The sequence below is a fragment of the Lethenteron reissneri genome, chromosome 44 (genome assembly GCF_015708825.2).
Source record: "Lethenteron reissneri isolate LAM-NWPU_2019-01 chromosome 44, ASM1570882v1, whole genome shotgun sequence".
In the NCBI taxonomy this organism is placed as follows: domain Eukaryota; kingdom Metazoa; phylum Chordata; class Hyperoartia; order Petromyzontiformes; family Petromyzontidae; genus Lethenteron; species Lethenteron reissneri.
The window spans coordinates 6,493,990-6,638,168 of NC_083822.1; the positions used below are offsets into that span (position 1 = coordinate 6,493,990).

Sequence of the window (144,179 nt, forward strand, 5' to 3'; positions counted from 1 at the left end):
TAATCCATAAATCACCTGTAATGTTAATATATGCACGTGATGCTAACGTAACAGCATTATCAATGAGAGGTGAAAACCCGGTATTCACACCTGAAAAGACGGATATTTGCCATCACACATGAAACAACACTTTATCACACTTTATGCTGCTAGTATTCTAGGACTTTCATTAAGGTACACAATCATTCATGAAAGCACATACATGTGCTACGAAGAAGGGCAATTGGCTTTAATTATGAACTCTTTAAATGTGTTGTAAAGTAGGGCATTTGCCCAAAATGTTTCCTGGTATATTTGTTTTATTTTAAAGCCAAAGCGTTCTTAATGGATGCGAGTTCTGTAGAATACAGAACGCTAATGTGCACATTTCGCACCCAAGAAAATGTCCAGGGGCATTGGTCTTGTGTGAACCTTGCAGGTGAGCTCTCCATTGTGGTTTTGGGTTGTACACCATCTTGTTTGGCATGATGTCCGACGTTTCGTGCCACACGCTGGGAGCGTCCTCAGGAACTGAATTCGTGTGGGCTGTTACCTCTTCTCATAGTCCACCCTTCAGCACAGTGTGGACTCACTGCACCTGGCACACAATGCTCCATGCTGAGGGACGCAGCGTTTCTTCTCTGTTGCAACATGACATCAAGACAACAACTGTGAGTCAAATGCCAGCACACACACAAGCTTGCCTTTGTGCCAAAAAAAACTTACGTTTGGATATCTGATGTTGCAAGAATTGTTCCGCTGTGACTAGGATTGCCACGAGATATCGGTACTCCGACATATTGTACGATTGTAAGCTTCAAGATAATTCTATTGGCCGATTTGCTAAATATTGTTATATCTTGGTTACTCTCGATTACTCTTCTACACAGTCCCAGGACTGGTTTGGACGTCACTTGCCACTGATGTCAGCCGTGACTAGGACCGTGTTCACAGAGGCACCCTGCCACCACTGTACCCCCATGTCCATGATAGCTCGGATTAAAGTGATGGAATATCTGATAACATAAAATCATAGCTGTCAATCCATACAGTTTATCCGTATTCTTGTACAGGGAAATTGAGTTGTCAGGTCGAGACGGTGTACAGCCGTTTCAATACGGACATATTTTTGTTTTTTCATAATCACCGTTTTTGGGTTTAGATCGCGTTATTTATAAATGTGTTGTAACCCTCCATTTGTTTGTGTTTCTCCCTTGTGATGGGACTTTGTAGGTTGAACACTGAGATGTATAAGGGGCACGGGTCGACCAATACGTTCTGAATTGGTCTGTAACAAGATAGGCACTGATAAGGAGTTGACAGATATGTAAAATGTCTTGTTAAAAAGTTACAGCAACCACATTTCAGCAGTGTATTCATGCATTTACCTTCTCGAGTTGTAAATCCACTGATGGATTTCCCACCTCAACTTGTTTTACCTTACCAGAGAACACGCACACACAAAGCTTTAGACGGACTCCTCAAACATTTTCGGTCAGCGATTGAGGATATCGATGATAATTATGACAACGATTATAATGATGCACTCAGTTGTTAAATGGAATTGTTATTGGGCCATTAAAAATAAAAAGTTAATTACCTCATTATGTCAGATAAAAATAACAACCTGATGCTGAAAATTCTAGACATACCTATAGAAGCCTCTTTGTCAAACCACTGCTGTATGAGTCCCCCCCCTCCCCGCGATGACCATACTTCACCAGCGCACATTGCTGAACATAGAATGTAGGACAACAATAGTTTTTTTTATGCAGGGCGCTGTGCTGCCCGCAATGCCTATTACACACGTGACCTGTGAGCATTTGGTGATGCCCGACCCATCCCAGCAATCTCCGGGCCCATTCCCAAACTCATCTTCCGAGAGGAGGCGAATTTCCGCTGATTTGACCATAAACCCACCGCTAAGAGTGCCCAATTCCACGCGCACGTTTGACCAAAACACCGCTTCGCCCGTTGTGTGTCCCTGTGACAAAGAGAATAACCCACACACAAAAAGGCGGTTGCCTGGAAATGCCAGAGATGGTGTTACCGGACAAGGGGTCGACAAAACTCGATGGTTCGCATTGACGACGCATGACGCCTCCAATGTGGAGAGAGCCACAGGGTGCGGCTCAGACAGGTTCGGTTGCATTTCTCAAAGCACCTCTTTCGTGAGTGAGGTGCACATCAACGTGGCTTATTACTTACACCTGCCACGCGGGTTTTAACCCCCAGCACGCTGTTGCGGCTCCAAATAACGACTGCTTTGTCGTTGGCATGGGAGTAAAATAACGATATTCTTAGGTTTTTTCGGTAAAGTCACGTAGGTAAAAAATTAAAATTAATAAAAGTAAAATAAAGTAAAAATAAAAATCACGACGTTTCGGAGGCGGAAGCTTGTGTTGCCTCCGAAACGTCGTGATTTTTATTTTTTATTTTATTTTACTTTTATTAATTAAAATTTTTAACCTACGTGACTTTACCGGAAAAAAACCCAAGAATATGAATCCTTGCAGTCACGAAAGCTTCAAATCTAAAATAACGATGTCAAATCCCTTGTTCTACTGTGCTCTCTATGCTCTCTTGTCGATGCTTCCCACCTTCATCGACACACACACTGAGAAGCTTGTTGAAGAATGGTCAAATAGGCTGTGTAGGCTTTCGCGGTTTGGTTCTTTCGATCTCCGAAATGTGTTTGGGTTATCTGACGTTTTGCTCTCGAGTTTGATCCCTCCTTTGTCAGCTGCTCCATCATGAGTCTTGACCACCAGCCATGATCCATTCCAGTGGCGTGTAATACCCAAGCACACTTGCTTTTCGACGCAGCCAACCTTTACGATTTTGCGTTTCTTTTTTGTGGCCGATAAAAGAACACGTTTATAGCCAGCATGTAATTACCATTACGCGCTGTGACAAATTGAGCAGAAACGTGGACGTTGACCAAAGGAAATGGAACGCTTGAAAGGCAGTGGCGACGAGGGAAGACGACTTTTGGCGAAGGATAAAAGGGCTTGTACTTGCTAGTTGCTCGCCACGTGGCCTGACGGTACGTATGGGATGCCAGAGTACGAGGAGAAAACCCACTCGGCAAGCAGCGATGACATTCCAATCCTTTGCCGACAGGTCAGGCACTCACCAGGCTACTCCTGGCTCGCTCGCCTTGACGTGACGTTGCCATTGCTGCCATACAAATGGAGGCGAAGCAAAGCTCTTTGCGGTGCTCCCCTGAGTGACATGCACCACCACGCCCTCATAGCCCTGGAGGTTTAGAGTTTCACGAGTGATCATTCCGGGATGATTCACCAAGCCGGTTTTCCACAGTGCTGAACTTCAAATGTGACCCACCACGCCCCAGACATATCCCTTCTAGGACCGCCTGTGCGTGTGCACGCGAAGTCCCTTTTCTCAATCTGCTGGTGGACGAGGGCCTCCCCTGAGATGCGTGGGCCGTGGCGGTTATTTGATAATACTTCACCACGCCAGACAGTTCGGCTTCGTGGAGGCGGGGAGCGTTTCACGTTGAAATCTTTTTGCAATGTTCTCCACCCCCGCAGCTGCCTATGACAACCCGGCCATGCACGGCGGTCGTCCCGTCTAAGCGCTATCCAGAGTCGTGCCTGCTTCGCTTCCGAGTTTTGGCGACATTTCTCGATTTGGTTATTCGCTGCATCGTACCCACCCCCCCTCCCACCTTCCCTTCGTTGGGGATTGGGGTCTCCATGTAAATATTTCTTGAGAATATGAGCACTGGTTGCTGCCTACGAATTTCACTCAACTTGTTGTTAAAATGGTTATGCCGGGCTGAGAGTTGTGCAAGGCTGAATTCTTGTTTTATCTGAGAGTCACATGCGCCAATTTGAACGCTGTCGTGAGCAACATTTCTCCGCGATATTGTTTCTGACCTGCGCCTCGCGTGGTACATCTGAGGCCGCCAGCCTACAATGTCTTAAACTCGCTGCTTTAAAGAAAAGAAAATTGCCACGCTCCTCTGTGCCCCTTGCGAACTAAGCTCACACCACACCACGTCATCACACTGAATAATGTGGGAAAACAGGAATGGAGAAGCTGTTGCTCCCCCACACACCTAACCGGGTAGCCTAAGAAGCATACCCCTCGAAAACTGTAGAAAAACTAAATAAAATCACAAAGCTTTCCAAATTCAAAGGCACAGCTGACATTTACGGCCCTTTGTCAATCCATTGCTGAATGAAGGACCCCTCCCCACGTCATGTCAGTCACAGGAGTAATTTGAGTATATTCAGCCGCGCTGGTCAACTCGAGTTTTGAGTTGGCGAAGGGGGTCGGTGGCCAGGACAAGGTTCAGACTTCACCCACATCTGGCGGTCACCACGGCTGGGAATCGAACTCGGCTTGCTAAGTCCGTGGCACGGTGTGCGAACCACTGCCGTGTTTGTCGGTTTGGAGGAACGGCTGTTATATTAAAGGTGCGCAAAGAGGGCACTTTACCAGTGATGATGAGCCTAAAGGAGGGCGAAACTGCTCCCCAGAGTTTGTGTGTTCAATCAAAGGTTGGTTAGCAGAAGTCTGAAATAACTGCGGCCTGGCGATTGAGTCATTGCGATTGTGTCCATTTACATTGTTGGATGGACAGAGGCAAGAGGGGATTTTATAAACTTACACCTTTGTTTCAAATGCCATTCATAGATACCACACCACTAAAATAATATGGCTTTTATTATAGAAAATGCAACATATTTTCTAAAGGCTGTACGCGTCACCCACCGATCTCGATGTACGCATTCAATCTTTTGACACTCCTGTGACACACTTTGTGAAACGCAGCTGTTTGAGCTGGACAAAGTGTTTAGAAAGAAGTCAGAGGTTAGTCGACATCATTGGAGTTTCTATAAATGGATCACCCTGTACTTTATTTTGCTGCCGGAGGGCAAGCAACGTATAAGTATATATATTACGAGTGCTTAATATGTTGCACATTGGAAATATAACAAATACGTATAAAAATGCGCAAACATTCCTTCACGCATTTTGAGCCCCAGCTGATTAAAATGTGCGGAATGTGCATTCCGACAAAACCAGAGGTCTTGAGCCTTTTAGGAGCATACGGAAGGGAACTTGAATCCATCGTGTTCATTTTCGGAATAATTAGGCAGGTAAGAATCATTGCAAAAGAAATATTCATTATTATGTTCATAATTAATCTTCTTCCGTGGGGCACTTCCTTGATGTGGCAAAGAAGCATGTGAGCATTTACACCTCAGTGGCTGTACTGGGTAGGAGAACTGGTGCCAGTCAGGTACTAGTCATCGAGAGGAGGATCAACATAGATATATCGGCGACCGATATATCTAAGCCACGGCTCCCATTCCCCACCAGCCTTGTGTCCGCAAAGCCTGCGGTGTCGGCTGAGTCGGTGAAGGAGCTGGGAGGTTATATAAACGTACTGGGCCTATATAGGGCCCTTACTTTTATTTGTTTAACGGCTTTTTAATTGGTTTACGTTTCATTCATAGCAGACAGCAGAAGGATCAATGCCTAAAATGCCACATGATACCCATTTATGTTTCCGTCTAAAAGCAGTATAGTGGATGAATGTAAACAATGCCATTTTGTTGTTGTGTTGTGCACCACTGCCAATACAGTATCACTGTTTTTATTTTTTATTTCACGAATAAATTGTGTGTGGCGTGTGTTTCGAAATAAGCGTGCATGCGGCCGCGTGGAGGGTTGCGCAAACCATGGGATAGGTGAAGCCTTGTGACGTGGTACCATTCGTACTCTGGGTTGACTCAATTATTTGGGTATCACGTCCTCACTTTTGGAAAATGTCAATCTTAAATGTTGCATTGAAAATAGCAGACAGCTACTTCTGGGTGTACTAATGTGTTACACAACACATTAAGTACGTTTGAAATAAATGCCATGTTCTTTTCAACATTTACGGAAATAGTTCTGGGAGTTTTATAACTTTTTAATTAATACGTAGAGAGGCTGTGTCCATTGTGTGTGTGTGGGTAGTCAAAACACAAACCTTGTTAAATATTGCAGCAATAAAGATAGTAATGATGAAAGGCACAGCTAAGAACCTATCTTTTATAGGTTGTTTGACCATACTTCACCAGTATGGGTTGGTGAGAAGCGACCACCCACGACAGGCTGAGATATCACTGGCCGCTGATGGGTTCAGATAGCACTGGCCATGAATCGATCTCTGGTCTCCAGATTCAGAGTGCAGTGCGTGACCCACTGCACCGCTACTGTCGTGATGGTGTTTAAACGCTGTCTGTGGTCGCGCACCGATGATGACTGTAGGCGGTATGATAAGGGTAGCGCCACAGTTATTATGGAATGCACACAATACTCGATGGACACAGATAATTTTGTCAATCCACTTCTGTGAAAGGGTCTCCCCATGCCGTGCGGGTATTGGGCGGTTGTTTGACTAAACTTCACCATGCTGGTGGCCAGTACAGGTTGGTGAAAGTGGAGAACAATCTAGATTTGAAGTTTTCGTGACTGCAGGCATCCATACTCTTTAGTTCTTTCGGTAAAGTCACGTAGGTATGAAATACAAAGTGGAGAACATCGAAGCGTAATATAACATTGGATTTGCGTTGCGATTCACAAACGGAGCGCAGGCCTGTGGCTTCCTACGACAACGTGGTTGTCACGCTAATCCAAGTACTGTCTACAAATAATAATTTGGGTAATTGTGGAGAATATAACGAACAAGATGGATATGCAGATAACATGTCGCCTTCGTGAGAGGTTTTTGTGGGTTAGATCGCGTAAATATAAATGTGTCGTTAAACCAGGAGAGAAAACCCACAAAATCTACATGGGTTTACTCTCCACAACATTTACATGGGCTTACTCTCCAACACACCGGTGTGCTGAATTAGTAACGAATTTACATGCTTTGTTATTGTGAGAAGCTTAACAAATTGGCTGTGTCGGGTGGTGGCGGGTTTAATGACACATTTATATTTACGCAATCGAATCCTGAAGAAACCTCTCTTATAGATAATTTGGTCGCGAAAGCCTTTGTGTTAAAATGTCTCCTTCGAATATCTGCCTCCCCATTAAATGTACATATATATACAGAAAAGTATTTCTTACATTACTCATTGGCCCGCGGCTTTCTGAAAGTGCATAATTTTTGCAGCACTTAACCAGGGCTATCCATGCAAACTTTGGACCGGTTTTGACATACAGCGTCTCAGCGTCATGTTTCCTAGAATTTACATCGGTGCACTGCCAGACGTTATAGGCAAATACCACACCTTTAAGATATGGGTTTAATCAAATTTAGCGACGAGAGGGGGGGGGGGGGGTGAGAAATTTAACGTCACATCAAAATGCGCAACTTTAAATACCTATAGACAACACGTTCTATTTAATTAAATAGACTTTGTAATACATGTATTCTCCTACAACATCAGTGCAGCGCCAGATTAAATACGCACTACAATGACAATAGTTAAAAGTGATTTTGAAGCATGTTTTTGGGGGGGGGAGGCAGAGCTTTGTGACGCCATATTTGCGGGGTGGGGGTCTGACGTGGGGGGGGGGGTCAAAAATCGTCCAAAATCACGTGACGTCATTTATGGACGGCCTCTAAGTCCAACAGAAACGTGCCATTAAGTCCGATACAATCTACCTTTGCTTCAACCCAAAACATGTACGATCATAGCTGTCTTTAGATTAAAATAATAAATCCGTGTAAGATCTTACCCTCCAGCGATGTGCATGCAGTATGCAAATCTATTGCCACCCTGATTAATGTGAGAAGGTTTTTTAACGTTTTGGATGAAACTTGTTTTTCCTGTCCACGAGCCTTGCCTAAACACTTGTTCAAACGGGGCTCCTCCCCCGTGCTTGACGACCTCATCACCCACCCACCTGTATTTGTACCTTCAAGATCACCCATCGTCTCATTCAACGCCTGAACATACACGCCAAAGGTGTTGAATTTCTCGGATCGCGCATTTCCAGACCTTCAACTCTTGCTCGGCGACAGGTAAGAATTAAATTTGTGTTGTGCCCCTTTGCGAGAGATTGTATGTTGTTTGTATCTTGCTTTGGTGGGGTTCGTATAGCGTTTCGGTGCGGAGTGGTGGCACGGCAGTCAGCGCGTGGTGCTCTGTGAGCCCGGTACCCACCCACGGCTCACATCAGTGGCGAGTGATGTCAAGAACCAGGGCTGTTTCTGGCCCCCCCCCCCAACTCCACCAAGCCGTACTAAGAAAAGCGTTTTGAAGCATGGTAACAAAAAACCCCTTTCATCCAGCAGTTGATGGAAAAGAGCCGTACAATATTATTGTATTATTATTCTTAATGTACTAAGTAGCGTAACAGGGATTTCCTTGAACACGTCAAATTCGAAATGCAACATTTTAGTTCATCAGCCGATGAGACCTTTTGGAACCAGCGTTTTCTGCCAGACGTGATGGGTTCAAGCACTATCTAGGGTAAAGCTTCGCTTCTGAGATATGAAGAGATCCGGGCACATTAAGTGTGATTTAGTTATATGCATATATCTGTATGCGTTTCACTGGATCCAACATAAACCTATCCTTAAGTCAGATACAACGTACCCTTCAATAAAAAAACGTGTACGATCATAGCTGTATTGAAATTAAAATAAGAAATCAATGTAAGATCTAAATAATGTCTTACCCTCCAGCGATGTACATGCAGTGCAACAATCCAGCGTCATCCAGATTCATATCTGAAGGGTTTGAACGTTTTGGATCCGACTTGTTTTTTCTTGTGCACGAGCTGTGACTAAACACTTATTCAGACGCTTCTGACTTGAAGCACCGCTGAACAGGAGAGAGACGTGGTCAAAGTGGCTGTGATGTAGCGGTGAGCGAACTGCCCTGTATTGAGCCTGGCGAGCTGAGTTCGATTCCCAGCCACGGCTAACACCAGCCATGAGATATATCCTCTGATTGGGACGGTTGGCTACGTACGGTGCGAAAGAAGTTCAACACACAGACATATCGATATTTGAGCCGGTCCTGGGTCACACTTCTACTTCAACAACCCGCGCTAACCAGTGCGGTGAAGCACGGTCGAACTTTCTTCATCACAGCAGGGTCCTAAAGTAATATTGCCCAACTAGCGCGCGAGGTTTTTAACGGTCGTGAACGAAACACACGCGAGTCAAAACCAGTGCAAGTGTAAGATGAGAACATAATAGTCTCTATTTCTGTCTAACAAAGGCAAAGACGCCCCCATATTGTCGTAACAGGCTGTTGAGGGAAGGGAAGTGCTGTTAGCGGGCGCCTTTGAAGGCCCGAAACTGCACACGAGGGGGTGGATGGCTGGCACAACGCCCGGCCGCCTTTTTCTCCCGAGTGGTGATGATTACACATCGTAACAGGTACTTATTTGAGGCTGAGTCGAACTAGAGGAGGCACAGAGCCGACTCAGATAATCGTCACTGGTGATAGCCGAGAGCGGGAATCGAACTTGGGTGACAGGGTTCGCAGCGCAGTGCGCTAACCGCTGCACCACCACTCCCCGCTTCAGGCTCACGGTCACATATACAAGCGCAAATCGAAGCTTTGGTGATGTATTTGCTATAGCCTTGTTCACACGTGTCGATTCCAGCAAATGATCTTGCTATTTAAAATTCAAGCACGTAGAGATTGTTTATGAACATGTGTGTTCATGTATTACGCTTGTTAACTCAGGAAAACCTTACGGAGTCTCTTGACTAATTTTTTGCAGGGTCCCGCCACGTTTTTTTACAGTCGGAACAATGATTACCGTGTCGATTTCAACTCGAATAATTTTTCAGGTGATATTTGTCAAATGTGGCCAGATTTTGATCGTGCCACTGGCACGCAATGGCTAACTCTCGCGAACGACATCACTGGATCTTTAACTGCCACCCTGAAGCAGATGGCACGTTGTATTGCTTTTACGATTATTCCACCTGCAGTATGGTCGAAGGTAAACCCCATGACCGACACAGTCTCAGGGAAGTCTTTCGTTCAGCAGTGGATTGACAAAATTGTCTCTCTACAGGTACAAATGGTAGATCATCGTTCGGTTGCCCATTGAATTTCACTCGTGAACATTTTAGTGCACATGTTGTTATAATGGCCCAATAAAAAAAAAATCCATTCGACAAATTAGAGGTGACTTGGTGTGTCACAATCACCATCGTCATGATCATCAGCACTTCCCGAAAGTTACTTTACGATGTTCCTGTAACGCGTCGTGCGAGTAGCTGTCCAATGACAAACGGTCGAGGAGGTACAGCCCTGGTTGAGAAACTCAACGAATCGTTGTGCGCGAGCAGTTCGTGTGGACCTATTTGCGTCTTAACGGCGGCACAGCAGTTGATGTGCCCAGAGCCACACCCTGCATCCTTTGTCCCCACAGCACAAACGAAAGAAGCACTACCGCATTTGAGGCTAAGTCGACCCATGAGAGTTGTCGTCCGTCATGATTGTCCCACCGTAATTCCCGGCCATGGATAACGTCAGTGGGGAGTTTTTTCTTTTAATCCAGCCGAACCTGTACTGCCATGTTCCTTCCCCCCCCCCCTTCACCAACCTGCATTGACCAGCGTGGTGAAGTATGGTCAGACAACCGACATGACCGACGTACCGTGGGGGGAGGGGAGGGGCTTCGTCCAGCAGTGGATTGACTTTGGGTTGTCAATTTGAGTTGTAATAATCAGAACGAATAGAACCCAAGTTGTAGCTGGGCTCAGGAAATCTGGGCTCAGGAAATCTGGGCTTTCCAAAGCACTGCGCCACTTTTGCAAAGGGGACGTTGGAACTAACTCGAGAATGAAACACATACTTGGTGCTGCTGCTGCGTCCGCAGTGATGCACAAGCACAATTGACGAATACAACTCAACACATTTGCCAATAACACTGTTGCCTTAACAGTAAACATATATAACATATATATGGCAACATTTCGGACGAATGGGGCTTTCTTCATGGGCCATTTTCCGAAACATATCCTATTTTTTTTTTCTTTTTGAGGCCAAGGTGGTATATAGACCGATGTATTGAGTCGTTTTCCTCATCGATAGTGGAGTGAATTGTGTGTGATCACATTGAACTCACACCTTTGCACGCACCTGTAGCGTGACCTCTTTCAGAATACAGCAGGGTGGGGCACACTACACGGTTAACATAAAGGCAGGGGAGTTGTCAACGTTTGTGCCTTTTGTGACATCTACCCCAGGGTTTAGCCCCTGTGAATGTGAGAAAAAGCTGCTGTCACCGTGTGAGTGAACAATCATTATTACTTTGTTAACTGTTGTGAAAAGCGGGGGGGTGGGGGGGGCTGAGCCTTCAATAGGAGCGCTGTGGTAGAATCAAAGTGGACTGCGAAGGAATCCCCGATCTTGCTGATATTAGCCAATCAAATGAAGGGGACGTGTCGCATCATTACTGGATCCATGGATTGATTGGTAATGAATCGACGCGGCGATTAACTCGTAAATTACGATTAACAGCGTCGCAGTGGCGAGATGTTATCTACCTCGCGTGGTATGCAGGAAGTCGTAGGTTCGATCCCGAACCCTGATCCCTGTATATTTGAAAATCACATGCTCTCCTCTCCCCGTGGCCGCGTGGATTTTTCTCCAGGTCCTCCGGTTTTCCCCTCCACGTTTAGGAAAATGCATTTCGAGCAATTTGGTTGCTATCAATTTTCACACGATACGCCGCTCCCTTGAGCTATCATTTGTGGTCAGGTCGCTTTTGAAAAAGCTGTAGAGCTCAGTGGGCCTCAACTGATAAAATAAAAAGTTTAGTTTTAGTTTAGGAGGGTGGAAGGGGCGGTGTTCAGCACCCCTCCAGCCCCCCCCCCCTTCACCCCCCCCCCACCAATACAACTCGACGAAGATAATGGGAAAATGAAGTGAAGAAGTGAATACGGAGTGGTGGGAACTAAATCATACACAGGGTGATGCCAAAAAACAAAAGGTGAAGCCCTGCTATGTCTCGCTCGCATCACTGCTGGCGGAAAGGCCTCCGCTAAAGGGAGCTCTAGAGAACCTTCCCCCCCCCCCCCTTACACGTGGCTGTTTGGCCTACTCATCCATGTTGTCTTGCCGTCTTGGAAGAGATCAACCATATTGAATTCAAACCAACCCGTGCATGCAGTGCCAGGTTATCCTAGTAGCAAAAGTAGCATGTGTTATGGGCCCCGCACTTTCAAGGGCCCCGCGCTAAATGCTTTCAAGCTATCAATTCCAGTTCAGTGATTCTGCACTTTCTCTATTACTATAGTACTATACCGCCTTCAACTTTTATGAACGACTGGGTGTTTTAGGTTAGCGATTTGTCGTATTATCTGGCTGTATAGCAAATGAAAGAAATACAGTTACTTTACTATGCAAGTTAAAATGTATGTGTTTTAATATTTACGTGTTTTTATTTTATTTAGGGCCCCTTTATAACATATGCTAGAGTCCCCGTACAATCTTCATCCGGCACTGCGTGCATGGGGTTAAATAAAGAAACCCTGCAATGAATAGCTGATGGTGTGAAGTCCAAATTTGTATCAATGTCTAAATCGTCGCCGATTATAAACATTTCTGGCCGTTTTAAGCCAGTGTTATAAACGAATGTGGTGAGTTTTTGAATAGCTGATGGTGTGAACTCTTCTTCTATTGCATAGGAAACCCGTGCAGCTGTAGCGATGGGTGGAACCTGTCGAGTGGCGCTGCTGACGGCGCTGGGATTTGCTCTGGCAATCATTCAAGGTGGGTGAAGTCACCTCGCAAGCCTGTCAACCGTCACTGACGTTTTGCCTTTGGCTCCAATGAAGCCCCGACAGCATCACGGGCCTAAGGCAATCGCACTGGCTGCTTAAAGACGTTTATAATATCCTCGTTGTTGATACCTCGGGACATAGCAATATGGTTGTTGTCTTCTTTGAAAAGCACCGTATTTAAAATCGGTGGTTGGTGGCACAAATACTCGTGTGCTCAAACTGACATGGCTTCTGAGATCTGGCGTTGAGCCATTGGTGCTCATCTCCTGTTTACAGCCCCCAAACCAGTAGTGGGAATTCCACAGTTCTTTGGCCGGGGCAGGGGGGGGGGTGGTCTGTACAGACAACTACTGTTGACTTGTCCACAAAATGGTACTTAATTTATCGACCCCGGATAGATGCTGGGCTGGCAGAGTAACCCCACCACCAACCAATATTTGAACTCGCAACCTTCCACTCGCTCTATCTACCACCCAGCCACTGAGCTGCATCGAGGGTCATGTGGTTCTACAACGCACGTGTGTTTGAAGCCATGAAGTGTCACAAGTCGTCCTCGTTAGACCTGAAAGATTGAAGTCAATAAGTGGATTAAAGGAGCATAGTTTTTCATTAGAGTTTAAAAAAACAACTTCCTTAATTTCTTCAAGGGGTGAGACCCCAGATGCTAGTAACCCAAGCATGGCTTTTTGTCTGTCGTCAGAATGAGGTAAAGATAAAGGTACAAAGCTGAAACTGCAATGCTCACACCATTGCTGGCATAAGAGCTCTAAAAAGCCCCTCTGGTGGGAGCTTTGGCCTACTCTTCCATTCTGGCTAGATGCCAATGGACTAACAGCGGTGTCCCCTTTCATCCTCCTGGGCGGACAGAGGCGGAGGGGAGTTTCAGAATCCTGTGCCATTGTTTCAGCTGCCACTCCGGGATATCGAGTCGAACTGGCGACCTCAATTCCAGCGTTCTAACCACACCACCACTGTGACAGCATCTTCAGAATACGTCACCACAAACACCCTTGGCTGCTCCAGATGATGAAGTAAAACATTAACCTTTTTTTTTCTTTGCATTTGTAGGTTCACATCATGTGGCTGGTCAGGTAAATATTTGCTTTATTTTATGCATGGTTCAAATTCATGGACACTCGCATTTTTACAATTCATGTTTTTATTTAAAAACCATTGGCAAAAAATGACTGGCATGCCAAAGACAATCTAATCAATAATCTTTAAAATAGTTTGAATTCGGTACCTGTTTCTGGAATGTCCAGGCTGTCCAAACACACATCACGCTTTATTCATAGATTTAGGCATCGGTTTTCACTGCGCGGTTGAAAAGTATGTTTCTTGTACACTTACGTTTTTTTTTACTGAAGGGCTTTAGCGATCTTTGACATCGCGCAGCCGAAGCAGTCGAAACTATCGCAGGCGACATGCCAGTCATCTGCGTCTTTCAAATGTCGTTAGGAAAAAGCAGCAGCACTACAATTGCATTGCTAATGTTGAGAAAATAAGAATATCCTTTCTGGCAAATAAGAATAGGTTTCGTCTATGTTCAAACACCAAATATATACCCATTGCAAGGCATCAAGTCCGCATGAACCACACACACTTGTCGCAAAACATACAAAAGAACATGCTCTGATAACATATGCATTGTATTTGAAACTGATTAGCTTACACCAGATACAGCATTTGTCATGGCATTGTCTCACCAGTGTTAGACCGGAGAACGCCTAAAAGCGAACAGTGCAAAGTCAATGCAAGTAGCAGTGATTTTCTCACCATTATGATACTGCCAAAAATGCCCAATATATATTGTTAACGTGAGCCATTCTACGGCATCCGGGGTAGTGGCTGAGTTGAATCGACTTGCTCAGCCAGCACAACGCTTGTTGTCTTCTTGGTTCTTTCGGTAAAGTCATGTAGAAGGGAACTAATAAAATAATAAAAATAAAACATAATAAAATCATTCTCAAGACGTTTCGGCCACAACGCAGGCAGCCGTCCTCAGGTGAAGAACAGGTCTGTCGGAAATACAGCATCTGAACGAGTCATTCAGACGCGTTTTATTTTTATTATTTTATTATTTCCCTTCTACGTAACTTTACCGAAAGAACCAAGAAGATGAATCCCTGCAGTCACGAAGGCTTTAAATCGAAACGCTTGTTGTGTTGGGCAGTCATCGTGATCTACGCCTCATGGTTTGCACCTCACCACCGGTGATCACTGGGGAGTCTCGAATCGACATGCAGGCGGTCACACGGCGGCGTAGAGGAACGAGGCTCGTGCGGTCGTCACCGCTGTTAAGATTAAGTGCGTGGTGCTGTACCTGCATGTACGTGGGAGTGGTAGTGTAGCGGTCAGCACGCTGCACTACGAACCCTGTGGCACAAGTTCGATTCCCGCTTACGGCCAATACCAGTGACGATTATTTTAACCGGTCCTGGGCCTCCCCTAGGTCGACTATTGTCTAGAAATAGTACCTGGTGCGATGTGTAAACATCGCCAATAGGGAGACAAAGGCGGCTGGGCATGGTTGCTGGCCACCCACCCCCTCGGGTGTCGTTCTGGCCTTCATAGGTGCTCACTAAGAGGACTTTTCCTAACAGTTTGAAAAGACGATATGGGGGCGTTTTCTCTTTTTGTACTTGCGTGTGATTTTATCACCCTAACTCAAGCTCTGTTCTTGTTTTTTGTTATTGATGATACAATGTTTAAAGGACACCCTGGGGTATTTTTTAAGCACGTAACTATTTGCTGATGAACTTGATAACATTTCACAAATGTGCGTACTTACGCCCACGGTATTTGCATTGCACGGTGTTCGCGTGACGGTTTTTCAAAGATTTGGCAAATTGTATTCAAAGATTTACATTAACACCGAGATAGAACAGCGCACACGACAAAAAATGCAATAACAAAAAACATCACCTTTGCCGAGCACATTCAAAGCAGTCGGTAACAAACATCACCATTATAGCTGCAATAGATACGAGTTTAACGCGTTTTATTAACGTGGAAAAGTATTTTTTCAATAAGATCTTGGGAATATTAGATGATGGGAGGGAATTGGTTCTTTCGGTTAAGTCACGTAGGTAAAAAAATACAAATAAAAAATACAAATAAAAGATAAAAAAATTAATACATTTAAATCACGACGTTTCGGGCGCAACACAAGCGTACGTCACATCAGGTGAATGGAAGAGTGAGATAACCCGCATTGTACGCATGTCGGACTTTCTCACCGCACGTTGCCAGTTGCACTAATCTGAGGTGCGGGCGGAGGAGAATAAACTTAAACGCAAAACAAAAAGCACGTTTCACAGAAATGGTGCCTTGCTCCAGTGTGGTGGTTGAACGCGGTGTGGGGGTCAGACGAGAGAGTCGATGGCCATCGGACTGAGTCCGCGTGGGCGGTGGAGTCCACGAGGATGGAGAGTATTCTTAGTTTTTTTCGGTAAAGTCACGTAGGTAAAAAATTAAAATTAATAAAAGTAAAATAAAAATACTTTTTTTTATTTTAATTTTTTTTACCTACGTGACTTTATCGAAAAGTCACGTAGGTAAAAAATTAAAATTTATAAAAGTAAAATAAAAAGACTTTTATTAATTTTAATTTTTTTTTACCTATGTGACTTTACTGAAAAAACCCAAGAATACGAATCCTTGCAGTCACGAAAGCTTCAAATCTAGAATTAAGAGGATGGAGAGGTTGGCCACGTGGTCATGCTGCTGGTCGTGGTCACAGCGATCGAAGCGTGGATATGAATTGATGATTGAATCGGTTGCGCCAGTCCTGACGTTTTGTTTCATTTGTGATGGGACGGATTGTTGTGAAAAAAGTGTGACTTTTGAATGTTTCTTTTACATTGTTGTTATTATTGACATCTAATTTTGTGTTGTCTTTGTTCGTATTGCAGAGTTCGGAAGGTATGTGATTTGTTTTTTTTATGTGATAAAACGCAGTCCACACAAATCGATATGCATGTCCTAAACACGTTTAAACGAAATGGCTAGTCTTTTGGGTCAGCATCTGGACATTTTAAATCTCAGCCAATCTCTATCGACACATCTCTCGGTGCTGTTCTTTGTTTCTCTGCGGTAACCTCTTCTTCCATTGACCAATTATTTGTACTCCACTCATATTTGCCTACTAATCTCTCATGTTGGGCCAACAACGTTGATCCAACAACGTTGATCCAATGGCTTCAATCACATGCTAATGTTTGCCCAACTTTACATGTTGACTGGGAAGGCTGGTTCTGGCCTCCCTAGTCGTTGCGTAATCCTCCTGCGTGGGATGTCGTGATTGTGCCGTTCAGCCCCCCCCCCCCTCCAATGGGCGTTCCGCTTGTGCCACCTCTTGTTTGGCACGATGTCGATGTGTTTTTTTATTTGTTACACGGATTATCCCGTTCAGCCAGTTTCCCCGGCTATTTGACACGGGAGATCTGCGTTGCGAGTCACAAATAAGATTATAATGCGAGCAAGAGGCGACATGAAGTTAGGTGCACGTACGCTCTATAGTTTAGTCTATCAGTGACACATGTGCGATGTTCTCCTCCACAAGCTGGGAGCTTGATTCACATAGTCAAGTTCAACAACAACAACAAAAATCTCCCAGAACGTGGAGCGAAACTGATTTAATCGCAGGCACTGAGAGCCTCTGATGTTGGCTGGCCAATGCTGTTGAAGTTTCTTTGTCGTGGTGTTTTTAGTTTTGTTGCGTTCAAACATTTTGAAAATTTTAAGTCACCCTACAAAGTGTCCTTCATGTGATGTGTTGTCCATCATAGAGTGTTTTGGGTTCAATAGCGTAAATATAAATGCGTTGTTAACCTGCCACCACCCTACACAGCCATTTAGTAAGGTTTGTCACGTGAACAAAACATGCCAATTTGTTACAAGTTCAGCACTAACCGCTTGTGTGTTGGAAAATAAACCCACGACATTTACAATTCGAGTACGACGTTTCGCCAGTAATTACAACGAGCATCATCAGGCCACAGCCTGTGTCGGGTGGTGGCGGGTTTAACGACACATTGATATATTCACGCAATCTAACCCAAAGACCTCTATTATGGATGAAAATTGCTCGCGAAAGCCCATTGCGTGTTAAAGTGACGTGTTAAAGTGACGTGTTAAAGTGACGTGTTAAAGTGACGTGTTAAAGTGACGCGTTAAAGTGACGCGTTAAAGTGACGCGTTAAAGTGACGCGTTAAAGTGACGCGTTAAAGTGACGCGTTAAAGTGACGCGTTAAAGTGACGCGTTAAAGTGACGCGTTAAAGTGACGCGTTAAAGTGACGCGTTAAAGTGACGCGTTAAAGTGACGCGTTAAAGTGACGCGTTAAAGTGACGCGTTAAAGTGACGCGTTAAAGTGACGCGTTAAAGTGACGCGTTAAAGTGACGCGTTAAAGTGACGCGTTAAAGTGACGCGTTAAAGTGACGTGTTAAAGTGACGTGTCAAAGTGACGCGTTGCCTTTGCCTTTTCCTATTCTCTCAAACAGTTGTCAACTGTACAGGCAGAAATGTGTAAGTGTTTTTTTTTACCATTCAAGACATGCATGAACACACTTTTTTTTGTTATATTTACAAATACGACGTGCTAATTGCGATGCCGATGCCAGCGACCGTAATCGGTTTCAATGTTAACATTTGTTGTTGTCGCCGTGTGTGTCTATATGTGTTTATAAAGGACTGTGCTGGGCAATGCGTTGTTGGGCGTAAATATCACCGCCGCACAGCTGGAAAATTTCACAGCAGAAGAGTTCGCCTGCTTGAACGTAAGTCCCAGGTGTTGTATTCGGAGAAGGTGAAAGGTGCAGCCACCGTAGTTGCTTATACTCGGCGGCCCCTGCTGGCAGAAGGGCCTCCATGAGAGGGAGCTCGAGAGAAGCCCCTCTTAATAAGAGGGCTTTAGGCCTACTCTTCCACGATGGCCAGACGCCTCGTGAGAGGCTGGGAATAAACTGCACCTTACCCTACCTAACCCCCACCACACGCGAACTGTCAATCGACTAGGCTGCGGTGTATACATTTATACTGCTGCGTGTACACAATTTAATGGTATTTTACTTGTACGTCCATCTACGATGTATGCAAACAAAAACTTAATATTGTTTTTAAACTCCAATTGCAGTGGTGTACAAAACACACGCAAAGCAATGCCATCACATTCTTCAATAGCATTGCCCTAAAGAAGAACATTATAACATTTTAAAAAATTGTGTCATTGTCCTTGATATGATTTTCACTTTCGAGAGAAGAGTTATTGATGAAAATAAGTTTTCGTTATTCGTAACGAATCGTGCTAATTGCACACACAGCATGTGGTCACGTAATCCCCGTGGCCTGCATGGCATGGGGAATCCCTCTTCCAGAAGTGGATTGACAGAAGGGCTGTACTTTAACAGTTCTACATCACATTGTTACCCAATATATAACCCACAATCCACCAAGATGCCACAGGTATTTAATATGTATATTCCAGCCTTGCATCTGTATTCATTTTGCATTATCTGGTAGATCGCAGTTACTGAACACTTTCAAAGTGGCCCTTCTCAGTTTGTCATCCAAATGTTAACCAATTTCATAGCGGAACAAAAACAAATGAGTGCTCACTTACACACGTGCCCTCCCAAGCAGAGGTCGCAAACGGGTTTTGATTCCTTACCCGTACCCGTACCCGGCCGCACCAGGGTCGCAAACGGGTACCCGTACCCGTATCCGGCCGTATCCGTACCCTACCCGTACCCAGCCGGGTACGGGTAGGGTACGGATATCGGGTAACTGATTGCAAAACTCTGGGATGAAGCCATGTTGCAAGCGCGGGTGGGTTGATTCTAGGAACTTGAATTGTGAGAAGAGACAAGACGTTGGGAAATGAGTGACAAACAGTTACTCACCAGTGACTCATGGCCTACCTGTACCCGTACCTGGCCGCACCAGGAACTTGAATTGTGAGAAGAGACAAGACGTTGGGAAATGAGTGACAAACAGTAACTCACCAGTGACTCATTGCCTACCCGTACCCGTACCTGGCCGCACCAGGGTCGCAAACGGGTACCCGGCCGGGTACGGGTAGCCGGGTATCGGGTAGGGTACGGGTATCGGGTACCCGGTTGCGACCTCTGCTCACAAGACATAAAATCTGGCTCGGGGCCAAGCAGGGCCAAGAGGCGGGACTAATTATGCAGTCAATGCGTGTGACTTCAGTACAGTGTGAGGTCACGGCGTTATCTCCACTCGTCTCGACTTGTCTATTGCCTGTGACACTCGTGTCTAGGAGCGGCTACTGCAGTGGAAAATAATACAACCTGCTCGGCTGGCCTGGTATGGCTTGGCAGGGTTCGGTTTTGGGTTTGGGCGGGGGGGTAAAGAGATGTTTGACCGCACGTCGGTTGTGTTTGGTGTGCAGGATTCTACACTGTCACTTATCCCGGCCGACCAGCTCGCTCAGCTCTACATGTCAAAGTTTCTAAACAGCGCTATTGTCAGTCGATCGGTGACGATCAACTTGAAGAACCTCACCGTGCTGGGCAACGTTCTGGATGGAATCAACATGGTGTGTGGCCTCCACTCTGCACCCCAATCTAAACATGTCCCTCTGCTTGATGTGCATACACTGTTAGTTCGCTTGCTCGGTCCCATATCTGCGTCCGCCTGGTGGAAAATGTTTCATCCATGATGGTGTCTACCTCTCCTCTCGCATCACACTCTACTCCATTCCACACACTCCCCTAACGCTCCACTCGCATTTCACTCTACTCCCCTGCATGCAATATCCTACACTTCCCCTCTCATCTCACTCCACTCCCCTTCACACACTCTCCTGCCTCTCCCTCTCATCTCAACCTTAAACGGGTGGGAAAGTACTGCACCCTACGATCACGTGGACCAGAGATCACTGAAGGCGTACAAGAGTTAGGTCTGTGTTGTCCACTTTTGTGGGACATTCTCTAACGGGCAGTGTCTGCCTGTCTCTGTGAGGAATCTGAATGCATATTTTTATCTCATGACATGATACCGAGCGGGCAATTGAGATTACATTGTGAGAAAATTCAGATGTAAAAATGTAAATACTTCTGTAGGAAATGGATATTCCACTGTGAATGCATTTTTTTTTTGAAAATTAATATCTGTATGTGTGTATGGGTTTTGAGGAGTGAGAATCAGCGATGCAGCGATCCAGACAATACCACCTGTTAATGTGCTCTGCCGGTCCGAATAAGTGCTTGCTATACAGCGCTTGCCTTTGTATTTGTGCATATGTGTGCATGTGCATGCATATGCATGTGGGGAGTGGTAGTATCGTGGTTGGTGCACTACGCTCTGAACCTGACATCTTGAGTTCAATGCCCCACCACAGCTAACATCTACGCTTGTCCTGGTCCTCCCTGAGTTGTCTCAGCCCTAAACGAGTACCTGGTGCGGTGCGCAACCATCAGCAACGCAACCCACTCGTACGCTGTACTGGCCTTCGTATACATTGCTCGCTAACAGCACTTGCCCCAACAGCCTGTGTAGGTTACACGGGGGATCTTTGTCCGGTGTGTATGCGTGTGTTTGCGCACAGACGATTTCAGCTGACGTGAGGACGGCCATGATGACCAGCATCTGGGACACCCTGAAGCCGTCTCTTGCGACTTTGTCGGATGCCGAGGGAACACAGTGGTTTCAAACGCGACTCGTCCTTTTTCTCCCGTCCATCACCGCGGTGGAGATAGCAGACATCCCCATCAACGTGTCCTGCGTCAATTTCGTCACAATGTGCGTGCTCACAAATAACCCCCACGTCCGTTAACGGCAACATCCTCGGTGTGTTGCGCAACCAGATTCACAGCAACGTGCCCATCGTTACTGGCACGCGGCACGTGTCGCTCAATGTCGTTTAGAGGCAAGGAAAGAGTGGAGAAAAATAGCATTCGTGACATTTAGTTGTCAATACAATGCTGGATGAAGACTTATTCGCGCTGTGTCAGCCATGGGGTTGTTTAGTGATCAGAACAGATTGGTGATGTGTGTGTGGGGGGGGGGTTGCCCGGCAATGGATAAGATATCACTGGCCACTGATGTTAGCCATGACCGAGAGCATTGAACTCGGGTTACCAAGTTCATAGTGTGGTACGCAAACCAGTGTGCCACAGCCACCCCACCCCTTACCAAACTCTCCCCCTCCCCCCCACAAGGCATGAACGTTATCATTAAAATCAGATCGACGCGATGAAAATATTGGATCCGGAGAATCTTGGGTTGGATACTTTTGGAATGGGATTTGGATCACGGTCAGCTTGTGGTGATGGGCTACCACTAAACCCAATCCGTGCACCCATAAGCATTACATTAATGCTACTTTAATATCTGCTAGAATTGTCTACAATTAATGCTGTAAATTTGCTCGGTCGCTGCATCGTGCGATTTCAGATACGCTTCTGTGGCCGTCTGGAACACTCTTCCTTCCGATATGAGGAAGCCACTGGAGCTATGCACTTTTAAATCTAGATTGAAAACGAATTTCTTTAGGACAAACGTGTTGTCATCAGACGAAGAATACATTCAGATCTCTCACAGTTGCAACGCAACCTTTCATGTTGCAGAACGACCCACGGAAGCACTTATCACGGAGCTATCTCTGAAATCCCTTCAAATGACCTCTAGTTCACACAGTAGAGGGGACCATTTCCCACCTGCTCTGCCAATGATAATGATATTCAAACGACCGTCAAGCTGATACTTATTTCTCACGAACTGGAATTAGACAACATTCGTTCAGAAACAAATATATTGATATCAGTTTTTTTTTGTACAGTGACTGGGCCGAGACCTTAATCTCATTGCACTTGATAATCCAGTTTAATTACCAGGATATCAGCGATGTCGACTAAATCCTATCACATCTGAGTTACGTGGTCACCTCGTGAAAATGAACTTCGTTTCATATTGACTATATTTTTTTCAAAAAGTGGAATATTTTTGTCAAAACACATAAACACAGTGTAAACGTATGCAATAAAGTATCGGTGTATCGTTGTTCTTGTTGCACAGGTCGCAAAGCCTGAGTGGAGTTGATCTCTTACATTAAAATATAAGAGATCAATTTAAATGTCAATTACATTTCGCTCATTTCCATCTCTGTAACGTCTACATAAATACACAACGTAACATTTTCTTTCATATTTGATTCAATTACTTGACTATTTTATAATAAAATATTCTTGCTTGTTCTTGTTGTACAGCTCACAGAGTCTGAGTGGTAAAGATATCCAACTTGCTGCACTGAATAAAATCAACAATTTCCTTGTCGCAGGTGGGTCAATTGCTTAATTTACATCTTTTAAAAATGAGCTGAAACATCCACGACTTTTTGTACTGCATTTTCATGCAATGACAATACTGAACCTGATGCCATCTTGTCAATTCCCACAGATGTGACAATGATGAACAAGAACTGCACACAGAACATCAACAGCTCCACGCTGCTCAACACCTATTATGGAAAATTCAGTGCCCTTGCCAATTATTCTGACTTTGAAGTTTTCCCAGCTTTTAAAGGCGTAAGTAATGTCACACACCACATGTGTAAACTGTCCACGTTTTCAAACAAAACCGATTTCATTCAATGTTAGCGTTAAGGAAAGGAACTATTTGCATTATGGTTTTTGACTTTGGAAATGTGATGCGTTACATTTTTCAAACGCAGATATTTTGTGTACATCGTGATAACTATCAAAATAGGAAAATACCTGCAGACTTGTAACAAAGAAAAATAACATAATGCAAAGGTGTTTTCGTGAACACCTCTGGTCTAGACAAGGCTGAGAGCATTTAACATCAAAACTAGTCATCACATAATTTGCAATCGAGGTGGATACACCTTTACACGTTTTTTTTTGTTAATTGATCACAAGTTAATCACCCCGTATGGAATGAACCCTCCTCCAATGCAACCGTCTCAATCCTGGGATTTGATGAATTTCCATCATTTTGGGAACAGTTACAATTCTTTAATACTCTTTGGTTCTTTCGGTAAAGTACGTACGTATAAACTAAAATAAATCACGACGCAACACAATCGTCGGTCATCAGTTGTTGTGCCCGAAACGTCGTGATTTATTTTATTTTATACCTACGTGATTTTACCGAAAGAACCAAAGAATATGGATTCCTGCAGTCACAAAAGCTTCAAATAAATTCTTTAATACTTTTTTTCTCGTGGCATTTTGCTCCGTTAAAACTCGTAAAGTGTGAATTCTTGGACGTGTGACTTAAGCACGTAGTGCGAGTGTGCAACTGATCTCCTTACGGTTTCTCCCGATGGCTCTAGGCTGAAGTCCTGAACCTTCTTTCCCCTGTACAACTGGCGGACTACGCTGCCAAGCCCAACGTGCAGAATAACTCTACCCTGCTGTTAGAGATCTTCCCCAACATCAACAGCATCGACAACATGGCAACATTCGTGGATCGCTTTAACGTTGTGGTAAGTCTGTCAGGACGCGCGTTAGAATTATAGTGTGGTACTGTAGAAGCTGGACACACTGGCTGGTAATTTATTCGCTCATCTTGTAGTCTTGTGATGGATTTCTCCTGTATATTAGGCCGAAGCATTTCATGTCATCATCAGACTCGCCACTGATGAGCAAAATAACTCCCACATTGTTTTTCATTTCTGCTTTTCCACAGTTGTACCTTTGCAGTAGTGGCCTCCGAACTTTTTATAAGGCAGCGATGATGAGGAATGTGACGAGTTGTTTTTACGTGAATTCAAGTGAGGCGTTGATCTTGTCATCCACAGGCAAACAAGGCGTTTGATGCCTCTGCCCAGGCCGGGGTGATGGCCGGCGTGTGGACAAAGCTGGGGCCTTCGCTGGCCGCTATGCCTGACGCAGATGTGTCCACGTGGTTCAATCAGAGGCTGTCCCCTCTCATCCTGCCGGGCATCACCGCTGGCATGGTGGGCAACATTTCCACGGGACTCAACTGCACTGCGTTTGCAAGCATGTGAGTGTCCTATGCGCTATGCAGTCACTTGTGTGGCAAGGTGGCATATTCATGGATCATTGTGTTTGCTCTGTGATGTGAATTTGGGTCGGACCGCATGTTGTTTGGAATGATGTCGGATGTTTCAACACCACGTGCTGGCTCCTCTTTCAGGAACTTCATGGAACATCTCATATTGTCTTTAAAAAAATTATCGCAGTAATTAAAAGATCCTTCATAGCAGATTGAGGGTGGTATTCCAAGATGTTAGGCAGTTCTAATGTCTCACGCGTTTTCATGTAATACTCTCTACATTTTGCATAACTTGAATATATTTTGTGTCAGTGTGCACATTCGCTGTGAAACTGTATTATAGCGTGAATTAATGCATCAGTACTCTATGAAACTGCATTCACAGAACAAAGTGGCATCTGTACCATAACATCGTGCCCATTAAACAGAGCCTAACAGCTTATTGGGCACTTCATGCTGAAATAAATAAAATACATTTTGATTTCTTACCTAAAAAGAACATACAGTAGGTCATTGTATTTCCATTAAAATATAAGAGATCAATTTAAATGTAGATTACATTTCGCTCATTTCCATCTCTGTAACGTCTACATGAATACACAACGTAACATTTTCTTTAATATTTGATTCAATTACTTGACTGTTTTATGATAAAATTTTCTTGCTTGTTCTTGTTGCACAGCTCACAGAGTCTGAGTGGAGTTTATGGAAATCTCAGTGACGATATCAAACTTGCAGCACTGAATAAAATCAACAATTTCCTTGTGGCAGGTGGGTCAAATGCTTAATTTACATATTTTTAAAATAAGCTGATACATCCATGACTATTACACATTTTCTTTTAACTCTGTCTGTTGTTGTTGTTGTTGTATCCTCAAAGCTTGTAACTCAATTTTAACCCACTACCCAATGTGATATCGACTGAAAACTTGGTATATTTATGTCACACTGATGACAATACTATATTCTATCAAAAAAATATACAACTTTTAAACATTATATTTCATGTTATGTTTCGGCTTCGGTCTAATTGTTCACGGGTCAACTGACGTTGGTTGTAATTGCCCACGGTCCCTTACGTTATGGCAAGATTCGGGGCCACTTCCTGGAGTCGTGGCGTTCTGCCATTACTAGTACGTTACAATGATAATTAGTTTTTTACCCTTCTATCTGGCAACAAAACTGACACCTTTTTACAAGAGTCATGTTTGCATAGACCACAATACCTGCAGTCATAATGCAAACAAAAAACACAACTCTGATAATGTGCACTGTCCTTGAAGTTGATTGGTCCACACCCGAGACAGCTTTCCTTAGAGCCTAGTCTCACATGGGTTGGACCAGATGACGCCAAAAGGCGCATCTGGTGACACCAAATGCGCCTTTTGGCGTCATCTGGTCCAACCCATGTGAGACTATGCTCTAAGGAAAGCTGTCTCGGGTGTGGACCAATCAACTTCAAGGACAGTGCACATTATCAGAGTTGTGTTTTTTGTTTGCATTATGACTGCAGGTATTGCGGTCTATGCAAACATGACTCCTTGTAAAAAGGTGTCAGTTTTGTTGCCAGATAGAAGGGTAAAAACAAATTATCATATTTTTACTGGCAAATGAGGTTCCAATAGTACGGTACATTTCATGAAAGCGTGTTTTTTAAAAATATTACTTATTTATACCTCATTTCCATTAAATTACAACAATGAACCCGAGCCATCTTGTCAATTCCCACAGATGTGACAATGATGAACAAGAGCTGCACACAGAACATCAACAGCTCCACGCTGCTCAACACCTATTTTGGAAGATTCAGTGCCCTTGCCAATTATTCTGACTTTGAAGTTTCCCCATCTTTTAAAGGCGTAAGTAATGTCACACACCACATGCGTAAACTGTCCACGTGTTCAAACAAAACCGATTTCATTTAATGTTAGCGTTAAGGAGAGGAACTATGTGTATGATGGTTTTTGACTTTGGGAATGTGATGCGTTACACTTTTCAAACGCAGATTTTTTGTGTACATCGTGATAACAACTATCAAAATAGGAAAATACCTGCAGACTTGTAACAAAGAAAAATAACATAATGCAAAGGTGTTCTCACAAACACCTCTATTTTTAGTTGGTGGTCTAGACAAGGCTGAGAGCATTTTACATTAAAACTGGTGATCACATGATTTGTACTCGAGGTGGATACACCTTTACACGTTATTTTTGATTGTTAATTGATAGCAAGTTAATCACTCCGTATGTATGGAATGATCCCTCCTCCACCAAAACCTCCTCAATTCTGGGATTTGATTAAATTTCATCATTTTGGGAACAAGATACAATTCTTTAATACATTTTTTCTCGTGGCATTTCGCTCAGTCAGTCATTTGGATTGTTTTAATTTAAAGTCGAATTTTTTTCAATTGTTTCATTTCCATAAAATCAACATCGGTGTATACATTTCATACAATTGTTGAAACTCGTAAAGTGTGAATTCTTGGACGTGTGACTTAAGCACGTAGTGCGATTGTGCAACTGATTTCATGACGGTTTCTCCCGATGGCTCTAGGCTGAAGTCCTGAACCTTCTATCGCTTGTACAACTGGCGGACTACGCTGCCAAGCCCAACGTGCAGAACAACGCTACCCTGCTGTCAGCGATCTTCCCCAACATCAACGGCATCAACAACATGGCAACATTCGTGGATCGCTTTAACGTTGTGGTAAGTGCGTCGGGACGCGCGTTAGAGCTATAGTGTGGTGCTGTAGAAGCTGGACACACTGGCATTGTTGACCAGAGGTCACCAGTTTGACCCCCTGTTGAAACAAAATTAAAGGTGGTAATTTATTCGCTTATCTTGTAGTCCTTTGATGGATTTCTTCCGTATATTAAGCTGAAGCATTTCATGTCATCGTCATAGACCCCCCACTGATGAGAAAAATTACTCCCAGATTATTTTTTATTTCTGCTTTTCCACAGTTGTACCTGTCCAGTAGTGACCTCCGAACTCTTTATAAGGCAGCGATGATGAGGAATATGACGAGTTGTTCTTACGTGAATTCAAGCGAGGCGTTGATCTTGTCATCCACAGGCAAACAAGTCGTTTGATGCCTCTGCCCGGGCCGTGGTGATGGACAGCGTGTGGACAAAGCTGGGGCCTTCGCTGGCCGCTATGCCTGACGCGGATGTGTCCACGTGGTTCAATCAAAGGCTGTCCCCTCTCATCCTGCCGGGCATCACCGCTGGCATGGTGGGCAACATTTCCACGGGACTCAACTGCACTGCGTTTGCAAGCATGTGAGTGTCCTATGCGCTATGCAGTCACTTGTGTGGCAAGGTGGCATATTCATGGATCATTGTGTTAGCTCTCTGATGTGAATCTGCGTTGGACTGCATGTTGTTTGCAATGATGTCCGACGTTTCAATACCACGTGCTGGCAGCTTCTTCAGGAACTGAATGGAGCATCTCATATTTTCTTAAAAATTATCACAGTAATGAATTTATTATTATTATTGACAGACCAAGGATGATGTTCCAAGATGGTAGTGAGTGTCAATGGCTTGCATTTTTTCATATAATGTTCTCTGCATTTTGCATAACTTTAAAATAATTTGTATCAATGTGCAAATGTTCTGTGAAACGGTATTATTGCATATATTAATGCATCAGTACTCTCTGAAAGAGCATTCGCAGTACAAGGTAGCATCTGTACCATCACAGGGTGCCCATTAAACAGAGTCTAACAGCTTATTGGGCATTTTTTGCTGAAATAAATAAATGCATCTTGATTGCTCACCAAAAAAGAACATACAGTACGTTTTCATATTGCCATTAAAATATAAGAAATCGATATAAATGTAGATTACATTTCGCTCATCTCCATCTGTGTCACACTTTTACATAAATATACGACGTAAAATGTTGTTTAAATTGCCTGTGTTTTATAATCTCAAACAAAATATTCTTGCTTGTTGTTCTTGTTGTACAGCTCGCAGAGTCTGAGTGGAGTTTATGGAACTCTCAGTGAAGATATCCAACTTGCAGAACTGAATAAAATAAAAAATTTCCTTGGCGCAGGTGGGTCAAATGCTTAATTTACATCTTTAAAAAATGAGCTGAAACATCTAATGACTATTTATACCTCATTTTCATGAAATTATAGCAATGAACCCGATGCCATCTTGTCAATTCCCACAGATGTGACAATGATGAATAAGAACTGCACACAGAACATCAACAGCTCCACGCTGCTCAACACCTATTTTGGAAAATTCAGTGCCCTTGCCAATTATTCTGACTTTGAAGTTTTCCCAGCTTTTAAAGGCGTAAGTAATGTCACACACCACATGTGTAAACTGTCCACGTGTTCAAACAAAACCGATTTCATTCAATGTTAGTGTGAAGGAAAGGAACTATTTGCATGATGGTTTTTGACATTGGGAATATGATGCATTTAATTTTTCAAATACAGCCCTTTCTCTACATCGTGATAACAACTATCAAAATAGGAAAATACCTGCAGACTGGTAACAGAGAAAACACATCATGCAAAGGTGTTCTCACAAACACCTCTATTTTTAGTTGGTGGTCTAGACAAGGCTGAGAGCATTTTACATCAAAACTGGTGATCACATGATTTGCACTCGAGGTGTATACACCTTTAAACGTTATTTTTTTTTTGTTAATTGATCGCAAATGAATCACTCCGTGTGGAATGAACCCTCCCCCGCTGCAACCTCCTCAATTCTGGGATTTGATCAATTTTCATCATTTTGGGAACAAATTACAATTCTTTAATAATGTTTTTGTTTTTTCAGGGAATTTTGCTCCGTCAGTCATTTGGATTGTTTTAATCTAAAGTTGAATTTTCCTCAAGTGCTTCATTTGCATAAAAGCAACATTGCCGCATACATTTCATACAATTGTTGAAACTCGTCACGTGTGAATTCTTGGACGTGTTACTTAAGCACGTCGTGCGAGTGTGCAACTGATCTCCTTACGGTTTCTCCCGATGGCTCTAGGCTGAAGTCCTGAACCTTCTTTCCCCTGCACAACTGGCGGACTACGCTGCCAAGCCCAACGTGCAGAATAACGCTACCCTGCTGTCAGAGATCTTCCCCAACATCAACAGCATCAACAACATGGCAACATTCGTGGATCGCTTTAACGTTGTGGTAAGTGCGTCGGGACGCGCGTTAGAATTATAGTGTGGTACTGTTGGACACACTGGCATTGTTGGCCAGAGGCCACCAGTTTGACCCCTTGTGAAAACTAAATTAAAGGTTGGTAATTTATTAGCTTATCTTGTAGTCCTGTGATGGATTTCTCCTGTTTATTAGGCCGAAGCATTTCATGTCATCGTCAAAGACTCCCCTACTGATGAGCAAAATGACTCACAGATTTTTTTTCATTTCTGCTTTTCCACAGCTGTACCTATCCAGTAGTGGCCTCCGAGATCTTTATAAGGCAGCGGTGATGAGGAATGTGACGAGTTGTTCTTACGTGAATTCAAGCGAGGCGTTGTTCTTGTCATCCACAGGCAAACAAGTCGTTTGATGCCCCTGCCCGGGCCGCGGTGATGGCCGGCGTGTGGACAAAGCTGGGGCCTTCGCTGGCCGCTATTCCTGACGCAGATGTGTCCACGTGGTTCAATCAAAGGCTGCCCCCTCTCCTCCTGCCGAGCATTACTGCTGAGATGGTGGCCAATATTACTACGGGACTCAACTGCACTGCGTTTGCAAGCATGTGAGCGTCATATACGTTACGCAGTCACTTGTGTGGCAAGGTGGCATATTCGTGGATCATTGTGTTAGCTCACGATGTGAATTTGGGTTGGACCGCATGTTGTTTGGAATGATGTCCGATGTTTCAACACCACGTGCTGGCTGCTTTTTCAGGAACTTCATGGAACATCTCATATTGTCTTAAAAAAAGTTATCGCAGTAATTAAAAAATCCTTCATAACAGATTGAGTGTGGTATTCTAAGATATTAGGCAGTTCTAATGTCTCACACGTTTTCATGTAATGCTCTCTACATTTTGCATAACTTGAATATATTTTGTGTCAGTGTGCACATTCGCTGTGAAACTGTATTATAGCGTAAATTAATGCATCAGTACTATATGAAACAGCATTCACAGAACAAAGTGGCATCTGTACCATCACATGGTGCCCATTAAACAGAGCCTAACAGCTTATTGGGCACTTCCTGCTGAGATAAATAAAATAAATTTTGATTTCTTACCTATGAAGAACATACAGTACGTCATTGTATTTTCATTAAAATACAAGAAATCAATATAAATGTAGATTACATTTCGCTCATCTCCAACTCTGTAACGTCTACATGAATACACAACGTAACATTTTCTTTCATATTTAATTCTAATTACTTGACTATTTTATGATAAAATATTCTTGCTTGTTCTTGTTGCACAGCTCACAGAGTCTGAGTGGAGTTTATGGAACTATCAAAAAAGATATCCAACTTGCAGCACTGAATAAAATCAACAATTTCCTTGTCGCAGGTGGGTCAAATGCTTAATTTATATCTTTTTTAAAATAAGCTGATACATCCATGACTATTACACATTTTCTTTTAACTCTGTCTGTTGTTGTTGTTGTATCCTCAAAGCTTGTAACTCAATTTTAACCCACTACCCAATGCGGTATCGACTGCAAACTTGGTATACTTATGTCATACTGATGACAATACTATATTCTATCAAAAAATAGATATTTTGCAAACATAATTTTTCATGTTATGTTTCGGCTTCGGTCTAATTGTCCACGCTCAACTGACGTTGGCTGTAATTGTCCACGGCCCCTTACGTTATGGCCAGCTTCGGGGCCACTTCCTGGAGTCGTGGAGTTCTGCCATTACTAGTACGGTACATTTCATGAAAGCGTTTTTTTTAATATTACTTATTTATACCTCATTTCTATGAAATTACAACAATGAACCTATAGCCATCTTGTAAATTCCCACAGATGTGACAACGATGAACAAGAACTGCACACAGAACATCAACAGCTCCACGCTGCTCAACACCTATTTTGGAAGATTCAGTGCCCTTGCCAATTATTCTGACTTTGAAGTTTCCCCAGCTTTTAAAGGCGTAAGTAACGTCACACACCACATGCGTAAACTGTCCACGTGTTCAAACAAAACCGATTTCATTCAATGTTAGCGTTAAGGAAATGAACTATTTGCATTATGGTTTTTGGGAATGTGATGCGTTCAATTTTTCAAATGCAGATCTTTTGTGTACATCGTGATAACAAATATAAAAATAGGAAAATACCTGCAGACTGGTCACAAAGAAAAATACATCATGCAAATGTGTTCTCACAAACACCTCTATTTTTAGTTGGTGGTCTAGACAAGGCTGAGAGTATTTTACATTAAAACTAGTGATCACATGAATTTGTACTCGAGGTGTATACACCTTTACACGTTATTTTTTTTGTTAATTGATCGCAAATTAATCACTCCGCATGGAATTATCCCTCCTCCCCCGCAACCTCCTCAATTCTAGCCTTTGATTAATTTTCATCATTTTGGGAACAATTATTTAAGAATTTTTTTGTTTTCTCCTGGCATTTCGCTCCGTCAGTCATTTGGATTGTTTTAATTTAAAGTCTAGTTTTCCTAAATTGCTTCATTTGCATAAAAGCAACATTGGCGCATACATTCCATACAATTGGTGAAAATCGTCAAGTGTAAATTCTTGGATGTGTGACGTAAGCACGTAGTGCGAGTGTGCAACTGATCTCATGACGGTTTCTCCCGATGGCTCTAGGCTGAAGTCCTGAACCTTCTTTCCCCTGTACAACTGGCGGACTACGCTGCCAAGCCCAACGTGCAAAATAACTCTATCCTGCTGTCAGCGATCTTCCCCAACATCAACGGCACCGACAACATGGCAACATTCGTGGATCGCTTTAACGTTGTGGTAAGTGCGTCGGGACGCGCGTTAGAACTATAGTGTGGTGCTGTTGAAGCTGGACACACTGGCATTGTTGACCAGAGATCACCAGTTTGACCCCCTCTTGAAACACATTTAATCCATTGGTTATTCAATAGCTTACCTTGATTAAATATGAATCAAAATTATAGTCCTCCGATTGATTTATCCTGTACATTAGGCTGAAGCATTTCATGTCCTCGTCATTGAATCCCCACTGATGTGCAAAATGACTCCTGGATTGTCTTCCTTTCCTGCCTTTCCATAGTTGTTCCCAGGGGCGGTTTCTTCATTAGGGCGATTGGGCGACGCACCACCAATGTCATTCAACCACAGTCACGCTAGCCGTCACTGCCAGCCTCTGGATATAGTCCAATCAGCGTCATGCTACGTTCTGTGGAGTACCGCCTCTTTTGGGGCGATTTCACTCCGGCTGAGAATCGCCCCGAGTGGCCCCATAGACTTACATTCAAAGATGTTTTTTTTCGAACGGGGGCGCTCCAATGCATTCTCTATGGCTTCCGGGAGGGCTCGCCCTAACGTGCTTACGTCATCATACGTGCTAACGTCATCATACGTAAGCACGTTTCATCCAACAATATAATTTATCGCTACCTAGTGGAATCTTTAATAAAATAAACTTGAGTGGTTTGTTTTAATAGTGAGTATATAAACAAACAAGATGTATTGTAAGAATCACTTTATTTTTCATTAATATTAAAGAAGTGAAGTTGCCTTTACATGCTTAAGCTGTTAATTTATTCATTGCATGGTTGGACCTTATCCTTATCAATCATCCAGACATTTGCCCCCCCTGAGAGATTTTGCAGGAGCCGCCACTGGTTGTTCCTGTCCTGGAGTGGCCTCCAAACTCATTATAAGGCAGCAAGAATGAGGAATGTGGAGAGTCGTTTTTTTGTGAATCAAGCGAGGCGTTTTTCTTGTCATCCACAGGCAAACAAGTCGTTTGATGCCCCTGCCCGGGCCGTGGTGATGACCGGCGTGTGGACACAGCTGGGGCCTTCGCTGGCCGCTATGCCTGACGCAGATGTGTCTACGTGGTTCAATCAGAGGCTGTCCCCTCTCATCCTGCCGGGCATCACTCCTGCGATTTTGGCCACCTTTCCCACGCAATTCAACTGCACCGTGTTCTCGAGCATGTGAGCTTCCAACGAGTTAGAGTGACTTCTCTTCCTAGTCCTGTGCACCGGTTCACAAATACAAGCAGCGGTATACTCGTGGACTATTGGTTTGAATTAATTTGGAGTAGATTAAAATTACACAAAACTTGAAAAGTTATTTTTAATGACCATGTTAGACGAGGATTTTATTACCAGATGTTATGCCAAGATTTAGCTTTCACCACAAGGTGATTTGCATGCTATTAATGTGCTGATGCCCCCGTGCTGTTGTGGTTAGCACCCTGGACTTGAATTCCAGAGTTCGCAGGTTCGATTTCCTGCCACGGCAGTTGAAATAATGGTGCAAGTTTCTTAAATCCGTCTTCCTACATTCACCCAACACAGCGATCGGTAAACCACAGTTAGCCAATCGGCAGGTTGTATTAGGTGCGGTGATGTAAAGTGTGTGTACTCCCAGGTGTTCCAAGACATCTTGCCAGCATCGAAGAGTAGGCCAAATACTTGCAATAGGGGTCTGAGCAAGCAACTTTAGGGCTGCATGAAATGTAACAAAAAATGTAACTGTTCATTTCCTCCTTTTTACTCGGTCGCACATCTGCTGTGAAAGTACTGTATATTGTAATATATTAATGCATCAGTACTTTTAGTAAATATAAGTGTGTATCAATGCATCAGTACTCTTGATCAGCATAAAATATTGGGGGGTGTGGTATTGGTGCAGCGGTTAGCACACTACTGTAGACATCCGACGAACGGCATTAAATTTCCCGCAAACTTAAAACATTTGTGTCTAATAACCTTCGTGATTGACACTGCTTGGGAAGGCCTTCATACAGCCGTAGATTGTATATTATATAACAATGATATAATATTGTTAATAATAATGCTGTGGCCGAAAGTGAATTAAAAACTGTTCATAATGTTTTGATTTAAAGCTTTCGTGACTGCAGGGATTCATGTTCTTGATTCCTTCGGTAAAGTCACGTAGAAGGGAAACAATAAAATAACAAAAATATAAAACAATAAAATTCTCACGACGTTTCGACTGATGATTGCTTGTGTTGCAGTCGAAACGTCGTGAGAATTTTATTGTTTTATATTTTTGTTATTTTATTTTTTCCCTTCTACGTGACTTTACCGAAAGAACCAAGAATATGTTCCTAATTTGTTGTGTGATACACTCTTGCGAGAGACTGTCCATTTAAGCAACGCATCTGTGTGTGTGTTCTCTTTTCCGAATCAGTGTTGGAAGTCTGGATGGTGTCTCGATCTCCAACGAGTCAAAGGTCTCAACGTACAAATGGATAATCAAATATTTGTCATCGAATGGTAAATCCTCAGCGCAAAGACATTAATTCCACTTACACCACCGGGAAGCGAGCAGTGTGTGTGTCAGCGAAATCTCCGAGAATTTTAGAATATAAACCACCTGGCCCTGTTGGGCAGGTGTTATTGATCATGCCGGGAGGCTGACGAGCAGCCAAACCATGTTTACGAAGCAAACATGTTTGAGCGTCTCACAGAGTTTTCTATTTTTGTTATTTACTCACAATATATATGGAACATGTGGGTTTGAATTTAATTGTACATTTAATAACCGATGGTTGTCCGTAACATATACCTTGTAGGTAAAGGGTTAAATTTAGAGTTAAAGCTTTCGTGACTGCAGGGATTCATATTCTTGGTTCTTTCGGTAAAGTCATGTAGAAGGGAAATAATAAAATAATATTTTTCTTTATTTTTTATTGTTTTATATATATCTTTTTTTATTGTTTCATATTTTTATTATTATTTTATTATTTCTCTTCTACGTGACTTTACTGAAAGAACCAAGATAATGGGTTACTTTGACCCCTGCTGCCATTAGAGAGGGCTCTATTCCACCTATAACTGCCTGCCTTTCTTCATAAAATAAATGTCCACTGCTTCTGTACAGCATCTTGAGATGACATCGCATTTGGACGGTATATAAATGCACATTGCAATGTCTTCTGGATGTGCTTGTATTTGATACACTTTAAAACTTTTATTATTAATTTCTATTATCACTGTTATTGTGTACCTAATGGTTTTTGCAGGCTCCAGCCCCAGGTGTTTCACCCCTGGGAACACGAACACCCAGTGGCTGGATTCCTCCCTGCGTGGCTTCAAGAGCAACCTCATTCTGCCCGACTTACTGTCCATCCTGAACAACAACGCAAGCATCGTGCGTAAAAATTCCTACCGTTTGGCATGAGCATTGCAATTCATGCGCAATCAACTCGCAATCCATGTGAAATCCCTGCACAATCCATGCCCAATTCATGCAGAGTCCCATGCATAATGCCAGTGCAATTTTACGTGTGATTCATATGCAATCCATGCACAATCCACGTGCAATTCATGTGCAATTCCTGCACAATCCATGCAATCAATGCACAATTAATTCGCCATTCGTTGATTATGTTGCTAGGGGAGGTGCGATTTGAAATCACATTTATTAAGATTGGTACATTGCCATAGACGTGAGTGCACTCGCACACAAGTAAACATGCTGCATACATGCACCCAAACACGTACATGGTGATTAATACTCTGATGCATTTCCTGTTAGTACCGAATGTTGTTTGGGCGTGTTTTGTGACGCTTCACCTCCACGTACTGGAGTTTTTTCGAGAACTGCATGAATTCAGCTTTGCTCCCAGCACCGGTCAGTGCTTGGATGGCGTTAGCAAGCACAATTTAACCCCTACTCGTAAAAGGCAAGTCTCCTCTTTCAAGGGCAATGAAAACGCACCGGGGAGAGCTACACGCGGCACAACAGCGGAAACTCTACCGTGCAGTAAATGATGATCATTTTGCTTTGCTCCGCATCTCAGGTACCTGCCAATGAGCTGCTTGCGCTGCTCAACGTGACGACGTTTTCCAACTACTCGGGCGCGATGACGCAGCTGTTTGACAACTACTCTCCAATCGACGTGCTGCTCGAGGCTTACAACAAAAACTTCTCGACCGTGAGTGGGAGCTCACGATGGCCACTTTCTGACAGAGGACAGGCTCACGGATGGAACGGAAAATGAACCAGAATGCACCCCGATCACACGCTATTATCTCGGAAGATTAACCGGGGTTGCCTTGGAAATGAATACCACAAGTTGGAAAACTTTAATATAACCCATTGGGACAAAGTAAATTTTGTTAAGGCGACTCAGGTCAATGATTGACTAGAATTTCTGAAAAGAAATGCAATTTTTTGCGAATAATGTTCAATCATTGACCTGTGCTGCATCAACCAATGATGATGTTCAAAATATCACAGCAGTGTTGATAGCATATATAATAAAATGCTGACATCGAATGCTCATCAAATTCTTCCAGTCTTAAATAAAGATTCTGAAAATGATGACCTTTAAAATACACTGAAATTGGTAACGACTTGGGCACAGAGGTCACTCAGCAGTGGTGAGGGATGGGGGGGGGATGGCAATGCACAAAAAAGAGCCCCTTAACCAGACCTCTTTTCTTTTTGTCGCTAATCGATAATTAGGTCCCAACATAGCATTCTGCCCTGGGCCTCCAGGAACCTCTGGGCTGTTCCGCTTGCAGAGGCTTTCATGCAGCAGTGGATTGATCATGGCCGATGATGATAATAACCATGTTGCACATGCTCGGCCTGTCCTCCTCGTGGTTGTCAACAGTCGTACAATTCACTCGACGGCGCGGTGAAGAGCGCGGTGGTGACCTCGGCGTTCGGCAGGTTTGGGAAAGAGCTCAAAAGCAGCCCCAACGATGTGACGTCCACAAAGTGGTTCTCGACGTACATGCCCATGTTCCTGCCGGATGTGAACAAAGGCGCGCTGGATTTGGTCTCCCTAAGCGACTGCAAAATCTACGCCTCTGCGTGAGTGGATTTGCACCAGGGGCACAGAGGCACAGTGGAAAGTTTGGGGTGTCCTACGCGCGAACGGTTTCCGTTGTCTTCTTGGTTCTTTCGGTAAAGTCACGTAGAATGAAATAATAAAATAAAAACATAATAAAATAAGTCTCACGACGTTTCGGCCACAATGCAAGCAGCCGTCCTCAGGTGAAGAACAAGTCTGTCAAGAAGAAGACTGAATTGCGACTCTGTCTCCTTGACAGACATGTTCTTCACCTGAGGACGGTTGCTTGCGTTGTGGCCGAAACGTCGTGAGAATTATTATGTTTTCTTTTTATTATTTTATTATTTCCATTCTACGTGACTTTACCGAATGAACCAAGAAGATGAATCCCTGCAGTCACGAAAGCTTTAAATCGAAATTTAAGGTTTCCGTTGTGTTGCAGTATTTGGTTATGTAATAGATGCCCAGTCTGTGATGCATCCCATGCTAATCCTAAGAAGATTATAAGAGAGTGAATGAGGTTGCTGTAGCTAACCATTTTCTATGAGATTTAATGAGGTCATTTTAGCTAACGGATCTCTATGAGAGTGAATGAGGTCGCTTTAGTTCACAGATCTCCTATGAGAGTGAATGGAGGTCGCTTTAGTTCACAGATCTCCTATGAGAGTGAATGGAGGTCACTTTAGCTCACAAATCTCTACGCAGTGGGGGCGTATTACCAAATTACCCAGAATTCACGTGACCTCATAAGTGTGACTTCCACAGTGTGCATGAAACAGATGTAGTAGGCTTTGTAGGCAGGAGAGTGCAGTGTAGCAAAATTTATTTCCGTTCTGTACACTTCCTCCACCTTCACCAAGCCGCACTGACCAGCATAGTGAAGTATGGTTAAACACCGCCCATGGTCAACAAAGGCATGGGGAGCCCCTCATCCAGCAGTGGATTGACAAAATATATGGACAATGTAATGACAGTGAGAGGCTGGAGGGTGTTTGTTTTATATATTTCACTGTTGCGTTTTGGATATTGTTGCACCCATCCCAATTAATTATTAAATAATGTGCAATGTTGCTTTCTCATCAATTGTCTGGCAGATTTGCACCGATGACGCAATGCTCCCATGTGTTTTTTTGCCTTTCAGTGTGGATCCATTTAAAAACATCTACACCAAATTGACGGCTGACAATAGGATAGCTGTGCATGATTGGCTGGTTGCCAATCTCAACCGTACGAGCGGTGAGTGAGATTTCTCAGTCTTCATCGTGTCAATTAGATTGTGTTACAAATGTGTAATAAAGGACTCGACCACTGTGTCTGTCTTCGTTGTCCTTTATTCGGGTTCTTTACACTTGCCCCACACGGCTCTCTCTCCGAGACTCCCCCGCTTGGCAGCCCGATGCTGCCGTCGCTCCCGTAGCCTCTCACTCCACTCCGATGCAGCTCCGCTGCTGATCTCCTCGTGCAGGCCTCTGGCTGCCCTCACTGCAGCCTCAACCGGCTCCCCGTTCCTCCGTGCTCGGTCACCGCTGGCCGACGGTGCCGAGACTTATCCTGGGTGTGTGGCGATCTCGCCACCCTCCAACCTCCGCCCTGCGTGGCCTCACTCTATATTTCTCTCCAACAACTCCTCCTGCTCTTCCGGTTTCTCCACCTTAAGACTTGATCCCTCTCTCCCACGTGACCTAACTCCTCCCCCCGTGACGTCACATCCGCGAGGCCGTTTACGCCCGCATTACAAATGCATGAAAAACACATGACGACAAAACACATGCTTTTTTGAAAGCCATTTATAAATCCACGAATGCATAAAGGCTTCTTCATGCCACGTTTGAGGATGTTAAGATGTATTTTCCTCCAAAGACGAAGTACTGTTGTCAATGCCAATGATGATGTTGCTTCAATTAATCCTTTTTTCTCTCTCAACTTTGTCGAATAGCATCCAGACCGCCGTGCTACGTGGAAAAGAAGAGCTATCTCACGGACAACTTGCAGCAGTACTTCCTGTTGACGAACAAAGCTGAGCTGGAGATGCTGGTCACCAATAATAGTCAGGTAACGCTCTGTCCAATGAACACGACATCCAGCAGGCGAACGTCTGCGTGTTTTATAATGTAGCGCAGGAGGCGACATTAATGCGAACGGAGTGACAAAAGCACACGTGGGGCTTAAAGGTAAAGTAGGTCTCATCGTGATATGTTTCCTTCTGAAACGATTTCATCAATGCATCTGCCAGAGGTCGCAAACGGGTTTTGATTTCTTACCCGTACCCGTACCCGGCCGCACCAGGGTCGCAAATGAGTACCCGTACCCAGCTGGGTACGGGTACTCGTTCCCTACCCGTACCCGTACCCTACCCGAAATGAGTGACAAACGGTTACTCACCAGTGACTCACGGCCTACCCGTACCCGTACTCGGCCACACCAGGGTCGCAAACGGGTACCCGTACCCGGCCGGGTACGGGTAGCCGGGTATCGGGTATCGGGTAGGGTATGGGTATCGGGTACCCGGTTGCGACCTCTGGCATCTGCTGAGAAACGTAAAACGGTGAAGGTGCAACCCTGGATTTGTTTGCTCACGCCACTGCGAGCAGGAGGGGTTCTCGTGGAGGGAGCTCCAGAGAGCTGCACTCTGCGGTGCTGTGGTCTGCACTGTCGGCTTAGTTATCCCGGGAGTATCCACACTTTCTGTTTACGCCATCTCAACCCCCCCCCCCCCCAAACCCCTCCCCATTAATTCCGGATAATATTGGTCGCAAAAGCCTACGTGTTTGAAACTCTTAGGGTTTTTTCGGTAAAGTCAAGTAGGTAAAAAATGAAATTAAAAGTTAATAAAAGTAATAATGGAAATAATGATTTATTATAATATTTTATTTCCATTATTACTTTTATTAACTTTTAATTACATTTTTTTACCTACGTGACTTTACCGAAAAAACCTAAGAGTATGAATCCTTGCAGTCACGAAAGCTTCAAATCTAGAATTACGTGTTTGAAACCAACACTTTACTCTTCCATTACTTGACTGTTATTCACCCATTTTTGCTGCTGGGTGGACAGAGGCTGGGGGGGGGGGGGGTTGGTTTAATAGACTTGCACCACTGTCTTGATTAGCGTGCCAGGAGAATCAACTGGCGATGTCTGCATTGCAACTCCAGGGTGCTACCCATTACTCCACGGGAGCATATTCCCCCTTATTGTCTTGTTACGTGAATCTGAAATGGTACAAAGGTTATTTGACCAAAAAAATGCATCATGTGTTTGCTTTTCAAGTGGTGCATACATTTAGTAGGACTTTCAGATATGCTCGGCAGGTCATGCACTAACAAAGACACACCTATAAGGCAACAAAGAACATGCCTGTCGACTGAGTATAAAGATGCTTCTTGCAGTAAAAAAGGTTACTGAGCGTGGTAAAATTAGAAACACGGTGTTGCCAGACATTTGCAGTGACGTACAAATATTATTTGCGAGCAGTTTCAAAGCTGTAGTCATCGTGTCGCCGTGGGTTGTATGCTCCCCCCACCCTTCCAATACATACTTGAAAATGGAAACGTAACTCGTTCCATCTGAGAATAGGTTTTCCCCTTTTTCTGGCAATTAAACAGGTGTTAAGATGTTAAAACACCAAACTCAAACCTTTTACAAGGAATCATGTCTGCATTAACCACAATACTTGTGGTCAGAATGCAAACAAAAAACATACTAAATTTCGATTTAAAGCTTTCGTGACTGCAGGGATTCATCTTCTTGGTTCTTTCGGTAAAGTCACATAGAATGGAAATAATAAAATAAAATAAAAAAAAACATAGTAAAATAAAAATTATTACTTTATTATTTCCATTCTACGTGACTTTACCGAAAGAACCAAGAAGAGAAAAAACATACCCTGATAATATGATGCATTGTCTTTGAAACTGATTGGTCCACACCAGAGACAGCTTTCTTTTGAGCCTCGTCTCAAAACGGTATTACACCAGAGGACGCCAAAAGGCGTACAGTACAAAGACATTGCACTCTCAGAGTAACACCTGTTTTGTTGCCAGAAAAAAAAGGGAAAACCTATTCTCGTTCAATATGTTTGTCTGTCGATAGTGGAAGGTCACGATAATGCTTCTTAAGATGATCCAGTGTAGATGAAACTTAAGTAAAGCATTGTTTTGCTATGACAGACTTTACCACAGATCGGCCAAATTGATCAAAGGGTCGTTATTGTCGATTGCATTGTTGTTTTTTTGTATTTAACACATTACAGAATCCATGCACATTCCTGATTGTCTTCCTTGTTTCTGTGCAGCTAGTGGAGTTCTTAATCCATCAGAGCACCCTGGACCAACTCGCAAATGCAAACAACCTGACCACTGACATGAACAATTACCTGGTGCAGCAAATGCATGCGGGAAAGATAAATTTGACGAGGTGAGTTTTATCTATAAGCCATGCTACCCTCATGTCTTCCTGTGATCAAGTCAACCTGAATATAATACATCTCCCCCAGGTCTCAGTAGCTAAGCAGATTGGTGCTTGGTTAGCACTTGGATAGTAGACTGCTGGGACTAGTGTGTGTAGCAGGTCAATCCTACAAGCTTTTTCAGAAACTGTTGGCAGGACAGCATTGCATTCTTGAATTAACCTATATGCTGCTTTCCAGTTTCATCCCCTGATATGTGTCGGGTTTCTCCAACTACTCTGATTTCCTCTCGAATGCAAAACACACTCATTTATGGAATTGGACAAATATCCCAATGCAGGAACCTCCTGTGACCTCAGTCTTAAGACTCAGTGGAGTTCTCCTGCAATTAAATACAATCCATTAACATGTAAAGGTTGACCACAGCCCAATGCCTTTGAAGCAAACGTATCAAAATTGTGACCCTGAATTGTGACTATTCATGAAATTGCAGTGTGGAGGGGAAGGGGGGGGGGTTAAAGCGGAATAAAAATAATGCGTATGTATGGATTCTGTAACGATTACAACATGTGCTTGTCCCCCGGAATTATTTATTTACCAATAAAAACGCAACCTCCTGAGCCGAACGGGAGGAGTTCACACGGCTCGTGATGCACGGCCGTCATGAGCGGAAATAATAATCGATGTAGCGCTGTTTTCTTTTTTATCTCCATGTCTTTGGCAAAACCCTCGGAAAAATGAATCCAGTTTTCTGTAGAATGAGTTCCTAGCAGCAACACAACATTATCCTCGTGCTCAAGTCATATTGCATCGTATCTATGAGAGTAATTACCGTCACCTGCCCCCCAGCCCCCCTGTCCCACTACAAACAGACAGACAGAGCTAAAGCACAAATGCTTTCAACCTTAGATGAAAAGCGTAAAAAAGTATTGATATTTGAGACAAATCACGAACCTGAATCCTAGGAAAACATCAACTTGCCGTCGGGTTGAGTTAATGCAATCCTAGCTAACAGCACTTTCTTGCCAGCTGTCACTACTAACGTGGGATGTTTGTGTGCTCGTGTGCGTTGCCAGTGTGCCGAATCCGCTTCTGTGCTTGTACGTGATAGCATACAGCTCTGAACTCACCGCGAACAATTTAAATGTGTTGCTGGCAAATCTCACGACATGCGAAGCATCCTTGACAAACCCCAAGGATAAGGACAAGGTAAAACACATCTGTCGCATACTCACTCTATGGTTCTTTCGGTATAGTCACGTACGTATGAAAATAAAATAATATATCACGACGTTTCGATCGCAACACAAGCGGTCGTCCTCAAGCGGAAAAAATAATCCAGCAATGGAACTGCTGAACCAGGAAGAACACAGTGGGGGGAGAGCAGTTACAGCAAGAGGTTATATATGTTGGCGGAGGGCATATTACACAGCACTAACATTTTGGGAAAATGTTACAAACCCACAAATAAGTCTAAAAATATATAATTCCCGGAGGTGGCCATGAGGCTCAGAGGTCAGAGCACTCCGGCTGGCATTGCTGACATCGTGGAGTGCAAATCCAGGATCTTGGTAGTCGTGATAAACCGGTGTGCTCACGTGTCGTGAGTGGATGGTCTCAGCCGGTCACTATTCACTCTTTTTTCCCTATTTTTCTACGCATAATTTGGCTAAATTCCAGTTCTCATAATCGATCGCCAGTCTTAGTGGCATGTGATGGACATTACTCTCGCATGCAAAGAGGGTGAGCGTGTGTTGATCCCTTGACTGTGTGAACCAGAGGTCAGTTGAAGGGATCTCAGGGGTAGCTCTGTGACATCTGCTTTCTTGAGGCATTCTCGAACACAAAGGGATGCATTTCATAATGTAGGATACATTCATGATTTCATGAAGTTACATTTTTTTCATATATTTCTTTTTTGTTTTCCAAAAACCAAAACGTCACTCCCCGGGTCATGTCCTGTCTGTGTCTCCCTGGCTGCCGTGCGCGCGTGTGCAGCTGAACGCGATAATTTTGAGCCAATTAACGAACTACACGCCGGAGGTGATTAAGAGCCTGGGGAGCGCCGTCGTTGCAGTTCCGTTCTCCGACATCGACAAAAAATTCACATCCGAATTGGTCCTGAACACTTTGCCGCAACTCGGACGTCAGTCGGGCTGGAGTCTGGGACAGACACGCCAACTCCTAAAGAAGCTGGGCGACCAATATCCAGTGAGTACTCAAAAGGGATTAGACCAAAGCTTTTACACCGACGGCATGTCAATACGCATCCTTTTGTGAACCAGGAGATAAAACAATGCATTGCTACAATGAGAGACATAAAGGGGAACACGTGGATGAAACAACATACAGAGGTTAATGGCATGTATGTATGTTGAACTTCTTTCGCACTGAGCTTTCAAACTAAATTTAAAAGTGCATAGCTCCAGTGGCTTACTAATATTGGAAGGAAGAGCGTTCCAGACGGCTGCAGAAGCACGTTTGAAAGCATCTTTGTTTGCTGATTATCCAAAAAGCCGCTACGAGGATGACCAGAGTTCGTGTGATGGTTTATGTTCCTTGACGAAATCAGCAAGGCATTGTGGTTAATTTGTGTGTAATGAGTGCAACCTTATCATCCAACTTGTTAAGGAAAATCATTGGGTTTGGGTAGGGCATGTCATGGCTGGAAGGAGGGCTGCCTCGATGGTCAAGAATTATAGCGGAGTGGCAAACGAGGAATGGAACACACCCGTAAGGACATCCACCGAGGAGATGGAGTGATGAACTCGGTTCGTGTGCTGGATGAATTGTTCCATCGCAAGATCATGAGGGGTGGTGGTGGCTTGTGGGGGGGCTTTATCGAGAAGTGGAGTCAATCAAGCGATAATGTAGTGGTTAGCACGCTGCACTAAGAACCCAGCTATCCAAGTCCATTTCCTGCTCACGGCCAACCCCAGTGATGATTATCTGAACCGGTCATTGGCCTCGCCTAGATTGATTCCACCTTAAATGAGTATCTGGTGCGGTGTGTAAAAACATCGGCACTAGGTAAATAAACGCCGCTGTATGTGGTGTTGACCACCGACGCTCTCGTGTGCTGTGCCGGCCTTCGTAGGTGCTCACGAACAGCACTTCCCCCAAAAGTCAGTTCAAGACTACACGATGGGATATTTGTCTTTGTGTGTGCATCCACACATTTGGGGAGTAGTGGTGAAAGGGTGAATGCCCTACACTACAAAACAAGGAACCTGAATTGAATTCTCCGCCACAGCTACCATCCGTAACCAGAGATATCAATTCTAGACCTGTCCCTAGTTCGATTCAACCTTGAAAGCAACGCTTAGTGCTGTGTTTAACTTGCGGCACTGGGTAAACAAAGGGAGCTGGGCATAGCGGTGGTCGCGCCACAAGCCTTTCGTGTGCTGTGCTGGCCTTGTTAGCCTCTTGGTGGCAGCACTCGCCCCAGCACTTTCTGTCGTGCATATGGTGAGGCGCCTTTACCTTTGTGTCCGTGTGTCCCGTGCAGGTGAACAGCTCCAAAAGCTTGGAAGACCTGGGGACCCTGGTGTCTGGAGTTTCCAGCGACACCTTCATAAAAATGAACGGTGACCAGCTGAAAGACTACATGATCAATTCCAACATGAGTGTCAACATCCAGACCTTGCCACCCGGCATTCAGTCGGTCATTGTCAACAAGGTCAGTGCGGCAAATCTCACCCGCGGTTTCACCACCACCACCACCACACAACAAAAACAGGTCCTGAACAAACCTAATAAGAATAGGTTTTGCCTATGTTCAAACACCAAATATATACCTTTTGCAAGGCATCAAGTCTGCATAATGAACACATACTTGTGGCAAAGCATGCACACAAGCATGGTCAGATAATGTACGCATTGTCTTTGAAACGGATTGGCCTACACCAGAGACGGCCTTCTTCATGGCCTTGTCTCACCATGTAGACCAGACAACCCTAAAAGGCAAACAGTACAAAGACAACGCAAGTATTAGAGCATTTATAGCACGGATAGGGCCAGTATCAAAAATAAGAATGGGTTTTTCCCTTTTCTGGAAACAAAACAGGCATTAACATGTCACATACATACCTGAGCAAACTGTGACAGCACAGGGTTAAATATCACGAACAGAAAATACCGTGAACAGCAACAACTGTTCGATAGTGCTAAGGGTGAGATTGCGGGTTTAAGCAAAATCACACCGCACCTCGAAATGGAATGCACACAGTCTTGCTTTGGGCTGACACCTCAAGAGAGTCAAACTTATTTTAAACAGCAGTAGCGCAATCGTATTCCAGTTTTCTCCCTTGTTCGTAGTCATCGGTGGAGTGTAGCCATCATTGCCTCCTGCTACCTCGTTCCTTGGGGGCTTTGTGTCCTCAATCAATCACTGTGTTTCACACGTGTCTTTCCTTTGTAACAAAAGCTCGTGATGGATGACTATAACACAATTAGCATGCGTCTATCATAAATTAATAACGGATGCAGTTTTATTGGGGTTAATGTTATAAGACAATGAAACGTATTCACTTATTAATTCAGATATTTAACCTGTAAGAATCACCTCGGGATGGAACGTTTCGTTTGGGAGGTTGTCCATGCAGGGCGTCCAGCGCCACGTGTGCAAAAAAAACCACGTGTACACGGACATTTTGAAATCTACAACGTGTTGAGTCGACGTTTGTACAATGTCGGATACAATTACAATCGGGAGCAGAGAAACAAGACCACCAAGGCCCCCGCACATGAGCATCACAGCGCAGTCACACACGTGAATACGTGGTGCAACACCGCCGGCTCGTACAGACATTGTTCTTCAGCTGAAACAGTCGCACATGCATGTGCAAGTGTGCTTTTATGAAAGGTTTAATCGGTTGAGACTGGCGGCACTTGTTTTATTTTTGGTTGTTGTTGCAGTTGCTTGGTGAGAACAAAATTTCCATCGTGGACTGTATCAATCAACTGCCTCCGTCTACTGTGACACAAATTCCACCCGAACGTCTGAGGTCTTTGGGCGGTAATAATATCTTCTCAAATGGACAGTGGACTGATGGCCAGGTGAGATGAATCGCACACAACCTGCAATGCAACCTTCACCTTACCACTTCAGCAATTGGGCCCGTGCAAGTGTCCCCCTGGATCAAATTGGCTCTTGATTCCACTCACGTTTATCAGCAGCTCTTAGCCAGTGGTGGAAATTACACATTTCCGTGGTGAGAGTGAGTGTATTAGCATAAAAAACCCACTGCGAACTCCTCGCAAAAGGTGGTACATATTGCATTGACCTCAGAGGGATCTGAAATTTTCCCGAGGACAAATGCACCCAGAATGCACCTGATTTCATTGTATTCCAAAAGCTAGGCAGGGTTAAGCGTGGTTCTGAACTAGCATGGGAGAATGTCGGATAATATCCGGTGGCATAGGGTATGGTAGTGCAGCAGTAGATGCTTTCATCTATCTGTGCAAAGATTTTAATAGTATCTCGTCATCTGGGTATTCTCTGGTACTCCTTTCACAAGTTGAAAGTCACATAACAGCAGTGAATGAACTCTCTGCAAAGTAACATTTAAACATTGATTTAAATAATATGGACACGTGCACAAATATCATATTTGTTTGTTTCGTTTTTCTCTTTCAGGCTGTGATTTTGTTGGACGAATTGAAAAAGTATAATGACATTGGATCTATCATTACGTAAGTGCGTTTGTCCCATGTCTGTTGATGTCACATGGGCTTAATTGGGCAGATCCAGCAAATATTTAGTCCATCATCATCAATGGCCATGGCAAATCCACTCCAGGATGAAGGAGCTCCCTAAGCCACTGCCAATCACTCACGGTCCTTTGACGGAACAATTTTTGCTCAGAGCATCGCCAATTAGACGAACTTACATTACAATGCTGTTGTACAAAGAGGAAGTAGTGGCCAAGGTGGGGGGAGAACTGCACTGTGAGCCTGGCGACGCGAGTTTGATTTGAATGCCCATCCAATGCCCATCCAATGCCCATCCAATGCCCATCCAATGCCCATCCAATGCCCATCCAATGCCCATCCAATGCCCATCCAATGCCCACCCCCTTCGGCAAATCTGCACTAACCAATAGGGGGAAGTATGGTCATACAAGCCCCATGATTGACATGGCATGAGGAGTTATTTATCCAGCAGTGGATTCACAAATGGTTGATATTATGATAACGATATATATACATTTTTAATGTGATTTCCCCTGCCCACCAACCCCCTCTGTCGTGAAGAAAGAGACTTTGCCCAATATCACCCATATCAGTGGCGAATATCTCATTGAACTCCCCCACACCTTTCCCCGCTCCTCTCAGCCTTAATTGAGTACCAGGTGCCGTATGTGCACATCCGCAATAGGGAGATGAAGACGGCCGGGCATGGTGCCGGCCACACCACCCCCTCGTACGCTGCACCATTGGCACTCGCTAACGGCACTTGCCCCGTACAGAGTTACGGTCATTTGCGTCTGTTAAATATTGTGCGCGTTACAGATTGCATCATCGTTAATCTTAGTATTATGAGCCGTTTGCCCATCCAAGGACGGGTGTATTGCATGAAATCTGAAACTTGCAAGCGAAACGCAGACCGCGACGTGATATTCATTGCATCCATTCGTGTGCATTTTGTAAGGGCGCGGTGACACAGACTTATTTCATTTGAAGGTTATAATCCCTTGTTCATAATGATGTCCTGTTTACTTTGATGTCTCAATAGCGTTACGGAGATCGCGTGACGTGGGGGTTCTGCCTTTGTAGTGAGGGTTGTGAGTTGATGCTGAGGAGGGGGGAGAAGGCACCTCGGCCCCCCCCCCATGTGGAGTGACGTCAGCCGCTAATTATTACTAATGGAGCGGGGGGTGTCCATTTGGAGGACGTAACCTATTCATGATTATTAAAAAGGGGGGCTGGTCGACGTGGAGTGACGTCACGAGCATTGCACACACATTCTTGGCTCATTATAGTAGGTAATAATAATGGGGGGGGGGGGTGTCCATTTGCAGGACGTCACCTGTTCATGAATATTAATAAGGGGGGCTGGACGTCATGAGCGTTAAGGACATACATTCCTGGGTGATTATAGTAGGTATTGTCGTTAAAGAGCCTGTGTGTAGGCCATGCAGCAGATGTTTGTGTTTGGTCATTATTGTGGTTTGTCATTGTGGTTTGCCATAATTGTGGTGTTACGCCATGTTGTTTTGATCTGACAGGGGAGCACCCAACCTGTTGCCAGGGTTTTCGTGTGGACAACTTAATGCATCTGATGACGTGAAGAACTTCCTGAAAACAGTTACCACCGTCAAAGGCCAACTGACCGCATCCCAGGTGTTTATGATAATTCATGAGAAAAACACATAGGCACAGTCACCGACCTCCATCTCACGTGGACCTCGTCTGTAATTATGATCGAATAATGTCGCAGCCATTCCGATCACGCTGGCGGAGAAGCATCAGGGAAACGTGGACGTTGCCTGCTGTAGGATTAGAGATCATGTTGACAGAATAATGACTTCTGTACTCTTAGGTTTTTTTCGGTAAAGTCACATAGGTAAAAAATTAAATTAAAATTAATAGAAGTAATAATATTATTAAAATTAAAATTAATAGAACCGGAGTACGAGTCCTACAGAAGTAATAATATTATTAAAATTAATAGAAGTAATAATATTATTAAAATTAAAATTAATAGAACCGGAGTACGAGTCCTACAGAAGTAATAATATTATTAAAATTAATAGAAGTAATAATATTATTAAAATTGAAATTAATAGAAGTAATAATATTATTACTTCTATTAATTTTAATTTTATTTTTTACCTGCGTGAATTTACCGAAAAAACCCTAAGAGTATGAATCCTTGCAGTCACGAAAGCTTCAAATCTAGAATTAATGACTTCTATGACGTATTGTGGCTCATCGGTAGAATTGCCACCTCCCTGAGGCATAATAAAACTAGCACATATCATGGGAAGAAGCAGAAAAATGTTTCACAATATCGGAAGAGGGGAGAACTACAGTTGTGTTGTCTTGAGTCGCGGATTATCACTGCTTGTCTGATAAAAAAAAAATTGAACTTTTAATGTCCTGGGAAGATTGACAGATTTCCTAGTGCATGTGGTAACCCTACATATTTTTTATTTAATAAGCAATAAATGTCAACAGCGGCGAGGAGATTCGAGTCGTCGTGTGGAATTTCCCTGCAACGTTACAATCGATTCAAGTAGGCACTGAACCGATCTAAAGAGAGTGGAATGACCGTTTGAACTTGGACCGTGCACCGCACAGTAATCTCTGTCACTCACAGAGAGAGCGATTCGGAGGCACGAGGAGCCACAGCCAAGTGGGAAGGCAGTCAGCCGGTGAACCGGCGCCAACAATTGTCCAATCTCTGCCATCCTCTCTTTATATTCAGCTGCTTTCTGCCTCCTAAAGTACAGATATGGAGTAGGCAGCTAAATATACTGTTTCAATACAATGCTGTCCTCTGAGTCTCTGGTGATCAGGCTGTGATGCACTGGGCTACGTTGAATTGGGCTTTGATGTGTCACCTCAAATGCCTTGCCTGATAAACCTTTTTTTATTCTTGCAGGAGAGTTGCTTGGCCGAAAGACTGGCATCTACTGCGGATGAATCTGTACCTTCGACTGTCCTCATGTTGCTGCCGTAAGTGAGGGAGGTTTAACATCTTTTGTAATAATAATGATGATTGGGAATCTATAATACACACCATTTCCGTTCACTTTCAGAGAGAGCAAGAGAGTGATTCAGAGATGTGGGAAACCACATACAAGTGGGAAGGCAGCCATAACCAATGCAAACAATTGTCCAAGCTCTGTGATTCTATGTTGGGGTTTTGGGCAACTCTCATGTTTAGAAATGTAGGAGGAAACTGGATCACATTGAAAAAACCCCTGCATCTGACGGGATAGGTAACACTCCACCCCCGTACAGATGGAGATTAACCCACTTGCTGTACTGCCATCATACCCTGGTTGTAAGCCAGGAAACGGTGACCTCGACGCCCACGAGTAGGGAGGGAGTTTCACGAGTTTGTGTGCGATCCACCCACCCTCGCCCCTAAAGTGCTGGGTTACATACGTGCTAAGACACCACCAGTACCCATAATAGGATGATACATTTATGGATTGTTTGGAGTCTGAGTCCGTGATTTGCATCCAAACATGAGCGTTATTAACAGAGAGACGTGTGATGATCCCTTGCTTTTACAGAGCGTCGCATCAGGACTTTGGTATGAATTGCGAAAAGATGTTCAGAAAAATGGGCAAGGGAAACATCAACAAGTTGCCCATGGACAAGACCAGGAGCAATCTTCTGATCAAAGCCCTGTCGTGCCCGGTGGGTGGCCGCGTGGCGGGGGGGAAGGGCGCGTCGCGTTGTGGTGCTCGGCGAGTAAAAGGCCAAGGCGCAGAAAACGTGCCGCCCGTTTTAGGCCTAATGGGGAAACAGAACATTTTAATGTCTCGAGCGTAAAGGCGGAGAGTGGAAGTTTGCAGACAGATGGTCCCCCGTTTCTCCGGACCTTACCATAAGGTGTGTGTGTGGTGGGGTCAGGGGGGAGGAGACGAGTGCTTGGGGTTATTACTTCTCCCCCTTTTAGGGGATACACGGGAGTTGGTCACTGCCCCGCGGGACATTTTCTGATAATAAGTTCATTGCGGTGTTCGCGAGCAGGCTCCCCCCCCCACCCCCGCCTTTGTCCCTCCTTCCCTTGGTTTCCCCCCCCCCCCCCCCACGTGTGCGGGGCAGTGAGCCCAGATTATCTCCCATCTCTGGACCCAGGAGTGCTGAGTTGGGTCTTTAGTCCACGGAGTTTATGTACCCAGCAGGTCCTCCCCCCCTTCGTTGCAGTTTATCCCTGCTACCGGCTCTAGTTCTGTGGCAAACAAAACAATAAAGAAAGTTGCAACCATGCAAGTGCTTGCTCACACTACAGCTGGCGGAATGTCAACTCCTCCATGCTAGCCATACCGTCTTGGGGGAGCTGGGAGTCCCCACACTATACCACCCCCCCCCCCCCCCCCATCATATGCCACCGATTGTGCCATATTCAATTATAGTGCTGGATAGGCAGGGGCTGTAGGGGGCGGTTCAAGAGACTTGCATCATTACGTCAACTGCCGCGACCGCACACCAAAGCAAACGAGGGAACGCACGCGCAGCTGCAGTGACGGTCGGAGGAGAGGTGCGCTGTGCCCAGGTGGACACACGGCCGAACGATCATGCCCCGACTAACGCTGCGCACTCGTCAACAGGAAGCTGCCATTGTGTAATGGTTTAATACACGGTCACGTTTTGGCTTAGAGTGCGCAGTGGTGGAAATGGGCCGGAATGCCGTGACAGGAGTAGAAATTGGAAGCCGACTGCATTCCAGAAGGAATCAAGGATTCATCTTTATTGATGTTTTCATTTGAGTCACCGATGGGACCCCTAAAGTAACGGAGACCCACAGACACTCACTGAGGGGGTGGGTGGCACAGGCACACAAGAGGGTGGGTGACCAGCATCACGCCCGGCCCCCTTTGTGTCCCAAGTGATGAATTTACACACGGCACCAGGTAATCATTTGAAGCTGTGTCGACCTAGGGGAGGCCCAGGACCGGGTCAGACACTCCTCACTGGTGTTTGCCATGAGCGGGAATCAAACTAGGGTCGCTAGGTTCCCCTGACTGGTCTTACACGGACACAAACGTAAGTCGCTAACAACAGGGACAGTAAGATCCGACTGCACGGTTCATGGCCTGTCGATTTCCATAACGAACACGAGGCCCAGGACCGATTCAAATAATCGTCACTGATGTTGGGTGCGCTAAAACCGCTCCCCACTCGTGGACTTGCGCACACACACCCACTTTTGATCATCATCATTGGTAAGTACAGTATTTAGTCAGTAATTATACTCTATTTATTGTCTAGGAATTATTTTTGTTAATGTGATTTTACCGCGTTTATTTCAATGATGTATTTTGAGGTTATTTGGCGCACAGTACAGTGCTTATTTAAATGATGACGTGTCTTTTTGGTTGCCATGTACCTCACCCCATTATTTAGGCAAGGCTTAAGTATTTAATGTTTTGGCTTTTGCGGTACTTTCCAAGAGCGTAACCCCGACGATTTTCCAGGACCTCCTGTGTATGTCATTGTGGTTTTTCAAAGCTCATCCTCTGCCATGCTGTCGCCTTCACAGAATATTGCAGAGGGGAATCTGACTGCAGATTCAATCGCTGTCCTCGGGAATCTGTCATGCACGCTGAGCGCCAACCAGATCAAGAACGCTGACAAGAGCATCCTGATGCATCTCAGTCAGTGCAGGGTCTACACAGATGCTCAAGCCAACAGCATCCAGGAAAAGCTCATCGTATTTTATAAGTGTGTACAGCGATCTACCCACACATCCACCCATCTCCCTATCTACTCGCTCATCTACCATCGATATATATCTATCCATTTATCTGTCTGTCCACCGATCTATCTATCAATATATCCACCCACCCACCTATCTATCTATCTACGCACCTCACTACACATCCATTCATCCATCCATCCACCCACCCACCTACTGTATATATACACTCATCCATTAATTCACCCATCCATTTGCATGTGTGTGTATATATACCAAACCATGCATTCATCCCCATACATCATTCAACCCATCCATCAATCCATCCATCCAATGATTCATTCATCCATCCACCCATCTATATACCCCACCATCTACTCCTTCATCCATCTATCCAACCATTCATCCATTAACCAACCCTCCTACCAATACAATTTAACCCACCGGTTAACAAAAAATGTTGAAATTGAGGTGAGTGAGAGAATGATGAAGTGCTTTCAGAACATTGAATTCAATAACGAAAAGCAACGTACCAATCTGCCTCAGGAAGGACGTTTTCAATCAGTGCGTATTTCCAAACATGACATTTGACAAATACAAAGGAAATGGAGCATGGGACAAAAACTACAAATCACTCAGCCGTAGAATAGATCAGGGCAAAATATTAAAATCTGCACATTAAGCATTTCAAGTGCGTTTTGTCTGTCTCCCTTGCAGGGATTCTTCCACGTGGACATCTCAGAATCTCCTAGAAATGGGCGACATGGTCACCACCCTCAGCACCACCACGCTCTATGCCATCAATGAAGTAAATGTCATCTACAACCACACCACTTCCCGGCGCATTTGTTGTTTGGCACCATGTCCGACATTTCTCTCCACCCTTGCTGGGAGCTTCTTCAGGAAGCTGAACAAAAAAAACGCGGCACAACCCGGAAATTCATCGGAGACCTATAGAGCACAACCACACAAAAAAACAACGCCGAGGCATCTATGATCACACGTGTGCCATATTTGCCGGGCAGGTGGGTTAGATTTGAACCCCAGGAGTCTGTCGCTTGCCTGTTGAATCTTCTTGCTGGCTGCGGGCTTCGCTCTGCCCTCAGTTCTGCATTCACCATGGCACCGAACGGGCAATCGACACACAGCAGCCACGATCCCCGTAACTTTGTACTCTGCCGAAGTTTACCCGGTTCTATTTCAGGAGCTCCGAAAATAAAAATGGTGAAAAAAATGTACCACTCTGGAGCAACTATTCACTTGCTTCAACAGATTATGGGTCATAAAGATACACGTGTTTAATTTACAGGCCGGATGGAAATTATCTTGATGTAATCGAGAAATGAGAGGTTCATTTAGTATTGTGGAGAAATGGCTCCGGGAGCTAGGAGGGTGTAAAGGAGGATACAAAGTGAAAGGCCTTGCCGCCATTGACAAACATGAACGTGTGATCGAATTTTCACATCCTCATGGCAGTGTGTTGGGGGGGGAGGGGTGGGGGGCTGTATTGACGTGACGATTCATTCAATATAACGGGTTCCATGGCTCACGAAATACTGACTTGTGCATCACCGTTGAATCATGTACGGTGCCATGAAACGGTGATGACTTCCGTCGGTGAGCTGTTGACCACAACTGCCTCCCCATTCCCCCCCCCCCCCCCCACTTCGACTTCTCGCGCAGTCCCAGCTGGCGCCTCTCAAGGATTACGTGACTGCCCTGTCACAGGTCACGTACACGGGTCCTGCTCGACTTAATTTCTCTCCCAACGTGACGTTGATCAACCTCAGATTGGCAGCGTTGATCAACGGCGGCGGCGGCGGCGGAGCACGGAGGAAGCGCGCCGCCACCGACAGTAAGTCGCCCCACCTCGTGTCGCGTCACACCGGCCGCCCGCTTGCACCGACGATCTCTCGCTGCCGAACGGAAAGGTCATCCCGTGTGGGTGGGTGGGGTTGGGACCTTCCGACTTTGGGCGGGTCATCTCACTTTGGACTTGGACGAATCATTTTGATGGGAATGTTTTGGGTTGCGTTAACAAAATGAACAAATCTCGTGAAATATGTCAATCGCAAATCCCAGGTGTCCTGGGACACCTTTAATGAAGGTGTCAAGTTTGGTGGGGGGCACTACCCCCCCAACCCCCACAAACTCTGCCCATGCCCAGCTGTGTAGTGACAAACAGGTTGTTTCTGTATGCAATGAAAATACAAAGACATAGCAAAAGGGGTAATGGCACATGTACAGACAATTTTAAAATCTACAGCATGTAAAGCACGGTGTACGTGTACGCGATGGCAAACACATGTATCCATTTGTACAGTTCATCTCGTGTGTGTGCGTCCTTCCACGTGGATGACTCGGCTTTACAGTATGGACATTATACAACCTTGCGCAGCTTTCCTAACAACAACACACCTCACATTCTACCTGTGTAGCATGCCCAGGTGGTAACCTCACACGACTCAGCATCGTCGATCAGAAACAATTGCTGGCTCTGATGACGGCGGCCAATCTGGATGCCTGCCTGCCACTCGACGTGTTCAGTCAGAGCATCGAGGATCTGGGAAAGGTCAAGTTCTTTCCCGATCAGCTGACTGTCTTGAAGGCAAAGCTCAAGTTGGTAAGAGTTTTGGCCTTCGTTAATGTCATGGTACACAGTGTGGTTATACGAATATATACACAATAGTATATACACAAATAATGAAGGTTATATCAATAATAGGGTTTTCCCCTTTTTTCCGGCAACAAAACTGAAACCTTTTAACAAGGATTCACGTCTGCATTAACCACAATACTTGCAGTCAAAATGCAAACAAAAAACACACTATGATAATATATGCATTGTCCTTGAAACTCATTGGTCCACACCAAGGGACGGCTTTCTTTTGAGCCTCGACCCAATTGGTGCTCGACCAGAGAACGCCAATAGGCGTACAGCTCAAAGACAATGCTGCACTATCAAAGTAATGAGGGCTCGGGGTGAGCATCTACATCATTAGACCTCCTTTGCCAAGTACCAACATATTATAATAGGGTTTTTCCCCTTTTTTCTGGCAACAAAAAAAGGGGAAAAACCCTATTATTATATTTTTGTACAGGCAAAGGAGGTCAAATGATAATAAACGGTTTTTTTGGGTTAGATCGTGTAAGTATAAATGCGTCGAAACTCTCCACCACCCGACACGGCCAATCAACAAGGGATTTGTCATGTAAACAAAACGCCAAATATGTTACTACTTCAGCCCACCGGCGTGTTGAAGAGTGAATCCACAACGTTTACAATCTGAGTACGACATCCCGCTGGTAATTACATCCAGCATCATCGGGCGATTTGCCAGAATAGACAAATCCCTTACTGATTGGCCGTGTCGGGTGGTGGAGGGTTTCGACACATTTATTCTTACGCGATCTAACCCAAAAACCTTTATTACGAATAATATTGGTCGCGAAAGCCTCCCGTGTTAAACTGAGTATATATATATACACAACAGCATACATCCTTGAAGATATCACGTTTTTTTGCTATGTCTAGATCATCCCGAACTATTCAAACAGCCCTCGTTGATTGAACGTCTCCGTTTCTCTGTTGCCAGGTGTTACCGTCGCCAGTTCCCCAGGACGTGCTATTAATTTTGGGCACCTTGGCCCAGGCGTACACTCCTGAAGAACTCAAGCAGCTCAACCTCTCCAGCATCGACACCGTTGCAAAGCTGGCCCAGACGCCAGGATGGAGCCCGGACCAGGTACAGCGACCACAGTGCTGCTGGTGACAGTGTCGGCGCTGCTGCTGCTGCTGCCCCTGCTATTGCTTGCTGCCGCTAGTGCTGCCCCTGCTGCTGCTGCTGCTGCCCCTGCTATTGCTTGCTGCCGCTAGTGCTGCCGCTGCTATTGCTTGCTGCCGCTAGTGCTGCCCCTGCTGCTGCTGCTGCCCCTGCTATTGCTTGCTGCCGCTAGTGCTGCCCCTGCTGCTGCCCCTGCTATTGCTTGCTGCCGCTAGTGCTGCCCCTGCTACTGCTGCTGCTGCCCCTGCTATTGCTTGCTGCCGCTAGTGCTGCCCCTGCTGCTGCTGCCCCTGCTATTGCTTGCTGTCGCTAGTGCTGCCCCTGTTGCTGCTGCTGCTGCCCCTGCTATTGCTTGCTGCCGCTAGTGCTGCCCCTGCTGCTGCCCCTGCTATTGCTTGCTGCTGCTAGTGCTGCCCCTGCCGCTGCTGCTGCTGCCCCTGCTATTGCTTGCTGCTGCTAGTGCTGCCCCTGCTGCTGCTGCTGCCCCTGCTATTGCTTGCTGCCGCTAGTGCTGCCCCTGCTGCTGCCCCTGCTATCGCTTGCTGCCGCTAGTGCTGCCCCTGCTGCTGCTGCCCCTGCTATTGCTTGCTGCCGCTAGTGCTGCCCCTGCCGCTGCTGCTGCTGCCCCTGCTATTGCTTGCTGCCGCTTGTGCTGCCCCTGCTGCTGCTGCCGCCCCTCCTGCTGCTGTTGCTGTCGCTGCGGCTCCTGGCACTGCTACTTCTGCATGAAGTTAAAGCGTAATTATACAGGTTTTTTGAGAGTTGACGTCAATGTAGAGCTGGGTAAAAAAAAAAAACCCGTTTCATCTTCCGTTATCTTTATTGTCTTTTGTTGAAAATCGTAACGGCGTCCTGACTTACGTTTTGCAGATCAAGGCTGTGGCAGCGAAATACGAAACCGTGAAATCTGTGCCCCAACTCACGTCTTCTGACCTCAAGTCCCTGGGAGTGTTTGTGTCCGGGCTCTCAGATGTGGGGCAGATTAACAACGATGCATACAAGTAAGATACCAGCCATGCTGTGCAAGCCAGCAGTAATAAAAAAAATATATAGATATAATTTCAACAACGTAGGCGTAGGAATACAGAATTCTAGATTTGAAGCTTTCGTGACTGCAAGGATTCATACTCTTAGTTCTTTCGGTAAAGTCACGTAGGTAAAAAATGAAATTAAAATTAATAATAATATTTTATTTTATGTTGTTTTATTTTTTATTAATTTTTCATTTTTTACCTACGTGACTTTACCGAAAGAACTAAGAGTAGGAATACAGAACCATGACACACGAGGGATCGACACGACCTTTACAAGCGGCTCTTGAGGAGGAACCTCGTTGCGTTTCGAACCCTGCGACTGCCCCTGGTTAAGACTGCGAGCAGGTTGGTGAAGGTGATGAAGCAATCACCTTCACTGCCCTGCTTCCGTTCCTCAATGTAAAACAACCAACCATCCCTTCTCCCCAGCCCGTCCTACTGCTACTGCCTGTCCCAGCCACCTGGCTATGACCAGTTCTACTCCCACTCCTATCACTTACCCCTACCCCTCGTCAACTACTTCCACCTGTCCTCATGTCACCATACCTACACCGCCACTTTTAATGACCCCCACATGAAATAAGAATGATAACTATCGCTCAGAGTTCACGTTTGTAACTGTCTGCATATACAAATACATACACATATGCACATGATTTCATTTGAAGACGAAGATCCCCCGTGTAGCCTGCACAAGCTGTTGGCTAAAGTGCTGTTCACAAGCATCCATGAAGGTCGATACAGAACAGGAGGTGGGCGGGGGGGGGGGGGTTTGGCCAACACCACGTCCGGCCGCCTTTGTCTCCCCAGTGGTGATGTTTACACACCGCACCAGGTACTCGTTTCAGGCTGCTGAGTCGACTTAGAGGAGGCCCATCACCAGTTCAAATAATCTTCACTGGTGTTGGCCGTGAGCGGGAATCGAACTCTGGTCGCCGGGTTCGTAGTGCAGAGTGCTAACCGCTACACTACCGCTCCCCGTACACACACACATTCACACATCCTTAACACTATGCTTTATATATATACACATAACGACACAGCAAATCCAAACGGTCAATTAAACTATTTTCTCGAGGTATACCGTGCCTGATGAGAAGCCGAGATCCATTTGTAGTATTTATTTTCTGTGCGTGTAACACAGGGAAGCGGCAGAGTCCATCGGAAACGTGGCGGCATACAGTCCAGACCAGCTCACAAAGCTCTGGATAAAAGCGAATTCATCTTTTAGTGGATTTTCAAACGGTGCCATCACACAGATCGGATCTGTTGTCGGTAAGTTATGGGGACATTACGGGCAGCACAAACTTGATCAACGTCACTGATTCCAGTTTAATGTGAACGTGTCGAGCTTGTAAACCCGTAGACTGCCGTATTATTATTATTTCTAGAAAACTTTGATATCGCGAATGGCACTTTATAATTGTGTTATGTACACCGTGGTGATTGTTGTTTATCGAGTTGTCATGTCGGTGTGCGATTGTTCAAATGTTTATATGGAGCTTTTGGGGTTTGGGTTAGGGGTGGACATATTTAGTCCGTCACAGGCAGAGGATACGAGAGAGATATTCATATTCTTAGGTTTTTTTGGTAAAGTCACGTAGGTAAACATTTTTTAATTAAAATTAATAAAAGTAAAATAAAAATAAAATAAAAATCACGACGTTTCGGAGGCAACACAAGATTCCGTCTTCACATACTAGTATATAATCAAGGACTGTTTTCTTGAAATTTCTCTTACTTGATACAGCAATCATGCTGTGACGGTTCCACCTAAAGACGGAAGCTTGTGTTGCCTCCGAAACGTCGTGATTTTTTTTTTATTTTTATTTACTTTTATTAATTTAAAAAAATTTACGTACGTGACTTTACCGAAAAAACCCAAGAAAATTAATCCTTGCAGTCACTAAAGCTTCAAATCTAGAAAGATAAGAGAGAGATTTTGAGCCAAGGGACTTTGATGTCTGGGGGACGGGAGTTCTAGACAAAGGGGACAGCAGAGGAGAAAAAGCGACCACCAAATGAGTGAGGATTGACGAAGGGGGTTTGGAAGAAGGCCTTGGTTGCTGGAGTGTGGAGGGTGTCAAATGAGAGTAGAGCCAGATGAGAGGTAGGCAAGCACGTGGAGTGGAGCGGAGTGAAATGAGATGGCTGAGAGGTCGACAGGAGTGATCTAACCCAAAAAAAACCCTCTTATGGATGATATTGGTCGCGAAAGCCCACGTGTTAAACTGACAGGAGTGAGTTTTGTGGATGCTCTTGAAGATGGTGAGCGTGATGTTGAATTGACAGGTGATTGGATTGGAAGCCAGTGAAGGGCACGGCGTATAGGGGGATGGGATGTCTCAGTTGCTAGTTTGGGTCAGCAATCTGGCAGTAGAATTTTGGATCATCTGAGATGTCGGCAACGAGTTCTATTGGGAGGCCATAGCGTAGAGACATGCAGTGGACGACTCGTTGTGAGGATGGCATGGTTGAGGGTCTTGGTGGCAGTTCTGGTAAGGAAGTGGCAAAACATGTCAACCTAACGCTGGTTTTGTCGGAAATTGTTCTCACATTTTACAGCTGGAGCCTCAGCCGCTGAAATTAATAATTTGGGTGCATCACAGATTGGTGAGATTAAGCCTTTGGCAATTCCTCTCATCCCCCTGAACGTGTTCAAGGTGAGTCCATTTCTCACACATTCTTTCGTGCTGGCAAGGCGGTGAGTGAATATAAGTGCTCACCGCTGACTTGACTTGCCAATGCCTAATAGTGCGATGATCACATTAATAATGTTTGCGTTTCACGTGTTTTTTTTATTGTCGCATTTCGTGCGGATATTCTACAAACAGCCCATGATTCCCCTAACTTGATTGCATGATGAACGTTGTTAGGTCAATCACTTAGCCAATACATTTTACGGAAAAATGTTAGTGTATTCAATATGGACGTGTAAACAGTATTCATGCTGATTTAAAGGTTTCGTGACTGCAGGGATTCATATTCTTGGTTCTTTCGGTAAAGTCACAAGAATATAGTATTCATGCTGCTGCAGTGTAATGGTTAGCAACACTGGACTTGCAATCCAGAGATTGCTGGTTCGATTCCATCTCCAATTAATCCAATGGGGAAGTTTCTCCAATTATTCGACCTCTGTCCACCCAGCTACACCACAGTTAGTCGATCGACAGGTCGTGTGTGGTGGAGTAAAATGTGGGCACGCCGAACCTCTTCCAAGCAGGGGTGGTTTCTTCATTAGGGCGATTGGGCGACGCACCACCAATCTCAGCCGTTACTTTGCCTCTGGATATAGTCCAATCAGCGTCATGTCACGTTCTGTGGAGTACCGCCTCTTTTTGGGCGATTTCACTCTGGCTGAGAATCGCCCCGAGTGTTCCCATAGACTTACATTCAAAGAAATTTTTTTTCGAACGGCGGGCGCTGCAATGCATTCTCTATGGCTTCCGGGAGGGCTCGCACTAACGTGCTTACGTCATCATACGTAAGCACGTTTCAGTCAACAATATTATTTGTCACTACCTAGTGGAATCTTTAATAAAAGAAACTGAGTGGATTGTAATAATAATGAGTATAGAAACAAACAATATGTATTGTAAGAGTCACTTTATTTTTCATTAATATTAAAGAAGTGAAGTTCCCTTTACATGCTTAAGCTGTTAATATATCCATTGCATGGGTGGACCTTATCCTTATCAATCATCCAGACATTTGCCCCTCCTGAGAGATTTTGCAGGAGCCGCCACTGCTTCCAAGACTGAAGCATTGCATTTCGATATATTTGCGTGGTTTTGTGGGCGAGTCGGACAAAATACCCTCCAGAGATTCTCCAGAACTACCTTTAGTCAATTGCCTTCCGTCTTCAGTAGCTTGACCAATTAATCGCAAGGCTGCACATTAAACTTGTATCTATAAGTGGATCACCCTGTATATTGTATTTGCATATATATAATATTGTATCCTCTCTCTCTCTCTCCCTCACATCTCTCCTGCGACGACTCAGGGTTTGAATGCGAATACGGTGACTTCTCTTTCACGAGATTCCGCATTGAGCATAAGCAACAGTCAGTACAACCAGCTCCCCATCGCTGCACAGAGCGCTCTCGCGCAGAGGCTCGCATCCTTTGTCGCATACACGGCGCCAAACCTACCTGGGCCTGGGTACGTGGAGGCACCTTCCCCCCCAGCAGGTGAGAAACCTTCAAGGTGTAGTCCAACAAAAGTAAACTTGGCTCTTCGTGGGCACATGATGGTTCACCACTGCTCCGCTCACCTCTGAGATTTGGAAAAATCGTAAAGATTTCGGGCTAACAATTCAAGAATTGTATTTTTGTTTGTGTGCTTATGTGTAAGACTGTTCCGCAAAATATGCAAACTGTTAGTTCAAAGTTGCCCCTACACTGTTGTACATTTCAGTGGAATTCTGAATGTAACGATCTCGGTAGTCTGAGCAAATTTGGATTCTTCATGGGATAATCCAGTGTATTTTTTTCCGTCGCGTACACAAAACAGAGTGCATCACCACCATCCGTAATGATGCCGTGTGTTTGGAGGGTGAAGGCTGGCCGGGTGGCGGTGCAGTGGTAATGCTCATTCCTCCGGGACGCCTTTTCTGTGTGGAGTTACTATGTTTGCCGCCCTTCTGCATGGTTTTCTCCGAGTTCTCCCGGTTCCCTCCCACAGCAAAACAAATATATGTAACTTGTTTTGGCCTAACATCCCGATGTTGAAACATTACTAGCGGATAACTCAATTGGGATTGCGCCAGTGACGATTATCTGAAACAGTACTGGGCCTCCCCCTAGGTCGACTCCGCCTCAAATGAGTACCTGGTGCAGTGTGTAAACATCACCACGAGGGAGACAAAGGTGGCCGGCCATGTTGCTGGCCACCAAACCCTCCTTGTGTGTCTTGCCGGCCTTATTAGGTGCTCGCCAACAGCACTTGCCCCAACAGGCTGTTAAGACTATACGGGGGATCTTTGTCTTTTTCTTTGCTGCCGTGTGCAGGTGGAGCCCAGGGTTTGTCTGCGACTGTGCTGACGATGGTGGCTGTGCTGCTGTTGCCGTCCCTCGGTCTGCTGTTGGCTTAAAGAACCTCGCCAGTGAACGTGCAACGTCGGCCCAACGTTGGCTCGTGGTTGGAACCTTGGGTCCAACGTTGGGCCAACCGTGGGTTATTGTTGGCCCAATAGTTCCACTTTTACTGGGTCACTATTCCGTGACCCTCCCCCCCCCCCCCCATGCACACCAACCCCAATATTTTTCGATTTAAAGCTTTCGTGACTGCAGGGATTCATCTTCTTGGTTCTTTTGGTAAAGTCACGTAGAAGGGAAATAATAAAATAATAAAAAACATAATACAATAATTTTATTATGCTTTTTATTTTATTACATTTTATTATGTTATTTTATTATGTTTTATTATTATTATTTTATTATTTCCCTTCTACGTGACTTTACCAAAATAACCAAGAAGATGAACCCCAATATTATCAAAGCACCAAAACCCTCAGGAATATCCATCCATGTTTTTGTTGTTTTTACTCTGTGCTTGTTTCTGTTGTGATACACATACCCATGAGTACGTATGAGCCAGTGCATGGCCTAAACAACCGCAATCTATATTGCATCCCACTGTATCGCATTAATACGTGCACCTTGTATAAAAACTCTCCTTGCACTGCGGTGGGGGATCATAGCTCACGAATAGTGAAAGGGCAATGAAGTGTGCCGGGAAGTGTTTCCACAGAGGTAAATTAAGTAATTTCTACTTCATGGGTTGTTCACGGTTGTGCTGCTCCACAGCTCACCAACGTGTTTCCGGGTTGCACCGCGCGCCTTGTTCGACGCGATGTACCGACGTTTCGCTCTCAAAGCACAACAGATTTGATTTGTGCACAACCCCGAAAACGCACGGAAGAGCTCGAATGTTGCGCGCATCGCCTCGCGTGTGACATCGAGGCGAACGGCGGCAGTTCAACAGGCCTGCAGGTGTGCACCCTCGATGTGGAAGCCAGGCCAGAGTCTGCCTTCAATAAAACAAATTCTCAACAAACAAAGCAAAGAAACTCGGTGCCCGAGACCAATAATCAGGTGGACATTTAATTTTGCTTGGAGAGATGTACTTCCTGTCCGGTCATTATTTGTGCTTCTAGAGTGCAACCTGCATACATAAGCGCCCTAATGGTTATAAAATAGTAATAATGGAAATATTCATCTTCAAAATATGAAATCATAGCTGATTTAAAAAAACAACAAGATTGTTGTATTTTGGGGAACTCATGCAATTTATAAAATGTAAATATAGGTATGGTACATATTTTTTTTCGTAATTTTAAACTGTTATGACATTAAGTTCACGTGTTTGCAAATAATGAATTATCACTAATCGCTATTACACCTAAATTTTGTATTTTGATGTGAACTTAAGTGTGTGTGATCATGTAAACACACGTGTGTGTCAGTGTGCATCTGCCCGTCATCTCGGGCAGTTAACTCATAACACCTGAGTCTATCCCGTAACCTCCTGCTGAGTAGTGAGCCTTAGACACTTCACGTAGCCACAAAGTGCACCGAGCCTGGCACAAGAGCCGTGGTGACATCACCTGGTAAAATACAACCTTTTTTTCTGTTTACTTGGTAGTGAATGGAGGTTGTTATTGTTGCTGGGCAGAAATTATTAATGGAACTGCACTACGATTTCAGCGATGCAGGGTTCAACTCCCAGTTGTACACATCTTTTTTTACCAGTGGCAACTAGAATGTGAACCAGGCCTGAACCTCTTCGCTTGACTTTGCCCAAGACACTCCCAATTTCAGCCGATATGAGTTGGATGTTATCATGGGCTGTGTGCAGAATATACGCACGAAAGGCCACGATCTCAAGTTGAAAAGCTAAGCATGCGCTGGTTATGTTTTCGTGCTGTGTAAACAGCTTATTGTTTTTAGTCTGTGAAAAAAAAAAGTTCTGGCTGATCTGTGTCATCATTGGCTCAGAATTGCTGAAGTGCGTTTGTTGATGCAAACACTGGAGAGACAAAGGGAGATTGGCAGCACGCTGGCTAGAAACAACATTTAGTGTGCTCTTCCATCCTTATTTGGTGCTTACTAACAGCGCTTGCCCATGGACAAATGCCCATTGGGGGAGGGGATGTATGTACATGCGTGTGTTTTGGGTCTTAAATATGCGTTAAGCTGTTTATACCAAATTGGATATTTGATAGGCGCGGTGGTTTGAGCAGCTGAGTAAATTCGCAGTTACGTCCTACGAAATGAAATCGTGTAGCGAGTGAGACGTTCTCCCATCTCCGGGTGTTATGTTAATGACCTTACCGAGAATTATGACGGCTGCGCTTCATGAAACACTTTGCCTGTATCCGGCAGCATAGCGATTGATGCATCGGTACACCCGCAATAATAAACACTGCAATAATGTGCGATCAGGTTTTGTGTCCAAATCCCCGATTAGATGTATGAATGTTTGAACTTCTTTCGTACCGTCCGTAGCCCCCCGTGCTCATCGGAGGTGCGGTGGAAGGACAACAAACTAAAAGCAATAAGCAGTTCTAAAGAAATTAGTTTTCAATCTAGATAAAAAAGTGTATAGCTCCAGTGGCTTCCTAATATCGGAAGGAAGAGCGTTCCAGACGGCCGCAGAAGCGCGCATCTGAGAGTGCTACGAATAATAGTTTTTTTTGGTTGTGAGCAAATAGTTTTTTAATCTTAAGCACTTTGTGTGCAACGTTTTCCCTATTCTCCAGATTATACGTTTAATCTCGTCCCCCCTCCCTTCCTCTTTCAACTGGGGCGCAATATGTGTGGGGCGCATGTTACTTTCCGGATGATTGTATAACCTGGAGAACACGGTCGACGACATGGATTGCACATGTGGCGAATTTAGTGTTGTGAATTACAAGTACGGTGGACGATTTAGATCCCAGCAACGTTGAATGTTGAGATCTTGATTCGTTCGCTGTGAACTCGTCTTGATGTAAGGCCCTGTGGGTGGTGTTTGAGCAGTCGGAGTGTTTTGCGGAGGTTCAAAAAATGGCGATATTATTCGGTGTGTCTTTGCTTATTAAATGAATAAACCTGATCTTGTCCTCTTACATAAGTATTTAAAATTATTGATGACATATAAATTAAGTAGTTATTCCCGTGTGGTTCCCTTACCAAAGCAATAAACATTACTACAGGATCAATATCTGCGTTTTTGTTTTCCCCCCGCTGTGGAGTGCATATGTGTAGTATACTATTTGAATTAATACATTATCATTTAACAACTGCCTTTTGTTAATCGACTGCTGTATGAAGGCATCTTACACCACGTAAGCCATTGAGGTAACGTGACCACACTTCACCATTAATTCTGGTAGTAACCTGGTTACACCAGCCCACAGGGGATTATTATGCGTCCGTCCGTCGTGCATCCAAAAATGGGAGGGGTGGGGCTAGGTGAAGAGCGGAGGGTGGGGAGGGGCTGGGTGGGGAGGGAGGGGCTGGGTGGGTTTTGGGAGGGGTGGGGCTGGGTGGGGAGGGGCTGCTCACCCCGTGGTGCCCTTATAAAACTCAACGTTTAACCTACTCACGCCGGCTTGTGCCCGCCCTCACAGTCGGGCATATTTGCGGAATACACCACGCCGCCGTTGACCCTGGCCATTGACCGAGCAACCCAACGTTCCTACCAGCTCCCTCCGCAGGAATGTGTTTGTCAGTGCCGGTTGTGAGGGCCAATGGATTGTTCTGCTGTCGCCACTGATGTTGGGAGTCGAACTCGGGTCGCAGGTTGCCGAGTGCAGTGTGCAAACAGCTGCTACGACTACTTCCCTGAACTATCAGGTTGCTATCAATCCACCCGTGACTTAAGGCCTCCACGATACTTTAAGTAATTGCAGGAGGTTATTTGACCATACTTCGCCACACTGGTCGGTGTAGGTGCCTGAAGGAAAACGGCGTGTGTCCAGGGCCGATTCGGATAACACCGGCCACTGATGTTAGCCATGGCCGGGAATCGAACTTAAGCGACCAGGTTAATAGTACTGTACTATTGTTAACCTAGCCAGCAGCCTGCATTGCTAATTGTATGACATTCAAGTCTCGCACCTCCCATTTCCAGCACAACTGCAAGGGGCCTCTTTACACTCGGTCCGCATGGAAGCTTTATAATGTGCTGAGGTATTGAGTAACGCAAAGGTGTGTGATCGCGCCTTCGGGTGTGACCCAAATAGAGGCGTGCCCAGCGAGAACTCAGCCATCGGTTCTAGATTTGAAGCTTTCGTGACTGCAAGGATTCATACTCTTCGGTTTTTTTTCGATAAAGTCACATAGGTAAAAATAAAAAATAGAAATAATAATGGAAATAAAATAATAAATCACGACGTTTCGGAGGCAACACAAGTCTCCGTCATCAGGTGGGACCGTCACAGCTAAATTTGCTGTATCAAGTGAGTTAATTTAAGTAATTACAGGAGGTAATCACTGCACCTCACTTGATACAGTAAATTTAGCTGTGACGGTCCCACCTGATGACGGAGACTTGTGTTGCCTCCGAAACGTCGTGATTTATTATTTTATTTATATTATTATTTCTATTATTTTATTATTATTTATTTTTACCTACGTGACTTTACCGAAAAAAACCTAACAGTATCAGCCATCAGTGTTATGGGGAGCGGTGGCGCAGTGGTTAGCGCACTGCGTAATGAAACCAGTCACCCAAGTTCGATTGCCCGCTCACGGCCAACACCAGTGATGATTATGTGAAGCGGTTCTGGGCCTCTCCTAGGTTGACTGAGCCTCAGACGAGGACCTGGCGCGATGTATAACAACGCCACTTGGGAGACAAAGGCGGCTGGAAGTGGTGCTGATCACTCACCCCCTCGTGTGCCTTGCCGGTCGTCATAGGTGCTCGCAAACCGCACTTCCTCCCAACAGTCGTTGAGGATATGCATGTGATCTTTGTGTGGGCCACCAAAGGTATTAAAAGGTTCTCTGACCCTCGGTAAAGGTTATCATCTTTCCACCCGTGCCTCAAAGAGCCTCACGCAACAGATCAGGAATTTGGTTTTCGAGAGAAGATGATGGACTTTGGCTCACGGTGATCCAGTGTCGCCCGCAACGCGTTCATTAACACGCACACACCGCACTCTTGCTGAATGCCCGTCGCAATGTCATTTTATTAAGCGTAAAATATATCTGATATGAGCAGCTTCATTGCAAAAAGAGGAAAGCACCCAGGAAAAGGGAATGCAAACAAAATTGTTTTAAAGGTGTTGCGTGGAATTTTAAAATCGGAGAGCATTTCATGTTCAGGCTATGACGAGGCCTTCCATCATGTTCTCCATCGTCTGAAAAACAATACGAGGTGAACATTATCGGTAGAAAATCTGGCACGAAGATTGTTACATTTATTTTAAAAGAACACATGGGGTCGCACAGCGTCGTTCCCACCAGTAAACTGGGTCATCACGATAAGAAGAATGGTATCCCACATTACACGTAAGCTTGAGTGGCCTGCTATTTTTTGTTTGTTTTATTCTTATACAACTGGCAAAACAGGGACTTTTAATGTTCTGGGAACTCCTACAGGTTTCTCAGAATAGCAGTTATCTTCACAAGAAACTCATTACAAGTGGCCACCCTACATTTACTGAATGTAAAGGCCATAGCAGTTCAATCTCATTTGATCTCTTTTACTATAAACTAAACTAAATTTCGATTTAAAGCTTTCGTGACTGCAGTGATTCATCTTCTTGGTTCTTTCGGTAAAGTCACGTAGAAGGGAAATAATAAAATGATTAAATAAAAATCAAACATAATGAAATTATTCTCACGACGTGAGAATTATTTTATTGTTTTATTTTTATTATTTTATTATTTCCCTTCTACGTGACTTTACTGAAAGAACCAAGAAGATATAAAGTAAACTATTTGGTATTTTACCAGGTAAGGCCCGCTGACCTATATAGCTCTTTCAGAAGGGACTTGGCCACTAATAATAGCTCAACAAAGTGGCATTATGATGTGCAAATGCACAGCAGTACTCTAAACGCATGATTCTAAATGTGGAGATAAAAACCAGAGGATCCGGAGAAAAATCCACACGATCACGGGAAGAACACGCAAACTCCAAATATACGGGCGTCAGGGTCAAGATCGAACCCACGACCTCCTGCATACCAGACGAGGTAGTTAACATTTCACCACCGTGGCGCCCTGTGCACGATGGCACATTGTCGCGAGGCGACGCGAGCCCAGACCAGGAAATTGGCTTCAAAGCTGAGCCGTAGCCTCGTGGGTTGGGGATAATCTTTTAATCACCAACTTGTGGATAATTTGTCATTTTTAAAACATTATTATTCCTTTATCTTGACCCCAAAGCAGAGGTGGTGTGGCCATAATCTAATTTAAACATAAAATGGGAAAATTTAGTTACGGGGAATGTGCTAACTAAAGTAAACTGTAGCTGATATTTTATGCCAGACTTAAAACGCAATTACTTTCAACACTGAAATAAGGACAAACTGGTTCAACCAGAATGAGATGGAGAAGGGGCATTGATTGCTTTCTTCGTGCTGCTTAAAGTTGCGGAGAACTTTGGGAGTTTTCTGTAAAGGAAGGGAAATTAAAGGTGAATAAGCATGCTTCTCCACAGAGAAGGAACGATGTGAGCATGGATTTTTGTTATTATTACACGCTTTTATTTAACTCGCTGTCTGTTGTCGTATCCTCAAAACATATTGTAACTAAATATTTACCCATTTCCCAATGTGCTATCGACTGCAAACGTGGTGTTCTTATGTCATACTGATGACAAGACTATATTCTATCATAAAAAATCTAAAACATATATTTTAAAACATTCTCTTACACGCTTTTGATAAACTCACTCTGTCTGTTGTCGTATCCTCAAATCTTGTAACGCAATTTTAACCCACTTCCCAATGTCGTATCGACTGCAAACTTGGTATGCTTATGTCATACTGGTGACAATACTATATTCTATTATAAAAAATAAAAAAATAAAAAATGTAAACAATCTTTTTTATATGTTATGTTTCGGCTTGGGTCTAATTGTCCACGGTCAAGTGACGTTGGCTGTAAATCACCACGGCCCCCTTACGTTGTGGCAAGCTTCGGGGCCACTTCCTGGAGTCGTGGAGTTCTGCCATTACTAGTACGGTTCATTTCATGAAAGCGTGTTTAAAAAAATATTTTTAAATATTACGTATTATTTGTATTGGCTTGAGTAAGCGTGCCTCGTCACTTGAGAGACAAAAGACGCAAGTAACACCTTAATTACACCCGATTAAGGCCACTCCCAAGGTCTAGGTCTGTACGCGTGTGTTGTTGATGTTATTTGGGGAGCGGTGGCGTCGCCGTTCGATTTGCGCTCACGGTCGACACCAGTGACGATTATCTGAACCGGGCCTGCGCCTCCCCTAGGTCTACTCAGCCTCAAATGAGTACCTGGTGCGATATGTAAACATGGCCACTGGGGAGACAAAGGCGTTCGGGCGTAGGTGTTGGCCACCCACGCTGTCGCGTGCCGTGCCGGCCTTCATCAGTGCTCGGTAACGGCACTTGCCCCAACAGCATGTGAAAGCTATACGTGCAATATCTGTGTTTGTCTTTGGCGATGTTATATAAGCAGCATGAGAGGAGAGGCAGCTGTAATCAGCAGCAGAGAGCGGAGAGAACAAGTTCAAGTCCAACACCTTCTGTCAACAATGTGAAAGCCAAACACCTGGCACCACAGGCCAAATGCAGGCAGGCTGGAAAATAAAGAGAAGCGACAGAGAGAGAGACAGGGAGTGGTGTCATCACAAGCAGCGAGAAAGGCAGCTTTGTGAGTCCAGGTGTTGAGGCACGGAAGTTTCAAGACACACAGGTGAGGCGAAGGGTTTTTTGTTTTTGGTCTGTGCACCGTTGCCAATGCGGTCACTTGAAAAATGTTGAGTGACTACTTGGGCCAAGAATCCGAGCTATTCTCGCCCTGCGCAGCTTTGCATCGCCTTGTTATGAAAGAGTAAAGAGGGCTTGGCTCCAAACCTGTCTGCTCGCATTTCATACGGACACGTATTGGGTTCCGTCCCACACGAGTGTGCTGAATAAAGGCCCGAATGTGTGTGTGTGCGCACGTAATACCGTCTGGTATGAGGTGTGTGTGTGTGTAATACACACCAACATATTGTGGCATACTGTTAGTAGTGTACAGCCCCATGCACAAAGTGGTCCAGTTGTTTTGTGAGCTCGATTGAAGTCTCTAAAACTTCACATGTGTTCCAGTAAGGTTCATTTAAAAGAGAAGTGAATACGCAAAGAACAACAATGTTAGGGGTCAATTAATTGAAGAGGGGGGGGGGGGGGGTCACAAGATTATCTGGGCCACGCTGTAGAAGCCCTTGTGGGAGTTGACTGTCGTTGTCTACGCTGGTCAATGCGGGATCGGTGCCCGAGGCTGGTTCAAAGGTGTCGCCTGCCGCCCCATGGTGGTTTTTTTTTGCTGTCGCCGCCACGAATTGAGTTCAAATTGACGAGTACGTGGCGTCGTGCGTTAACCGCGCTTTTATTTCTGGCAAAAGTCGCACATTTTTTTTATTACTTTGTGCTGGATTGAGGGCCCAATGAGGGGGTATACTTTTCAAGGGAAATCGGGATCATACTTAAACATTTTTAATTTTTTTACCAGATAAGGCCCACTGAGTGCCGAGAAAACGTGTGTGAACCCCAATGATAATGATGGATATTCCATAGTTTTACCATGATAGCCTTCTGGAATCAAAGTCGGCATTTTCTTAAATATCCAATAGGATTTATACTAACCAATTCCATGTCTTTAGGAATTAAGGTTCAGGGTATGTGAACAAGTAAGTGAATCCCTGGTTTCATTAGCTCATTACGGGAATAATTAAAATCGGGTGTTTAAATAATTAGGTAGATCTTCATGGGTGAGTTTGAGAGGCCACACCCTATATAAAGATAATACACTTTGTGAGTTTGGTCTTCACCATAAAGCTGTGTGGAAACAAGCCATGCCCCGATCAAAATAAATCTCTGAGGACCTCGGAAAAAGAGTTATTGATGCTCATCAGTATGGAAAGGATTACAAAACCACTTATAAGGATCTGGGGCTCCACCAATCCACTGTCAGACAGATCGTCTACAAATGCAGAAAGTTCAAAACCACAGTCACTCTACCCAGGAGCAGTCGTCTTATCAACATCTCTCCAAGAACAAACTGGAAAATCATCAATGAAGTTACAAAGAATCCCAGAGAAACATCGAAAGATCTGCAGGCCACTCATCTTGGCTAATGTGAGTATCCATGACTCAACTATCAGAGAAGGACTGAACAAGAGTGGTGTTCATGGAAGGATATCAAGGTGAACATAACTTCTCTCCAAAAAGAACATTGCTGCCTGTCTGAAGTTCGCCAAATTGCACATAGATGATCCACACGAATTCTGGAACAATGATCTCTGGACAGACAAGTCAAAGGTATAACTTTTGAGGCCTCGATGATGATTGTTATGTTTAGCGAAACCAAACACTGCTTTTGAACAGAAAAACCTCATCCCTACAGTCAAGCCTGGTGGTGTGAATGTGATGGTTTGGGGCTGTTTTGTTGTCTCAGGACCTGGGCGGATTGCCATCATTGACATAACCATGAATTCTGCATTGTATCAGAAGATGCTAGAGGAGAATGTCAGGCCATCCATCCGTGAGCTGAAGCTGAACCGAAGGTGGGTCTTGCAGCAAGGCAATTATCCTAAACATACAAGCAGATCGACAAAAGAATGGCTGCAGAAGAAGAAATTCCACGTTTTACAACGGCCGAGTCAAAGTCCAGAACTAAAACCAATCAAAATGTTGTCGCAGGACATTGAAGCGAGCTGTCCCATGCAAGGCAACCCTCAAATGTCACCCAGTTGAAGAGTTCTGTCATGAGGAATGGGCCAAGAATACCCAAATCCGATATGAGGGACTGACCAATGGTTACTAGTTACTGAATCTAAAGGTTCACATTTCGTCACACGTGGTTATTGAATGTAGAATCATTTGAGGATGAATAAATATTGAAAGAGTATCATGTTTTCGTGTAATTTTTTTAATCCGGTTATCTTTATCTATTATTATGACTCCGCTTAAGATCTAATAACATTTGAGGTTTGAAATATGGATATCATGTGAAAATCCTAAGGGGGTTCACAAACTTTTTTCTCGGGACTGCAGTTCTTTTTCAAAAGCGACCTGGTCGCAAATAATAGCTCAACGAAGCGGATTGTTACGTGCACGTTTATAGCTTCTTTCTTGTCAACTGTACGCGACACCAACAAATGATGTGGTGATGCTGCCACTTTGGCGGTGAATGCACAAATAGCAAAACAACTTTAACACACTTGCCAACAACACTGTGGCCTTCAAATAAAATAATAATGGCTCCTATTCACAGCACAAAGCAAACAAATGAAAATGTGAGGTTTTTCTACCAATGTGTGTAGGCTGCTATTTTCTTTTCAAATTTTTTGTAATGCTTAAAAAAAAGTACCCTCTTTCCGCATACCTGACGCTGAAATGTGGCTTCAAAAGAAGTTATGTAACATTCTCTAACTGCCAGAGGTTTGCAATGCAAATTTCTTTCCGTCGTGACACAAGCAGCATATTCATAACGTTTAGGAGGAAAGAAAAAAAAAACCTCCCTGCAATGCGAGCAGCGTGGGAGGAGAAGGTCGCTTTGGCAGTTGATGCTGCCCGTGATTTTTGCCACAAGGTCATCACCTCCAGGTTCCAGATGACAAAGGAGCCGTCCATGCCTGAGCTGCACAGGACCCTGCATTTTGCCTTGTCTCCCTCCAACACGGACAGCTGCCTGTAGGGAGAAGACACACCGAGACACACACAGATCTCCCATTGTGTAGCTATTGGGGGCAAGTACTGTTAGCGAGCACCTATGAAGGCCGGCACGGCACATGAAGGCGTGGGTGGAAGAGCACCACGCCCGGCCGCCTTTGTCTCCCCAATGGCGACGTTTACGCATCGCACCAGGTCCAGTACCCATTTTAAGGCAGGTGAAACTCGGGGAGGCCGAGAAGGGGTTCATATGTTTGCCACCGATGTTGGCTGCGAGAGTGAATCGCGGGGTTCGTAGCGCAGTGCCCTAACCACGACGCTGCCACTCCCCACAGAAGACGCATGGGTGACACACACATACACACAAGCATGCATTATTCACTGAATTATTTGTTTTATTGATTGAGCGGTCGCTCGCAGATCTGGAAATGACATTCCCGTCTTCCAGGGTGTCTGTCGTGTCATCTGTATGGTGTTTGACCACCACGCTACTCAAGTTTGGAATCCCCCTCATCGTCTCATCCCCCTTTCCCCCCGACGTTCTTTGTAACCTTGCTTAATTCAAGAACTGTAGTAACTCTTAGTAACTCATATTTAGTGCTACTTGTTGCTCTTTGCTTAGCCTTTTGGGCTTGTGCTCGGCAACCCATCGTAAATAAAAGAGACGGGGATAGTCGGCTAGGATGCGCTACGTGACTAGCAACGCACGGTCATCGCCAGAATAATTCTGGATCCACTCTCGATCAACGACCATATTCCCTTGCACTTGCTCAACCATTAAGTGTCCCTCCCCATCATCAATTTTCCCCAACTTACATTGCGCCCTCATTACTCAATTCCAGAAACCCATTAAATCTGCTCCACTGCACCTTCAACCGTTCCGAGTGTTGTCGGACCCTGGGCGATTTTGGAGATGTTTGGGCCTGTGCTGTGCAAACGTGACAAATATAATTATAACACTAAATGAGGGCAGGAGGTACCACCTCGCTGGTAGCCACAGCAAGCATACTGGATGTGGTGGTGTGCCTGGCATGGGAATCATTTCTGTTTCACGAGCCTGAAAAGAACCTGATGTAACTAAGCCCTGGGTACACAGACAAATATCCCCCGTATAGTCTTTACCAGACTGTTGGGGCAAGTGCTGTTAGCGAGTAGCATCTATCAAGGTCCACACGAGGAACGAGGGGATGGGTGGCTGGCACCACGCCCGGCCGCCTTCGTCTCCCCATAGTAGCGACGTTTACACACCGCACGAGGGAGTGGGTGGCCAGCCCCACTCACTCACTCACGGACGTGGGTAACCAACACGACAAGCAGATTTACAATTGTGGCACACGCGAAGGGGTGTTAATGTTTTTTTTTTCCGTGGCAACTGCTCAGTCTTGCACCTCAAGGCGTATTCATTGTGACGAATGGCATTTCCAGCAGTGACATCAGAGAACATGTCATTTATTTAGAGCGTATTTGGTAAATATATTTTGTCGGCAAACAGCAGCTATATATAGGTATGTGGTGTCAAGTATACAAGTGACTGTGTGTTAGACCTGTAAAGACTTGCCTCCCCCAACAGGACAACCAAAGGCATCATTGTTTAGGAAGGGCGATTCAAGATATCACATACAGTCATAACTTAACACATGTCTTGTGCAAGCAGTGCCTCTACATGGCAGCAGTGGTCTCACGCACTTTATTCGCTCGTACCGATGTAAATCAATTCATCTATGCATTGGTAGACACGCATATACCAGTGTACAAAAAAATACCAAGCTCAGTTCATCATACTGCTGATAATAGATTGTGCGCGAAAAGACTCGAACCAATATCTGAGAGCAAGTCGCGAAAGTGCTGGAAATCAAATTATGACGACGATGAAAATTAAGTTACGTTGGGGTTTTTGTTGAGAAATGTGGAGAGGTTGGCTACGGTTCAGCTACCGCGAGGCCTTGCCTCCTGTGTCATGGAAGGTTCAGGTGGAAAAACCTCCACCGCCTGCCACGTGTAGCACACCCTCCACGCGCTGGTATTTATTCCCGTTTTTTGTTTTTCCCAATTTCCCAGTTTAAGCTCTCTTCAATAAACAGGTGGACTTCTCCACAAATCTGGCTGTCGCCTGATGAAGCTAGTTGTAATTACTGGCGAAACGTCGTACTCAGATTGTAAATGTTGCGGCTTGCCTCTCTAACACACCGGTGTGCTGTACTACTGACGAATTGGCTGTGTCGGGTGGTGGTGGGTTTGAACGACATATTTATGCGATTTAACCCAAAAAACCCTCTTATGGATGATATTGGTCGCGAAAGCCTACGTGTTAAACTTCTTCAAGAAAGTTTGCATCGAAAGAAGGGCAAACAAAGCCACCCATGACACCGACCCCTTCTCCAACGTGTCACGTCAACTCCAGAGACAGGGTGCATTCTTTACAGCATAGGAAAAAAAGAATACCAAACCAATTTTTTGTGTAAACAAAAAAACCCCTGCCGAGTGTAACACCGGCGATAAAACTCCTTTTAGTGAACATCGGCATTTTGGGTCGTGGTTTGGCTTATTTCTTTGTATCGTTGGGGTTGTTTCTTGTCGTTTTCATCTCAGGAATCTGGTTGAGAGAACCAACCCCAGGCCCCGGTCACTGCCTCTTCCATTCTTTTGTTCGCCCCGGGTCACACGCTGCTGCTGCTGGGAAGCACGTGACGTGTCACGGACTCGTCACAGGGCCGTGCCCACGGGTGGATTGACAGCGCACCGGGCGTGGATGGATGCGACGCCGATTTTGATCTAGGCCCGATGATTATGACCGCAGGTGATGAGGATGATGAATTAGCGGAGCTAGCAAGAATATAGTCATTTTGGGTCGATTAATTGATGATTTTTTTTTAGTAAAAAAAAAAACTATTTACGGCTGAACCCACATTGCGCCTCGTTGAAGGTGGGGAAAACCCCTGACCAAGCCAGAATACACGTGACAGCATGAGGCTAGGTGCCGCGGTGGCTATGATATGTTAACTACCTCGCCTGGTATACAGGAGGACTGTGGGTTCGATCCCGACTCGGACGCCTGCTGCTGTATATTTGGAGTTTGCGTGTCTTTCTCCCTGTGGTCGCGTGGATTTTTCTCCGGGTCCTCCGGTTTTTCTCGACACATTTAGAAACGTTCGTTTAGAGTACTTTGGCTTTTATCAATTTCCACATGATAAGCCATTTCGTTGGGCTATCATTTGTGGCCAGGTAGCGTCTAAAAAAGTGCCATATAGCCGAGTGGGCTTTACCTGGTGAAATAGCTTTTAGTTTACCTCCCACAAAATGACACTTTTTTTGCAAGTATCAAAGTATGAAAAAATAAGAATAGGTTTTAATCGTTCTGGCAATAAAACAGGTGTTAAGATGTTCGAACATTAAATATAAACATTTCGCAAGGAATAAAGTGTGCATTAACCACACACGGTACCTGTGCTGTTGTGGAGTGACTCATGCAGCCAGCTATGGCTGCAGGGTTTTGGTGGTACATGTTGTTTATGCCATTTATTGTGAAAATTCCATCACAGTTCCTATGATCACTGTTTCATTGCTTTCATGGCTTTATTTTGGTGATTTCGAAAAGTGTATTGGTTTAGCCATGTTTGTTTGTTGTAGTACAGAGTTAGACTGATGGCCTTAATCTAAGTTGTCTTGTGGTTGTTGTTGGTTGTTTGACTTGCATCCCACTGGGATTTTTGCACACAGCGTTGGTGTACGGTGATTTTTTCTGCAATATTGTGCTAATAAATGAACTTAAATGAACTTGAACAAACATGATCTGATAATTATATATGGCATTGTTTTTTAAACTGATTGGTCTACACCATCTTTCGGGGTAAAATGCGTTTTAGCAGCCTCTGGTGTAGCCCAATCAGTTTCAAGCAATGCATCTGTAATTATCAAATCATCTTTGTATGCACGTTCAACACAAGTACGTGTGGTTAATGCAGGCTTGAATCCTTGCAAAATGATTATATTTGGTGTTTCAACATCTTAACACAACAGTTTTATTGCCAGAAAGGGTAAAACCTATTCTTATATTTGCATAGTTTACCTCCCGTCCAGCAACACGCATGGGAAGAGGTGGGATTTACCTCCCCACTATCCTCGTATTATCGGGTTCGTGAAGTAATTGATCTCATAACAATTAGAGTGACTGATTACTGTTGTAGTACTGCATATTATTAGCTTGATAATTATTGCAATTATTTCCAGAACTGAAGGTAAAACCTCTAATATGGTAACTGATCTTTGGATTCAGCCAACATTACCCATAATGCCATTGGAGATTTCTCTAATAAATAATGCTTTCAGCTAACAACATGCATGTTAACTTTGCTTTGCAACATAGTACATGTTTCATTAACATAATATTCTTGTTGTAAAGCGATGGTTTTTATTCATGAAACGTCTCCAACTATCGCCATGTAAAAGCTTTTGAAGGGCCCATAGAGTAAAGGTATCATATTCTGATTCATATAGGGATAGTGGTAGCAGCCCAACTCATACTTACCTGACAGGGTAGGCACCATGATCACTTAGGTGGTCCTCCCAAGGCGAGGCTCATCCATTGCACTGCGGGTGGGTTGACCCCTGCGATTTCCCCAAATGCGGGAAACTCGACTGTATAATTTGTGGTACTGGGGGACTGCGTTCGCGCTATCCCCCGAAATGAAACTAAAAAAAAGGTTTTAATTCTAGATGTGATGCTTTCGTGACGCGAATATTCATATTTATAGGTTTTTCGGTAAAGTCACGTAGGTTAAAAATTTAAACTAATAAAATAAAAATCACGACGTTTTCTTTCGCACTTTACCGAAAAAACCTGAGAATATAAAAAAAGGTTTAATTCTCAAGAGTCGTGGAGCATTTCCTATGGGGTTTAGTGTGCAACTAATTATACACGTTCTTTTGTGTTAGACCACGTAAATATCGTTATTGTGAATGATATGGGTCGCAAAAGCCTACGACGTGTTAAACGGAGTTGGGGAAAGTGGAGAAGTGCGCGAATTGTGGTGCAGGTTAAAATTGATCTGGGACCGAGGCATTTTGTATCTGTCGTTGCAGAGGAGGCGTGGGCATTGAAGGGTAAAGGACAGGGGTCGGCAACCAAAATAACAAGAAGAGCCATTTCTTTCCAATTCGGTACAAAATTCAGTATTTCAAGAGCCGCAATGCATCTGAGTACATACTGTACATACGTACTCATCGTCAAGAAGCAGCCCGTAAAGAGCCGCATGCGGCTCCGGAGCCGTAGGTTGCCGACCCCTGGTCTAGGAGAAGAGAATAACAGTCGTCGAGCTGAGCGAACACGAGGGAGGTGAACCGGGAGTTGAGCGGCAGAAAGAGAGAGATGAGGGGGACGGATTTTGAGAATGTTGAATCGGTGAAATCGGCGAGTGGTGGGTAGTGGTTGAAGAAGGAGGAGTTGAAGATGACCCCGAAGTTGCGAGCAGAGTAGACAGCAAGAGCGAGGGAGAAGACAGGGAACGAGATGGTTGGTAGAACAGGGTGGAGGGGGCCACGGAGATTCATAATAACCTCTATTCTTCAAGCATCTTTCATGTTGAAGTATTGCAAAGCGCTGTACATAAACATAAACTACGGTATTCCCTCCTTATTCGCGAGGGTGACATTCCGGAGATGCTCGTGAATTGTCTAGATTGAAAACTCATTTCTTTAGAACTGCTTTTTGTGTTCAGTTTGTTATCATTCCCTCGCACCTCCGATTAGCAAGGTTGGCTGTGTACGGTGCGAAAGAAGTCCAACATACATATACGAATAGCAAATTTCGCGGAGAGTCATATTGACCTATGAATAGGTCTTATGCAGAAGCGATCTGGCAATAAATGATAGCTCAACAAAGTGGAAATATCACGTGGAAATCTATATCAGCCAAATACTCTTAATGCATGTTCCTAAATGATGATTATTTTAAATGAAAAATTATGATTATTACCCAAGATGATGATGGTTACCGCTGATTAAGATTATGACAAATGATTACTTCAATTTGTCGGTGGCCTGGCCGACCCAATGATATTGTGCTTGCTGCTTGCTACAAAGTTCGTGGTTTGAGCCCAGTGGCTGCACTGATTCATACTGCGGGTGTTTTAACCGTAATTAAAAAGTGCAGTCTGCTTCACGGTGGACGTGAATGATCCCGCGATGTTATTCGGAGCAGAGTAGCCCATTGTGTGCTGGCATTATGGTCCAAATTTCAAGAATAAAAAAAGGACCGCATTGCAAGATAAGAATGGCATGAATACCAAAACGTATTAATGCTGTGATTTGATGACACGATCTCGGATGATCATATGGGTCATGGATGATGGTGATGATGGCAATCATGATGTGTTTGTGGTCTTATCATCTCACACGACAGACTATCCATTACGGTTGTGACACTCAGCGGCATGAGCATGTAAATGTAACCCGCGCTAAACAATGGTGCTCTTCACTGCAACTTCAGAAAAAAAACACGTTCAGTGTCCTTACATACGATCCGATGTAGAGTTCAAGACAGGAGGAACCTTATAATTGATTGATCAAACAAGGCACGTAACCTATCCGCCCGCGGCAAGTCATTGTGAAATATAAATGTCAAGGAGAAGTGATGCAAATTCTCTGAACGATATAATCCCAAAAGCTCAAAGAACCAAACCCTGACCCATGACGCGAGAGGGCAAACCATGGGCGCGTGCACGGTGAGTCAAATGTGAAACAAAATTATCGCCAATGATGTGCGTCATGTTGCCGAGCTATCGAAATGTCACGGATAAATTAACTGTGACTTTACGTGATTCGTTTGGGCGGTGGTGGCGCACATTGTAAAATGCAAGCAAGGAGGTCATACGTACCCTACCCTGACACTTATTATACGTGAAATAAACACGTGTTTTCGCCGTGAGTTTAAAAAGATACAACAAACATCGAACAAGGAAAGAGGACTGTTTGGACGCGGTATATATTCTCAACAGAATAGATGATGTTCGGGCCAGGTTTATGCAATGTAACCCAAGTCTCCCGAGACGGGGTTTGTAGTTGTCAGCATCGCATGTGTTGTTACTCCCATCACTTCTGGTTACATTCATGACTACATTTATCTACAACATTCCTCCGAATCGGAATCTGCATTCATCCTGGAGCAATCCCACGAGCTGTGGATACATTTTTGTCCACAGATGCCCGGCAGGGGCAGGTCAGAAATTTTGAGCAACAGGATGGTTCCTGCATAGGGACATTCTGCCCAATGCCATTTGAATAATAATAATAATGCCATTTATTCATCGAGGAAAGCTTTCCCGAGGCTCAAGGTTGTACGTGATTATTTGAAAACAAACGAACGCAAAGTCGGACACATTGACGAAAAACGCGTATCTCCCGTATCGTCATAGACATTCTGTCGGGGCCAAGTGGTGTTAGCGCACACACCTCTTATTAACAGGCACGGCACACGAATACCCGGCCGCCTTTGTCTCCTCAGTACTGATGCTACACACTGAACCCAGATGCAGTATCCATTTAAGGCTGAGTCGCTACTGACGTTGACCAGGACGGGGAATCGAACTGGAGATGCCGGGCTTGTAACACACTACGCTAACCACTGCGCCACCACTCCCCAACCACAACTGACACATGCATACAGACACAAACACGCCCTAGGCATTGACACACAACAGGCAACAAATATAAAGACTTTATACTGGCGGCACACGAATGGGAGAGTGGCCAATACCACCCCCGGCCGCCTTTGTCTCCCTAGTGGCGAAGTTTACACACCGCAAATAGGTACTCATTTGAGACTAAGTCAACCTTGGGGAGACCCCGGACCGGTTCAGATAATCGTCACCGGTGTTGGCCGCGAGCGGGAATCGAACTCGGGTCGCCGGGTTCGTAGCGCAGCGTAGCGCTAACCGCTGCACCACCGCTCCCGAGTGTGCACCAGATTAGGTGCACATTGACGTGCGCACGCACACAAGCCGCACAGACACACACCACACACACACACGCCGCACACACACACACGCCGCACACACACAGACACACACACCCCACACACACACACGCCGCACACACACACGCCGCACACACACACACCGCACACACACACCGCACACACACACACGCACACACGCCGCACACACACACACACGCCGCACACACACACACGCCACGCCGCGCACACACACACACGCCGTACACACACACACACACACGTACGTGATGCTGTTCTGGTGCAGGGAGTCCAAAGCGCTGTCGCCCTCCTCTGCGCTCGCCTTCTTGTCCATGTTACGGAACTTGTCCCTGGCAGAGAGGTTCTTCAACGCCCCCTGGCGGCCGCGGTCCAGCTTGCCAGCCACGCGCAGAGCGCCGCTCGCCTCGCTGGTGAGCAGCACCGGGTAGCAGTCGTGACCCTTCGGGAGGCAGGGGTCAAAGCGTGCCCAAAAGGGAGAAAAGTCACGGACACGCGTGGCTCGCGTAACGCTTCGAGTGGCGCACCACTGCGACGGCCTGTGCCTGAGTCTACTCGATCCTTGAGCGTGGCGAAATTATGGTCAGGGGCTCAACGCCGAGGTCTGCCAGCCGCGGCGAGAGGGCTTCAAGAGAGCTCGCGTATTTCAGCTGTTCCTCCTGCGTCGATGGAGCGCAGATGACAACGAATATTCCAGCTAAGATATTGACATTTACAGTACTACGCGCTGTAGAAAAAAAAAACTTTGCAATAAAATCGAGATGGAATTCAACGCGGTCCGTTTTCTTCGTGGTAAGTCGCGGATAGCACCACGACGTTCTACTGAAGTTTCGTTCATATTGGATCACCTTTACTCGGGTGATCGTGACCCCGTGTTTACAGACCGATGTACAGAGGTGATGCATAGACGCTGTCAAAAACATTTGACTCGAGCAGTCTGGGAATTGACATCTGTGTTCGGATGGCAAGAATTCATTTGTGCCGACATCTGCTGATATTGTGTTGAACTCTATGGCAGCAATAACTGCACAGTTTTGATATTAGACCGAGTAATGTCTGAGAAATGTGTCTGGCGTTGGCCTGTGACTCACCGCAGCCACCAGACTGTTGTCCGAGATGAAAGTGATGGCGAGGAGTGGGAGGAAGTCCGTCTTCAGCACGCCCACCCTGCCAAGACATGAAGGCTCTTATGTTAGCGAGCACCTATTCCAGTCACCATGGCACGTGACAGAGTGGCATGGACAACGCCATGTCCGGTTTCCTCTGTGCGCCTTGTGCTGGAGACGCATTTCACTGGCTACAAAGTTAAGGATAAATTGACCTAGGTGAGATCCTGGACAGGTTCATATATCAATTGCCGTTGATCGTGTCGCACCAGGAATGCGTCAGATTATCGGAAGCAAGGCTGGGTTGAGCCTGGATGGTGTTTGATATAAAGCAGGTGTTGTAGGCTGCGCGCTATCGTGGTGGGCAGCAGAGGGCAGTCAAATAGCACCAATGGTTCTATGAGTCACCCCCCCCCCCCCCGTGTCCTCACGGCGCTTCCTTGTCGAGGCGCGGGTCCGCCAGGCACACAGTGCTGTCGTGGGAAACCCAGGCGAGACGGTTGCCGTCCTGGGAGAAGCACAGGCCGTGGACCCAGCCCCCCGCCGAGTGCGAGCCCGTGAGCTCTGCCATGAGCTCCCCGAACGGCATCCGGGACCCCCACGGAGTGGGCGCGGGCTTCTCGTCCACCTCTTTCATGTACGCCGAGAAGACCCTGTGGGCGCGCGCGCACGGCACAGCGTCGAGTGGGAGCTCAGTTGAAGGAGGACCACACACGCACAGAGAGAGACACCGTGAAAACCAGGTCTGTCGCCTCGACAGACCTGGTTTTCACCTGAGGACGGCTGCTTGCGTTGTGGCCGAAACGTCGTGAGAATTGTATTTTATTATGTTTTTTTTTTATTATTTTATTACTTCCCTTCTACGTGACTTTACCGAAAGAACCAAGAAGATGAATCCCTGCAGTCACGAAAGCTTTAAATAGAGACACCGTTGTTTTTAGACCAGCGGTGCCCAAATACGTGAATTGCAACCCACGGGTGGGTAGCAAAAGATGTTGGTCGTGCATCTCAGGACAAAGCAGAATAAACGCCGGCGACATTAGCACGTAACAACATTTTCGGTACGACCGATGGTAAATCTTCTTCTCTCGTATGGCCGATGCAGACGCAGTGCAACGAGTAGAATTTCTCTTTGGTTCTTTCGGTAAAGTCACGTAGAAAGAAAAATAAATGTAATAATAGCATACGAAGTTTCGATTGCAACACAAGCAATCATCATCAGGTACAAATGAAAGAGGAAACAAACTGGGTAAACTTAGAAATATAATGTGATACCACACAGTGAGTCGGCTAACATTACAGTCAACACCCTACCTGTTTGATTAACGTTCCTCCAAACATTGCTAAATTTGACAGAGAGACAAAACACAGACACGGAGACACGTAGATAGACACACAAGCAGAGAGAGACAACACAGAGACACACCGAGAAAGACACACACATAGGCACACAGAGAAACAACGCTTCTGTGTCGAGGCCTTAAATAGAGAGAAAGGGGGGCCTAGAGAAAGAGAGGGGGGGGGTAGAGAAATTAACAAGTAGAATTTCACAATGAGGTGGTCGGAACCACAGTCGCACACTGGAGAGTTTTTAACTTTCCATTTGTGTATGCGTGCATGTCGTGGTTTGTGCAGGATGCGATTTAAGGTGGGACCATGAGCTTACAATCCTCGTCAAAGAATGTTATTAATTAAAGTAATAACTTCTAGCAATAGATGGCGCTCGCACTTCATGGTCACAGAATATTAGCGGGTTAAATCCGGATAATCGTGGCGGTGGATCGCGGAGCCCGGCGGATTGGCCAGACGTTGCTTCGGGGTGACAACAACACAACTCGGCACAACCGCCAATGGCACTGCCCGGCCCGCAAAGGAAACGTGTAGTTTTGACTTAAAACTTTCGCGACTACAGGAATTCATATTCTTTGGTTCTTTCGGTAAAGTCACGAAGATAGAAAATAAAATTAAAATAATAAAAATTATAAAATTTAATTAAATAGAATAATTTAAAATAAAAATATATTTTTAATAAAAATAAAGTAAGAAAAATAAAAAATGTAAACTAAAAACTCACGACGTTTCGATCGCAACACAAGCGGTCGCCTGATGACGACTGCTTGTGTTGCGATCGAAACGTCGTGAGTTTTGAAGAATACTTTATTGTTAATTTCATTTTTTAATCTACATGACTTTACCGAAAGAAGCAAAGAATATAAAAAACCGTGTAGTTGTAGCTGAGCGACCGCGTCGAGCAAGTGGGGTCCTTCTACATTCAGCATCGTTAAGTTAGCAGGAAGTGCTACTACCTAGGCCACATTACCCGAAACGACCACAAATACCAGCTATTAAAGCAAATCCTGGAAGGAAAAATCGAAGGGAAAAAACGACCAGGACGGCCAAAAACGACATGGCTCAGTAACATCAAAACATGGCTACAATTCAAGTTCAAGTTCATTTATTAGGTATAGCCCTGTGAGCCATTCAGCTCTTGAATCGGGTGCAACCGCAACAAACAAAAAACAAAAAACATGAACAAAAAACATCTTAAAGTGAATATGTGACTAAGTGCAAACAGAAAATCCAAGAAAAGACAGCAAAAATATTGCAGAAAAAACACCGAACACCAACGCTTAATTAACAACAGCACAAACTCTACACGCCGTGCTAGACCGGGACCACTATCATCGTGAAGTCGCACACGCCGTTAGGCAGCACTAAAGAGAGAGAGAGAAGTTCAGGTGTGGGGGGGGGGGGGGTCAGTAACCTGCAGCTCTGGAGCCGCGTGCGCCGCTCTCTAAGGACCCACTTCGTGACGTCGTTTACAAAGCACGACCGTCTCGTGTCCAGCACATGCATTGCGGGCTCTGGAAATACTGAGTTGATTACGTGATTCGGAAGAAAAACAATCTGTTCTTTTCATTTAGTTTTAGATGGAGTGCTTTTGCCAATATCATATGGCAATCCGGCAGCATTTGCTCTTCATTTAATTACGCCTGACTTCTGTTGAGAACCGGAGAATCGAAGCCTCTCCAGAATTAGTTTTCTTAGGCAAATGCTGCTAATGCTGGTCTGGAATGCCAATTGGCCCATGGACTACGGTACAAGTGACATATTTTTTTATATGTAGAGACACTGACCTTTGGGTTGTATTTGCTTTTACCCATATTGCTTCACGGCAACGCGTAATCAACTTCTTTATTGATTGCGTAATGTGTTCCAATATTCCCTTGTCTTCAGAGAGTACGTAATTAGCAGTGTGCATTGTGGGTCGTGGGTGGGTTATTGGACCATGCTTCACCGCGCTGGTCACTGCGGGTTGGTCAAACGAGGAGCATAGAATTATTGCCCTCTGCTGCCCACCACGTGGTCCAGCAGTAGCCCACACTAACCTGTTACACACACGGTGGAGGCCCATCCCAGCACGATGCAGGATAAAATCTGCTTAGCTTCCAAAATCTCATGAGATCGGGTGACATCCAGATCATCTGGTTTCTCGGCTTTTGGCTAATGAAACCGAGAGCATGGTCTCATTTCAGAGTGCAAAGCGCATAGCCCAGTGGCTTCAAGGTAGTTAGCATGGGCCCCGTACAAGAAGTGGCATATCCAATATCGCTGCTCAGCATAGGCCTGGAACTGGGCCTCTCTGGTCCGTTGACCACGGTGCAGTTAAAACAAAAACAAAGATCTCCCGTATAGCCTTAACAGACTTTAGGGGCAAGTGCTGTTAGCAATCACCTATAACGGACGGCACGGCACACGAGGGGGTCGGTGGCCAACACCACGCCCGGCCGCCTTTGTCTCCCTAGTGGCGATGTTTACACATCGCACCAGGTACTCATTTGAGGCCGAGTCGACCTAGAGGAGGCCCAGGACCGGTTCAGATAATCGTCACTGGTGATGGCCGTGAGCGGGAATCGAACCCGGGTCGCCAGGTTCGTAGCGCAGCGCGCTAACCAACCACCCACACACACCACTTGGTGGCTACGCCAGTGCCTGTGCCCAACAGCGATGACACCTTGAGTAGAAGGGCAATGATCTACCAGACTGACTGTTTTATCTAATCTACATTTGCACATTGTGTTCAACTAACCATACTCAAGGTCACAACAACAACACACTCACCATCTGTTCTTCCCTCGCACTGCTGAACTTTCGAATTCCCTCCCATCGTTTCAATTTCCCAAGCTGTCATAACCCATGTTAACTCTCTGTCTGTTTACATTTAAATAGTGCTGTAAGTTGACGGGCGCTTAGCATGTTTTTTGGGTCTGAACTCCAGCAACTGTGATTAATAATATTCTAGCAGGTTGGGACGTGGCACGTGACGAATAGCCACAACCCAAACAACGGGAAGTATCTTCTTGGTTCTTTCGGTAAAGTCACGAAGAAGGGAAGTAATAAAATAATAAAAATAAAACATAATAAAATAATTCTCACGACGTTTAGGCCACAACGCAAGCAGCCGTCCTCAGGTGAAGACCAGGTCTGTCGGGGAGACAGCGTCTGACCCGACAGACCTGGTCTTCACCTGAGGACGGCTGCTTGCGTTGTGGCCGAAACGTCGTGAGAATTAATGTATTATGTTTTATTTTTATTATTGTATTACTTCCCTTCTACGTGACTTTACCGAAAGAACCATGAAGATGAATCCCTGTAGTCACGAAAGCTTTAAATCGAAACGGGAAGTATGCTGGACAGAGTGTGCCATATGAGAGCTCGAGGGAGAGTCGAGAGAGAGAATCGCCGCTGCTGGGCTGCTGTCACACTCGGCCCACCTGCATTTGAAGTCACAGGATCCGGCGGCAAGGAGGACGTTGTTGGGATGCCAGTCCAGGCTCAGCACGGTGGAGCTGATGGGCTTCTTGATGTGCTTGCTTACCCACCTGGGACAACAACAACAACCGCCATTCGCTACTAAGTGGCGCTAGTGCCAGGCTAGGTGCACGTTGAGGCCACGTGAAGTATCGAATGCCCGTTGGCAGGGTCGAATTACTTAAATTACTGGCCGATGCACCACCTGTGCCCTCTACTGTGCCAACTTGTTGTTTCAGCCACCTGGTGCTCCGCTCGTTGTGTATGAGTGGGACACACATACACACATACGCGCGCACAGACATATATCGCCCGCATAGCCTCTATAGACTATTGGGGAAAGTGGTGTTAACGAGCACTTATGAATGCGTGCAAAGTGATGAACTAGAAATGGGACGAAAGTGGAAAAACCAGGGGTGGAAATCGAGAGGTAGGGCTGAGAGAGGGGTGGTTCCACGTGGTGAACCGGGATGTGAAGGACTCTGAAGTGGACGTGGAGACGGTGGCTGCGGATAGGAGCGAGCGGAGAAACATGAGAACAGGTGGCCTGACCCCACGCGAGGGGGGTAAATGCCAGGAAGACGAATCATAATAATGAGATCACGTTGCATGCGCGTCGCTGTCCGGTGTTGGTCGTGTCTCGAGCGAGACGCGGATCGGTGCCGCTGGAACTCGCGTGGAGCAGAAGCGTCGTGAGCCGGACACGGAGAGGCGGAGACGGAGAGGCAGACACGCGGTGCGTGCCGACCTCGTGCCCGTCTCTCGCACTCGGCAGGCACTTTACCAGCGGACGCGAAAACGAATACTTGGCGGTTACGATTGTTTGTGTGAATGCACGTGCTACGTACCAGCGTGTACACACACGTGTACTATCTACTGCTGGATGGGCGCGTGGGGGCTATTTGACCATACTTCACTACGCTGGTAAATTCGAAGGCACGGAACATTGGACGTGAGAGCATAGATGAGCACAACAACCGTGCTAACCTCAGATTAGCACGGTTGGCTATGCACGGTGCGAAAGAAGTTCAACATACTAAATGCGGACAATGTAACCTCACTGTGGTCTGCAACGCCTGTGGATTGTTCATTGTGGTCGTCTTTCCATACACTATCCAGGCTCTTTCCTGCTTCGCTTCCGAGATCTGTTGAAATCTGGTACATCCCAGGTGGTTTCGTCCAAGGCTTACTTCGTGATCGCTACATGCAATCTTCATGCACAGCATTACCTAGTTCAGGGATATTAAATTAAACCAGAGAAGCACCTCACTACATTGCATGGAATTTCAATCTTGATTTGAAGCTTTCGTGACTGGAGGAATCCATACTCTTTGGTTCTTTCGGTAAAGTCACGTAGGTAGAAAAATTAAATAAATCACGATTTATTTTATTTTATACCTACGTGACTTTACCGAAAGAACCAAAGAGTATGGGATTTCAGTGAGAGACAGTGAGAGACACAGAGAGTAAAACACGATAAGAGGACACACGTAGGTTATTGCGATCGTCAGTAAGTTTGTTTGCGTAGGACACACCTGTAGATGTAAGGGATGATGGAGGGTAAGCCAAGGAATTGAACGCGTCCGAGAGGGCCGTCTACCGAGGAGATGGAGCGATGAAATCAGTTCGTGTGCTGGTGCTTGGGTGGATTGTAGCATCGCGGGATCATAACAGGTGGCGGTGACTTAGGGAGGCCTTCATCCAACAGTGGATTGACCATGGCTGCTGTTGATTAATAATGTTGCTTGTTTACCCAGGGAAGCCTCAGTGAGTCTCAACTCTTTTCCAATAATGCACTGCCAACTTTTACCAAATAGGAGGCCATGCTGCGGCGTATAATCCTAAATGAGTAATTTGCAGATAATTTTTCAGCAATGTGATGTTTCTCCAATGCCAGTTAAATCATCTTTTTTTCCGTTTTCGATAAGAGGGAACCGATAAAACCAATGAACAACAGGGTGAGAACAAACAGTGCAGACTCCACACAGGAAGGCACCCGAGACTGGACTTGAACCCAGAAGTTGATGTCCGATGATGTTGGCAGGGGTGGGGGGGTAAAGCACATGAGAAGACGGGGGGAAGGATATTGAATCCGCACCAATTGTTTTCCTTCTCGAAGTAGCACACGGACACGAGCCGAGCTCCGCTTCCCACGGCAAACTTGTCCTCTCGGGGTGACCAACGCACGCACGTCGCGGCGCGGTTAAAACGCAGCAGCACGAGTGTCGGTCCCCAGCCGCTGGTGACCCCTGCTGCGGGCGCAGAGCCCTGCTGCTGCTGCTGTGCCCCGCGCCGCGTCCACACGTACGCGTTGCGGTCGGAGCCGCAGGTCACAATGCGGTCCGTGCCCGGTGCCCAGTCGATCCCTGCGGAGGATTCCGTCGTGGGAAGTCTTGTTAGTGACGCGGGCTCCACAAACGGGGAGTTCCTCCACTAGGGAGAGCCCCCCATCATTAAAAATAAAATAAAATTGCCAGCTAATTCACGCTGGCCAGACGTCTTGGGAAGAATTAAGGGTAACCCCACACTTTATCTCACCGCATGCAACCTGCCCCGTCGACTGTTGTTGTGCCCATTTATACTGCTGCGTGGACAGGTGCAGAGACATTTAAGAAACTTTCGCCCTTGTTTCAACTGCTGCGACCCGAGATTGAAGCGGTGACTTCTGGGATTGCGAGTCACGTGTGCTGACCATTTACATCACAACAGCAGCAGCATCTTGAAAAGTGCGCAATCGGTAATAACCGCAGGACGCGTCACGACCGTGGGGCCATCGGAGAGAGGCTCCGCCCGGGAGGGCGCGCCTCGGCCGGCAGGGTCAGGACGCCTCGGTGACCCCTTTTAGCACTGGTGGGCGTGTCACACGTTCTTTTAGCACTGGTGGACGTGTCGTTCCTTTAGCACAGGCTGGCGTGTCCAAGCTTTTGCGTGACTTTCTGATGAATCCTGCTGGTGTTGTATGTGGCAAGTCTTTAAATTCATGGTAATCTTTCGTTCACGTTCGATCATTTTTATGGGCAGTCGCCAATGTGCCCCCCCGTTTGAGACCGACGAAGGGACGGACGAGGCAGAGTTTTTTTGCAATTCGCGTTGTTAAGCTGGGTCCCGAAGCGTTAACAACGAAATTGGCCTCATCTGAACGATGTGGAATGCAGAAGGGTTCACTTGCTCGACGCGGTCGCTCAGCTACTACTGCACGTTTCCTATTGGCGTTTGTGCCCTGTTGTTGTTGTCATCCCGAAGCAGCGACTGGCCAATACGCCGAGCACCGCGACGCATTCCGATAGCCTCAAAGGGGCTAAGCGATCCACCGCAGCAATTAGCCCGAGTTAACCCGCTAATATTATGTGACCATGAAGTGCTAGCGCCATCTATTGCTAGAAGTCATTACTTTACTCTTTGGTTCTTTCGTTAAAGTCACGTAGCTAGAAACAAAATCAAAACAAATCACGACGTTTCGATCGCAACACAAGCGATCTTCATCAGATGGGACAGCCACAGCAAGAAAATGCCGAAGTCGTCGAGGAAGCTGCCGTGGCGAGAGGTTTTTAGAGAGAGTTATTACTTTAACTAATTAATTATTAGACGAAGATTGGCCAGAGCCGACTTTGTTGAGGCTCAGCGAAGCTGTCCCCCCCCCCCCGCCCGCGTGGTGCATCATGCGAGCGGTACCCGTGACGCGGCCGCTGTGCTCTGTGAGCTCGTCCACCTTGATCCAGCCAGAGCCGCCGCTGCGCTGGTAGATGTGCACACTCTCGCTGTTGGGACTCAACGCCACCTCTGTGTGAGTGGGGCCGGGGTGGGGGGCAGTTGGGGGGACAGGTGGGTGGGTGGGGGGTTAACCGGGGACGGCAGCAATGATGACAACAGCCGCAGTGCAATGATGATGGATATGGAGGCCTTTCGCCAGTATCAAGATGTACGATGATGATGTGAGAAGAAAATACGACGATGATGATGATGGAGGTGGTAGTGGTGGTTGTCCTTCATTCGGTGCTCGCTAACAGCACTTGCCCCAACAGTCTGGTAATATTATAGGGGCCGTCCATAAATGACGTCACGCGATTTTGGACGATTCTTGACCCCCCCCCCTAGTCACACGGCGTCACAAAAAGTCAGACCCCCCCTCAAATATGACGTCACAAAGCTCTGCCCCCACCCCCCCCCCAAAAAATAAACATGCTTCAAATCGCTTTAAACTATTGTCATTGTAGTGCGTATTTAATGTGGCGCTGCACTTTGATGTTGTAGGTGAAAACATTTATTAAAAAGTCAACTTAATTAAGTAGAACGTGTTGTCTATATTTATTTAATGTTGCGCATTTTTAGATGACGTCACATTTCTCAACCCCCCCCCCCCCCCCGTCGTAACACATCGTCACAAATGTCTGACACCCCCCCCCTAGGTGCGTGACGTCATTTAGGGACGGCCCCATACGGTGGATTATTGTCTTGCGAGAGTAGTCCGTGTCGTCGTTGGCGCGCTGCGTTACGAACGCGGTGACGGGAGTTTGAGTGGCGTTCACGGTCAATATCAGCGACGGACATTTGAACAGGTCCTGGGCCTCCCGTAAGGCTGCTCGCAAACAATCGCCACATGACGTCTCAACACTCTGCATGGCTCGATGTTTGTGGAGCAGTGGCGCAGTGGTTCGTGCACTGCGCTACGCATCCGGCGAACCGAGTTCGACAACTCCGCTCATAGTTAAAGTGGCGAAAATTTGAACCGCTCCTCGGCCTCCCCTAGATCGACTCAACCTGAACGCGCGTGCCTGGTGCGATGGGTAAAACATAAGTACGAGAGAGACACAGGTGGTTCTGACAATCCCACCTCCGAGTGTGCCGTGTTGGCCTTCATCGATGCTCGCTGACAGCATTTGCCCCAACATTGTGATTGTATCTTCCTTGCCTGGTATGCAGGAGGTCGGGAGTTCGATCCCAACCCTGACGCCTGCTGTATATTTGGGATTTGTGTTTCTCTCTGGTCCTCGTCTTCAGGGTTTTCCCTCCACATTTAGAAACGTGCGTTTAGATTATTTTATACTCTTAGTTTTTTCGGTAAAGTTACGTAGGTAAAAAAATGGAATTAAAATTAATAAAATAAAATAATAAAAAATCACGACGTTTCGGAGGCAACACAAGTCTCCGTCATCAGGTGGGACCGTCACAGCCAGATTTTCTGTATCAAGAAAAAAACTACAGCAAATCTGGCTGTGACGGTCTCACCTGATGACGGAGACTTGTCTTGCCTATGAAACGTCGTGATTTTTTTATTTTAATTCAATGTTTTTTACCTACGTGACTTTACCGAAAATACCAAGAGCATGAATCCTTGCAGTCACGAAAGCTTCAAATCTAGAATTAGATTATTTTACTGCTTTAAATTTGCACGTGATAAGCCGCTTCGCTGGGCTATCATTTGTGGCCAGGTCGCTTCTGAAAAAGAAGCTAATATCTCAGTGGGCTTTACCTGGTAAGATAAAACAAAACAGTTTAGTTTGATTTCTATATATTTTTTAAGTTATTTGTCTACCTTTCTTATACTTTACACTCATATCGTGTGTTTGTATTGTTTGTTGTTGTATCGTTCTGACCCGCCCCTACTAGACGTTTGTGAAAAAGAGCTTTATAATCTAGATTTTAAGTTTTCGTGACCGCAGGGATCCATACTCTTTGGTTCTTTCGGTAAAGTCACGTAGGTGAAAAATAAAATAAATTAAATCACGACGTTTCGATTGCAACACAAGCAATCATCATCAGGTGGGAAAACCACAGCAAGAAAAAAAAATTGCTGAAAAACCACCGCAAAAAAATGTCTTGCTGTGGTTTACCCACCTGATGATGATTGCTTGTGTTGTAATCGAAACGTCGTGATTTAATTTATTGTATTTTATACCTATGTGACTTTACCGAAAGAACCAAAGAGTAAAGAGCTTTATAGCTCATCGGGTTCTTCCAGTATGAATACATATTATGATTCTACACGGGGGACCTTTGTCTGTGTGTGTGTGTGTACGTACGTGAGCGGTCTCCGTTCCATGCATAGCACGTGATGGGCTCCAGTTGCAGGCTGTAGAGCGACATTCCTCTTCTGGAAACTGCTCACCCCTGGAGGCAAAATAAAACAACAAGCGACGCGACCCAACGAGCACATCTCGCACACGAAATACGTTCACCCCCACCCCCCGCCGCTGTCCGCAACGTTTCCACTCTCGGCGCGCGAGTTGAACGGAAATTGTGAGGCCCGCTCGCAAGTGCGTCCAATGCAAACACCAGGGGAGGAGGCTAGAAAGAGAAAACAAACAGACTCGGTGAATATCACGCGCGCTCACGCAGATGTTCGGAGCGCACTCTGTTCCTCCTTGCGACCGCGTTCTTTTTCCCAGACTTTCTTGGCCGTGTGGCGGTGGGAGCGATGACTCTCCTTGTAGCTCTCCTGGGTGTGTGAGGAGGAGGGTGGGTGGGGAGGAGAGTGTGGGATAGGCGAGAGTCTATCTGTCTGTGTGTCAACTCCACCCCAACACAAAACGTGCACAGACCTGTCCGATGGAATCTGTGGATTGTGTCCCTGTACATTGTCTCGATTGCAGCCCCTACGTACCCCCAGGGATGGCCACTTGGGTCAGCTCCGATTAAATCTCCACCAATCTGCCCCACCTCGTTGGAGCTTGGCAAGTAAAGAAAGTTGAGCCTGGTTATCACTTTTATTTGATGCTGCTGTTGCGTTGACAGTGGTGTACAAGCAGAACTAACACAAAACTAAACTCAACACATACATGAATAACACTGTGGCCTTAAAATAAACAAATATAATAGGCGACGTTTCTGGCAATGACCCTCCTTCATAGGACATGCGCATTATAAATATATTACATTTGATATTAAAGCAGTGTTCTTGACGAATGTTTTGAGTTTGTTCTCGATATCATTTGGGTGGGTGACCACGAGGGCTTGCAAGGTGTTGCAGCTCACAGTATGGGAGCTGTTCTTTGGAATAATACCGATGCATTATGGAATGCCTATGCATTATTCTCAAGGCCAGCCTGTGTTCTATGGGAGGCGGAGCTTTTTTCAACCTGGCTCCGCGTTTATGGAAATTCTCGTTTTCGGTCCATTGTGGAGTTTGAGTCTGTAACGCTTTTTAAAATCTCGTCTTATAACTCAGCTGCTTTTACAACAGACGTTCTCCGTAACTTAGGATTTTGGTATAAAAAAACCTGAGATATTCTTGGGCGAATTTCGTGATATAAAACCGGATTCATTATTGTTATTATCTAACTCGGCGACCTGCAATGAACGCCTAACCACAGCTTACAGCAGCGGCGAGCCGTGCTACAAACCCGCCCTGATTGCCACGATGCACTGTGGTCAAACAACCGCAATGACTTACAGAGGTGGGGAAAGATCTTCACCCGGCAATGGATCTAAACAAAACACTCGTGATCAATAACAGACTAAACCATTTTTATTTCACTAGGTAAGGCCAACTGAGCCATATAGATCTTTTGTCCAGAAGCGACCTAGCCACAAATGATAGCTCAACGAAGTTGCTTATCATGTGGACATTTATCGGAGCTAAATACTCTTAAAACATGTTTATAAATGTGAAAGGAAAACCCAGAGAAGCCGGAGGAAAATCCACGCGACCACGGGGAGACAGACACGCAAACTCCAAATATATCGGTGTCAGGGTCGTAATCAAACCCACGACCTCCTATATACCAGGCGAGGTAGTTAACATCTCGCCACCGTGGCGCCCATCTTGACACTCCTGACGCAATCATATGGCTCAACGCCCTCAATGTAATATGATAGTTGTTGCTATACAAGCAACATCAGACACACGATGAAGAATAGAGTATTATAATTTGTTGCATTCATCAATTTCCCCGATGTCGCTTCCCTGCCGAATTAGACGCTACGTGGAATAAGAAACCAATCTGTAATTGACACGCCAGGCGGCAATTTCAATCGCACATGAGCCTGATGAACTATTGTGCTTAATTTCTCACCGCATGGAATTATCTGCACAGCTGCAGGTTTCAAATGCGCGTGTGTGCGCGTAATTGCCTCGCAGATCCCGTACGGGTTGAGGGGCGCTCCATTGAGCAAATTGATGGATTGTCTTTCATTGCGTGTATGCAGCTGCAGCTCACAATTAACATCTAGGCCGGATTAGGTTTAATGGGGGGCCCGAGGCTATTATAGAGTTTTGGGTGAGGGGGGGGGCTCCTTTGTACTCCTTCCCTTGACTGGATTACGAACATCCACGCCCGATGCCAAACACTCCATCGATATTTGCCTTCGAGATAGCAGTTCTATTTTTTGAACGTGATACACGACTTGGAAAACCAATTCAAAGGTGAAATAAACAAAACGAGTGTTGTCGGCACCCAACTGATAGTGTTGCACATAGTGGAGGCATGGATTTAATTACCAAATTACATATAGGATGTGTCATAGTGCTACTGTTGTATATTTTAAACTGATATGAAACAGTACCTTTTTGGGGGTGGGCGGGGGGGGGGCGGAGGGGGGGCGCAGCCCCTCAAAATCTGAAGCCTCCAAAGCCGAAAGCCCTGGTGTGGCATGATGAGTGACATGATGAGTGGCATGATGAGTGGCATGATGAGTGGCGTAATGGGTGGCGTGTTGAGTGGCGTAATGGGTGGCATGATGAGTGGCATGATGAGTGGCATGATGAGTGGCATGATGAGTGGCATGATGAGTGACATGTTGAGTGGCGTAATGGGTGGCGTGTTGAGTGACATGTTGTGTGGCGTGATGGGTGGAATGATGGCGTGATGAGTGGCATGATGAGTGGCATGATGAGTGGCATGATGAGTGGCATGATGAGTGGCGTGATGGGTGGCGTGTTGAGTGGCATGATGTGTGGCGTGATGGGTGGCATGATGGCGTGATGAGTGGCATGATGAGTGGCATGATGAGTGGCATCATGCGTGGCGTGATGAGTAGCGTGATGAGTGGCATGATGAGTGGCATGATGAGTGGCATGATGAGTGGCATGATGAGTGGCATGATGAGTGGCATCATGCGTGGCGTGATGAGTAGCGTGATGAGTGGCATGATGAGTGGCATGATGAGTGGCGTGATGAGTAGCGTGATGAGTGGCATGATGAGTGGCATGATGAGTGGCATGATGAGTGGCATGATGCGTGGCATGATGAGTGGCGTGATGAGTGGCGTGATGAGTGGCGTGATGAGTGGCGTGATGAGTGGCGTGATGAGTGGCGTGATGAGTGGCGTGATGAGTGGCGTGATGCGTGGCGTGATGAGTGGCGTGATGAGTGGCGTGATGAGTGGCGTGATGAGTGGCATGATGAGTGGCATGATGAGTGGCATGATGAGTGGCATGATGAGTGGCATGATGAGTGGCATAATGCGTGGCATGCCATCCTCACTATCCCCGTCTTCGCCTAGTCCAACCACGTGACGTGGCGTGCTTTATGGAAATTCTCCCAAACGTCCATTCGCGATTCACAGATGGCAGTGAGGTGGTGGTCACCAAGCTTGTTGTTGTGCCCGCACTGCGGGGTCAGGTGCGGGCCTCTCGCCAATACAAATTCGCCTTCGGATGGAGTTGGAGGGGGGAAATTGTTTTTGTAGTTTTGTGTTTGGAGGCATTGCTCACCCTTGTGCTGCTTTGAGTTATCGGGCGATACGCGGTGGAGTGACGCACAACCCAACACAAGTTACCGAACGACTCGAGGAGGTCCGATGAGATTGCATGCCAAGAACAGCATTCGCTGGGACATGCGTGTCATTTTTTGAACATTTGATACCCGGTCAAATATGAATTCCTGCAGTCCCGGAAGCTTAAAGTCAATATATTTTTGTTTGCTCACAAGCCCCACGGGAAGCGATGGGAATTAAGCTTGGACAAGACAAGGATGCACCCAGGCCAACGATCCCGCAACCTCCTCTCAGTCCCCTTATCCCAGACCCCCACTTGCACGCAAAAATACATCTGCGTAATTCTACCCAACGCAAATACACTTGAAACGAAAAGAGAAACACTACGCCATGTTGCTTTAGCAACTGTAAGCACGCGTATTTTTTGGTAAGTTTAACATGACTCTTCTGTGGGAAATGTATCAGGATCTTCCTGTCGAATGGACTCACTGCCTCTTGCCACGTGAATGTGGAATTTCCACCACTGGAACAAAGCCGTCGTCGGAGGTGGGACTTCGTTTTCACGCTCGTTCGCGTAGGAAGAGAGTTTGACTTTGACATGCGAAATGTAAAGGTACAGTCCTCCAATTGCTGCCTCGTGCCACTGCTGGCTAAAAGGGCCTCCTCTACAGGGAGTTCTAGAGCCACTCAAGAGGCGGGGTATTTATTTGGCCTACTCTTCCACACGTGTCTTGAAAGAGGTGGTTGTAACACAACTTGACCTCACCACGCGTGACCTACCGATCGGCTAACTATTCTTGCGATGGGTGGACATAGGCAGAGGAAATTTAAACAAAAACAAAACCTGCCCACTGATTCAGCTGCCGCGCAGTGTGATGGCCTTAGTGCTGACCATGGCACCACGGCGACTCTTCGTGTGTATCTTCAACTTAGTTCGCACCGTGAGTAGCCAACGCCACCTGCGATTCGCACGGTTGGCTACGTACGGAGATAAAAAAATAGTTCAACATAATCAGAGGTGCGGGGGAAGGACAACAAACTAAACACAACAACACTGTTATAAAGACATGCGTTTTCAATAGCCTCTTGTGTGGTTGATAAAAAAAAAAACATTAATTTTGAAGAAACTTGTCTTGCCCTTGCTAAAACTGCATTTTGTAATCAATGTCCACGCGAATAAATGACTCGGTAAAGTCGTTTCAGGAGGGTCCTGCTTCATGCAGATGTTTGACCTGTAACTGTAAAACGAATGAGAGCTTGGCTTAGTTTGGAGCGAAAAACCCAGAACCAGAGGAAAAAAAACCCCACAGATCCAGCACAGCGCGAGCAGGAGGGGTTACCACTCAGCACCACCATCTCCTCGCCACACCTCTCACCAGGCATTCCTGCAACATCTGGCAAGCCTCGGCGTTGGTCACCCACCCGAGTACAATTCGAATGAAATCTTGAGTTACGGGTCGTGCAAATGCGAAAGCTTCTCAAGACGCTGCAGACACAAACAAATTGCGGCGCGACCCTGCCAAGCCGTGTTCTCGATTCGAAGAACAGCTGCCAGATTCCTCTGCATCTAAAACGTACCGTGCCGTGTACCCATTCAGGGAGCCTGCAAATATAACACTGACAACTAACATCCTCTTTGTTTTTTTCGGTAAAGTCACGTAGGTGAAAATAAAATAAAAATGAAAAACAACTAAATTAAATCACGACGTTTCGGAGGCAACACGAGCTTCCGTCTTCAGGAGGAACTGTTACAACCAAAATCACTGTAGCAAGTGAAGAGAGCTAATAGAGATACGCGATTATATAGGGTAAGAGGGGGGGGGGGAGCCAAGGTAGGGGGTTGGGCGCCGTGTAGAGTCGGGAGGGGGGGGTGATAAGCTGAGTTAAGCCAACGTGTGAAACTTCAAATCTAGAAGTAACATCCTGAAGAGAGAGAGAGAGAACATCCTTCAAAAAGTATACTGCATCACGAATAATTGTACCTTTTTATTAAAGCAATGCATGTTGAATAAATACATCCTTAGAAGAAACACTGCCCCCAACAATCCGGCGAAATCGCTCCTTGATCGGGCACATTCACGGCCATTTGGTTGCAGTCGCGGCTTCTGATCGACCATCGCCTTCAGTGCGCTGATGTAGCTGCTTGCTGTCATCCTCGGAACTCTTCAATCGGAGTGTGTATTCAGAACACGTGAAGAACCCTGAGCGAGGAGGTCTATTTTTGCTTCAAAGGGTGGCCTTGCTTTGCCGTTAAAGCCTATAGTTTCGGTTGCCATGGATGTTTTGCGGTGAAGCGGGTTTTTGTCTCTCTCTCTTTTCGTTTAATCGCAAATGTAACCATTTAGAAACGCGCGTTTTTAGATGATTTAGATGCTTCGGCTGCTATAAATGTTCCACATGGCAAGCCACGTTTCTTTCTTTTGTCGATTTTTTTTGTTGCCGCTGAAATAATTTTAGTTTAAGATGTGTTTTTGTTTGAATGCAGAGGAAATTCGCGCTGACAGGAGTGATTTTTTTTCCAAATGAGGGCTGAGGCTTGGACGTATTTCTTCCCATCCTTGAACCATTGACCTAAAAAATAATATAGGTACCACCCCGGGTGAATAATATTAAGATTATGTTTCTTGGAGCATTTAATTCTCGACTTCAAATATGTATGATAGCGATATCAGTGTGGTACCTATTTACTGTATAGTATGTTTAACAGAGAATATAACTGTATAATTACGAGACAACCACAGTCCATAAATATGAAGTGTGTCTATAAAGCAGACGTTATGTACGCGAAGGTTTCTGCTAATGGTGCATTCTGGTAAAAAAAAATCCACCCCATGTGGGGCTGATTGATTGGGTTTCCTGCTTTGCTCACATGATCGTGTTTTCATTGATACATTTTGTATATGTGATATTGATAGGTTTGCGCCGATCCTGGGAGATCATGCTCATGAAACCTGTGGAAATAAATCAATAAAAAAAACACAGGGTGTGCGGCTGAGAGCTTTCTTTATTCATAATAAGGGTTTTTGGGTTAGATCGCGTTATTTATAAATGTGTCGCAACTCTCCACGGCCAATCAGTAAAAAATGTGTCACGTTGACAAAAGACAAATAGATTCACTCTTCAACACACCGGTGGGCTAAAGTAGTCAACTATTTGTCTTTTGTAAACGTGACACATTTTTTACTGATTGTCCGTGTTGGGTGGTGGAGGGATGCGACACATTTATAAATAAGGCGATCTAACCCTAAAAAACCTTTATTATGAATAATATTGGTCGCGAAAGCCTGCTACGTGTTAAACCTTTCTTCATGTTGGTACGCATTGAAGAGGGCATGTGACCAAATCACCTGATCTCGGCAGCTCTCGGAATTCTAAGCAGGTTGGAGTCCTCTGATGGGCGAACACCGCGCTCAAGCATAACACGGATTGGCATTGGTTGTGGTGGTGCTACGTTGTCAGCCGTACAGGGACAATGCAGCAAAATCCAATGTTGGTCTGCACTTCAATGTGTCCACGTCTATGCTCTCACCCCTGAACGACCACGCGGTGATCAGCATGGTGGAGTTTGGTGAAATAAGCGCCGTGATCTGCACTTTGTTGCGAGGCCCTCATACAGCAGTGTGGGCAGTAGTGGTGGCCTGGTTAGTGCACTGCGCCACGCACCCGGCAGCTCGAGTTCGATTCCCGCTCACGATCAAAAACAGGGGGGGGGGGGACGAATATATAAATCGCTCCTGGGCCACTCCTAGGTCGGCTGAGCCTTAAATGAGTACTTGGCAGAGGTGGGACAAAGTCATTGTTATGCAAGTCCAAGTCGAGTCTGAAGTCATCAAATTCATGACTCGAGTCTGACTCGAGTCCAAGTCACATGACTCGAGTCCACACCTCAGAGGTGGGACAAAGTCATTGTTATGCAAGTCCAAGTCGAGTCTGAAGTCATCAAATTCATGACTCGAGTCTGACTCGAGTCCAAGTCACATGACTCGAGTCCACACCTCAGGTACTTGGTGCAGTGGGTAAACATTAGCACTTGGGAGAAAAATTAAGGCCGGGAGTGGTGTAGGCCACCCACCCTAGTGTGTCGTGCCGGCCTTAGTAGGTGCTCGCTAACAACATTTGCCCCAACAGTCTTTTAAAGGCTATACAGAGGGGGGGGGGGGGGGGAGGTCTTTGTCATCCAGGAGTGGAATGACAACAGGGGCGTTAAGTGTACAAGTGCATACATTTGTAATGCGGGCGTAAACGGCCCTCCGGAGGTGCCGTCATGAGGGGAGGAGTTAGGTCACGTGGGGGGAGAGGGGTTGAGCTATAGAAGGAGGGGAACCGGAAGAGGATAGGGAGTGACGGGGAACCAGGGACAGAGAGAGGCCACGAAGGGCGAAGCGGAGTGTGGCGAGATCGCCACGAACACGGAGGGAGCGAGGATCGGCACCGTTGGCCAGCGGTGACCGACCCGAGGCAGCGAGGAGGCTGCAGTCAGCAGCGGGGCTGCACAGAGAGAGTGGGCAGCGGGTCTGCATACAGTGGCAGCCAGAGGGTCTGCACATAGGGGTAGCAGCGGGGGTCTGCATAGAGGTAGCAGCGAGTCTGCAGGGAGGAGGTTACAGTAGATGAAGCAGAGAGTCAGAGGGAAGAAGAAGCTATAATAGCAGTGAATAGCCGGAGGCTACAAATACAGAGTTATAACAGAGTGCCGTGTGGGTGAAGACGAGAACCCAATAAAAGACACGAAGACAGAAGGAAGTGTCCGAGTCCATTTATTACACTGGTGTCAGAAGTGAAACGGCATGGCGAAACAACTGAGGAAAAAGAATATCCCATCTCCGGCGTCGGCTTCATCATCGGACGACGACGATCTTCCTCCTGAGGTCGGCTTCACTTCGGCGGAGGGAGAGATCCGTGAGGGCCCGGGTGTCGAGGAGTTTGCCGCTGCGTCCGCCCCGTCTGCGTTGAAGGACGAAGATTTAAGATGGACCCGAATGGCGGAGCAGCTGGCGACTCTTAAAACCGTCATCACTGAGTTGTGTGACCTTGTCACGCCAAGGGCGGCGTTGGAGGGGGATGGTGGTGATCGGCAGGAGCCCGGATTGTCTTCGATGGCGCCGCCATCGGCCACGCGGCGTGAAGACGCCATCTTGGGCGTGGCGCACCACGGAAGGCGGGAAGCCGCCATTTTGGGGCCGCCGCGAGGATCGTCCGCCATCTTGGCGACACCGCGTTGCGACGCCTTGCTGAACTTACCGCCGGAAGAGTCAGCGACGGACGGAAGCAGGCCAAGGGGCCGCAGTCGTCACCTTACAACCGTCAAAGAGTTCTCCATCGGGGGCGATTGGAGTGCGTTCGCCTGTAGATTTTTGGCGGCGGTACGTACGGCAAGGTGGACGGACGCTGAGGCACTGGAGGTGCTTCCGACTCTTCTTGATGATGAGTCCGTTCGTTTTTTTCGCTCTATAAAAGCTGCGAAGAAGAAAACTCTGCGTGGGGTGTTCGATGAAATGGCGGACGCGTACGAGCCACCGGATGACGCCCATCGCCGCTTCGTGCAGCGGCAACGCGCACCGGAGGAGTCGCCTGTAGCGTACAGGGGCGCCGTGTTGGAACTCGCTATGGCCGCTTACCCGGAGACGGAGCCTGACCTGCTGGAACCTCTCATCTTGGGGAAGATGTTGGAGTTATCCCGGGATCTGGGCATTCCTATGCCGGCGTGCGGTCACGAAAAACTCACGTCCCGGGCCGCGGCCAAGTGTTTGGACGCCCAGTTCAATCTCCGCCGCTGGAAACAAGTCACGGCGTGGACGGGCGGTCCTGTCGTCGATGGGGGGGCCGTAGGGTGGGACCCTACAAAGGCCGTGTACGTGCCGGATGCGACCGGCCCAAAGGAGTTGTCGGCCGCCTCCACTCCGTGGCCGGCTCGAAGCGGGCCAGGGCCGCGGGCTCCGCCGCCGGCGCGGCCGCGTCGGGAAGGGGTGCCCGCTGCGCGCCGCCCCGACGTCGACTGCTTCCGCTGCGGCCGTCGGGGCCACTATGCCAGGGACTGCTGGGCCCGGGTTCCGGGGCCGCCCCAGCAGGAGGCCTCGACAGCGGACGCCCCAAAGAAAGACCCTCCGGCACAGGCAAGTCGGTGCGCACCAGACACCCGGCAAGGCCTGACACCTCACTCATCGCCGTTGTTATGCGACGCGGATGTTGTAAAATACGGGAGGCCAGTATCTGAGCCTTGTCGCTCGATAACGCAGTGGCGTAAGCTGGCTCGGCGGGTTGTCGCGGCCGCTACCGGTTCGTCCACTGTACCTGGGTCCATCCAAGGGGTGGACGTACGTATTTTGGTGGATTCCGGTGCGTCCGCGACCATTATTTCGGATGTGATATTCCATCTTTTGAACATCCCACCGGGGGCCGTGAGGCCGGCTTACGCTTCCTGCATCGCTGCGAACGGGGGTAGTATGGGCATCGTGGGACAGGTGGACGCTAACATTTCTATCGGGGGTGTCTCGGCCTCGGGCGTTGTGTTGATTTCGAGGTCCCTGGCGGTTCCTTGCCTGTTGGGTACGGATTTTTTGGCTAAGATGCCCATTCTAATTAGAATCAATGAAAATTGCATAGAACTACCGGGGGGCCGGAAATTGGAATTTTTACAGTCTGCCTGGGGGCGACCGGCTCCTGTCGCCCAGGTGCAGGCGCTATCGGAAGTTTCGGTTGATATTCCACCTGGCTCTCAGATGCTCATTCCCTTACGATACCGGAAGCCGGTTCCGGGTCGGCAGGGTGCTTTTGGGATTTTGCTGTCGCCGTCCGCCGCGGTTACGGGCGGCTTAGCGCTGGTAGGGGCGCAAACTATTGTCCGTCCAGATCAGCGCCCGTTTTTGCAGGTGTTAAATGCGAGTGCTGAAAGCGTGTGTGTGCCGGCTGGTACCGTTGTGGCACATGCCACTACGGCATTTACGGCTCAGAGTGACCTGCCGGACGGCGGGCTGGTGGGTGGTGTTTCACACGATGGAGGGGTTGATGATCGTTGGATCGCCGAATTATGTGGGGAAAATTCGGCCCTTTCCACCGAGCAGCGTTGTGCGATTAATAAATTATTATCGAGCTATTCTGATGTGTTTAGCTCGGACGATTTGGAATTGGGACGCACCTCGCTGCTCTCTCATCATATCGACACGGGGGACGCTGGCCCTATCCGTTTGAACTCGCGTCGGATGAGTCCGGCTGAGCGTGAGCATGTTCGAGGGGCAGTGGAAGACATGTTGAAAGCGGATATTATATCTCCGTCTAATAGCCCATGGGGCGCGCCTGTTGTGTTGGTTAAAAAGAAGGATGGTAAATTGCGATTTTGTGTGGATTTTCGGAAGTTGAATAAAGTGTCGGTGGCAGATGCGTATCCCCTGCCGCGTATGGACGATTCTCTCGACGCCTTGTCAGGGGCTAAGTTTTTTTCAACGCTAGATCTCTCTTCGGGCTTCTGGCAGCTCCCCCTTGACGAGCCCTCGCGAGAAAAGACAGCTTTCCGTACGCCGCAGGGGTTATTCCAATTTAACTGTCTTCCGATGGGGTTGAATGCTGCCCCTGCCACTTTTCAGAGGTTGATGGAGTTGGTATTGACGGGGTTGCAGTGGGAGACATGTCTCATTTATTTAGATGATATTATAGTCTTCAGCCGCACATTTGATGAGCATTTACTGCGGTTGGAGGCTGTATTCGCCAGAATGCGTTCTGCTAATTTGAAATTCAAGCCTAAGAAATGTCATCTACTGCAACGCTCCGTTCGATACTTGGGACATATTGTTAGTGCGGACGGGGTGGCCACGGATCCAGAGAAAACTGCGTGTGTCCGGGATTGGGCAACCCCGGCCACGGTGGGTGATGTGCGTCGGTTTTTGGGGTTCGCCTCATATTATCGGAGGTTTGTTCCGAATTTCGCTACTATCGCCAGGCCTTTGCATCTCCTTACTGGGAAGGGGCATACATTTGTGTGGGGACCGCCGGAGGAGGCGGCGTTTCGGAGCCTGCGCGATTTACTGGCTACTGCGCCGACGTTGGATTATCCGGATTTTGAACATCCCTTCATTCTGGATACTCGCCGTTCTTCCTTATGTACGGCCGTGAGAATGTGCCGCCGATTAATGAACAGTTGGGAACCGCCGCGAGGGGGCCTGTTAAGCCTCTTCCTGAGTATATTAAGGACAACGTTCGGCGTGTCGCTGAGGCGAGGGAAAGTGCCCGCATGGCTACTGCCAAGGCTCAGGCCAGGAATGAGCGGTGTGCCCGACGATCAAAGGGGGAGTGCCCCTGGAAAAAGGGGGACCTGGCCTGGCTTCATTGCCCACAGGTGCGGCCAGGTACCTCTCCTAAATTACATAGACCTTGGCAGGGTCCGGTCCGCCTCATTGAGGTTCCCAACCCACAGTCGGCGCGTGTTCAGGTTGGTTCACGGCGCTGGTTCGTGCATACATCCCGGTTGAAGCCATACATTGCCCCGCGGCCGGATGCGTCATCTCCCGAAGTTGCCTTGCCGGGGTCTGTTGCTGCCGACTCGCCCTTGCCTGTGTCTGCTGACCTTGCGAGAGCGCCTGTCGTACCCTTCACAGACAAGCCGGCCGTGACAGCGCAGGGAGGAGGACGTTCCGCTCGTGGGACGTCGACTGGAGCCGCAGAACCCACGGGACCTGCAGCTCTTCCTATCCCTCCGCGGACGCGAGTACGGGATGTCTCTGGACGCGAGCGGGACAGTGGCGGGCCTCCAATGGCGACGGAAGAACTTGCGCCCGTCGCCCCTAAAACCCTTCCACGTTCCCGCTCGGCGGGTGGTCTGCCGACCGTCCGGGACGGCCCGGCTGCCCGTACTCGCTCGAAATCCCTCACGTTTCGTTAGATTGTGTTGTGTTGTGTTCATTGTTATATTGTTCTTGCATGCTTCGTGTCTTTTTAGGTATTGGCCCTTTACACCCGCATTGCTTTTCAGGTTGCAATTCAGCCGAGGTCGGCTGGATTTTCTTTATGGGGGAGGGTGATGTAATGCGGGCGTAAACGGCCCTCCGGAGGTGCCGTCATGAGGGGAGGAGTTAGGTCACGTGGGGGGAGAGGGGTTGAGCTATAGAAGGAGGGGAACCGGAAGAGGATAGGGAGTGACGGGGAACCAGGGACAGAGAGAGGCCACGAAGGGCGAAGCGGAGTGTGGCGAGATCGCCACGAACACGGAGGGAGCGAGGATCGGCACCGTTGGCCAGCGGTGACCGACCCGAGGCAGCGAGGAGGCTGCAGTCAGCAGCGGGGCTGCACAGAGAGAGTGGGCAGCGGGTCTGCATACAGTGGCAGCCAGAGGGTCTGCACATAGGGGTAGCAGCGGGGGTCTGCATAGAGGTAGCAGCGAGTCTGCAGGGAGGAGGTTACAGTAGATGAAGCAGAGAGTCAGAGGGAAGAAGAAGCTATAATAGCAGTGAATAGCCGGAGGCTACAAATACAGAGTTATAACAGAGTGCCGTGTGGGTGAAGACGAGAACCCAATAAAAGACACGAAGACAGAAGGAAGTGTCCGAGTCCATTTATTACACATTGAAGAGGCGGTGCTGTGATGGGAGCAGCTTTAATAAACATTGGACTGTCAACCACAGCCGTTTTGGAGCAGCTAACACACCCACGATTTGTTTGTTTGCTTTGTCCATCAATAGTTGCGTCTCTAGAACAATACCCAATGTACATCATTAGACCTCCTTTGCCAGTACCAAACTATAATAATAATAGTGTTTTTCCACTTTTTTCTGGCAATAAAACTGAAACCTTTGTACAACGATTCATGTCTGCATTAACCACAATACTCGCAGTCAAAATGCAATTTGTTTGCATTTGGACTGCAAGTATTGTGGTTAATGCAGACATGGATCCTCGTAAAAAGGTTTCAGTTTTGTTGCCAGAAAAAAATGGGAAAACTCCTTTTATTAATACCCAATGTGTAGGCGGTGCAGGTACACTAGCACGCGTACACCTGTGCATGTACAACCCTTTCGTCATCCCACATCCGGGTAAGATTAACACGATTCATCCGCGGCAAATGGCAGTGGCTGCCTTTTTTTGACGTCGGTGAAAGGTCATAGAGCGGGCAAATCGTCGCTCAATCGGGCCATCAGTCTGGCTTGCGGATTGTGTGCCATGAAGGTCCACTGCGTCACATATCTGCAAGCTCGCTGCTTGCAGATATGTGCGACGGGAGTAAATGGTTAATGCGGCAAATGACCCTGCAGCGTATGGAGTGCATGTGGAATACAATTCACGTTCGCATCCTTGACCATGTACTGTTGTAGTAGTAGTAGTGGCTGTTGAGATGATGAATGTAATTGGGCAATTACCGTTCCACGTGGTAATGGCTCTCTTCACTGCTTTCTCTCTCACATCACGATCCGAACTCTCCACCCCACCTCCTCTCCCTTAGATCCCATCATCCCTGCTTCTCTTTTGCCTCCACTCATCCCTCTTATCATTCCCTACCCCTAGTCTCTCTGCAGTGGTGATGGTCCTCATTAGTATCACCATAATTAATTGTGATCATCATCATCACCGCCACCACCATCACCAAAATATCAATATTACGACCCACACCTCTCCATATCATCGTAATTTCCGCCAACACATGCCACCGTCATCTTTGCTACCACTATCTCACCACCACCATCAATCATCATGACTTTACAAACTGAGATAATTTCTGCCACCATCATCATTATCATTACGATCACTACAATCATTGTAATTATATCATCACCACCGCATCACCACCATCATAATTATCGTCGTCATGATTATCTACATCACAATCACCATCGCTATCATTGTTATCATACCACTAAATGACAACCACTTCTACCATCAGCATCATGATTACCACTGGGACCACCACCACTATCAACAGCAGCTTTCCACAATACAAATATAGTGACATCAATGGGGTCACAATGGCGTTTAGCGCCAGCGACCGTCACAAGAGTGGAGCTGTGCGTCTTGGGCCTCTCTCGGGCACCAGAGTGGGTATGCCATGAAAGCGGGCCCTAGGGGGCTTAGTCCTGGTGACAGTGAGAGAGAGTTGAGGACAGGACAGCAGAGGTCGCAAACGGGTTTTCCTTACCCGTACCCGGCCGCACCAGGGTCGCAAACGGCTACCCGTACCCGGCCGGGTTGCTTTGTCCATCCGGCCGGATACGGGTAGCCGGGTATCGGGTAGGGTACGGGTATCGGGTACCCGGTTGCGATCTCTGCAGGACAGTCTGGGTGACTTCGAGAGGGCACGTGACCGGACGAGGTGGTAAGGGGGGGGGGGCAAAAATGGGGAGAGAGGGACACGTGACGTAGGGGCCAGAGCCTTCGGGAAGAATCTGGAAGGGGACTTGGCCAAGGGCAGAGCCTGGCCACGCTGCGGCTGATAAAGGCCGCGTCCCGATCGGGGATGTTCTCTGGAATCAACCCTCGGCGGAACATCTCTCCCATCTTCGGTCTCCGCTCGGCATCGTGGGTCAGTCAGGAGGTTACTGACTGACCCGGTTATGTAGTTAGTCCTGTTGGGGTCTAGTTAGCGTGTGTGGGGTCGTCCATAAATGACGTCACGCGATTTTGGACGACTTTGACCCCCCCCCCTCGTTACACGGAGTCACAAAAAGTCAGACCCCCCCCCCTCAAATATGACGTCACATAGCTCTGCCCCCTCTCCCCAAAAAAATAAAACATGCTTCAAATCGCTTTAAACTATTGTCATTGTAGTGCGTATTTAATGCGGCGCTGCACTCTGATGTTGTAGGAGAAACATTTATAAAAAAAAGTCTATTTAATTAAGTAGAACGTGTTGTCTATAGGTAAAGTTGCGCATTTTTACGTGATGTCACATTTCTCACCCCCCCCCCTCCTCGTAACACATCGTCACAAATGTCTGACCCCCCCCCCCCCCTAGGTGCGTGACGTCATTTATGGACGGCCCCTGTACGTTTATGTAGTTAGCCTTGTTGGGGCTGTGTAATAAAAGTGTGTTGCCTCCGTGAAGAACACCTCCCAAATAATCCATCACGAGTCAATCAATCCATCAAAACTTGATTTATGTATGGGCACCTTTATAAAACCAAGGCCCCTATGCGTAAATTCTGATTGAGTGCAGACTGAAGGGAAAACGTATGTGTCTCACCGAGTAGCATACTGGCCGTCGGTGCTGCTATCCTAGCGAGCATGGTTATTCACGTTGCCTGCAGGCTTCTCGCTTGCCTTGGCCACGTCGAGACCGTGATGCAGTGGAGAGCCTCGCTGTACACGCAGGGCATCGTACGCACGTACGCTGGACTTCTTTCGCACCGCACGTAGCCAACCGTGCTCTTCGTGGGAAGGACGACAAACCCGAGATGCGATGTCCATTTGTAGCCGTGACGGTGCCAGTCTTTATTTAAACATCGTGTTTATTTTCTTGGTTCTTTCGGTAAAGTCACGTAGAAGGGAAATAATAAAATAATAAAAATAAAACATAATAAAATAATTCTCAAGACGTTTCGGACACAACGCAAGCAGCCGTCCTCAGGTGAAGAACAGGTCTGTCGGAAAAGAAGAACAGGTCTGTCGGAAAGACCTGTTCTTCACCTGAGGACGGCTGCTTGCGTTGTGGCCGAAACATCGTGAGAATTATTTTATAATGTTTAATTTTTATTATTTTATTATTTCCCTTCTACATGACTTTACCGAAAAAACCAAGAAGATGAAACCCTAAAATTGGCGCCCCCCCCCCGTTTAATCACATTTTCCTATTACATCGAATAAGGAATAACAATTTAAATTTTAATGAAACATTGTATTTAAAGAAACAAATTTATAGAAATTATATTACATGGCTCACTCAGTCACTGTCGTAGACTGGTTGACATAGTCTACAAAGATAAAATTTTCTTGATTTCACTGTCGCAAACTGGTCAATCACGTAATCAAAATCTGTTTTTTCCAATGTTTCTCTTTCAACGCTAAGAAGAGCAAGATCGCTGAGACGATCTTGTCCCATTGAAGCACGCAAATACGACAAAATAAGTTTCAATTTGCTGAACGACCGCTCACAGCTTGCAATTGAAACTGCTATTGTTAAAATTTGCAGTGAAATTCGCAAATTCGGAAATATGTCGTCTCCAATAAACACAATAAAACCAAGAAGATCCAAATTAGTTTCTGGTAGAACTTCATTCCGGTTACTGAGCAGCATTTTGCAATCTCTAATTTCTGTGAAAAGTTCGTGGCCATTGATGTCGGTGTCATAGAAATTTCCAAAATGTGTGCAATTTCGACGAATTGCATCGATATCTGTGTCGGATAGAAGAGTTTTGACGTCCAGCAGAAATCAAAATTTTGTGTTCAAGTCTTTAAGTCGTAAAAACCGTTTTGACATCTCCTGTTGAAGTCGATAAAATACGCTCTTCATAACGCGCACAATTTCTTCTTCTGCTGAAAGTCCTGCATCTCTTGCCAGTTCTCCTGGCATCTTCCGACATCGCCTAATTCTTCTGCCCACATCGATCTCCCAGGCTGTGCATCTTTTTGGCGTTTTCTACAGCAACTTGGCTCAAACCATCACGAAGCTTGACAAATTCATGCTCTAAAGATTCAAGATCAGTTGCTGCTTCCTTGAAATTCATAGTAGGATCCTGTAAACGCTTCTGAACACGATACATTTTTCCAAGAATGACATTCCAGAAATGTAATACAACTACGAAGTTACAATTTAATACGCATGCCTGTAACTGTTCTGCATCACTTCTGGTTCCAGGCGTCATAGTTACGTCCTCCGATAATTTGTCTAGCAGCCCTACTAGTTCATCCAGTCCTTCATAGATAGCTTTAACAGCTTCTGATCGTGCACTCCAGCGTGTTTCAGACTCCCGCTTTACTGTGATGGGCACAGCTTTTTTTAACTATTCCAAACGAATTGTTGAACGAGAAAAAAACAAATATATACTTTCAACTGTTCCAAAAAATGTGACGACAAGTGGATCCTGTTTAGCTGAGTGTACTCCTGCTAAGTTTAAGCTGTGGTTATCACAGTTGACAAACAATGCTCTGTGATTTTTGTTATTTGGGACGTTCTTCCATTTAAGTTCTTAATAGGCGCACGCACCAAAATGTAATTACATGACATGTAGGCTGTGTGTGGCGGGATATATAAACTTTTAGGTTGAGGTGTAGATTTGTGCAGTAGTTTCAGGCTGCCGCGCCCGCCGCAATAAGTTATAATGTCACGTTGTAAGCCTCATTTAGGCGCCCCTTTACCTTGGCGCCCGGGGACATATGTACCCCCCAGCCCCCCCCTAGCTACGCCTCTGGCCAGTGGTCGATATTAACGTTGGAATGGCAACCAGGAGAGGTGGCATGCCCGAGAGGATATCCACTGCGGAGATGGAGCAATGAAATCTGCTCTGGTGTAGCTATAGGGATGTTTTGCATCACGAGACGGTAACAGCTTGCGGAGGCCTTCATCCAGCAGTGGATAGATTCTGAAGGTGGTGGTGATGATGACACGCATCATGCTTGAACATCTGCAACTTAAAATGCATCCGTTGGATCCAATGGCAAAGAGACAAAGGCGTAGAAGGGCAGACCCACCCATGACAATGAGGCACTTGATTGCATAAGAGAGGCAGTGGATCAAGGTCACGGTTACTCTGAAAATGCACACCTGCTCAGAAATCAATTCTGGAGCTCAGCCACCGCACACTCAGCCCAAATGACATCTCAATTCCATTCGACTTCATTCAGTTGCGCCCAGTGTGTGACGATGCAGCTCCAGTGCCATTGTACTGGGCAAATGAGCGTTCAAATGACTATGCAGATGGCTGGCCAGACGACCGGCTAATTGACCGAGCAAATGAGCAGTTACGTGAACGCCGAGGTCAGATCCTGGTGAGAGAGTTATGGGAATCCCTAACGAACTTTTCAAACCTTCCGTAAAAAAAAAAAATCGTAGTAATAATGTAGCAATGCTAAATAAATTAACACCTTCCAAACCCCCGGCATGAAAATAAATTAAAATTAATAAATCTTGTCATGAAGCTTGGGAGGCACCCAAATTCAAGCCGCTGCTCACATTACCTCCCGTCCGGCGGCACACACGTGGGGACATCGGTGAGAGGTTAATTCCCAACCATTTCCGTTCGTGTTATCCGTTTAGCCGAGCAATCGAACAAGTTTATGATCGATAGAGTGATCGATTATCGAAGTAATCGGACACGACCCCTGCGGTCGCGTCAACGCATGTGCACATGTATGAGCGGTCCACCAAACCCGCATCGGAAACACCGAGAACGCGGGCGTGGAACACAATCGCTGCTGTGACGTCAGTTCGCCAAATCCGTCGATGCTTTCGTCTGTATCTTGACAACCTCGGGTCATCTCTATGGATCTTACCCTGAAGCCACTGGAGCGCGGCAAATCAAAGATTCGATATCCACGCAGAGACAACTTTCTTCCCATCGCCCTCCTGGGCCGGGCAGATAAGTGGTTAATAAAGCGACACGGGCTGACATAAATTGTAATGCCGCTCCGTCACCGGGCACCTTGGATTACAAGCGTCTGTGTCTGTGCGTGTGAGAAGCTATGGCATGCAGCGGCTATAATGCAATCTCGCAGACATGCACGCACATTGAACGTGATGCACAAAGACAAAGATCCCCCGTAAAGCCTTTAACGAACTGTCGGGGCAAGTGCTCTGAGCGAGTAGCACCTATGAATGCCGGCACGGCACACGCGAGGGAGGGTTGCCAACATCCGTACTGTACGATTGCCAAATGTCTATGCCACCCACTTTCTCCAACTCGCACTGACCAGCGTGGTGAAGTATGGTTAAATAGCCCCCCGACCCCCGCACGACCCGCATGGCGCGGCGAGGTTCCCCATCCAGCAGTAGATAGTACACGTGCGTGTGCATACTGATACGTAGCACGTGCATTCACACAAACAATCATAGCCGCCAAGTATTGGTTTTCGCGTCCGCTGGTAAAGCGTCTGCCGAGTGCGAGAGACGGGCACGAGGTCGGCACGCATCGCGTCTCCGCCTCTCCGTGTCCGGCGCACGACGCTTCTGCTCCACGCGAGCTCCGGCGGCACCGATCCGCGTCTCGCTCGAGACACGACCAACACCGGACAGCGACGCGCATGCAACGTGATCTCATTATTATGATTCGTCTTCCTGGCATTTACCCCACTCGCGTGGGGTCAGGCCTCCTGTTCTCATGTTCCTCCGCTCGTTCCCGTCCGAGGCCATCACCTCCACGTCCACTTCACATTCCTTCACTTGCTGGTTCACCACGTGGAACCACCGCTCCATAGGCTCTGCCTCTTGGTCTTCACCAATGGCGCTTTCATGTGCATCACCTTCTTCTTCCGATGTGGGGGTCCATCTCTTCTTCCGATTCGTCCTCCACGCCCACCTGAGCCGAATTTCTTCCGCTTGTCTGTGAAGGGTATAGCCCCGAAGCATGGCGTTGGGGGAGGGGCGGCTGTAGCACCTCCCTCACCCACTCCCATGCTGAAGGCTAAGCCCCTTTCTAAATGATTAGCAAGTCGTGGACTGTGCCAAGTCTTTGAAAGCCCTCCCCGTGAGATGAGGTCCCACGGCTGATACCGTTACCGTTTTGTGAGCCCAGAGGCCCGTCTCGCTTATGGCAACGTGATGCGTTCGCCTTAATCATTTTTCCAAAACCGCATGTCCGAAAAAGGGGGCTAACGATTAAAAGCCGACTGTCGTAATGGCTGTAAGTGGCTCGGCTATTGTTAGGACGATCGATGGAGCTATTCTTATTTGCGGGCTGTTAACAACACACACACTCCTGTGTTGGCCAGCTGTAAAAGAAGATCCTCACGCGACGTCCCGATTATATCTGACCCCGTATGCAACTGTGAGGTCGCAGGATCGTGATTGATGGCAGCAGCTAGGGGAGGCATTCGTCCAGCAGCGGATTGACCATGGCTGATGATGATGATGTTGTTGTTGTTGGGAGTAGTTGGAGTGAAGGAGTGGGTGTGATGGACAATAAACACGGTGTTTTAATCAAAACAACTGGCACAGTCACGGGGTAGAATGGACGTGGGATCTTAGTTTGTTGTCCTTCCCACGCACCTCCGATTAACACGGTTGGCTAGGTACGGTGTGAAAGAAGCCGAACATACATACGATGCACTGCGTGACTACGATGATACAGGCACGCCTGCTTGATCGCGGCAGAAGTCCGTGGAATGAGAAATTTAGTAATTGGGCGACAAAACACACGCATTTATTTATTTATTTTCGTTGAGGTGGGAATCGACAAAGGCTGGATTCGCGTTTCGATTAAAAGGCTGAAACTCATCCCACGTTGGAGACGCGACCAAGCGGATGCGCGTTGGTCACTTGTGGCAGAGGTTCGCCGTTCGAATCCGGCAGGCCGCCCTGGTTAACACCGCAGATGTGTTAACCACCTCCGACGAGCATGGCTGGCTACGTACGGTGTGGAAGAAGTTCAAAATGCGTACGTACAACCATCAAATACGCAACCCGCTCTGCTTCACAGCGGATGTCAAAGATTCCGTGACGCCATTGAAAGAAGAATAGGCCATTGCATGTCGCCGTCAGTGTCCACATTTGTGTGAAATTAGACGAACGCCTCCGCAAATTACTCAATCGGCAAACCGCACAGCAATCGTCGTTTTGTCCCCCCCCCCCCCGCTGAGAAAGTTTAGCAGGACGATCGTGACAATGTCGAGAGACGTGTGGCGAGGCTTTCCTGGGCAAACAAGCGGCGTAAATCACACACACGACACATTGCCTTGGCTATCCGCAGTGCTGCACCTGATTGTTGACGATGACGGCATCGGCAGGTTTCAAGAAAATTGCGCGAGAACGTGAACATTGACCGAGACGCGCAAATTGAACCTCGCGATTTAAATTCTAGTCACGTCGTTCGTTGATGAACACACATCAATGTCATATTTTAAAGAGGCGGTCATGACGTTCTCAGTGCCGTTTGTATAAAATTGCTCATTAAACGGTGTCTATAGTCAGCCTTGAATGTATTTATTCGGGGAAAACCTCACCGAGTCTCAATGCCCTATGTCAGGCAGAGTGTTCCAGTGACATGTTTCAGCAATTCGTGTTTAAGCAGACTTTTACTCATGCAGATGACAACGCGAGTACCGATAGAAAACTCGCCAGGCATACGTAGGTATGACACTATTAGGGCCATACAGACGGGTTCACCAAGCCTGTCCGGGCCAGGTCAGCGACTTTGGGATTTTAACAAATATCCACATGAACCTCCATTGCTTGCCACCACACCCAAATCAAATGAAATGTGATGTGGGCGAGAAACCACATTGCATCAACTGGATACCCATCTAGATGTCCATCTACGGGACATCTGTGACAAAGAGCTTTATAGCTAATCGGATTTATTTAGTAGAAATAAATATTTTGGTTTTGATTAAGAGCATAGCGAAATTGGTACATAGGCTTTCGCAGACAATTTTAGGATTACTTTTTTTGGTAACGCGATCACGTACTAAACTGGCCGATTTATTGTAGTGAAACCTTCCACGACTCTGCATAGCCAAATATTACATCGCCCATGCTTCCGATCCGAAGAAACTTTGTTGCAGTTTCAAGTGCAACGTCGTATCTGTTTACTTAATATGGTCGTGGGAATTATGATTCGATTTACCGGCGAGCTGAAATAACAGCACGTTAAGTGCTTTGTGCGATGTGACAATCAAGTTTGTTTTGCTCCGTCGGGTGGTGGAAATATTCACGGTGGACATTTGGCCACGTCGATACGTGACCCTGAACCCCCCCCCCAAAAAAAAAACTATCACGAATAATACATCATGTTATTTCTACTTGGAGTAGCTTCTGAGATGAGACGAGATCGGACGCAGCTGCAAGGAATGTAATACTTCGGCTTTGATGCAACATTGATCAAATGTTTTTGAAATATTTTAGATTCCTCGTGTGATACTCTTGTTTCGAATTGTTTTCGTTCTGACTGCCTTCCTTGATTGCTGCACTTCATTGTATTTATTTAGCTTTTGTCATTTTGATGCAAAACATTATAATGTAGACGTTATGAGGTGCAATCAATTCGTGGAGCTCAGAGCGCCATGCGTGTAAAGGGGGAAGCGATAAACGAGAGAAGTTACCGGGGAGAGAGAGGCAGATATGGAACGAGAGAGAGAGAGAGAGAGATCTTTCGCGATGCTTGTGGGCTACGACCATAAACCACGTCCGCGTAAAACACGGCAGCAGCAGATGCGGATACGTGATTATGGTGAAGATGATGCACAAATGGAACATTTAAAATTCAACTGTGGTCACCACCCAGAACAAAACCATGGGAGGTCGATTCACAAACACGAAGGAGGAGGTGTCATCGTAGCGATGATGCACCATCCCCTACCGCTCCTAACGCAATCGTCTGGCTGGGCAAACCACTTTGAAGTCTAGATTTGAAGCTTTCGTGACTGCAAGGATTCATACTCTTAGTTCTTTCGGTAAAGTCACGTAGGTAAAAAATGAAATTAAAATTAATAAAAAAATAAAAATAATTAAATCACCACGTTTCGGAGGCAACACACGCTTCCGTCTTCAGGTGAAACTGTCACAGCAAAAAAAATCTGTATCAAGTGGAGAGAAGTCCCGAAAACACCTTGATTTCACATTGTAGCCGTTGCTCTCTATCAACATCAGCCCGCAGCACGGACGAGAAGACTCTCGCCAATGAGACTCATCCCGGTTTAACCTTTATATGCTTGGCATCGGTGCGGCTAGAGTCTTCTCGTCCTCTGGCTTGAGATGGCTGCCACCTATGGGTCAGATGATTGTCTGGCAGCATTAAACAATTGGTAATTAAATATTTATTTATTTTTCCCTAAACAGTGTAAAATTTAGGAATTTTTTTCACGAAAATGCATTGTCACGCACAACGAGTCTGTGTGCAAAATGTCAGCTCGATTGTATCACGGGAAGTGGGTTAAAAAACGACCGACAAATTTGCACGGTCCTAAGCAAGCAAGCAAGTGAACTTAATATAAAGGATTTAAAAAAAAATTAACCCGTAAAAACAAAGTTTTTCACTATAAATCCTTTATATGTGTGGCGGCTAGAGTCCTCTCGTCCTCTGGCTTGAGATGGCTGCCACATATGGGTCAGATGATTGTCTGCCACCATTAAGCAATTGGTAATTAAATATTTAAAACATTTTCCCTAAACAGTGTAAAATTTTGGAACATTTTTTCACAAAAAGTGTGCAAAATGTCAGCTCGATTGGATCACGGGAAGTGGGTTAAAAAACGACCGAAAGGTTTGCACGGTCGTAAGCAAGCAAGCAAGCACGCAAGCGAACTTAATATAAAGGATTTAATGGACTTGATGCCGCCAGCGCACGCGACGCGCGGTGCTATTGATTCGGTGGCGCGAGGCTTTTTCTGAGCCGCACCAGAGAGACCGCGCGTCGGGCGCGCAGTCGATGCCGCGTGATGGATACGTGACGGCTCGCGCGCCTCCTCCGTGAACTCCCTGCTCCAAAATCGCTGGAGCGCGCCGCCCATTCATAGCCTCGCTCGCGCATAATCGAAACTCTCACAGTATTTACGAGGACATTTATTCGCGGTTGAGTACACACGTACACGAGGGAGGGAGGGAGGGGAAGGAGAAATTACAAGCAGGTAGGCAGGTAGGCAGGGAGGAAGGGAGGGAGGGGAGACATTACACGCAGCAGTGCTCAGAAGATTGAAGCGGGCTGTTGTTAAGCTCTCCGATGAGCTTTTTGCGGTTGAACCGCGCGAGCTGTTCGGCACGACGCCACGCGGCCTGGTGGGTCACGCGTTTGCCGCTTGTCGCAGAAGATCACGGTTTGAATCCAAGCGGCCGCCCTGATCAATACTTGCGGGTGTATTACCCGCAAACAGGACTACGCGCTGTCTGCTTCACGGTGGACGCGAAAGAGCACGTGGCGTCGTTTGCAAAGAGTACATCCATTTTTCGATTGCAAGCTTTCGTGACTGCAGGGATTCATATTCTTCGTTCTTTCGGTGAAGTCACGTAGAAGGGAAATAATAAAATAATAAAAATAAAACAATAAAATTCTCACGAAGTTTTGATTGCAACACAAGCAATCATTATCAGGTGTGAAAACCACGGTAAGAAAATTTGAAAAACCGCCATCTAATTTTATTGCTGTGGGTTTCACACCTGATGATTGCTTGTGTTGCAATCGAAACGTCGTGAGAATTTTTATGTTTTATTTTTATTATTTCCTTTCTACGAGACTTTACCGAAAGAACCAAGAATAGTAAACCCATTGTGCGCCGACGTCGCGGTCAGAATTTTCCGCACTTTGAAAAATTACCCGCAAGTTTCTCCGTTGCAAACATAGATGGGCAATCGTCGCAGCCTCCTGCAATAGCTCGGCAGGAGCTTCCTGTATAAAAAAAAGAGTCGTGAGACTGAGTGAGGCTTTCCTGGGTAAACAAACAGCATAGTGGTAGTAGTAATCTTCTTGATTCTTTCGGTAAAGTCACGTAGAAGGGAAGTAATAAAATAATAAAAATAAAACATAATAAAACAATTCTCACGACGTTTCGGCCACAACGCAAGCAGCCGTCCTCAGGTGAAAACCAGGTCCGTCGAGGCGACAGAGTCTGACGGACCTGGTTTTCACCTGAGGACGGCTGCTTGCGTTGTGGCCGAAACGTCGTGAGAATAATTTTATTATGTTTTATTTTTATTATTTTATTACTTCCCTTCTACGTGACTTTACCGAAAGAACCAAGAAGATGAATCCCTGCGGTAGTAATAATGTTCGACGTTTTGCTCCACGTGCAGAATCAGAATCAGAAGTTGATTTCCCAAGTAAGAGCCCATTGAGCTACAAAGCTCCTTGTCAAGGGCGACTTGGCTGGCAAACAACATCAACGCATTTCACAATTACAGATTTGACAAAAACAAACCTCATAATAGCAATTATGCTGTTGATTGCATTCACACTGGGATCATGAGAGGGCGAAACTACAAGACCGCAAAATGCCCAGTGTCGTTGTACGTGCAACGTTAAGCAACTCCATTTACCAGGAAATTGTTCTATTCACAGAACATCATGAACTTTAATTAACTTGTGGAATTCCTCTAGAATTCTGGGCAAAGATCTCCACGGTGAGGTCCTAAAGACAGACAGAGACATCATGGAGAGAGGCAGACATCAAAAAGAGAGACGAAGAGAAAGAGAGAGCCGTAGAAGCATACACACACATCCAGGGCCATTGATAAAGACAAAGAAACACATATAGAGAGACACAGAGAGAGACATGCATGGAGAGAGAGACACGCATGGAGAGAGTTATTGAGGAAATGCAGGGCTATCAATAAATATAGACAGACAGACCCAGAGAAAGAGACACGGAAAAATGTTCACCGAAGTAGAGAGACATAATGAGAGAGACGGCGAAACACATGTGTAAATACACATAGACCTACACAGAGAAATAGAGAGAGACACACACACAGAAAGACAAACGGAAAGCCGACGTGAGAGACGCACACAGCGTGCGAGAGAGAGAGAGCGACACACACACGGCCCCACAAAATAAATAACTCACCCCGTCTTCCTCGCTGCCATCCCTCGAGTAATAATTCTGGCCGCTCACACGGCCCCTGACTTCACACCCTGTGAACACGGCTGCTGACTCAGACCGAGCTGTTGTCTGAGAATTGAAGGCGCGCTTCACATGAGCCACAGTGCGTGGAGTTCCCAATGTCTGGGAGGGTGGGGAGGAGGAGCGGGGGGGGGGGGGGGGGTGCGCCGTGCTCTATCAACGGAGTCGTTTCGTGGAAGGAATTCGCAATTTGCAGCTCCCGTAGGTTGTGCGGACAATTTAATTGGGTAGTGCCGTTGCAGCCTACTGCCTACCCGTGATAAGACCGGGTCAGATAAGGGCTGAACTTCCCAGTGCGGTTGTTCCACTAACGTATGCCCCACTGAGCGTGGAGGGTCTCCACATTTTTGCGCAGACTATACCCGAGACATATTTTTCAGTCAGCCTAAATCTATCCAAATGCTGCGGTATCGTGTAATGAAATTCAACGCATCGCCGGTACCAGACCTCGGTACAAATCAATTCCTGCCACCCCAAAAACAGATACCAAGTCCCGGACTGTCCTGGTAAAACACGATTAGGTGGAATCCCTTTGTGTGTGCATGGGGGCGCGGTGGCCCAGCAGTCAGCGCATTGTGCTACGAACCCGACCACGTGAGTTCGAGTCCCGTCCACGACCAACACCAGTGACGATTATCTGAACCGGTCCTGGCCTTCCCTTAGGTCGACTCACCCTCAATTGAGTACCCTGGTGTGGTGTGAAAATATCGCTACGAGGGAGAGAGAGATAAAGGCGGCCCGGCGTGGTGCTGGCCACCCATTCTCTCGTGTGCTGTGCCGGCCTGGATAGGTGCTCGTTTTACAGCACTTACCACAAAAGTCTGTTAAGCCTGCCCGGGGAATCTTTGTCTTGATATGCGTGTGTGTGTGGGTTTTTGAGGATGGGGGAGAGAAATGGTGCAGCGGTTTCCGCATTGCGATGTGAACCCAGTGACCTGAGATTGATTCTCAAACGTAGTTTTGGAGACCCGAGACACAAATACTAGACGAGGCTATTCGAGGCCTCCTCTGATCCGAGACCTCTGAGCCAAAAGGCCTCCCACCCCACCCGCCCTTAACCCCCCCCCCCCCCTTCTCTTTGCCGTCCTGAATATTATACCTGGTGCAGAGTGAGAATACCACCTATGGGGAAACAAAGGTGGTCAGGCGTTGTGGTGGTCACATGCGCCTCCTATTGTCATTTGCGGTTCTCCGTTGGTGCTCACCTGATAGCGCTGTAAGCTTTCTAGGGGGGTCTTGTCTCTGTGTTGGGGCAAAGTTGGCAGGGAGTTGGGTGTGATGGTCCTATGGGGGGCCAAGCAAGCATGTGTCCCCCTCCCCCCCCATAATTCACAGCAGTCTCCCCATAGCCCTTGTATCAGTCCTTTGAGTCCACTGCTGAATGAAAGCCTCGCCACGCTATGCAGGTTGTGTGGGGTCAATTCACCAGACATAATCGCACTGTCAGTGCACGCTGGTGAAGGTGGGGAGCGTATAAGTGGGTGCATGGAAGTCCAATACAACCGATTGTTTGAAAAAAAGTCTCGTGTTGTAATTTAGTTTGAAGCGCCATGTCCTGCTGATCACCACCTGGCAACGCGCCACAGCTGCCCACGGCAACTTGGCGTTCAAGATGGTCATCAATCCAAGCACACGAGCCAGGCTCAAAGCATGCTTAGCTTTTCAGATCTCCCCGCACCTCCAATGAGCACGGTTGGCTGCGTACCGTAGTTCACCATACATACGTGCAGATCACCTTTTTTGAAACCGTGTCTTAGAACCCCCACTGGAGGGTCCGGTGGTGGGGAGGGTGGGATGAGGAGGGCAGAGGTCAGATCTCATTGAGGCCGTGTGTGTGCACCGATCCCTCCTCGGCTCCCGCAGGCATTCGTACTTCCAGCAGAACCCTAAGCAATGGACCCGGTGTATGCAAACCCTCGAGGACATTACGGAGATGGTTTGCGCTGTTCCGACTCGAGATGCACACCGGGAGCGCACCCGGAGCGCACCGGTCGTCAATCACTGCGGCTCATTTCTCATGTCAAGGACGGTAATACAGCCGGTCTGCACCGACAATGAAGTGGCACACGTTCAGATCGTTCCACATTTATTTACTTTATTCATTTGATTGTTCGGGGCAAGCATTACTCTAAGCGTACTTCATCATACCCTTGTCACTTGAAGGTATTTTTTGTTATACGTTTCATACATTTCATGGGGGTGGAGCTGCGGGAAAGTGGTTTAGCGCACTGCCACCGATATTCGCATTGATTGAGATTCAAATCGAGGTCGCCAAGGTTCGTGGCGCAGTGCGTTAATCGCTGTCCCACCTCTCCACCGCAAAGAACGAACGAGCAGTTAAACTCCACGGGCAAATACTGACGGCCTGAGACGACAAAGATCCATTGCATGGCTACACACAATCAGGCCTGGTGCCAAGGGGGTTGGGGCAGTTCCACTCGGAATGGCAAATGCTACCACTATCCACCATGGGCAGAGAACACTTGGCACATGTACCGCATGTTGCATTAACACTCAATGTGCATTATGACATTCCGTAGCTGTTTAATTTCACAGGTGTGTTTTTTTCTGAAATGGTATTCTGTGAAACGTACTGCAGTGCTCTTCTTGAGTTACCTTTTTCTCACAGAAAGCAGCCATCACAGAGACGGTTGTTATGTAACTTGTTTTGATCGAACGAAAAAATGCTCCAAATATATATTTAGCATTTTTCACCCTGGAGTAAGAGAGATACGTTTCGAAAAGGTCGTTTAAGGGGGATTTCAGATAGTTTAAAGGACAATTTGGAATATTTTTCAGGTTTCTGAATCGCTTTACACGACGCACTCATGCAAATATGATTCCGTGCTAACAACCGTGACGTGAGCCGATGCCACGTGACGCCACTTTTGGTGGAAAAAGGCACGGATGCGACATCATAGTGAGTTTTCGCGACTAATATTATGATTAATAATTGACTTTTGGATCAGATCGCATGAGTAAAATGTGTGTCAAAACACCCTCCTCCACCCGACACAGCCAACTAATGAAGTTGTCCCGTGAACAAGCGTGTCTCAGCACACGGGTGTGTCTGAGACTAATCCACGCACATTTAACGGGTACGGACGTTCACTGATAGTTGCAACCAGCATCAATCGGACAGTTGCCAAAGAATATGACAATGTCCTCCAGTCTTTGGCTTTAAATAGGTGGCTGCGTCGGGTGGAGCATGTATACGACACACTTTACTTGCGCAAGCTCACCTCGAAACATTGTTTCGTAATCAGTGACGTCACTTCCGGTTTTAGAATCTATTCGAAACGTGGACAACAAAAACACTCGGATCGTCTAAAACGTCATAACCAGGTCAGATGTTTTCATTGTTTTTAGGGCATCTCCGAAGCACATCCCTACTGAACGCTGACCAATTAAGCCATATCTGGGACAATGGCTTAGAGGGCTAATAAACACTCCACCAAACACGATAGCTTCATCAATTCACACATTCGAATCATCCTCACACGCTGTGCGTTTCATAGTGCAACGATTCCCACCGATGGTGAATAGATATGTGCAATTTCACGAACGGTTTAATTATAAACAGGCCTTCCCGTCAGCAGTGGCGTGAACACGTTATTGCAGGGCTGCACCTTTACCGTGTGTAATTTATACTTATTAATTGTGAATGTAATTATACTCAAATCGAGCGCGTATTAATCTATGGTTTTCATGGGGATGCCTAAATATCGATGTTTTTTTATTCGAACGCGTCGTGAGCCCTGCAGCCACTAGAGGCCGCTACATTAATCATGATGGTAAAAAATATATAATCGATTATCGAGTCCAATCGTTATCCCGCGAATCTCGTCAAATTGTATTGCTGTGGTTCTTTGTGTGGGAGGAATCTTTTCTTCCCTTATATTTATACATGTTGACAGCCATGCCTTTCAACATGAAAAAAATTGTCATGTGTTGATAACGTGTGTAATGTAATAGATTATAGGAATCGAGTGTGGTGCATGTGTAACGCTGTACTGCAGCTGAAAGTGCGCCTTGCATATGTAAAGTATTATGATTACAATGTGATATTAATAACGAGATTTAATAAATAGCAAACATTTAAGTAAATTTAACCCCCCTCCAAGCCAGCAAACCATGTTCTTAAGTATATATAATATCGTTTGAGTGTGATATTTATATCTGTACAATACTGATACGCATATTTTTGACATGCAAGTCTGAATAAGGATTCCTTCCCGCATTCCAATACATCTAGGATATCTGTAGAAAATAGAAGCAAACAACAATTTAAATTGTTCAACTCACCGCATGTGAAGTGTACTAATTCAGAGACACTAGTAGGAGGCATTATCCCTCTTGTTTATTCCGGCTCTCACAGCCATAGGGGATAACTCCATAGCGGGTCGGGACAGCCAACATAATGCCAGACCCACAGCTTGAAGAGGCAAAGACCACACCGACAGCAGCATGACGAGTTCCATTCCCATTGCCAGCAGCCCCGAGTGAGTCGGAGCTCGCCTTTTATTCTCCCCAGCGTGACCAGGCTCCGCCCTCGGCCACGCACCCCTCTGGATCCCCCAGAAGGCTCCGGGCTTGGCCCACGGGTCCAACATGTAGAATGGACTGCTACCCCAAATCCCATTGGTTACCAATCTCCCAGCGCCACGCGCTCCAGTGACTCATTCAACGTCACTACACTTGTACGGAAACAGTGGTGGATCCGGCGAGGTGGGTGAAGAGGTGGTGGGAGGGGGGGTACGTGGGTACGTGTAATGTTTTATTGTTATTTTTATGGATTTACAATTGACTTTTAGGTCAGATCGCTACGTGAGCGCAACGCCAATGTTGTGCCGTACACCCTCCTCCACCTGACGATGCAACTAAATCAATTAATTCCCGGAGCGGTTTCAGATATTCGTTACCGATGTTGGCGCTAACCACTACACCACCGCTTCACTCCCCACTCCCACTTCAAATCAACGCCCCTCAAATGTAACTGACCCTGCAACCCCACCACTCCCCAGGGTTAGAGCTAAAACAAAAACTCCAAGTGAGGGGAAGGTGGCATCTTACGTTAACAAAAAAAAATATGCATCGTATTTATTTTCTCTGACGAACGTACATTTAAGCATTCATTTTAGGGGTTTCAAGGGGGGCAGTTTCCCAACCCTCTCCCCACACTTGTCACTGCACGCCACTCTCTTTGAGATCCCAGTCTCGTTAAACATCAACCGTCCATCACTCAAGTGCAGACCGGGCATCAAGCGGCAACACCCGTTAAATTGGACCATCGGGAAATCGGGCATAGGTTTCACACACTATAATGTTTATATATGTATGTACACACACACGCGGGTATTTACTGCCCGCTTTCAGTGTGCGCGCATAAACGCGGCGCTGCGAATGGCAGGCAGTTTCATTAACGTGAAGGCCATGCTTCGTTAATTAAATACGCCGGCGAGTTTAGTGCGAGAAGCGTTCTACGCTCACACACGATCCCATCTCACGCACACAGCGCACACAGACACGCTGCCCCTAATTAGGCAGGGCACACAGAGGTAAAGGAAACATTCCATCATCATCATCATCGTCATAATCTAAAATCATCATCGTCACGCCATGTGACCGACGGTCTGTGACCTCGCGCAGTAATGTTTTGAAGGCGCTCTTATTAGGAGGAGGGTCGGTCAGGGGACTCGTAGGTGAGGGCATTGCGAGTGCACCGCTGAGATGTTCTGGTTTGTGTCTAGGTTTCAGCTGCCAGCAATTAAACCGCGTTCTCAAGTTGCAGTGAGCTGACGGGCTCAGTTCGGTCTCTGGTGACTGAACAAAAAACAGCAGCATATTATTTGGCGTGCGACTGATATTGGCTAAATTCCTGCTCTGGGAATTACACAACAGAGCATTGGGTTGACTGCCATGCGGCGAACAATTCTCTCCACTTTTAAGGGATCTCAGAAGTAGCTCTGTGATGTTCCCTTCCGCGAGCAATTCCCGCACACACTGGGCCATGACCTGCGAGGATTCAGAATGGTTATTGACCCGACACTAAGAGAGCAGAGTTTGAATACAAATTATGAAATGACAACAACACGTAAAAACAAGTTTGCCTGGTGACATCACCCATGCAGCAGCGACCATTGTGCATTTTAGTTTGTAGGCTGTAGGACAAATTGCTATCGCCTGAAAAATAAGAATAGTTTTTATCCTTTCTGGAAATAATGCAGGTGTGAAGGTGTTCAAACACCAAAAAGATACCTTTTGCAAGGAATACGTCTCCAATAATCACACGTATTTGTGGCGAACATGCAAACAAACACTCTGATAATATATGCATTGTCTTTGAAAGTGTACAAATAAGTGTGGTTAATGCAGACTGATTTCCTTGCAAGATTGATCTATTTGGCATTAGAACATCTTAACACCTGTTTTTTTGCCATAAATTGTAACAACTGTTTTTTATTGTTCATACTTTGATACTGGCAAAAAGGTGCCATCCATGATGTGCTACCACCTGATATGTCAACATTTCAGTGGTTTCTAATGATTGATATTTCCAATACAATTTTACGTTATTTAAATCACCTTTTTGTTTTTCTAAAGAAGACTAGCAATACATTGGAATTTGGATTTACACAGCCAGTGGTCGAGCATGGTCGTCACGGGGGCCTGGGTCCAAGGAATCAATTGGAGGTCCCCCCCCCGTCAAATTCCCTCCTCTTCACAGCGCGGTGCTTGTGTCCATGTGGCCGATGCTTTCGTGCAGTTGCACTGCCTGCACACGCGTATAAACACAACGCTGTGTGTATATATATATATATCATTTGAAGCTAAATGCGAACGTATCTCACGTTGCGTTGTTTTTTGCGTTAAGGTTTAAACAAACAAACAAACAAAAATAACGAGCCTTGATGTTACAGTTGGTACTGGCGAATGAGACATTCGGCGTAGGGGGGGGGGGGGGCCCTATTTGTGTAGAACGTTGCTTGATGTTAACTCATCTGTCGAACTTTCCTACCTCCCGCTTCGCCTGTGCCCTATTCGTGTCTTCTCGCGCTCGATGACTAATTTACCCGCGTGTCAGTGGAGCTGCGATTTATGAAGTCGAATTGGAGATTATCTTTTTGGTTAAATAAAATAAATAATCTTCCAGCGAATGTCAAGCACGTCACGCCGTGCTTCAAATGTGTATGGATCCCAAACATTCAAAGGGCAATAGTTTGTATTTCGCGTTGGGTGCTTTTTTTTGAGTCATACATTTTCCACAACTATTTTATTTATTTTGCTTTTGAGTTGCGTCTCGCAGCGTTGAACTCGCACCTTTGCGCGCGCCTGCGATTCCCGAACAGGAGTCGGCGCGACCCACCCTGGTGCTGTCACTCCGAGGTCACAACAAAGATGCCTCCTTTCAAACTCACAGCGGCGCTTTTGGAAAGCTGAACTTGATCTACACTATGGGGACCTCATTTGCCAGTAAAAATATGATAATTGGTTCTTTACCCTTCTATCTGGCAACAAAACTGACACCTTTTTACAAGGAGTCATGTTTGCATAGACCGCAATACCTGCAGTCATAATACAAACAAAAGACATAACTCTGATAATGTGCACTGTCCTTGAAGTTGATTGGTCCACACCCGAGACAGCTTTCCTTCGAGCCTAGTCTCACATGGGTTGGCCCAGAAGACGCCAAAAGGCGCACAACTCAAAGACAATGCACCATCAGAGTATGAGAGCTCGGGGCAAACATCTACACTATGGGGACCGCATTTACTGGCAAATGAGGTCCCCATAGTGTAGATGTTTGCCCCGAGCTCTCATACTCTTATGGTGCATTGTCTTTGAGTTGTGCGCCTTTTGGCGTCTTCTGGTCCAACCCATGTGAGACTAGGCTCGAAGGAAAGCTGTCTCGGGTGTGGACCAATCAACTTCAAGGACAGTGCACATTATCAGAGTTATGTCTTTTGTTTGTATTTATGACTGCAGGTATTGCGGTCTATGCAAACATGACTCCTTGTAAAAAGGTGTCAGTTTTGTTGCCAGATAGAAGGGTAAAGAACCAATTATCAACTGAACTTGATCGTCAACAAAAGTAACAATTCCCATGCGCCTTGACAAAATTGTCCAATAAAACTATAAGGCATGTCATGGTGCCTGCTGAGACGTGGTTCAGAAGGAGCATGCTCGCTAAACAAACAATACAAATGGAACAAAAAAACGTGAAGAATTGCGCAGAGAAGTGTGGCTTCAAAGTCAACTCTGATGAGCAAAGGGGAACACGCAGATCAGAGAACGTACGCAGAAGACTGACGATTCAGACTTGTAGGCAGGACACGGTCAAGGCGAGAAGGGACGATGGCTGATTGGTCAAGGATAATGACGGAACGGCAGCCAGGGAATGGAACGCGTCCGAGATGACATCCACCGAGGAAGATGGAGCGATGCAATCAGCTCGCGTATCGGGGATTGTTACATCGCGGAATCGTAAGAGAATCGTGACAGCACGGGGGAGGCTTTCATCCAGCAGTGGATTCAATGTGTCTGATGATGAAATTCAAATGAGGTCCCTAAACACGCTTGGTGTTTGCTGACTACCCTGCGTGACGTAGGGTGCAATGGTTCAACCCGAGACCGCTGGCACGCGTAGACAGACAGAGATCCCCCTTATGACCTTGAACAGGCTGTTGGGGCAAGTGCTGTTAGCGAGCACCTATTAAGGTCGGAACAGCGCACGAGGGGGTGTTGTAGCCAGAACTATGCGTTGACACCTTTGTATCCGCAATGCTGATGTTTTCACACCGCACCAGTTACTAATTTACGGTTGAGTCGTACCTAGGGGAGGCCCAGAACCAGTTCAGATAATCACCAATGGTGTTGGTGGCCGTAAGCGGGAATCGAACTCGAGTAGCGCAGCACGCTACCTGCTACACTACCGTCCATACACACACACACAAACGATCTCTATCCCTAATGTTATTCAGCACCCTGTGTATTACTTGGAGTTATTGTTCACCAATCATCGGGTGCATATAGCATGTAAACCATTTTTATTTAGTATTTGGAGAGAGACCATTGGTACAGCGTTGAAAGGCGGACGTTGGAGGATCGTGAGAGTTTGAGCAATTGCCCTTCTGTCGAGCAGAGAGAGAGAGCTGACCGATTGATTGGCACGAGTGAGCCAATGTCTGCACACTCTCTCCGCTCTGAATAACGGTCACTGCCAACAACATCACGCCATCGTTATGCATATCTCTGTTATAAGGCGGTGCTGATGACAAATGTGCAGTTTTTTTTTTAAATCATCTCCGCCTGTGCATCACTGCCAAGCCAGTCCGTTATATTTATTTTACATAATACAACAACGATTACAACATCAAGGGCAGTTGCTTCCATTCCTCCGGTCCTGGTGACGACTCACAGTGAATAATAATAATAACAACAATTATAATATAAATCGTGCAATGAATTTTTTTATGCAAATGAGTCTCGTTGAATATCGATGCTCATTTGCTGCCGGAGGGTACTGCGTATGGGGATGCCGGCGTAGTTGCGATGGTGAGCGAACTGGACTTCGATTTTCTCTCGCTGCGCGGCAGTTGAAGCGAGTTTCTTGAATCCCCCCCCACCCCCCACCGACTCAGTCTGATTCGCAGTACAAATGGGCACAACGCGGTAAGTCGATTGGCAAGTCGCGTGCGGTGGGGTAAAGTGTGGGTACACATACCTTCTTCCGAGATGTCCCTCCAGTGTGGAAGAGTAGGCCAAGCACCCTCGAGAGGGGCTCCATGGAATTACCTCCAGTCGAGGCGTATACTTCGCCAGCAGTGGCGTGACGAAGCAAATTGCAGTGGCTGCACCTTTACATCTTGCTGCATTGGGAAGTATGGGCAATTCATTATTTACTTGTTTGTTTTAAATTTCGGAGCGTTTTATATGCGCCTTTGGGGAAATCAGGGCACCTGGAGATTATTCCATAACACATACGATGGTATATCGCACAAACTAAGCTATATAAAACTAAATTTTTATTTTTATTTTTATTTTACCAGCTCAGGCCCACCGAGCTATATAGATATTTTTCAGAAGCGACCTGGTCACAAATGATATCTCAACCAAGTGGCTTATCACGTGGCCATTTATAGCAGCAGCCAAATACTCCAAACGCGTGTTTCCAAATGTGGAGGGAAACCCAGAGGACCCCGGTGAAAAATCCACACGACCACGGGGAAAACATCCAAAATCCAAATATACAGGCGTCAGGGTCGAACCTACGACCTCCTGCATACCAGACAAGGTAGTTAACATCTCGCCACCGTGGCTGACTCATGGCTGAGAGTCAAACGGGTTCACGAACGCACTTGCCGTACTGCCAATGCCTGGCCACTGGATAACAGGCGTGCGCCACCACAAAGATCCCCCGTATAGCCTTAATAGACTGTAGGGGCAAGTGCTGTTCACGAGGACCTATGAAGGCCGGAACGGTACAAGAGGGGGTGGGTGGCCAGCACCACGCCCGGCAGCCTTTCTCTCCCTAGTGGCGATGTTTACACACTACACCAGGTACTAGTTTGAGCCTGAGTCGACCTAGGGGAGGCCCAGGACCGGTTCAGATAATTGTCACTGGTGTTGGCCGTGAGTGGGAATCGAACCCGGGTCGCCTGGTTCATAGCGCAGCGCGCTAACCGCTACACTCCCGCTCCCACACACACACGCAGGCACACACACACACGCGCACACACACACACAGACACACACACAGACACAAACACACACAGACACACACACGCACAGGCACACACACACAGGCACACACAGGCACACACACACAGGCACACACACAGGCACACACACAGGCACACACACACACAGGCACACACACAGGCACACACACAGGCAGACACACACACGCACACACACAGGCACACACACAGGCACACACACACAAGCACACACACACAGGCGCACACACACAGACACACAGGCACACACACAGGCACACACACAGGCACACACACACACAGACACACACACAGACACACACACAGACACACACACACAGGCACACACACACAGGCACACACACACACACACAGGCACACACACACAGGCACACACACAGACCATCGTCATCACCAAATTCGATGCGATGGCGTAACCCCTCCAAACCACCATTATTGACAGCGACGGAAGTTTTAATTATTTGGGGATTTTAAACTCATATCAGCCTTGCACGTGTTCGTCGCATAGATAAGATGTCGGATTTAAGTGACCAGCAATGGTTATTGATATTGACTGTGATCAATTCAGCCACAATCAACACGAACTCGTCGGCTGTCGACCAGGTTAAGCAGGAGTTAGTGAGCCTGGTAATAGTTCTCGCATGAGTTGAACCACCAGGGCTTGCCAGCTGTTTCTAGATTTGAAGCTTTCGTGACTGCAAGGATTCATATTCTTAGGGTTTTTTCGGTAAAGTCACGTAGGTAAAAAAATTAAAATTAATAAAAGTAAAATAAAAATAAAATAAAAATCACGACGTTTCGGAGGCAACACAAGCCTCCGTCTTCAGGTGGAACCGTCACAGCACGATAGTTGTATCAAGTGAGCGAAATTCCAAGAAACAGTCCTTGTATATATACTGGTTGAGGGTGGGAGGAGCCAAGATAGGCCCTGTATATTATTATTGAGGTTCGGTGCGGCTGAAGCACGCTGTTAGGAATGAGCCTTTGTTGTGTAGACTGGTTGAAAAGAGTTGTTAAGGTGAGGCTGATGTAAAGGTGCGTGTCAGCCTCATCTTAACAGCTATCGTGCTGTGACGGTTCCATCTGAAGATGGATGCTTGTGTTGCCTCCGAAACGTGATTTTTATTTTATTTTTTATTTTACTTTTATTAATTTTAAAATTTTTACCCACGTGACTTTACCGAAAAAACCTAAGAATATTTCCAAGCTGTTGTAGGCGTTAGCCTGGGAGATGGACAGGCGATAGTTGGTGATTCGTGTCACCCCGTGATCTTTAAGCGCAGTGGGGTTTCTCCCCGTGCTCCAGTTTCCTCCCACACGATGCCACGCTCTCGTTACTAATGGAATGGGCCAAACAGCCCAATGCAGCAGCGACACTCTTGCAAGAAGAAAAAAAGGGTGTTTAGCCTGATTGATGCTCTCCTGTGTAGAATATTGCCGTTATTATTGTTTGCGGGAAAGAATAAGGATGTAAGCATACATTGATGAAACCATATTCTTAAGCTGAATATAAATCCATCAAATTCCACACGTGCAAATTGATTACAGTAGAGTATTTTATATTCGTATATGTTGTATGCAGTTAGTACGCAAACCAGTAGAGGCGTTACTACAATCCACCGCAATGTTGTGTTGTTAAACAACACACTTATTGATTCTAAAGTCGAATCACCGCCCGAACCATGACAATTCATTGAATTGTTACAGCCCTGGTTACAGCAGTGCCTGATGAACACGACTGACTGCTGATGAAACCCAACATGTCGAAACCGTCCGTTTACTTATACAAATGCTGCCATATAAATAAGCACTGGTCTGGAAATCTACGAGACCAATGGACTATACGTTGACGTTATTCATATGTGCGGACACAAACAGGAGTTGTGCTCATGCTGTATAAAGATCGTAATATAGGAACGATGCATTGACGAGGTGGGTGGTGGTAGGTAATCGGTGATGACAGTGTATAGAGATTTCTGAATCGCCATATAGGCCGAGCACAACATCCCACGTGGTAAGATAAAGCATGACATTACGCGCGTGCGAATCAATGAATTAATGAATAAATTAACAAATTCAATCCGCGAGATAATTGTTTTTCATACGCTTCAAGCGATTGTGTCGGCGTGTCTTTTGAGTACATTATCAAATTGCCACTCTAATGAACTCGTAAAGTAGGTAACAGCCGAAATCAAAATAATAGCTGGCGTCTAATACTGTCACTCGGCATTAATGAAGATTTCAGCGTTTTGGCCGACTGGCCTCCTTCAGGAAAGAAATGCCAGCATTAGAAGCCCTCTTTATTTTGAGACGACCAGTTCACTTTCGTCTCTCGAGGACAGCCCAACAGCAGTAGCTTGTAGCAGCAGCAGCATCTGTCAAGCCCGGATAGACGCCGCTCATCGCTGTCATTGCCGCAGATGATGGTGACGCTTCGATTGCAAGTGGCGCATCCGAGCGCAGTTGACATTGGCCATCTCCTCTCGAGGGACGCTCATCCTTTATCGACATCCATGGCACCGATTCGCAACGGAATCGCGATGACGGAGGGTGCTCCCAGGATCTCCGATGGAGCTACGAGACATTGCTGGAGTTTCAGCTGCTGATGATGCTGCTGCTGGTGACCCAGCTGGTCTTGACGCGCCTGCACAGTGTACAGTTGCCGCTCCGAGCGCGAGATGTGACCGACGAGGTGTCCCCCACCACCTCCTCCTCTTCCTCCTGCGCCCATCCTCCTCCTCTTGGACGAGCACGTGTCCACGAGCAGCTTCTTCCTCTCGCGCAACTTGTGTCGGAAGGTCTCCCCGAGGAAGCCGTACACCACGGGGTTGAGACAACTGTTGGAGAAGGCCATGAGGTTGACGGCGTGCCGCAGCAGCGGGTAGTAGCGCGCGTACCGCGGGTCGCGACCCGTGGCCGTCACTCCCGTCTCGTCCAGGAGCGACACGAACACCACGGCGTTCTCGGGCAGCCAGCACACGAAGAAGACCACCACGACGGCGACGATCATGCGCAGCGCCTTGCGGTGCCTCCTGCGTGGCAGCGAGGGGCGCCCGCCCTGCAGGATCGGGTCGCGTGCGCCGCGCAGGGCGCGAGCGATGAGCGCGTAGCACGCGGCCATGATCGCGAAGGGCACCGCGAAGCCGAGGGTCACCTCGAGCCAGCGCGACGCGGAACTCTCGGCGAAGCAGAACCTCGGCTCGCTGCTGCCGCTGGCGGCGCTGTCGTTGCCGCCGCCGCTGCTGCCGCCGCTGTCGTTGGCGTCGCTGTCCTGACGCCATCGCAGCTGCGACGCGGCGAGCGGCAGGAAGGTGGCGAGCACCGACGCGACCCAGATGAGCGCGCACGCCACGCGCGCCGTCTGCGAGCGGCGCATCGGGGCGCGTCCCGCGCGGCCCCCGCACGCCGAGAGCGCCACGCACCTGTCGACGCTCATCCAGGTGAGGAAGAAGACGCTGCTGTAGAGGCTCACCTGCAGGCACAGCGCGACGCCGGCGCACAGCAGCGGCGCGTCGTAGTAGCCCGTGTGCACGTTGAACACCTCGATGGGCGAGCCGAGCACCAGGATGAGGTCGGCGGCGGCCAGGTTCACGAAGTAGAGGTCGGGCACGCTGAGCTTGCGGCGCAGGCGGCCGCGCTCGCGTGCGCGCACGTTCACGGCCATGATGAGCGAGTTGCCCACGACGCCCACCGGGAATAGAAACACCGCGTAGAGGCACGAGAGGGCCAGGCTGGCGGCGTGGAGGGGGTCGTGGTGGTAGCCCGAGGCAGCGGCGGCGGCCGAGTCGTCGTCGTCGTCACCGACGCCCACGACGCCCGCGGCTGGGTTCCCGCACGAGGCCGGGCGGTCACCCCGCCCGGCGACGCAGCGCTCGCCCGAGCCGCCGTGTGCTCCGCCGGCGGACGTCGCGACGCCGAAGCCGACCGCGGCCGAGCCGAGGTCGCGGCCGCTCGAGTTGCAGGGAGTGAGGTTGAAGGCGAAGGAGAGGATCGCCGCGTCCACGGGGCCCCTCTCGACGAGCGCCGAGGCCATCGCGGCTGCTGCCTGCCGGGATTGGGAAGGGGTTAAAGGAGTCCGACGATAACGATGCTGATGATGATGATGACGATAATAATCATCATCATCATCATTACCATATTCTTGGTTCTTTCGTTAAAGTCACGTAGAAGGGAAATAATAAAATAATATAAATATTTAACAATAAAAATTCTCACGACGTTTCGACTGCAACACAAGCAATCATCATCAGGTGTGAAATCCACAGCAAGAACATTTGAAATTTTATTTGAATTTTTTTTTGCTGTGGATTTCACACCTGGTGATGATTGCTTGTGTTGCAATCGAAACGTCGTGATAATTTGTATTGTTTTATATTTTTGTTATTTTATTATTTTCCTTCTACGTGACTTTACCAAAAGAACCAAGAATATGATTCCCCGCAGTCACGAAAGCTTTAAATCTTCATTATTACCATTCATATCACCGTACTATTGCTTCGTGTCAGTTTCACACAGTTATGTACACGTACGCAAACGCGTACGTGTACATAACGACAAAGATCCGCGGCAAGCGCTGTCAGCGAGCACCTGCGAAGGTCAACACGGAACACGGCAGGGTTACGCGTTAGGCTCCCCGATTCTCTGCACGAACGAAACCATCACACGCACGGCACGCGCACAGCAACCGTGGACGCACCCAATCGGGTGAATTTAGCTAAACCCACAAGGACGCGAGAGATAAGGTCGTGCCAACAGGCTTTCCCTCTCGGCATATTGACACACGCACGGACACGCACAAAGACGCAAGGCCCGCCTATAGCCCCAACAGACTTACGGGGCAAGTGATGTTGGCGAGTAGGGGCCGTCCATAAATGACATCACGCGATTTTGGATGATTTTTGACCCCCCCCCCTCTTGTCACACGGCGTCACAAAAAGTCAGACCCCCCCCAAAAAAAATAAAACATGCTTCAAATCGCTTTAAACTATTGTCATTGTAGTGCGTATTTAATGTGGCGCTGCATTCTGATGTTGTAGGAGAAAACATTTATTAAAAAGTATATTTAATTAAGTAGAACGTGTTGTCTATATTTATTTAAAGTTGCGCATTTTGACGTGACGTCACATTTCTCACCCCCCCCCCCCCTCGTCACACATTGTCACAAATATCTGACCCCCCCCCCCCTAGGTGCGTGACGTCATTTATGGACGTCCCCGTAGCACTGCCGTTGAGTGGACGCGGCACACGAGCGGGTGGGTTGACCAGCACCGAACCCGGCATGCCAAACAAGCAACGCACGTGCGCGCGCGCACGCACGGATACGCGCACGCGCACGATACCGAAGCAGTAAGATCAACATTTGTCTCCCGCCTGTGATCTGTATTTACGGAGCGGAAACAATACTGTACAGCGCACCGATGTTTATTTATCGGCGCTGATTCCCTCCCCCACCCCCCTCCCCCTTTGTTTGTGTTCTCTCTCTATCACTAATGCGTCGTGACGCTGTATGCGTGTCCCGTCATGGGATGAAGAATCCGGCCAGATCTTTCGCAAGCGCGAAACAACAACAACAACAACCAACTGCTTGTTAGAAAACGGCCCACGGGAAGCGGGTATCACAGGGTTGACCTCTGATTCAGTAAACATGCAAAAGTTGATGAACGTCTTCTAACGTTGGCCCCACTCTGCGTGTTTACTCGCGAGACCCACGGCAAGTGGCGTAGTAGCACGTTTGCATCTGATCTGCCACCAAAAGCAATGTTTATTCTCCTAAGCGGAATTTAGCCAAACTAATATCACCGCCTAATTGTCTGCGTTGTTTTGTGCGTGTTGTGTGTGTGTGTGCAGTCATTGTTGATCGGGGCTGAGACCATAAACTCACGAGAAAATTAAAAAAAATACTTGATACAGTAATTTTGCTGTGACGGTTCCACCTGAAGACGGAAGCTTGTGTTGCCTCCGAAACGTCGTGATTTAATTTATTTTAATTTTTTACCTACGTGACTTTACAGAAAAAATCAAAGAGTATAAATGAAAGAGTATAAATGATACGGTTTAGTCACAGGCGGCTGCCTGGATTCGAACCTATGTTTCCACAAGGTACAGGCTATTTTCTGTGACCTCTGTGCCACCGGGCCACCTCCCTATCGATTTATTGAACGGGTGGACCTCCGTCGTTCCGCCTAGAACTCCAGAACCGAACGTGGAAACATGAATGAGTGATGCAACATCAGTCCGCAACAAAGAGACGCTCCCCACTCCAAATGCGTTCGAATGCAGCCCGTTTTGAGAGGTTGGCACTTGACCTGAAACACCGACGAAACTGCGTAATGCCTCTCAGCCATCTGCAAATCCCCGAGTGATGGAATATGAGCGAATACCACAGATTGGGAAACAGGTCGTGTTTGGACAAGGGGAAGAGAGAGAGAGAGAGTGGGGTTCGCACACCACATCAGCCATCCATTGTGGGAAACGTTGAAAAAAACTGTAACAACGCTCATTGGCTCGTAATATATATATATTCACATCTTCTGATGTATCAGGGTTAAGGTCAAGAGGTGAGCACAGTCAATGCCACACACACGGCCATCGCTTCCTGACCACTGCTACTCTATGCCGTTGTTCAGAAGGGGACACGTGACCCTCCGCGCTCCGCTTCTAAGAATTGCGATGTGATGCTCGCGATGCAGAAACGATTCACGGGTCGAGATGCTCGCCAGATATTTCCTCGGTCACAGTTTGGCAGTGCAGCTACTTGAAACGCAATCGTCATTGATTCTATTTGGCAGCTGTGAGCCTGTAGGTCGCCACCGCCGAACAGAATGCCTCCCCAATTAGTCTCAACCCCTTCCTGTCATGGCTCTCGGTCGGTAGTGACCTCCGAACGCTTTAGTCTCAACCTCTTCCACGGTCTTCCTTTGATGCAATATTGACCATCAGCTTAACGACCGTGACGGTGGTGGCTCTGCAGGTGGTCTGTAATCCAGCACTGTGGAGGCAGCGAGGGTTAGCGGACCGCACACAGATGGGGTGAATCTCCATTTCCGCGTGCGTCGAGGAGGAGCCGGGCTCCCTGGCTCGTCCGGTGATGGCGGTACAGCAAAAATGCGGGCTCCACCTGCTCGGTCCGTATGGGATAGAGTGTTTCCCCCTCGCACGCGCGGGTGTTCTCTGCGCGCTCCAATGTTTGGCCGATGACACCCGAATACATAGAGGACCGCAGAGATCGGGAAATTGTGGGTAGCGCCGGCTTAAAGGCGTGGCTGCTGCTGCTGCCTCCCCGCTGCCACTCGTCTGCTGTTCCCCCCCCCCCCCCGCGCCTCTGAGTCGTCCTCTCTCTGTCTCTCTCTACGAGAGCCAGAAGCGAACAGTGCGGAGGGGCGTTACGAATCGATGTCGTTTATATTATTATATTATTGGGTCTTTAATACAATTATTTTTTATAATTTTAATCTAGATTTGAAGCTTTCGTGACTGCAGGAATCTATACTCGTTGGTTCTTTCGGTAAAGTCACGTAGGTAGAAAAGTTGTATTTTTTATTATTTTCTTTGAACCTATATTACTTGACTTTACCGAAAGACCCAAGAATATGAATCTCTGCAGTCACGAAAGCTTTAAGTCAAGATATAATAATTATTCACGTCATCATCAAGCGTCAGGCTCCAGTTCGCTGCCTAAGACACGTAACGGCGTACAGCCCGACAAGGAGAGGTTGTTTGAGACCATACTTCACCACGCCGGTCAGTGCGAGTTGGCGAAGCGGTGTGTATTTTTCCGTCGTAGATTCCTTCTAAAACCCTCTGCGTTTATAGTCCAGATGTGAGGACGTCCACGGTCAACATTGGCTGCAGAGTCCTGCTGCTCCGAACCGTTGGGTCAACAAGACCAGGGAACGGAGCCTTGGGGAGTCTTCTGCTCGAGTAGGGAATTCCAACACGAGCCCCAGCGCTGCCCGGGGGTTTGTATCTTACATGACGGTTGCTGTGAAGCGCATGCCCAAAGGGCCGATATGCCAAGCGGCGAGCAGGAAACAGGGTGTTTACATGTTGGTATATATAAGGGTTAATGGGGTTGTTGAATTTCGCAAGGTTCGAGCTTGGGGGGGGGGGGGGGGGGAGATGACGTGAAGGAGTTCCAACGTGGGAGCGATGCGAGAGGAGAGGCAGAATGAGACGTGAGGTGACTCGCAGTGTGGTGAGTGTGGTGAGTGAGTGGGTGAATTGTTGTGAGCTGCAGTGTGGTGAGTGAGTGGGTGAACTGAGGTGATCTGCGTTATGGTGAATGAGTGTGGTGAGTGAGTGGGTGAATTGTTGTGAGCTGCACTGTGGTGAGTGAGTTTGGTGAGTGAGTGAGTGGACTGTGGTGATCTGTGTTAAGGTGAGTGAGTGTGGTGAGTGAGTGAGTGGATGAATTGTTTTGACCTGCAGTGGGGTGAGTGATTGTGGGCAGTGAGTGGGGGAGTGCGTGAGTGGGTGGGTGAATGTTGTGACCTACAGTGGGATGAGTGAGTGGGGTGAGTGCGTGAGTGGGTGGGTGAATGTTGTGAGCTGCAGTGTGGTGAGTGAGTGTGATGAGTGAGTTAGTGGGTGAGTGGGTGGGTGAATTGTTGTGACCTGCAGTGGGGTGAGTGAGTGGGTGAGTGCGTGAGTGGGTGGGTGAATGTTGTGAGCTGCAGTGTGGTGAGTGAGTGTGATGAGTGCGTGGGTGAACTTAGGTGATCAGCGTAATGGTGAGTGAGTGTGGTGAGTGAGTGAGTGGGTGAGTGGGTGGGTGAATTGTCGTGACCTGCAGTGGGGTGAGTGAGTGGGGTGAGTGCGTGGGTGGGTGGGTGAATTGTTGTGAGCTACCGTCTGGCAGACCGAATCCTCACCACGGGTGGAGGCATCCGCGAGTGAAAGTTCGCGAGAACAGTAACCATGCCCTATGTGCGTGCATCTTCGGTTAGCACGGTTGGCTACGTACGGCACCAAAGCAGTTCAACATACATGCACACATACTGTACAGCCCTGTGGTTGATCCACTGCTGGATAAGAGACCTCCCCATTTTGTAAGAAATCGCAATGCTGGGCTGCTTGCGATTCATCTTCATTTATTGTATTTATTTCGCCTGTATTCTCGTTTGTGTAAATCTACCAGGTCTGTGTGCCTCACCACGAAGTCCTGACGTGTCACACGTCAAGACATGCCCGTGTGCGACTCCCTCGACCCCACGCGTTCAATGTGAAATGTCCCAACGAAGGTGGTGGGGGAGAGCGGTGCGTGAGGTGTGTTGCGGGGAGAGGAAGAGAGAGAGAGAGACGGTGTGGAGTGAGCAGGTTAGAAGAAGAGCTGAGGAGAGAGGAGAGAGAGTAGCGAACGGGGAGATAGATGGGCGAGGTGTAGGGGAGGAGCAGCTGAACTGTGAGCGATGTTGTGAAAAATCATCTGGGATCGGTGAGTTGTGACGGAGGGAGATTGACGTGGAAGGGGAGCTGGGGGAGCAGAGTTCGTGGGAAGGGAGATGTGGACGAGTGCGTGCGAGGGGAGATGAGGGGCGGAGAGTGCACAGGAAGGGAGATGCGAGCGCGAGTGTGCAACTGGGAGATGACAATGTAGTGCGGAGCTGAAGATGAGCGGAGTTCGGAACACGAGCGAGCGTGAGGAGTGGTGACGCAATTATCCACGCACTGCACTCGGAATCAAACGAGTCGAGTTTTCATTCGCGGCCACGACTACCAGCAGCGGCGAGTGATATCCATGACCCGGTCGTTGGACTTCGCTGAGAAGGCTCAGCCTTTACAATAGCTGATGCGGTGTGTGAGCATCGGCACTTGGGGAGACAAAGGTGGCCGGGCGTAATGCGGTGCTGACGAAATCTCCCTTTCAAGCGCTGCTTCGATCATCAGACATAGACGCTCGCTAACATCACTTGCTCCAAATATTCGACGAGATTACGCGGTCGAATCTTCGCATGTTGTGTGCATACGTGTGCGTGGGTGTTGACTCAGCCACAGCCTTCAAGGAGTATCCGGTGCAGCGTGTAATACGCAGCATTGGGGAAACAAAGGTGGCCGGGTTTGGTGCTATGTATCTTACCTCCCTCGTGTACCGTGCGGGCCTTCATAGGTGGTGCTCGCTAACATCACTTGCCCCAACAGTCTGGATCTTTGTCTTTCTAGATTTAGCTGAATAGAGTCATATCAAAGGGTGAGCAGTGTGTGTACGGCTGTGAAGGAGGGTGGTGGTGAAGGCGAGTGTGTGCGTAATTGACCATGGAAAAGCTCACCACTCATCACGCACGCACATCATACGTAAGTCCATGGGTCTCTGTGTAAGTCTGTCGGTCTCTGTGTAAGTCCATGGGTCTTTGTTCAAATCCATGGGTCTCTATGTAAGTCCATGGGTCTCTGTTCACATCCATGGGTTCCTGTGTAAGTCCTTGGGTCTCTGTCCAAATCCATGGGTCTCTGTGTAAGTCCATGGGTCTCTGTGTAAGTCTGTCGGTCTCTGTGTAAGTCCATGGGTCTTTGTTCAAATCCATGGGTCTCTATGTAAGTCCATGGGTCTCTGTTCACATCCATGGGTTCCTGTGTAAGTCCTTGGGTCTCTGTCCAAATCCATGGGTCTCTGTGTAAGTCCATGGGTCTCTGTGTAAGTTCAATAGCGTCGTGTGCTTGACATGGGCACTACTACAAGTATTTACATATGGGGTCACCTGTCCAATTACCTCCCCCACTCGCCCCCTTCTCTTTGTGGACCGACGCCTATCGGCATTGGCGCAGTTGCACCACCTGCACACTCGACAGCCACTACTACGCAAATGGGTTCATTTAAAAGACGGGTGTGGGTTGGTGTGGGCGTGGGGGGGTTGAACATAAAGTAAATGATATGTTTTTGGCCGAGGGCGACTGCGAGCGTGGGTACACTGACATTGCATTCAATATCCGCATAGCATTGTTAAGGAACTGCCCTCTGCCTTGGAATAATTGATCAATCATTGCCGCCCTCTGGCAGGCGAGAGAGACCCATTGAGATTCATTATCGCTTTCCGAAAATGAGATTTGCAATATGCCGCGTAGGGTTATACGCAAGACGAGGTGGGAGGGAAACTCTTTGTTCAATCCAACGATTTATTAATCCGGTAAGTAGTTCAACAGCGCGAGTGAATTATGCAGCGAGGGATGATGGGTGGTTGTCGCGGTGTAGTGGTCACCTCACTGGACTCACAACCCGGCGCGACAGCTTAAACAATGCACGCGTTGATCCTCGTGCGTTGGCAATGGTGCACAGCACACAAATAACAAAATAGAATAAACTCCAAATACTCATGCTGGGCAGGGCCATAGCTTCAAAACGTCACCTATTATATGTATTCTTCTTTTGAAGGCATTGTCATTGGGATTGTGCGTTTGAACGACGGGTAACGCTGCATTTCCCAGTTGTTGTTCCGTATGTTTCGTTCACGGCCCTGTGATGACGCTAAACCACGTGGCACGGCAGCAGGTCGGTCGCACGCGTTAATGAGCACAAATTGTTCTTCGGAAACATTGGCTCGTCACCCGCCACACGGCATCGCGATTATGAAATGGTAACAAGGGCGAAGAGTATTGGAATGCCTCTTCGTTGTATTGCCTCGGCTGAACCGTCGCCTGCTCTCAGTGTCGAATCAATTGTATTTGCTCGCTCGCCTGCGCAGCTGCGGTGACCTTCGCGCGTGAAGTTGCATTCGACCTCTATAGATGAACTGTTAATTGAAAGCCAATCTGTATCAGCGTTACGGACGAGACCCATTCATCGCTGGTTAAGTCACACGGGGCCGCCCTTCACGTCACGGCGGATTCAATAACACGGCAGACACAGAAAGACGAACGCGCCCCCTCCGGCTTTGTCTACCCAGCGCTAATGTAGACACACACTCACACTTTCTCTCTAACATACACAAGACAAACCCCCCCCCCCCCCCACACATACACACACACTCCCGCATAGCCTACACAGGGCTGTTGGGGCAGATACTATTAGCAAAGCACCAATGAAAGTCGGCACGGGGCACGAGAGATTGGCGGTGGAGATAGTACCACGCCCGGTCACCTTTGTATCCCCAATGTTGCTTTTCACACGCAGCACCGGGTACTCTTTTCAAGGCTGAGATGAGTCAACGCTCACGCACACGCAAATATTCCGGCCGTGTGATCAAACGTACTATTTGGAGCAAGTGATGTGAGCGAGCATCTTTTAATGACTCTGATGCTGATGTTCGCACACCGCATCGGAATCATGATTTAGGGCTAAGTGGCGCTAGAGGAGGTCCAGAACCGGTCCATCGTATCGCTCGCCTACGGATAGTATCGCTGTAGCCGAGATGGAGCTGAGACGGCTGGATTTGGAGCGCAGCGCGCAAACCAATGCACCACCACTCCCTATACTCATCTGCTCTAAACACTGCATTGTATAATTAATGTGAATCATCATCATCATCATCACGTACACAACATCACTATTGACAGCACAATGTACAACATCAAACTACACGCCGCGACCTATACGACATAGATTTACACTCGAAACCAAAACGCTCGATGGAGTACTGAGTGGTTGGGCGAGAAATGCCTATACCCCTTTAACATTGCGAGCGGCGAACACTTCTAACATAGACCGGTATAAGGACTTCCCGCCCATCCTGTTTTGCTCGTATACGTAGCACGCATATCAAACCCATTCGATACCATTTAACAAAGCAAATCATCACACGTGCTGGACAGGACTGGGCTGACACTTTTACGAATGCACATACATTGCGTGAAACGCAATTATAGAAATGTAACACGGGCAATACACGCGCGCGCGCGCGCGTGTGTGTGTGTACGCAGATAAAATCTTACCTCGAACCAAACACCCGCTGTCCTAACGGGGACTCGAAGCTGTTTAAAGGATCATGTTGATTCACAGTTGAATCGCGCAACTCCCCGTGTGTGTGTCTGTGTGCCGGTGTCTGTACAGGGGGCTATGCGCACGCGATATGGTCAGCGAATACTGCTGCTGCCACTGCTGCTGCTGCCACTGCTGCTACTGCGCATGAAGAGA

At 46.8% G+C, this 144,179-nt stretch overlaps 3 protein-coding genes, 1 long non-coding RNA gene and 1 other non-coding gene across 6 annotated transcripts; 3 read left to right on the forward strand and 2 right to left on the reverse strand.

Moving 5' to 3' along the window:
- The first annotated feature begins 7,844 nt into the window (after window positions 1–7,844).
- LOC133353682 (uncharacterized) lies at window positions 7,845–13,806 on the forward strand. The gene is made up of 3 exons (XR_009756427.1): window positions 7,845–7,978; window positions 12,620–12,704; window positions 13,784–13,806. It is a non-coding gene; the product is annotated as an uncharacterized LOC133353682 (long non-coding RNA).
- Window positions 13,807–16,632: 2,826 nt separating this feature from the next.
- Window positions 16,633–66,490, forward strand: LOC133353681 (uncharacterized). Its single transcript, XM_061570111.1, has 46 exons — window positions 16,633–16,639; window positions 18,221–18,245; window positions 18,409–18,496; window positions 20,131–20,277; window positions 21,289–21,482; window positions 22,949–23,019; window positions 23,139–23,266; window positions 24,037–24,189; window positions 24,505–24,710; window positions 25,405–25,493; window positions 26,454–26,581; window positions 27,279–27,431; window positions 27,801–28,006; window positions 28,699–28,787; window positions 28,908–29,035; window positions 29,732–29,884; window positions 30,250–30,455; window positions 31,150–31,238; window positions 31,702–31,829; window positions 32,514–32,666; window positions 33,633–33,838; window positions 35,064–35,149; window positions 35,899–36,026; window positions 36,679–36,813; window positions 37,498–37,700; window positions 38,822–38,916; window positions 39,617–39,732; window positions 41,975–42,096; window positions 43,165–43,297; window positions 44,087–44,299; window positions 45,597–45,767; window positions 47,006–47,146; window positions 47,727–47,782; window positions 49,318–49,432; window positions 50,697–50,770; window positions 51,337–51,463; window positions 53,313–53,494; window positions 54,186–54,276; window positions 55,152–55,323; window positions 55,907–56,091; window positions 57,065–57,214; window positions 58,124–58,254; window positions 59,432–59,562; window positions 60,853–60,950; window positions 62,291–62,477; window positions 63,297–66,490. Exons 4-46 carry the CDS (start codon window positions 20,179–20,181, stop codon window positions 63,377–63,379), a joined length of 5,904 nt encoding a protein of 1,967 aa, XP_061426095.1. The 5' UTR covers window positions 16,633–16,639; window positions 18,221–18,245; window positions 18,409–18,496; window positions 20,131–20,178; the 3' UTR covers window positions 63,380–66,490.
- Window positions 66,491–68,440: 1,950 nt separating this feature from the next.
- Window positions 68,441–94,519, reverse strand: LOC133353505 (actin-related protein 2/3 complex subunit 1A-like). 2 transcript variants are annotated; one of them, XM_061569800.1, is made up of 10 exons: window positions 94,398–94,519; window positions 94,067–94,154; window positions 91,719–91,826; window positions 90,145–90,412; window positions 88,010–88,117; window positions 83,666–83,887; window positions 83,220–83,295; window positions 82,377–82,570; window positions 74,070–74,160; window positions 68,441–68,635 (listed from the first exon to the last, which is right to left on the reverse strand). In XM_061569800.1, exons 2-10 carry the CDS (start codon window positions 94,128–94,130, stop codon window positions 68,597–68,599), a joined length of 1,170 nt encoding a protein of 389 aa, XP_061425784.1. In that variant the 5' UTR covers window positions 94,131–94,154; window positions 94,398–94,519; the 3' UTR covers window positions 68,441–68,596. The 2 variants fall into 2 exon arrangements, with proteins under 2 accessions (XP_061425784.1, XP_061425783.1); XM_061569799.1 differs by having other exon boundaries at window positions 94,379–94,518.
- On the forward strand, window positions 78,659–78,822 carry LOC133353730 (U1 spliceosomal RNA). The gene has a single exon (XR_009756459.1). It is a non-coding gene; the product is annotated as a U1 spliceosomal RNA (small nuclear RNA).
- Window positions 94,520–132,292: 37,773 nt separating the features above from the next.
- On the reverse strand, window positions 132,293–144,141 carry GPER1 (G protein-coupled estrogen receptor 1). Its single transcript, XM_061569954.1, has 2 exons — window positions 143,978–144,141; window positions 132,293–135,161 (listed from the first exon to the last, which is right to left on the reverse strand). The coding sequence occupies exon 2, from the start codon at window positions 135,147–135,149 to the stop codon at window positions 133,611–133,613; it is 1,539 nt and encodes a 512-aa protein (XP_061425938.1). The 5' UTR covers window positions 135,150–135,161; window positions 143,978–144,141; the 3' UTR covers window positions 132,293–133,610.
- Window positions 144,142–144,179: the final 38 nt, after the last annotated feature.

Coding starts and splice junctions, on each gene's coding strand:
- LOC133353681 (XM_061570111.1), top strand. CDS start 20,179: ATGTCAAAGTTTCTAAACAGCGCTATTGTCAGTCGATCGGTGACGATC. Junction 24,190..24,504: donor TGGATCGCTTTAACGTTGTG/GTAAGTCTGTCA, acceptor TGTCATCCACAG/GCAAACAAGGCGTTTGATGC. Junction 50,771..51,336: donor ACTGTCCTCATGTTGCTGCC/GTAAGTGAGGGA, acceptor TTGCTTTTACAG/AGCGTCGCATCAGGACTTTG.
- LOC133353505 (XM_061569800.1), bottom strand. CDS start 94,130: ATGTCGCTCTACAGCCTGCAACTGGAGCCCATCACGTGCTATGCATGG. Junction 91,827..94,066: donor ATGGAACGGAGACCGCTCAC/GTACGTACACAC, acceptor CCACTCACACAG/AGGTGGCGTTGAGTCCCAAC. Junction 83,296..83,665: donor CGCCTCGACAAGGAAGCGCC/GTGAGGACACGG, acceptor ATGTCTTGGCAG/GGTGGGCGTGCTGAAGACGG.
- GPER1 (XM_061569954.1), bottom strand. CDS start 135,149: ATGGCCTCGGCGCTCGTCGAGAGGGGCCCCGTGGACGCGGCGATCCTC.